The sequence below is a fragment of the Carcharhinus amblyrhynchos genome, chromosome 13, assembly GCF_965287045.1.
Source record: "Carcharhinus amblyrhynchos chromosome 13, sCarAmb.v2.hapA, whole genome shotgun sequence".
Taxonomy (NCBI): domain Eukaryota; kingdom Metazoa; phylum Chordata; class Chondrichthyes; order Carcharhiniformes; family Carcharhinidae; genus Carcharhinus; species Carcharhinus amblyrhynchos.
The window spans coordinates 75399767-75543945 of record NC_137336.1 but is presented as its reverse complement, the minus strand read 5'-3'; the positions used below and the strand labels follow the sequence as shown (position 1 = coordinate 75543945).

Genomic DNA, 144179 nt, shown 5'->3' with positions numbered 1-144179 from the left:
CTCCAGACAGTACAGTAAGTGAGGTTTTGCAAACCCAGGCAAGTCACGGGGGTTACAGATAGTGCGACATGAACCCAAGATCCCTGTTGAGACCGTCCTCATGTGTGCGGAACTTGGCTATCAGTCTCTGTTCAGCGACTCTGCGCTGTCGTGTGTCGTGAAGGCCGCCTTGGAGAATGCTTACCCGAAGGTCAGAGGCTGAATGCCCGTGACCACTGAAGTGTTCGCCAACAGGAAAGGAACAGTCTTGCCTGGTGCATGAGGAGGTGACAAAAACGGTTGACGATGGGAGAGCCGTTGATGTCATCTGTATGGATTTCAGTAAGGCGTTTGACAAAGTCCCTCATGGTAGGCTGGTAGAAAAGGTTAAGACGCATGGGATACAAGGACAGGTAGCTCGGTGGATTGAGAACTGGCTGGGCAATAGGAGACAGAGGGTAGTTGTTGAGGGGACCTTTTCGGGCTGGAGGCCAGTGACCAGTGGTGTGTCGCAGGGCTCAGTACTGGGACCTCTCCTCTTTGTAGTATATATAAACGACTTGGAAGAGAGCGTAGGTGGTGTGATCAGCAAGTTTGAGGATAACACCAAGATGGCAGGGTTGGTGGATACTGAGGTGGAATGTCAGGTGATACAGCAGAATATAAATAGGCTGGTACATTGGGCAGATAGGTGGCAGATGGAATTTAATCTTGACAAATGTGAGGTGATTCATTTTGGAAGGAATAATGCAGAGAGGAGCTACGTGATAAAAGGTAGACCGATTAGGAGTATAGAAATACAGAGGGACCTGGGAGTGCAGGTTCACAAGTCTATGACGGTTGCGACACAAGTGGAGAAGGTTGTGAGGAAGGCTTATGGAATGCTAGCCTTTATAGGAAGGGGTATAGAGTATAGGAGCTGCCGTCTAATGCTTCAGTGGTACAGAACGTTGGTTAGACCGCATTTGGAGTACTGCGTCCAGTTCTGGTCACCTTACTACCGGAAGGACGTGGAGACTCTGGAGAGGGTGCAGAGGAGGTTTACCAGGATGTTGCCTGGCATGGAAGGACTGAGTTACGAGGAAAGGTTGGAGAAACTGGGACTTTTCTCCTTGGAAAGACGGAGATTGAGGGGAGACATGATAGAGGTATATAAGATACTGAAGGGAATAGATAGAGTCAATAGTGAGAGGCTGCTACCTAGACTGGGTACAATTACGAGAGGTCATGATCTAAGGGTGAGGGGGGAAATGTATAATTTGGATATGAGAGGAAGGTTCTTCACGCAGAGGGTCGTGGGGGTGTGGAACGCACTACCGAGTAGGGTGGTGGAGGCAGGAACGTTGGACTCGTTTAAGGTTTACTTAGATAGACGCATGAGCGAAACAAGGATGGAGGGTTATAGTAGGGGGTATTAAATAGGGTCAGAGCCTCGGGAGACACCGGAAATGCAGACTTATATGTTAACGTTTTTGTCTTTTATTCCGCAGGTGGAGGACCACCTTGTTGTCAAACGAGGGGCATGCACACGGTGGGTCGTGCGTGGGCTGCTCTTGGAGGTTCCGGGAGTGGTCTAGTACTTTGTGTCGGTGTGTGTGCTTGATCCTGGACCAGTAGACGGGCGCCGCAACAGCTCAGTGACGAGCACTGCTAGCTGTGCAGATAGATGGATTTGGGCCTGTGTCTGTGGGAGTTTGCGCAGTCTCCCTGTGGTTGCGTGGGTTTCCTCCGGGCGCTCCGGTTTCCTCCCACACCCCAAAGATGTGCTATTAGGCTGATTGGTTTACCAAATTGACACTATTCTCCCTGAATCTGGCTAAGTTAGCGGTTCCACTTGCAGACACGCAGGGCAGGGTAGGTGTAGGAGGATATGGCGGCGCGGGCTAGTTGGGCCGAAGGGCCTGTTTCCCGTGCTGGGTTGTTCTTTGTTCTTTGTAAATGGTTCATGCTTTCCCCTCGCTTCTCCAGGGACAATGTCCAACTGGTTAATGTTTTCCCCGGCTGGTTAATGTTTTCCCCTGTTGGTTCATGTTTTCCCCTCGCTTCTCCAGGGACAATGTCCAACTGGTTAATGTTTTCCCTGGCTGGTTAATGTTTTCCACTACTGGTTAATGTTTTCCTCTACTGGTTAATGTCTTCCCTGACTGGTTAATGTTTTGCCCCTGCTTCTAGGAGGCAGAGAGTGGGGGTCAATGGGTGCTATTCGGATTGGCGGTTGGTGACTAGTGGAGTGCCCCAGGGGTCGGTGCTGGGGCCTCAGCTATTTACCATTTATATAGATGATCTGGAGGAGGGAACCGAGTGTAGGGTGTCAAAATTTGCTGATGACACCAAGATTGGGGGAAAGGCAAATTGTGCGGAGGGTGTGGAGAGTCTGCAGAAGGATCTAGATAGGCTGGGCGAATGGGCCAGGAAATGGCTAATGGAATTTAATGTTGGCAAGTGTGAGGTGGTCCACTTTGGTAGGAAGAATGGTAGGAAGGACTATTACTTACGTGGCGAAAAACTGCAGCAGGCGACGGTGCAGAGGGACCTCGGGGTCCTTGTGCATGAGTCGCAAAAACCCAGCTTGCAGGTGCAGCAGGTGGTCAGGAAGGCGAATGGGATGCTGGCCTTCATAGCGAGGGGGATTGAATATAAAAGTAGGGAGGTCTTGCTGCAGCTGTATAGGGCATTGGTGAGGCCGCAGCTGGAGTACTGTGTGCAGTTTTGGGCGCCGCACCTGTGCAAGGATATTTTGGCCCTGGAGGGAGTGCAGAGGAGGTTTACTAGGCTGATACCGGAGTTGAGGGGATTGAGCTATGAGGAGAGGCTGAATAAACTAGGCTTGTACTCGTTAGAGTTTAGAAGAATGAGGGGAGATCTCATTGAGACGTATAAGATGATGAATGGGATGGATAGGATAGAGGTGGAGAGACTCTTCCCGCTCAGAAAGGACAGTAGGACTAGGGGGCACAGCCTCAAGATAAAGGGGAGGCGGTTTAGAACGGAGTTGAGGAGGAACTTCTTCACTCAAAGGGTGGTGAATCTCTGGAATTCTCTGCCCGTTGAAGTGGTGGAGGCTGCCTCGCTAAATATTTTTAAGAAGCGGGTTGATGGGTTCTTGATAAGAGAGGGGATTAAGGGTTATGGGGAGAGGGCGGGAAAGTGGAACTGAGCCACGACAGATCAGCCATGATCTTATTGAATGGCGGGGCAGGCTCGAAGGGCTAGATGGCCTACTCCTGCTCCTATTTCTTATGTTCTTATGTTCTTATGTTCTTATGTGCAACTGGTTAATGTTTTCCCCTCGGTTCTCGAGGGTCTATGTCCGACTGGTTAATGTTTTCCCCTCGCTTCTCCATGCACCAAGTCCAACTGGTTAATGATTTCCCCCTGCTTCTCCAGGCTCCAAGTCCAACTGGTTAATGATTTCCCCCTGCTTCTCCAGTGACCAAGTCCCACTGGTTAATGATTTCCCCCTGCTTCTCCAGGCTCCAAGTCCAACTGGTTAATGATTTCCCCCTGCTTCTCCAGCGACCAAGTCCCACTGGTTAATGTTTTCCCCATGGTTGGTTCATGTTTTCCGTGGTTGGTTAATGTTTTCCCAAATTTTGTTAATGCTTTGCCCCTGCTTCTCCAGAGACTAAGTCCGACTAGTTAATGCTTTCCCCAAGCTTCTCCAGGCACCAAGTCCAACTGGTTAATGTTTTCCCCCTGCTTCTCCAGGGCCCAAGTCCCACTGGCAAATGTTTTCCCCACGGTTGGTTAATGTTTTCCCCGACTGGTTAATGTTTTGCCCGACTGGTTAATGTTTTCCCCACAGTTGGTTAATGTTGTGCCCCTGCTTCTCCAGGGAGTATGCCCGACTGGTTAATGTTTTCCCCTCGGTTCTCCAGGGACCAGGTCTGACTGGTTCATGTTTTCCCCCTGCTTCTCCAGGCACCAAGTCCAACTGGTTAATGTTTTCCCCTCGGTTCTCCAGGGACTATTCCTGCCTGGTAAATGTTTGGAAGGACTATTACTTACGGGGCGAAAAACCGCAGCAGGCGACGGTGCAGAGGGACCTCAGGGTCCTTGTGCATGAGTCGCAAAAACCCAGCCTGCAGGTGCAGCAGGTGGTCAGGAAGGCGAATGGGATGCTGGCCTTCATAGCGAGGGGGATAGAATATAAAAGTAGGGAGGTCTTGCTGCAGCTGTATAGGGCATTGGTGAGGCCGCAGCTGGAGTACTGTGAGCAGTTTTGGTCGCCGCACTTACGCAAGGATACTTTGGCCTTGGAGGGAGTCCAGAAGAGGATTACTAGGCTGATACCAGAGTTGATGGGGTTGAGCTATGAGGAGAGGCTGAATAAACTAGGCTTGTACTCGTTAGAGTTTAGAAGAATGAGGGGAGATCTCATTGAGACGTATAAGATGATGAATGGGATGGATAGGATAGAGGTGGAGAGACTCTTCCCGCTCAGAAAGGACAGTAGGACTAGGGGGCACAGCCTCAAGATAAAGGGGGTGCGGTTTAGAACGGAGTTGAGGAGGAACTTCTTCACTCAAAGGGTTGTGAATCTCTGGAATTCTCTGACCGTTGAAGTGGTGGAGGCTGCCTCACTAAATATTTTTAAGATGCAGGTTGATGGGTTTTTGATAAGAGAGGGGATTAAGGGTTATGGGGAGAGGGCGGGAATGTGGAACTGAGCCACGACAGATCAGACATGATCTTATTGAATGGCGGGGCAGGCTCGAAGGACTAGGTGGCTACTCCTGCTCCTATTTCTTATGCTGTTATGTAAAACATTAACCAACCATGGGGAAAACATGAACCAGTGGGGGAAGCCATTAACCAGTGGGACTTGGAGCCTGGAGAAGCAGGGGGGAAAACATTAACCAGTCGGGGAAAACTTTCACCTCTCCCTCTGTATCTCTGTGTCCCATTAAGCTGATTCAGTGTGAATGTCGGCCTTGCTTGTGAGTACGAAACATTCAAGTTGACAACTTTAAATATCGATCCCCCCTCTCTCTGCCTCTCTGTCTGTCAGTCTCTCGCTCTCTCACTGTCACTCTCTCTCTCCCTCAGTAACTTCACTGCAGTGTTAATGTAAGCCTGACTTCTGACACTTAAGAAACTTTAAAAACTCACTCTCTGCCTCTCTCAGTTCAGGCACAGGTTGAGTGTTCGAGTGAGAGCGGGGGAGAGGTGAGTATTGAAGCCGGTGCAGGCAGCTGTCAACAAAGCTTTGAAGAAATGGCAGGCAGTGTTTGTAAAGATGCTGAGGGAATGGGAAAGTCAGTGTGTCAGCCAGATGGGGGAAGGGAGGCTTCCACTTGCGAGGGGAAAACATTAACCAGCTGCTGCTGCTGCGGTGTGGGCAATGGCAGTCCCCCTTTTATTGTACCCTCTGGACAAGCAGGGGCAAAACATGAACCAGGTGTACTGAGTCCCTGTAGAAGCGAGGGGAAAACATTAACCAGTCGGACGTGGTCACTGGAGAAGCAGGGGCAAAACATTAACCAACGGTGGGCGAAATACTAACCAACCGTGGGGAAAACATTAACCAACCGGGGAAAACATTAACCACTTGGACTTGGTGCCTGGAGAAGCAGGGGGAAAACATGAACCAGTCGGACCTGGTCCCTGAAGAACCGAGGGGAAAACTTTAACCAGTCGGGCACAGTCCCTGGAGAAGCAGGGGCACAACATTAACCAACCGAGGGGAAAACATTGACCAGTCGGGGAAAACATTAACCAGTCAAAGAACAAAGAACAAAATCAGCCTGGGAAACAGGCCCTTCGGCCCAACGAGCCCACGCTGCCATCTCAACTCCACCTCTCTACCCATAGAACATAGAACATAGAACATAGAACATAGAACATTACAGCGCGGAACAGGCCCTTCGGCCCACAATGTTGCGCCGACCAGTCTTATTTTTAAAAAAAAACATTTACCCACTAATCTAAACCAATCCCTTTTCGTCCATAAACCTATCCACCAATCTCTTAAACGCCCCCAAACTAGGCGCATTTACAACTGCCTAATGACCCCTATCTAATGTTTTATGGCCATCCAGATTGAGGGAAAACTGATTTCGGGACAATTTATTCCTGCCAATCAGCCTAACAGCACATCTTTGGGGTGTAGGAGGAAACCGGAGCACCCGGAGAAAACCCACGCAAGCACGGGGAGAATGCGCAAACTCCCACAGACACCGGCCCAAATCCATGTGTCTGCACAGCAATCAGCGATAGTCACTGAGCTGTCGTCTTGCCCAGTATCTTGTCCAGTTTAGGCACACACTAACGACATGAAGCACGAGGCCAATCTCGAACAACCAAGAGCAGCCCCAGTACGACCCATCGCGTGTATGCCCCTCGTTGGACACGAGGTGGACCGACTTCAAACCTGTGAATGAAAACAGAGAAAAACATTATTATCATACTATACCCATTTACATTTCTAGGGACACCCCAATGCTAATGACCCTTAATTAAAGGTTCTCCTATATCCACCCATCTCCAACTCAGTCATGTGCCTGTCTAAGTTACTCTTAAAGGACTCTAGCGTGTTTGCCTCCACCACCTTACTTGGCAGAGCATTCCATACCCCCACTACCCTCTGTGAGAAAAACCTCCCTCTAATATCTGTGTTGTACCTCTCCCCCCTCACCTTAAGTCCATGGCCCCTTGTCCTACGTGACTCTATTATAGGAAATAGCTTACCTCTGTTTACTCTATCTATACCCTTCATAATCTTATATACCTCTATTAGACCCCCGACTCAGTCAGCGTCTTTCAAGGGAAAAGAGCCCCAATTTCTTCAATCTTTCCTCATACCCCAGTCCTTCCAAACCAGGCAACATCCTGGTAAACCTCCTCTGCACTCTCTCCAGAGTCTCCACGTCCTTCTGGTAGTAAGGCAACCAGAACTGTACGCAGTACTCCAAATGCAGCCTAACCAACGTTCTATAGAACTGCAACATTAGACTCCAGCTCTTATATTCTATACCCCTTCCTATTAAGGCTAACATACCATAGGCTTTCTTCACCACACTCTCCACTTGCACTGCCACCTTCAAAGACTTATGCACTTGCACCCCAAGGTCTCGCTGTGACTCTATACTCCTTACAGGCTTACCCTTTTTCATAAAACTTCCCCCTACATTATTCCGGCCAAAATGCATCGCCTCACATTTATCCGGATTAAACTCCATTTGCCACGTATCTGCCCAATCAACCAGCCTATCAATATCCTGCTGTATTGCCAGACACTGCTCCTCACTGCCCGCCAATCCAGCCATCTTGGCGTCATCAGCAAATTTGCTGATCACATCACCTACTCCCTCTTCCAAATCATTTATATACACTACAAAGAGAAGGGGTCCCAGTACCGAGCCCTACGGCACCCCACTAGTGACAGACCTCCAGCTAGAAAAAGACCCCTCCACAATTCCTCTCTGACTCCTCTTTGCAAGCCAGTTCTCTACCCATCTAGATACCTGACCACATATCCCATGAGCTTTAATCTTCTGTACCAACTTACCATGAGGGACTTTGTCAAACGCCTTACTGAAATCCATATAGACGACATCAACGGCTCGTCTTTCGTCAACCGTTTTTGTCACCTCCTCAAAGAATTCTACCAGATTCGTACGGCAAGACTTCCCCTTGACAAAGCCATGCTGCGTATCCTTAATCAGATCGCAATGCTCCAAGTGCGCATACATCCTATCCCGAAGAATCCTCTCCATCAACTTACCTACCACTGACGTTAAGCTCACTGGCCTATAGTTACCCGGGCTATCCCTCCTACCCTTTTTAAACAACGGTACCACATTCGCTATCCTCCAGTCCTCTGGGACCTCCCCTGTGTCCCAAGAAGAGACAAAGATTTGCGTCAGAGGCCCAGCAATCTCATCCCTCACCTCTCTAAGCAGCCTAGGATAAATACAATCAGGCCCCGGAGATTTATCGGTCTTAATGCCCTCTAAAAGCCCTAATACTTCTTCCCTCGTAATCAACAGATCTTTCAATTGGTCTACCGCTCCCTCAATGACCGTACTAGACATCAAGCCCCCCTCCTTTGTGAATACCGATGCAAAGTATTCATTCAGGATCTCCCCATTCCCTCTGCCTCTGAGCACAATTCCCCACGTCTGTCCCTGAGAGGACTGATTTTACCCCAACCACCCTTTTGTGAGATGACCTCAAATATTACCGAGAGCCAGAACCGGTCCCCATCCCACACTTAGCAGAAGTACTGAGAGAGTTACGTCTCTAAGTGGGACACTCTGTTCGATTATACCACCAGTTCCAATCACATATCAAAACCCTAGAGCATGACACAGAGTCAGCCTTACAGAGCCAGACATGGGTTCGGAGGGTGTGGGACTGGGGTCTAAATGTGGACATTCACCCCTGGATCCGGATAGTCTCGCACATACCGGTTACCATCCAACTCATACTGGCAATATCCTGGGGGGGGTCATAATGTGCTATACATCCCACCAGCACAAGAAAAATAAAACTAGGAGGGAACTCATCGGAATGATTGGCAACATGGGACAATGAACATCTCGGGAAGACTTCTCCCGCATACACCTAATTTGACAAACCCGGGGCTCCCCTAAACTGTACGACTGCAGCGTGCAAATGCAGGGAGCACCGGACATAGCATTTGTGAAGGAAATCGGTCTGAGGGAGGAGGAACAAGCCCGCTCCCGACCCACACGGAGGGAACTGTTATGGGACAACAAATTTTATGAAATTGGGCACACAAAATGGAAGCAAACTAAAGCTACCCTCAGAGCCCCTCCACCAAGAATCACAAAGTAACAGACACCGATCTGTGGGCAAGAGCATGCTTTTAGAATGCAGGTGAGGGCTGGCACATAAGGGAAGCTGGACAGGATGGCACCGACAGGAACTAAATCTCCACCCTGTCAAAATCAGCATCTTTAAAACAGTCAACCAACCCATGGAGACACCTAAAATTAGCATCATTAAGGAAACATTCCTGGCCCCTCAAAACCTCTTTTGAGATCAATGACACACCTATGGTTCAAACCCCGGAGATTCGAGACTATTAAATAACCAATCAGACAAAACAATTAACACACACCGAAAACAATTTCCTCAACACTTGGAAACATCAAGACAGGGTGGCTAAGGTCGAATACTGTAAATAAAGTATTAGCATTTGAATCGCACACTGCCCCGAAGTTCAGGTATAACTATAGCCTGCTGCCAGGGACGGGCAGAGCGCTTTCGGGACAGTCCGATTGGATGTCCTGACTGTGCTTCTCCGTCGACGGAAATGAAAATAAAGCTGTGCCGTTATTGAACTTCACCCTGAGTCCGTCGTGGTCGTTTCGCCCACTCGCGCTAACACCCTCTATTCTTAGCAGTCTCTGGTCTGCTTATGTCGCCGATTCATCTCTTTATTAGAAACATTAAAGATTCAGTTTCTATCATTCCATCTTTCTGGCAAGGCTGCACATTTCGATCAGTTTTTTAAAATCAATTTGATGTTCCCCACTCACATTTCCACTTTTCATGTGTGACACTTCCCTTCCCTTTCCGGAATTCTCCATCTCAATATCAGCGAATAGACACGGATGAATACTTACTATAAACCAGAATTCCAAATGGACATTGACCGAACTTCCTCTTAGTCTGCTTCTATACAGCCTTTGAATAATGTTCCCTTAACCTGTGTGTTTGTTTAGATGATGCAACGTCTGAGCTTCTGACATTGATTTCTCAACCTCAGAAGTTGACTCCCCGCACTATAGTTTGAAAAGATGATGCCGTTATGCTGCATTTCCCAGAATACTGTCTTCATCCCTTGCCCTCCAGAAAGGAATCTAGCATTTCACTCATTCCTTCCTTCAAACCTCAACTCCACCACATGCAACACATCTGATGCTCCAATCTCAAAATGTTCAACTTTACTCACCAACCACTAGATTATTTTTGGTAAAAGCTGAGGATCGACCTGATAGATGTTTACACAATTATGAGACCAATCGGCAGAATGTCTTGTCAGAGTCTTTTTATCTCAGGGTATAAATGCCAATTGCTGCAGGACATATTTTTTATGGCATAACGGGGAAACTTTAAAAGAGATGAGAGAGGCAAGATTTTTCTTAACAGAGAGGGTGGTAAGTACCTGTATTTCACTGACGGAGGGGATGACAGAAGCAGATACAATAGCAATGGTTAAGAAAAATCTCGACAGGTCGATACATGAATAAACAGGGAATAGGGGGATACAGGCTGCGTAGATGCAAAACAAAATCATTACTTTAGAAAAACATCATTTCTCGGCACAGACTTGACCGGACAAACGACATTTTTTTTCGGGTCTCTCCCTGTTCCACTTCAATTTCAAAACAATAGAGAGTCTTCAATCACACCCAGTATAGGATTATTTCCAGACGTCCACCGAACTCCAGCCAACACAACCCTCCTCTCCTTCCTTCCCATGAACATGCAGGACATAGAACACGTGTCCTTTTAAATAAGGTTATGAGGTCATCGGGCCCAGAAACAAGGGACCATTCAGCCTGGGTATCATATTTTACGATGAGATAATATAGTTGCTGATACGACAGAGAGGGCCGCGTGGTGGCACAGGGATTAGCACAGCAGTCTCCCCGCGTGAGGACCGGGATTTAGTTGCTGTCGTGGGTGACTGACTGTGTGGAGCGAGACATTCTCTCCGAGTTTGCATGTTTTTCCTCTGGGTGTGTTAGGTCTCCTCCCAAAAGCCAACGATGTGCAGGTTCAGTCGATTGTCCATGCTAAATTGTCCCTTATTTTCTCAAGGAGACCAGGTTAGATTGATTAGCCATGGGAAAGCATGGTTGGTGTGCCGAGGTAAAATTCTCTGTTAGAAAATCTTTGCAGACTCAATGGGCCGAATTACCATGATCTGCACCGTGTGCCTCTATGTTTCTATGACTTTGTCATTCGTGTACCAGGACATCCTTGCCCCTCTATATCACAACATTCTGCAGTGGCTTTCAATATGAAATATGCTCTGCTTTTGTATTCTTCCGAACCATGTGGCAACCTCAATTTTCCCACACTGTGTGTAACATGTCCAAGTTTTACCTCTTCATTTAATCTACATGGGAACTTTGTGTCTCCTCATAACGATGTACTTTTCTACCTGTCTTGGAATTTTCAGAAGGGTTGACTGTACTGAATAAATTCATATTGGTTGCAAGTCAGTGATCCACAAGGATTAATCTCTGTGAATTCAATACTTACTTTATACTAACCTTAAAATGAACTGTTTATCCCAATTCTATGATTCCTGTTTGTGAACTAATCCGATATCCATGCTAATCTCTTAACATGAAGACCTGCAACCTTTTATGTGGCACATTAACGAATTCTCGTTTTTTTCTTAGCACTAATACATTACTTCACTTGATGTCCATTACCGAATCTTTCTGCTAAATCCTCAGGGCATTCTAGTAAATCCTTAAAACATGATTTTCTTTCGTGAAACCATATTTCCTAATCTGGATGGTGTTCTGATTTTCTAAATTTCCTGCTGCTCTTTCCTTTAATGAATTGGGGGAAACAAATTGGGGGAACGGCAAATTGTGCGGAGGGTGTGGAGAGTCTGCAGAAGGATCTAGATAGGCTGGGCGAATGGGCCAGGAAATGGCAGATGGAATTTAATGTTGGCAAGTGTGAGGTGGTCCACTTTGGTAGGAAGAATGGTAGGAAGGACTATTACTTACGGGGCGAAAAACTGCAGCAGGCGACAGTGCAGAGGGACCTCGGGGTCCTTGTGCATGAGTCGCAAAAACCCAGCTTGCAGGTGCAGCAGGTGGTCAGGAAGGCGAATGGGATGCTGGCCTTCATAGCGAGGGTGATTGAATATAAAAGTAGGGAGGTCTTGCTGCAGCTGTATAGGGCATTGGTGAGGCCACAGCTTGAGTACTGTGTGCAGTTTTGGGCGCCGCACCTGCGCAAAGATATTTTGGCCTTGGAGGGAGTGCAGAGGAGGTTTACTAGGCTGATACCGGAGTTGAGGGGGTTGAGCTATGAGGAGAGGCTGAATAAACTAGGCTTGTACTCGTTAGAGTTCAGAAGAATGAGGGGAGATCTCATTGAGACGTATAAGATGATGAATGGGATGGATAGGATAGAGGTGGAGAGACTCTTCCCGCTCAAAAAAGACAATAGGACTAGGGGGCACAGCCTCAAGATAAAAGGGGGGCGGTTTAGAACGGAGTTGAGGAGGAACTTCTTCACTCAAAGGGTGGTGAATCTCTGGAATTCTCTGCCCGTTGAATGGTGGAGGCTGCCTCGCTAAATATTTTTAAGACGCAGGTTGATGGGTTTTTGATAAGAGAGGGGATTAAGGGTTATGGGGAGAAAGCGGGAAAGTGGAACTGAGCAGCGACAGATCAGCCATAATCTTATTGAATGGCGGGGCAGGCTCGAAGGGCTAGATGGCCTACTCCTGCTCCTATTTCTTATGTTCTTATGTTCTTATGAATTCAGGTATTTGCCCAATGACAGATATGAGGCCAATTGTAGTGGAATTTTCTGTTTTTTGTCTTCCTCATTTCATGGACAGACATGTGACGGTGCCATTTTCCAAAACATTGAATTTTTCAGAATCGTGATTCTGAAATAAATAATATGGACTGTATCTCTGCACCCTCTCGACTGCAGGCCTCAGATGCATGAAACTTGGATTATTTGGCCCGAGTATATTTCAGGCCCTTTTCTCTCCTTTTCAATTCCCACCGTCCATTTCACCCAGTGCGCTGTCCATGTCACCCGATGGTATGAAATACAAAGATGAACACATTTATGAGGAATTTACACGTTAGTAAGAGGCTTGACTGATCGTTATATTTTGAGATTTCATTTATTTGATTACACGTGAGTGTTAATACTACTGTAAAGGGCAGAAGTGGGCAAGAGTTTCCAGAGTTCGTTCAGGATAAGTTTACGGCAAGAACCGTATCATCTAAAGAGAAAGGAAACATTCCTGGATGAGGTGAGCCGAGCTGAGTATGCGGAAAATGTGAAAGACAGCAATGTTGTATCATTAGGTTGATGTTGATATTTCGGGAGGACAAGGGATGATTCCAATCATGATTAGTGAACTCTAATGATAGAATGAGAAGACATTTGGCGCAGAACACCTGCATTGCAAGTTCGGTGGGAGATATTGTCTGAATAACTGCTGGCGTTAAGAGGGAGATTTTCTTTGCAAATTTCACTAATCCTGTCAAGATGCATATTTAAATCACCCGTGATTACTGCTGCACTTTTCTCAGGAGCATTTTTTTTATTGTTATATACTGTACCCTACTTTGGAATTAAAGCTCGGGGCCCTCAACTTACTCCTAGCAGAATGTTCTTTCTTTTTTTATTTCCACCCTGATACAACCAAAATTTTTGTCTTTAATGCCAATATAATTTCTTCATGGAGCTTTGACGTTATATTTAACCAGTAAAGCAACCCCAGCTCATGTTCTACCATGTATATTCTTTTAGAATACTGAGTAGCTTTGGACATTCAACTCCCAGTCCTTGCACTCCTGACATGAGATCAAGGCATGGGAGTCATGGTGGTTGGAGGGTAATGATATCACTTTCGTTTGCTGTTAAATATAGTCTACAATTATGAATATGCATTGCCTATAATGACGGTTGCTTAGTAAATGAAAAAAAAACATTGATTCAATTTAGTCCCAGCATCTCGTGTATTCAATCCACAGGGAATTTATCCCGTTCTCCTAATGTGTTTGTTCTAATATAAAGATAGCAATTTTTAGAACACTTTTGCAACAGCTGTATCTCCATGGAGATCGAGGGAACGCATAAAGGTGAATGCACAGGGACGTGTCACTACAGATTTTAATTCAGAGGAATAACTTGCTCAGCAAAGGAAGAGGGCCATTCCACGCAGAAAATGCATCGACCTATTGAATTGGTCTGGAAAATATTCTATCCGTTGCTTGCCTTAGTTGGTGTTCCTGGTACGTAGCTAAAACACATTATATAGTGTAACTATGCATAAGCTTGTTTCTGCTTTAAATCTGTTTCTTGTCATGTTGCATTGCATTGAAGTGACATAATTATTTGGATTCTAATGAAATAAATAATCTGGAGAAACTAAATTTCGTGAATTATTCTTGTAGTCATGTTGTGTTGGAAGTACTATTTCCATCTCACCCATGACTTTCAGTTGTTGGATTCAGTGCAATATTGTTTCTTTTGATCCAAACATCGAAGTAGGGGGAAAAAATCATCAGGAACATGAATTTCCAAGGTGACGAGTTGACAAAAGTTATACTGAATATGATGACCAATTAGAATGTGGCATCTGACTTCAGTAATGAGAAAAAATAATGTTTATGAAGTTAAAATAATCTTGTGTTTGGGGTGGTAACTGGAGAGCAGATAAAGACTTGTCAATGGACAATATAATTCAATCTGGGAAGAAACTTCACTCATACTAAGGAAATTCAATGACTGAATTGTCTTGTTACGATTGATCTTCTTCCCCAAGTCTGGTCCTGATAATCATTAGGTCCTGGGTGCAGTGTTTTTAAGAGGTTATCTCTACAAATGTCATGAAATAAACATTAATATCTCTGGCCATGTAATACTCAAGTTTCGGATGTTAAAACATGGAAACTCGCCCCAACTGATTTACTTCAATCTTTATTTTGTCCTCAGTCTATCTTTATTACAGCTGGTCTAATCTCCATTCCTTCCTCGCCGTGGTTCAAACTCACTCCGTGAACATTTTTTCACATTTCATAAACGTTTGAAATACACTCCGTCCATGTATGTGTACAATACTTGAGAAGGATGTGAAGGCTTTGGAAAGTGTATAGAGGAAATTCAGAAGCCTGATTCCAAGCCAAATGAACTGTAGCTGTTTTGATGGATTGGAGAGAGTGGTCTATCATCTGCGGAGGAAATAAGGCTGAGGCGCCACTTGATCTGGTTGTTCAAGATGCCGAGGGACACAGATAGAACAAAATCATGAGAAATTGCTCCCAACTGAGAGAGCAGCAAAAACTAGAGAAGAGATGCAACATAATGGGCACAAAGTTCGAAAGAGAATGTGAGTTTATTTTCACTCAGACTGTTGCTGGAATCTGGATTGAATTTCCATGAAACAAATGATAGAGGAATATCCTTTCAAGGCATGGAATAGGAAATCGGCATGCAAACTAAAAGCAGTAAAGTGTAAAGTTACGGGGATAGGTCATGGTTCTGATACGAGGTTGAATATTCTTTCAGAGAGCCAGTTGCTATATAATGGGCCGAAAGGCTTCCTTCCATACTTTCAGTACTCTATGATTCTATGTCGGAGCAAATGTACTTTTACTCCACTCATGGAATAGAAGGTTGCCTGTGAAATATGTATCTTTGTATATTCATAAATAGTTTCGCCTAGTTTTCATGAAATTTAGGTTTGCACAGCCTCATAAGTGTTACAGGTATCTTATCCACATTCAAAATCTCAAACCCCTCGAAAATTTGAATTTCTTCTGTTGAGTCACCCCTTATCCTCCTCGTCTCCATATTATAGAGACGCGTTATTTTTAGCTAATCCACACCTCCACAGTTTTGGTGTGACTTCCGTAATAATACAACTGCGCCACAAAAATAAAATCACCTGAAGATAGGAACACAAACAATAGGCAAAGGGTTTTGAACCAAAAAGAACACAACTTCTCTTAATTTAGTAATCTTCCATGTGGAAAATAATGCTGCACTTTGATCATGCCTGAATACTAACATTATTATTCTTCTGAATATAAAACACTGAAACATCAACAGCTCCGTTCCAGAATCCAGGGATGGCCCGAAACAAATCGTTTTCTCTGATTGAGGGAGTGTTTTGAGTTTGCAAGGGAATCTGGAAACGTCGGAATCCCCATGCACGCTTCATTGCTGCAAAAAGAAAAGTATGCTCTGTGCAGAAAGGGAAGATGCTTATTGGTGGTTTATAATGTCTGTTCCTTCTTTTTATTTGCAGTTAACTCAGTGGCAATCATCATTCTGTCCAACGGGAAATGCGGCCTTTCCAGTTGTACCACGTGCTACCTGATGGCAATGGCCATAGCGGATCTACTGGTCATTATTACTGAGGTCATTCTCTATCGAATCGACGATTATTATTTCCCACTGAATTTCCTCACAATAACGCCTGTGTGTAGTGTTCGCTATGTCCTGCTCCGTGCAGCCACAGACTGTTCTGTCTGGTTCACAGTCGCTTTCACTTTTGATAGATTTGTTGCCATTTGTTGCCAAAAGCTAACATCAAAATATTGCACCAAGAAAACTGCGTCCACAGTTCTAGGTACAACGAGCACTTTGTTTGTTTTGAAAAATATTCCTATCTATTTTAGATTTGAACCCAGAAGAATTGTTGACAATGTACCATGGTACTGTTCCAATAAGCGAAGCTATTTCACTGACCCTAGATGGATTGGGTTCAGAAATTTTGAAAAGATTTTAAACCCGTTGATGCCATTCGGGTTAATTCTGTTGCTCAACGCTCTGACTGTCAGACACATTTTAGTGGCCAGTCAAGTCCGCAAGGGATTCAGGGGTCAGAAAAAGGCAGATAATTGCAATGATCCAGAGATGGAGAGCAGAAGGAAATCTATAGTTTTACTGTTCACCATATCTGGGAGCTTTATATTTCTGTGGTTAGTGTACCTTTTATATTTCTTTAATGCTGCTAGTAGCTTAGATGATCTTTCATTTTATATCTTTGAAAACATTGCATATATACTGCGCAATTTAAGTTGCTGCACAAACACATTTATTTATGTAGCAACTCAGTCGAAATTCAGAGAGCAGTTAAAGGGAGCAGTGATATATCCTGCTACGTCAATTATTAAATTAATTAATAAATGCAAACAATGAAAACAGCTCACAGCATCGGTGTGCTGCAATAGGTGAAATTCAGTGAACCAGAAGTAAAATATTTGGAAGGGCAAAAACGTGGAAGTATTACTAAGGATGGGTCAGGAGGCAACAGCCCATGACCCAGGAGAAAGGGCTGGAAAAAGAAACAATGAGTGGAAAATGCAGACAAAACAATAAACGGATCGATAAACACACGGGAGAAGTTTGAATGATTTGCAGCAACTACAAATTTGTAGCAGGTGGAATCGGACACACCAAAGTGACACAGCAAAATGGCGAGTGGTGGCATGCAGATTATTAGAAGGAAATAACGGGAGGTCTGTTTGTCTGTCTCTCTAATGTCCATCTATCCATCCATCACATGTCCGTCCGTCCGGCGGGCGACCCGTCTGTCTGTCTGTCTGTCTATTTATCTATCCATCTGTCTGTCAACCTGACTGTCTGACAGTCTTCCTGCCTGTATGCCAGTCTGTTTGTCTGTCTACCTTTTTGTTTATCTATCTCTCTAAACATTCCTCTACCTATCTGTCTGTCTCTCTATAAATCTGCAATTATTTTTTCCCTCTCCTTCCCTCTCTCTCTCTGTTTCCAGATCACGCTCTTGAAGATCAAAACCAAAAAAAAGTCAAAACTCACACATGCTTAAGTCCCTCAACACCGTTAAAACAATTGTCATCGAATAAAACCACTGAGGAACATACTGAACTTAAATGGAGAGTAAGTAATAAGAACATAAGAACATAAGAAATAGGAGCAGGAGTAGGCCATCCAGCCCTTCGAGCCTGCCCCGCCATTCAATAAGATCATGGCTGATCAGAAGTGGATCGGTTCCACTTTCCCGCTTTCTCCCTATCACCCTCAATTCCCTTGTCTATCAAAAACCTATCTGCCCGTGACTTAAATATGTTTAGCGAGGTAGCCTCCACCACTTCAACGGGCAGAGAATTCCAGAGATTCACCACCCTTTGAGTGAAGACGTTCCTCCTCAACTCCGATCTAAACTGCCTCCCTGCCCCACCCTTTTCTTGAGGCTGTTCCCTCTAGTCCTGCTATCCTTTCTAAGCATCAGGAATATCTCTACCTCTTCCCTATCCATCCCTTTCATTATTTTCTACGTCTCTATAAGATCCCCCCTCATCCTTCTAATCTCCAACGAGTACAGACCCAGTCTATTTAGTCTCTCTTCATAGTCCAACCCCCTCATCTCCGGTATCAGCCTAGTGAACCTCCTCTGAACTCCCTCCAAGGCCAAAATATCCTTGTGCAAGTGCCGCGACCAAAACTGTACATAGTACTCCAGCTGTGGCCTCACCAGTGCCCTGTACAGTTGCAGCAAGACCTCCCTGCTTTTATATTCTATCCCCCTTGCTATAAAGGCCAGCATCCCATTCGCCTTCTTGATCACCTGCTGCACCTGCAGACTGGGTTTTAGCGACTCATGGACAAGGACCCCCAGGTCCCTCTGCACCGTAGCATGCTGCAGCTTTTCACCCTTTAAATAGTAATCCCTCCTACTATTATTTCTGCCAAAGTGGATAACCTCACACTTGCTAACATTGTACTCCATCTGCCAGGTCCTCACCCACTCGCTCAGCCTATCCAGATCCCTCTGCAGACTTTCCACACCCTCCACGCAATTTGCTTTTCCACTCATCTTCGTGTCACCAGCAAATGTCGTCACCCTAAACTCAGCCCCCTCCTCCAGATCATCTGTATAAATGGTAAATAGCTGAGGCCCCAGCACTGATCCCTGTGGCACTCCACAAGTCACCAACCGCCAATCAGAATAGCACCCATCAATACCAACTCTCTGCCTCCTATTGGACAACCAATCCTCTATCCACGCTAACACCTTACAACCAACTCCGTGCACCCGAACCTTCTGTAGCAACCTTTTATGAGGCACCTTATCAAATGCCTTCTAAAAATCTAAAAACACCACATCCACCGGTTCCCCTCTGTCTACCGCATGAGTCACATCCTCATAGAAATCCAAATTTGTCAAACACGACTTCCCTTAACGAATCCATCCTGCATAATTTGTAATATTTTGTCCTCCCGAACAGCTCCTGCTTCTCTTCTCTCTTGCCCTTTTTTGCTATGAGATTTCGATGGTACGTGACACTTGACCATCCACATAGCAGCAGTTCCGCTGGAAGTAGCCCAGTTGTCGTTTGCAGCGTGAAACAATACTGGAATAAAAATCTTCTGATCTTTGTACTCAACGAATCATCTTCCACTTTTTTTTTCAATCCCTACTTCAGAGCTCTGCCAAACCATTTGAAACCACATGAAATGGTGCAGTACGGAAATAGTATATGCCATTGTTTTGCATAAATTCTTGAAGAAAAAACATTGTGTACATAGTTCCATTATCCAAAACAGAAGAATCATGTGCACCATGACTTGCAAATATTTGATGTAGTTTCTCACTTTCATAGAAGTTGGAATATTAATCATGAATTCTGCTCCCAAACAGGGTCGAAACGGCCATCCGTGACCCCCACAGTATGCATCAATCCTGCAAACATAACTCATCCTCTATGATAGTTGCCCATCTTTGCAACACAAATGGATTAACTTTTGACAAAACAGAGTCTCTGTCCGTCAACTGCTTCGTCTGTTTTGGAGATTGGGAAATGTTTCCAATAAAAAGAGATACCATGGGAAGACAGAATGTCTTGAATGGCAAATCCAAGAAAGGGAGATGACTCAACACATTCACAGTCTCGTTGTTTTCCCCTGTTCTGTGCACAATATGGTCCTGATCAGCTGGCAATGGGAAGAATTTATTCGGACTCACAGAAAAGATTTCCCAATGACCTGTGGTCTGTTTGTAGGGTGAACGAATGACTATAGAGGTTTGAATAGAATCTTTCGACCGCAAAACGACAGTTTGATGTCTTTTTGCCCTCGTGTGAGTATCCTTCATCAGCCTTTTTTATTCTGAAACCAATGGCCTTTCGGACCTGCCCTCCATTAAATGAAAATAAATCTGCCCAACACAGTAGGGCAATTCATCGTACCACGGGATACGTTCCCCTGTCTGATTCAAAATGTACTTGCAGATCTGTCGATTTCAACAAGTTATTCACATTCTTGGACTCTTTTCGCTCTGCACACATTCTATAATTGCACAATTCTAGGTTAATGGAATGTGAGATCTGAAACTGATTTTAAAAATCTCCTGAGACCCCCAGAGGAAACATTCCTATTACCTTTGCATTTCCACTGAACTCAAACAGTTTGATTTTAAATCGCCCTTGTTATCGGACAACAAATTTGATGAAATTGGGCTCACAAAATGGAAGCAAACTAAAGCTCCCCTCAGAGCCCCTCCACCAAGAATCACAAAGTAACAGACACCGATCTGTGGGCAAGAGCATGCTTTTAGAATGCAGGTGAGGGCTGGCACATCAGGGAAGCTGGACAGGATGGCACCGACAGGAACTAAATCTCCACCCCGTCAAAATCAGCACCTTTAAAACAGTCAACCAACCCATGGAGACACCTAAAATTAGCATCGTTAAGGAAACATTCCTGGCCCCTCAAAACCTCTTTTGAGATCAATGACACACCTATGGTTCAAACCCCGGAGATTCGAGACTATTAAATAACCAATCAGACAAAACAATTAACACACACTGAAAACAATTTCCTCAACACTTGGAAACATCGAGACAGGGTGGCTAAGGTCGAATACTGGAAATAAAGTATTAGCATTTGAATCGCACACTGGCCCGAAGTTCAGGTATAACTATAGCCTGCTGCCAGGGACGGGCAGAGCGCTTTCGGGACAGTCCGATTGGATGTCCTGACTGTGCTTCTCCGTTGACGGAAATGAAAATAAAGCTGTGCCATTATTGACCTTCACCCTGAATCCGTCGTGGTCGTTTCGCCCACTGGCGCTAACAACTGGGGGCTCGTCCGGGATCGCGACTGTCGCTGGAACGCCTCACCCGCTATCTAGCAGAGTAAAAAAACAAGAATCTAATTAAAAGCACGATGAAGGCAGGGTGGAAACCCCACGACCCTCTCGAAACCCAACGGGAGTGGTGGGCGAAAGAGAAAAGGAGCAAGGATGAGAAGGCTTGGATGCTAATATTAAAGGCTGATCTCACCCTTGCAGGACGAGTTCATAAATATGTACAAGGCAAGCAGGAACAAACTGCACAGGGACAACACGCCGCTGTGATGGACACTAACCCTGTGCTGCCAGCGCTGTCCGACTTCTCACACCAACCTCCCAGTGAGGAGTGTCCCGACTGGGAATGTTTAGTGGATGAGACGGGTCCATTAGCCCCAACAGGAGGGAGCATTCCACCTCCCACCGACCCCCCCCATCCCAGAGAGTTATGGCAGCCCCCCCGTTAAAATTGGGAGGGGGGGGCAAGGGGGAGACGGGCGAGGGCGATCTGCCCAGGCTCGGAGAAAGATGACCCATGTATCCCTTACCCCGGGGGGGGACACCGTGAAACTGCTGGACAAACTCCCGACCCTCCAGCCCACACACAGTAACGCGATCTTCTGGCAAAAACACTTAAAGAGATGCAAATGTGTCCCAATTTATATCATCGGGATATAGCAGGGCTCCTAAGAGCCAAAATGCCGGGGAATTATTGGACCCGGCTTCAGGGAGAGCACCAGAACGGGACCTGGTGCGCGAACCTGAACCAGAGCCGCCCAGAGCAAGACCGAGCTCTGAGGGATTTTAAAGACGATATTACCCAAACCATGGGGCGAGTCCCCGTGAGCTGGAACGCAATCGTAGGGTTAGTGCAGGGGAAGGAGGAGAAAGCCCAGGAATACGGGCAATGGAAATTTGATGCCTTTTTGGGCCCACGGGGGAATGCCCGATGTCGATAGACAGAACCCCGCGTTCCTCCAGCTATATAAGGACGGCCTGAGCCCAGCGCACCGAGCAATCCTAAAGACCGGGTTGGGAAACTTTAACACCTTTGACGAGTGAGAGAACTGGGCTATTACTGTAGACAACCAACAGAGAAAGATCCAAAGCGCTAGGGCAGGGGGATCTTCCCTGGGAACTGACGGAGGGAGCTGCTACAAGTGTGGGAAACCTGGTCATTATAGAAAGGACGGCCCAGCCCAGGCGTCCCAACCCTCCCACATTTGCCCCAATTGCAGCAGGACTGGACACAGCGATTCAGCTTGCTGAAGCAGGAGGTTCCCAAGGAGGGAGAGAGAGAGAGAGAGAGAGAGAGCCCCCCCCAGGTACGACCAAACCCCAGCAAGCCCCCCCCGAGCTGAAAGGGAATGAAGTCATTCCCAATCCCGCACACCTCAGCCACCAGCAGCTGCTGGATATTATCCAGACTCTGGCGGAGAGAAAGACCGCATGAATCGCGTCGGCCCCCCCTCACCCCGGGAGCCCACCCCCACATCTGGGTTAATGCATCATTAGGGGGGGCCGGCGATGCAAAATATTAATAGATACGGGGGGGCGGGGGGGCGCGATGTCCCTCACCAACATGGCACTTCCTACAACCCACCGTTCCATCGTAGTAGTGGGGGGGGTCGGGGGAAATAGAACTACAGCTTACCAGAGCCAGGCAGTCCTACTAGAGATTGAGGACATCTTACTCCCAGTACACTTCTGGGTCTGCCCCAATCTGGAGGGAACAATCTTGGGAATAGACCTCCTGGGGGGGAGTTCGGGGGCGGGGGTGGGTGCCTTTAACAAGCGCCTGCTGTGGACTGCGAGAAAGGAACACAAAAGTGGGATTCAGGGATATTGGGTCCCGAACACAAACGTGGATGCAATCCGGGCAGGAGACCACACACCCACAGCCCGAGATTGGAGAAGGGAAGGGATAGTAGGGCTTCTATGTCCATCATTACCCCAAGTCTGGGCAGCAGGGAAACAAGACTGCGGCCTGGTAAAAACCCCTCCCCTACACATACACGGGCCCATCCACACCCCTCACATACAATACCCCATAAAGCCCCAGGCACTACAGGCCCCTGAGAAAACCGTTCAGGCTTTGGTTGCCCAGGGTATTTGAAGACCTACAGTGTCTAACACCAACTCCCTGATACGGCCAGTCCGTAAGCCAGACGGAAGTTACCGACTGGCCATAGACTACACTGCCCTCAACAAAATAACCCCCAAAGAACACCCCATAGTCGCCAGTCCATCCACTATTTTTAACGGACTCGGATCTGAACATGGTATTTTCTCTGTGTTAGACACAGCAAACGGATTCTCGTCCATCCCGCTTCACACGGACTCCCAGGAAAGGTTGGCCTTTCCCTGTGGAGGGAAACAGTACACACGGACACGCCTCCCCCAAGGGCTCCACAACATTCCCAACATTTTCCACCCAGTTATGAGTGAGGCCCTTGAGGACTGCGATCTGTCCCCATATGGAAGCACCTTCCTCCAATATGTGGACCACATCTTCATTGCCTCCACCAACCGCACAGCACATATCGGAGCCCTGTCCACAATCCTACGCGCCTCGCAGGCTGCGGGGTTTCAAATCAACCCAACCAAGGCACAGATTGCACAACAGGAGCTCCGGGATTTGGGAAACAACATAAGTCAAGGAAAGACAGCCCTCTCCTCCGATCGGAAGACCGGGATTATAAATATGCCCTGTCCAAACACAGTTAAAGGGGTGTGTAGAGTTATGGGACTATTTCACGACTGCCGGGATTGCATTGACCAGTTCGCATCTCTGTCTGAACCAATTCAGCGGCTGGTCAAAGGGGGAAAGCCAGGAGCAGGAACGATCGAGTGGGGACCCGAACAGGAGGTAGCATTCACCCGCCTAAAATCAGAACTATTAGCAGCTCCAGCCCTACGCCCGCCCAATATAATCAAACCCTTCCACCTCTTCTATGACTCAGAAGAGGGATTTTATCGCTCCGTGGTAACCCAAGAATACGGGGGGACCATGCGACCGGTGGCATATTATTCCACCCGACAATCCCCGGGAGCCCAGGGACTGCACAAGTGTGTGGCAGCTCTAGATTGCCCCTCCTGGGCAGTCAGGGTACGCGAACCGATCACTGTGTCAGGACAAATCATTTCACACACGAAACACACCATCGCTGAGCTCCTGAATACAGGCCGACTCCGGACTGTTTCGGACGCCCGAAGGGCCAATAGGGAAGCGGTACTCCTCCCCCGAGACCGGTCAGTCCAGATAGTGCGGGACACTGGGAAGAACCCCGCTGAGGGACTCCTATCAGAGGGAAGTCCGCACTACTGCCCGATTAACCCAGACACTGAAGCGGAGGGAGGCATTAATGACCAACCCCGAGATAACCCCGACCTCATACTGTATGTAGATGGGTCCCGAAGACAAGTAGAGGGACAATACCACACAGGCTGGGCAATAGTAGACCAGGAAGGGACACTGGGAGCAAAGGACACGATGAGTGGGGAGACCTCAGCCCAAATGGCCGAACTCATAGCCCTCACGGAAGCCCTCAAGACAGGAAGGGAAAAGTGAGTAAATGTGTATACTGACAGCCGATATGCATTTGGGGCGGTCCACGATTACATGATGGACTGGAAAAGGGGCGGGTTTATCAGCACGGTTGGGGGTGGGGGGAAGGGGGGGTGGGGTGCATAAGGCATGAAAATATAACCCGAGACCTGGCAGCTGCAGCCAGGCTGCCCTCAGAAGCAGCCGTAATGAATATAAAAGCCCACCAAAGGGTAAAGACAGCATAACAGAAAGGGAACCAACTAGCAGACACTGCAGCCAAGGCTGTAGCTGGGGAAGCCCTCCCGCACACAGCCCCCACCACAACAGCACCCTTGGAGGAAGTGGATCTTTATAAGCTGCAGGGTAACACCAGCCCACATGAGGTGGCACAGTGGGAACAGGCAGAGGCGTCCAGGGACAAAGATGGAGTGTTGTGCAGAGGGCACCAATTCGTCGCCCCCTCATTTCTACCCACCGAACTACTCCGAGTCCACCACGAGCCCCACCACTCCGGCCGGGATGGGACCCTGGCCCCACTATCAGCTGATTGGTGGTGGCCAGGGATGGGACGGGGTGGAGCCAAACATTGCCAGCGCTGTATCATACGCGCCCAGCACAACCCGGGCCCACCCCGAGAGTCAAACTGGCCCACCAACCCCGACCAAAGGGATCCTGGGAAAACCTGCAGATCGACTTCAGAGGCCCCCTACCCACTCGCCGAGGGAAGAAATATTGTTTAGTCTGAATCGATCAATTCACCCGCTGGGTGGAAGCATTCCCAACTCGGGATTGCGAAGACACCACCGGAGCCCGCATCCCAGCATACAAAATCATCCCGAGGTGGGGAGTCCCACTACAACTCAACTCCGACCAAGGATTTCAGTGAGGCGTTTGATAAAGTCCCTCATGGTAGGTTGGTGGAAAAGATTAAGGCTCATGGGATTCAAGGCCAGGTATCTCGATGGGTAGAGAACTGGCTTGCTAAGAGGAGACAGAGAGGAGTTGTGGAGGGGTCCTTTTCTAGCTGGAGGTCTGTCACTAGTGGTGTGCCGCAGGGCTCGGTACTGGGACCCCTTCTCTTTGTAGTGTATATAAATGATTTGGAAGAGGGAGTCGGTGGTGTGATCAGCACATTTGCAGATGACACGAAGATGGCAGGATTGGCAGGCAGTGAGGAGCAGTGTCTGGCAATACAACGGGATATTGATAGGCTGATTGATTGGGCAGATATATGGCAAATGGAGTTTAATCCTGATAAATGTGAGGTGATGCATTTTGTCTGGAATAATGTAGGGGGCAGTTATATGATAAAGGGTAAGCCTATAAAGAGTATAGAAACACAGTGGGACCTGGGGGTGCAAGTGCACAAGTCTTTGAAGGTAGCAGTACAAGTGGAGAGCGTGGTGAAGAAAGCCTATGGTATGTTAGCCTTTATGGGAAGGGGTATAGATAATAACGGCTGGAGTCTAATGTTGCAGTTGTTTGCCTGAACTGAGAGAGGCAGAGAGTGAGTTTTTAAAGTTTATTAAGTGTCCGAAGTCGGGCTGACATTAACACTGCAGTGAAGTTACTGAGAGAGAGTGACAGTGAGAGAGAGGGAGAGACAGACAGAGAGAGTGGGGATCGATATTTCCCCTCAGTTCTCCAGGGACTATTCCTGCCTGGTTAATGTTTTCCCCTCGCTTCTCCAGGGATTCAGTACACCTGGTTCATGTTTTGCCCCTGCTTGTCCAGAGGGTACAATAAAAGGGGGACTGCCATTGCCCACACCGCAGCAGCAGCAGCTGGTTAATGTTTTCCCCTGGCAAGTGGAAGCCTCCCTTCCCCCATCTGGCTGACACACTGACTTTCCCATTCCCTCAGCATCTTTACAAACACTGCCTGCCATTTCTTCAAAGCTTTGTTGACAGCTGCCTGCACCAGCTTCAATACTCACCTCTCCCCCGCTCTCACTCGAACACTCAACCTGTGCCTGAACTGAGAGAGGCAGAGAGGCAGTTTTTAAAGTTTATGAAGTGTCCGAAGTCAGGCTGACATTAACACTGCAGTGAAGTTACTGAGAGAGAGGGACAGTGAGAGAGAGGGAGAGACAGACAGACAGAGAGTGGGGGATTGATATTTAAAGGTGTCAACTTGAATGATTCGCCTCACAAGCAAGGCCTACCTTCACACTGGATCAGCTTACTGGGACACAGAGATACAGAGGGAGAGGTGAAAGTTTTCCCCGACTGGTTAATGTTTTCCCCCCTGCTTCTCCAGGCTCCAAGTCCCACTGGTTAATGTTTTCCCCGGTTGGTTAATGTTTTCCCCACGGTTGGTTCATGTTTTGCCCATCCAGCCAGAGCCTAAGGACCACTGGTTCATGTTTTCCCCACGGTTGGTTAATGTTTTGCCTATCCAGCAGGAGTCTTCGTAGTGTTGAAGAGCAGAAGGATCTTGGGGTCCGGGTCCACAGGACTCTTAAACCGGCCTCGCAGGTGGAGGATGTGGTCAAGAAGGCGTATGGTGTACTGGCCTTCATTAATCAAGGGATTGAGTTTAGGAATCGGGAGGTAATGCTGCAACTTTATAAGACCCTTGTCAGGCCTCACTTGGAGTACTGTGCGCAGTCCTGGTCGCCTCACTATAGGAAGGACGTAGAAGCTATTGAAAGGGTACAGAGGAGATTTACAAGGATGGTGCCTGGACTGGGAGGCATGCCTTATGAAGTTAGGTTGAGGGACTCTTTTCCCTGGAGAGACGAAGGTTGAGAGGCGATCTGATAGAAGTTTATAAAATGTTGAGAGGAATAGATAGGGTGGATTCTCAGAGGCTATTTCCCCGGGTTGAAATGGTCACTACGAGAGGACACAGATTTAAGGTGCGGGGAGGCAAGTACAGAAGTTATGTTTGGGGTAAGTTTTTCACTCAGAGGGTGGTGAGTGAATGGAATCGGCTGCCGTTAGTGGTGGTGGAGGCGAACTCGCTGGGGTCTTTTAAAAGACTTGTGGATGAGTATATGGGATTTAATGGGATTGGGGGTTATAGATAGGTCTATGGATTGGTAGGTGTTGATGTGATCGGCGCAACTCGTGGGCCGAACGGCCTGTTTGTGCTGTAGTGTTCTATGTTCTATGAAATATCAGAATATATATTTAAAATATGAAATTCTGCAGAAGTCTCACTGAGACATCAAAACCATGCATAATTGGAGAGAATAACTGAACAACATTCAATGGGCTGAATGGCCTTCTATGAATGTGCACTGTAATAATTCAATGATTAAAGTGAATTCCACAGATTCGTAACATTTGAGAAAAGTATTTTCTTCTCATCTGTTTTAAATCAGCTACCTTCCATCCTAAAGTTATGACCTCTCATTCTAAATTGCCCCAAAAGAGGAAATGTCCATTTTTCACTTATTTTGTCAAAACTTTTTCTTATCTTACTTGCAAAAGGTAAATTCATCATAGTCCCAGCTAAATAAAAGTTGTGACTGATGGTGATTTAACCCAACGATCACCAACCGTCAGGCATATTTGAGAAGGTGGGACTTAATGAATAATTTTAGTCAGTACGGGAATTAAATCTACGTTTTTGGTATCACTTTTTAAAATCGCTATCCAGCAGTCCAGCCAACTGAGATAAGTCAAATGGCTTATTCAGTAAGACATCTGATTATCCTGTAATTCGTACTATAATCAGAATATTGCAGTTTCCATTTCTGTGGCGATAATTTTACAGACAAATCAGGTCCAAATTAATTAAACCAAATATTGTTTATCATATTGTATACTTCATCTCCACTCATGATTCTCAATTCTAAAGACTATCAGCCTAAACTTCTCAACTTATCTTCGTAAAAGAACTCCTTGTCTCTGGAATCAATGCAGTGAATTGCCTCTGAACTGACTGGCACCATCCACTTTATTTTTATTATTATTAATTCATAAGATGTAGGGCTTGCTGCCTTAGCCAGCATTTATTGTCCAATTCCATGAGATGGCGGTGGTGATCTTCCTTTTTGAACTGCTGCAGTCCATGTAATATATGTAAACAGACTGTGTTGTTTGGGAAACAGTTCCAGGATTCCTCTCTAATGGCAGTGAAGGATTGGCAATGTATTTCCCGATCAGTATGTTGAGTGACTTCGACGAAAATTTCCAGGCGGTGATTTTCCCATGTGTCAACTGCCTTTTTCTTTCTAGATGACAGTGGTTGTGGGTTTGGAATTTGCTACTTCAGAAGGCTTGATAAGATTCTGTAGTGTAACTGTTAGATTGCACATACTGCTACCAATGCGCATTGATGATGGAGGGAGTGGGTATTTTTTGATGAGATGCCAATCAAATGGGTTACTATGTCCTGGACAGCATAACGTGTCTTGAGCATTGTTGAAGCTGTACTCATCCCAAAAGAAATAACAGAGTACTCCATCAAACACCTGATTCCTTGGTTTTCGAAAGTCAGGAGATGAGATTTTGCCATTGGTTATTTCTAATCATGGGATCTGAGCATCGTTGGCTGGGCCAGCATTTATTGTTCCTCTCCCATTTCCATTGAACTGAATGGCTTGTTAGGTTATTTCAGGAGGCATTTTCAGAGACAACAATATTGTTTTTAGTCTGAGGTTACATAAAGGCCAGCCCAGGCAAGGATCATAGATTTACTTGAGTAAAGGACATCAGTGAACCAGATGGGTTTTCACAACAATTGACAACGGTTTCATAGGGTTTGAACACAGGTCTTCAGTTCAACAGCCTGGCCCTATGTCTTTGGATTATTGCACTGATTACAATACGACTGCATACGATCTCCCCTCCCACCTGACCTGCTGTTGGAGCAATAGTATGCATATGAGTAAACCAGTTCAGTTTCAGGCCAACAGTAAACCCCAGGGTGTCGGTAATGGACAATTCGGCGATGGTAATGCAATTGAATGTCAAAGGAGGAATGATCAGATTTTCTCTTATTGGAGATAGTCATTGCCTGACACTTGTGCGGCGCTAACACTACTTGTCATTTGTCAACCCAAAAGTGGATATTGTCTATTTCTTACTACACTTGAACATGGTCGACTTCAGTATCTGAGGGTTTGCGAATGGTGTTGTGCATTGTTCAACTATTAGTGAATGTCCCCACTTCTGATGGTATTTTGGAAGAATAGCTAAAGGCGGGTAGGCCTCAGAAACGCACATGAGAAGCTCCAGCAGTAGTGCCATGGAACGGAGATGGCTGACCTCCAACAATTACATGTGCTCGCAGAAACAGAGGTCCTGAGGGTGTTGGCATGTGATCCCAATGAGGAAGGAACGAGTTTACAGAGGAGTGTTTTGGAGGTTTCCTCTGCAGTCCTGAGGAGGTGATGCTTTTAGCCGAGGGTTCTATCAAGAAATACATCTGGGTGAACAAGTTTGGGGCCTTGATGCTGTTGTGACCACCAGGGTGATATCCAATTCCATCTTGGCGCTGGTAGCGTGAAGGTGAAATATATTGTTGACTGCTTTCCTGGGTTCCTATATGTGAAGACATGTCTCGTGACTGGCAGGCAGCTCTTCAATATCTAAGCCTGCATGCTAATGTAGATGATGACATCTGTGTTGATCAATCTACCAGGACCAAGTTGAAAGTCGTAATGTGACGTACAAGTGAAGATGTGTGGGGTAAATCCGAGGTAAATATTCTGTGAAGGATCTGGTTTTGTCACCCAGAAGTACCGTGAAACATCTGGACAGCAATTCAATGGTTGAGGAAAGAAAAAAACTCTTGACTGTGACAAACAGATTTAACCTGCCAGGATGTACAGCAGCGTTCAGTAAAGGAAAGGAATTGTATCCCCGACTTCCAGTTCTTTTGAAAGCCATTTTTCAGCCAATGTGAGTGTTATTAGGAGCTGAGCACCAATTGCTAATTCTTCCTTGTTTAAAGTCTGCTCCATCCACACTGATGAGAACCTTTCACTGGGGTCAAGACAGCACACTGATGAGAAGGACCTTCCTATTGGCTGGGAGCAGGTGATTGATAGCCGCTACAACAAATGGGGAGAGGGTGTAGATTGCAGCCCCGCCCTCTTCATTCTCCAGGCAGCGGCGCGCTCGGGTTGTAACCGCCTGTGCGCGAGACGGACAGCACGGAAGGAACTCCAAGACTCGCGCACTGCGCAGGCCCTTTGTGGGTTGTGAGCGGGGGAGGAGAGTGGAGGGGAGCGCCGGGGGACGGCTGTTAAGCGGGGTGGGAGGGCGGACAAAGAAGCAGTTCTCCGTATGCGCATGCGCCGGGCTCTTTGAGCGCGTGCAGTTTTACCTCACAAACAACGACGCGCAGTCGCAGAGTTGCTTCTTTCCAGAAGTTTCGGCGGTAGAAAGTCCGGGTGAGAAAGCGATGCAAATATTTATACTCGGTTCTGAGCAGGGAGGATTTTCAGCTTTTTTAATCGTGTTTAAGAAGCGGCCTGGTTCCTGGACCAATTCTGGGGAGAAAATGGCGAATTCCGACTTTCCCAGAAAACAAAGAGAGTGAAGATGGAGATAGTGAAATCAGAGAGAGTAATCCCAGGGAGATAGAGATAGTGAGATCAGAGAGAGTAATCCCAGGGAGATAGAGATAGTGAGATCAGAGAGAGTAATCCCAGGGAGATAGAGATAGTGAGATCAGAGAGAGTAATCCCAGGGAGATAGAGATAGTGAAATCAGAGAGAGTAATCCCAGGGAGATAGAGATAGTGAAATCAGAGAGAGTAATCCCAGGGAGATAGAGATAGTGAGATCAGAGAGAGTAATCCCAGGGAGATAGAGATAGTGAGATCAGAGAGAGTAATCCCAGGGAGATAGAGACAGTGAAATCAGAGAGAGTAATCCCAGGGAGATGGAGATAGTGAAATCAGAGAGAGTAATCCCAGGGAGAGAGAGATAGTGAAATCAGAGAGAGTAATCACAGGGAGATAGAGATAGTGAAATCAGAGAGTGTAATCCCAGGGAGATAGAGATAGTGAGATCAGAGAGAGTAATCCCAGGGAGATAGAGATAGTGAGATCAGAGAGTGTAATCCCAGGGAGATAGAGATAGTGAGATCAGAGAGAGTAATCCCAGGGAGATAGAGATAGTGAAATCAGAGAGAGTAATCCCAGGGAGATAGAGATAGTGAGATCAGAGAGTGTAATCCCAGGGAGATAGAGATAGTGAGATCAGAGAGTGTAATCCCAGGGAGATAGAGATAGTGAGATCAGAGAGAGTAATCCCAGGGAGATAGAGATAGTGAGATCAGAGAGTGTAATCCCAGGGAGATAGAGATAGTGAGATCAGAGAGTGTAATCCCAGGGAGATAGAGATAGTGAGATCAGAGAGAGTAATCCCAGGGAGATAGAGATAGTGAGATCAGAGAGTGTAATCCCTGGGGGATAGAGATAGTGAAATCAGAGAGAGTAATCCCAGGGAGATAGAGATAGTGAGATCAGACAGTGTAATCCCAGGGAGATAGAGATAGTGAGATCAGAGAGTGTAATCCCAGGGAGATAGAGATAGTGAAATCAGAGAGTGTAATCCCAGGGAGATAGAGATAGTGAGATCAGACAGTGTAATCCCAGGGAGATAGAGATAGTGAAATCAGAGAGAGTAATCCCAGGGAGATAGAGATAGTGAAATCAGATAATGTGTAATGGGGGGAGGGTGGGAATGGAGGCAGTGAGATCTGTCTGTAAACACAAGAGGATGGTACCAATATGAACAGACAGTGTCCAATCCGGGCAGGATGGAGACATGGCGATCAGACAGTGTGTAAACTGGAGAAAACGGAGGCAGCGAGTTCAGACAGTGCGTAACCCGGGAAGGATGGAGACTTGAGTTCGGGGGCATGGAGCCAGTGAGATCAGACGGTGTGTAACCCGGAGGGGATGGCCGCAGTGTGTAGCCTGGGGAGGATGGAGCGTGATGCTCACGGGTAAGGCCAAACGAACATAAGAAATAGGAGCAGGAGTAGGCCATCTAGCCCTTCGATTCAAACCCAGGTCCCTGGAGCTGTGAAGCAGCAGTGCTAACCACTGTGCTACTGTGCAGCCCAATTTGAATCCAGTGACAGGCTGTGAAGAAAAAGATTGCATAATAATGGCAGAAACGTTAACAGACTGAAAATGAACAAACTGGGGGAAAAAAAGTCACAGGTAGATAGGTTTTTGACAGACAAGGGAATTAAGGGTTATGGGGAGAAAGTGGGAAAGTGGAACTGATCTACTTCTGATCAGCCATGATCTTATTGAATGGCGGGGCAGGTTCGAAGGGCTCGATGGCCTACTCCTGCTCCTATTTCTTATGCTCTTATGTTCTTATGCCTTGCCAGAAAGATGGAATGATAGAAATTGAATCTTTAATGTTTCTAATAAAGAGATGAAACGGCGACATAAGCATACCAGAGACTGCTAAGAATAGAGGGTGTTAGCGCGAGTGGGCGAAACGACCACGACGGACTCAGGGTGAAGTTCAATAATGGCACAGTTTTATTTTCATTTACGTCGACGGAGAAGCACAGTCAGGACATCCAATTGGACTGTCCCGAAAGCTCTCTGCCCGTCCCTGGCAGCAGGCTATAGTTATACCTGAACTTCGGGGCAGTGTGCGATTCAAATGCTAATACTTTATTTACAGTATTCAACCTTAGCCATCCTGTCTCGATGTTTCCAAGTGTTGAGGAAATTGTTTTCAGTGTGTGTTAATTGCTTTGTCTGATTGGTTATTTAATAGTCTCGAATCTCCGGGGTTTGAACCATAGGTGTGTCATTGATCTCAAAAGAGGTTTTGACGGGCCAAGCATCTTTCCTTAACTATGCTAATTTTAGGTGTCTCCATGGGTTGGTTGACTGTTTTAAAGGTGCTGATTTTGACGGGGTGGAGATTTAGTTCCTGTCGGTGCCATCCTGTCCAGCTTCCCTTATGTGCCAGCCCTCACCTGCATTCTAAAAGCATGCTCTTGCCCACAGATCGGTGTCTGTTACTTTGTGATTCTTGGTGGAGGGGCTCTGAGGGTAGCTTTAGTTTGCTGCCATTTTGTGTGCCCAATTTCATAAAATTTGTTGTCCCATAACAGTTCCCTCCGTGTGGGTCGGGAGCGGGCTTGTTCCTCCTCCCTCAGACCGAATTCCTTCACAAATGCTATGTCCGGTGCTCCCTGCATTTGCACGCTGCAGTCGTACAGTTTAGGGGAGCCCCGGGTTTGTCAAATTAGGTGTATGCGGGAGAAGTCTTCCCGAGATGTTCATTGTCCCATGTTGCCAATCGTTCCGATTAGTTCCCTCCTAGTTTTATTTTTCTTGTGCTGGTGGGATGTATAGCACATTATGACCCCCCCAGGATATTGCCAGTATGAGTTGGATGGCAACCGGTATGTGCGAGACTATCCGGATCCAGGGGTGAATGTCCACACTTAGACCCCAGTCCCACACCCTCCGAACCCATGTCTGGCTCTGTAAGGCTGACTCTGTGTCATGCTCTCGGGTTTTGATATGTGATTGGAACTGGTGGTATAATCGAACAGAGTATCCCACTTAGAGACGTAACTCTCTCAGTACTTCTGCTAAGTGTGGGATGGGGACCTGTTCTGGCTCTCGGTAATATTTGAGTTCATCTCACAAAAGGGTGGTTGGGGTAAAATCAGTCCTCTCAGGGACAGACGTGGGGAATTGTGCTTAGAGGCAGAGGGAATGGGGGAGATCCTGAATGAATACTTTGCGTCGGTATTCACGAAGGAGAGGGGCTTGATGTCTAGTACGGCCATTGAGGGAGCGGTAGACCGATTGAAAGATCTGTTGATTACGAGGGAAGAAGTATTAGGGCTTTTCGAGGGCATTCAGACCGATAAATCTCCGGGTTCTGATTGCATTTATCCTAGGCTGCTTAGAGATGCAAGGGATGAGATTGCTGGGCCTCTGACGCGAATCTTTGTCTCTTCTTTGGACACAGGTGAGGTCCCAGAGGACTGGAGAATAGCGAACGTGGTACCGTTGTTTAAAAAGGGTAGGAGGGATAGCCCGGGTAACTATACGCCGGTGAGCTTAATGTCAGTGGTAGGTAAGTTGATGGAGAGGATTCTTAGGGATAGGATGTATGTGCACTTGGAGCGTTGCGATCTGATTAAGGATACGCAGCATGGCTTTGTCAAGGGGAAGTCTTGCCTTACGAATCTGGTAGAATTCTTTGAGGAGGTGACAAAAACGGTTGACGAAGGACGAGCCGTTGATGTCTATATGGATTTCAGTAAGGCGTTTGACAAAGACCCTCATGGTAGGTTGGTACAGAAGATTAAAGCTCATGGGATATGTGGTCAGGTATCTAGATGGGTAGAGAACTGGCTTGCAAAGAGGAGTCAGAGAGTAGTTGTGGAGGGGTCTTTTTCTAGCTGGAGGTCTGTCACTAGTGGGGTGCCGCAGGGCTCGGTACTGGGACCTCTTCTCTTTGTAGTGTATAGAAATGATTTGGAAGAGGGAGTCGGTGGTGTGATCAGCACATTTGCTGATGACACCAAGATGGCTGGATTGGCGGGCAGTGAGGAGCAGTGTCTGGCAATACAGCAGGATATTGATAGGCTGGTTGATTGGGCAGATACGTGGCAAACGGAGTTTAATCCGGATAAATGTGAGGTGATGCATTTTGGCCGGAATAATGTAGGGGGAAGTTATATGATAAAGGGTAAGCCTGTAAGGAGTATAGAGTCGCAGCGAGACCTGGGGGTGCAAGTGCACAAGTCTTTGAAGGTGGCAGTGCAAGTGGAGAGTGTGGTGAAGAAAGCCTATGGTATGTTAGCCTTTATAGGAAGGGGTATAGAATATAAGAGCTGGAGTCTAATGTTGCAGTTGTATAGAACGTTGGTTAGGCCGCATTTGGAGTACTGCGTACAGTTCTGGTTGCCTTACTACCAGAAGGTCATGGAGACTCTGGAGAGAGTGCAGAGGAGGTTTACCAGGATGTTGCCTGGTATGGAAGGACTGGGGTGTGAGGAAAGATTGAAGAAATTGGGACTCTTTTCCCTTGAAAGACGCCGACTGAGTGGGGGATCTAATAGAGGTATATAAGATTATGAAGGGTATAGATAGAGTAAACAGAGGTAAGCTATTTCCTATAATAGAGTCACGTAGGACGAGGGGCCATGGGCTTAAGGTGAAGGGGGAGAGGTACAACACAGATATTTGAGGGAGGTTTTTCACGCAGAGGGTAGTGGGGGTATGGAATGCTCTGCCAAGTAAGGTGGTGGAAGCAAACACGCTAGAGTCCTTTAAGAGTAACTTAGGCACATGACTGAGCTGGAGATGGGTGGATATCGGAGAACCTTTAATGAAGGGTCATTAGCATTGGGGTGTCCCTAGAAATGTAAATGGATATAGTATGATAATAATGTTTTTCTCTGTTTTCATTCACAGGTTTGAAGTCGGTCCACCTCGTGTCCAACGAGGGGCATACACGCGATGGGTCGTACTGGGGCTGCTCTTGGTTGTTCGAGATTGGCGTAGTGCTTCATGTCGTTAGTGTGTGCCTAAACTGGACAAGATACTGGGCAAGACGACAGCTCAGTGACTATCGCTGATTGTTGTGCAGACACATGGATTTGGGCCGGTGTCTGTGGGAGTTTGCGCATTCTCCCCGTGCTTGCGTGGGTTTTCTCCGGGTGCTCCGGTTTCCTCCCACACCCCAAAGATGTGCTGTTCGGCTGATTGGCAGGAATAAATTGTCCCTAAATTAGTTTTCCCTCAATCTGGATGGCCATAAAACATGAGATAGGGGTCATGGGTAGAGAGGTGGAGTTGAGATGGCAGCGTGGGCTCGTTGGGCCGAAGGGCCTGTTTCCCAGGCTGATTTTGTTCTTTGTTCTTTGACTGGTTAACGTTTTCCCCGACTGGTCAATGTTTTGCCTGACTGGTTCATGTTTTCCCCACGGTTGGTTAATGTTGTGCTCCTGCTTCTCCAGGGACTATGCCCGACTGGTTAATGTTTTCCCCGCCGGTGGATACGGTTCTACCCATCCAGCCAGAGACTCAGTCCCACTGGTTAATGTTTTCCCCGACTGATTAATGTTTTCCCCACGGTTGGTTAATGTTGTGCCACTGCTTCTCCAGCGACTATGTCCAACTGGTTCATGTTTTCCCCTCGCTTCTCCAGGCACCAAGTCCCATTGGTTAATGTTTTGCCTGACTGGCTAATGTTTTCCACATGGTTGGTTAATGTTGTGCCCCTGCTTCTCCAGGGGCTATGTCCAACTGGGTAATGTTTTCCCCCTGCTTCTCCAGGCACCATGTCCAACTGCCTAATGCTTTCCCTTCTGCTCCATGCACCCAGGCCAACTCGTTAATATTTTCCCCGCGGTTGGTTCATGTTCTGCCCACCCAGGCAGAGCCGAAGTCCCAATGGTTAATGTTTTCCCCGACTGCTTAATGTTTTCCCCGGTTGGTTAACTATTTCACCGACTGGTTAATGTTTTCCCCGACTGGTTAATGTTTTCCCCGGTTGGTTAACGTTTTCCCTACGGTTGGTGAATGTTCTGCCCCTGCTTCTCCAGGGACTATGTCCAACTGGTTCCTGTTATCCCCTCGGTTCTCCAAGGATCACGTCCCACTGGTTAGTGATTTCCCCGTGGTTGGTTCATGTTTTCCCCACTGCTGTTTCATGTCTTGCCCATCCAGCCAGACCCAAAGTCCCACTGGTTAATGTTTTCCCCGGTTGGTTAATGTTTTCCGCAACTGGTTAATGTTTTGCCCACCGTTGGTTAATGTTTTGTCCCTGCATCTCCAGGGGGTTTGTGCAACTGGTTAATGTTTTCCCCTTGGTTCTCCAGGGACGAGGTCCGACTGGTTAATGTTTTGCCCAACTGATTAATGTTTTCCCCAGTTGGTTAATGCTTTCCCCACAGTTAGTTAATGTTGTGTCCCTGCTTCTCCAGGGACTATGTCCAGCTGGTTGATGTTTTCCCCAAGCTTCTCCAGGGGCTCTGTCTGACTGGTTCATGTTCTCCCCAAGCTCCTCCAGGGACTATGTCCGACTGGTTAAGGTTTTCCCTTCTGCATCTCCAGGGACTAAGTCCCACTGGTTAATGTTTTCCCCGCGGTTGGTTCATGCTTTCCCCACCGTTGCTTAATGTTTTGCCCATCCAGCCAGAGCCTAAGTCCCACTGGTTAATGTTTTCCCCGACAGGTTAATATTTTCCCCGGTTGGTTAATGCTTTCTCCCCCCACGGTTGGTTAACGTTGTGCCCCTGCTTCTCCAGGGATTATGTCCAACTGGTTCATGTTTTCCCCCTGCTTCTCCAGGGACCAGTTCCCACTGGTTAATGTTTTCCCCGACTGGTTAATGCTTTGCCCCTGCTTCTCTGGAGACTAAGTGCAACTGGTTTAATGTTTTCCCTTCTACTCCAGGGACCAGAGTCTAACTGGTTAATGTTTTCCCTTCTGCTCCAGGCACCACGTCCAACTGGTTCATGTTTTGCCCCTGCTTGTCCAGAGGGTACAATAAAAGGGAGACTGCCATTGCCCACACCGCAGCAGCAGCAGCTGGTTAATGTTTTCCCCTCGCAAGTGGAAGCCTCCCTTCCCCCATCTGGCTGACACACTGACTTTCCCATTCCCTCAGCATCTTTACAAACACTGCCTGCCATTTCTTCAAAGCTTTGTTGACAGCTGCCTGCACCGGCTTCAATACTCACCTCTCCCCCACTCTCACTCGAACACTCAACCTGTGCCTGAACTGAGGGAGGCAGAGAGTGAGTTTTTAAAGTTTATGAAGTGTCCGAAGTCAGGCTGACATTAAGACTGCAGTGAAGTTACTGAGAGAGAGCGACAGTGAGAGAGAGGGAGAGACAGACAGACAGGCAGAGAGAGGGGGGATCGATATTTAAAGGTGTCAACATGAATGATTCACCTCACAAGCAAGGCTTACATTCACACTGAATCAGCTTACTGGGACACAGAGATACAGAGGGAGAGGTGAAAGTTTTCCCCGACTGGTTAATGTTTTCCCCGACTGGTTAATGTTTTCCCCACAGTTGGTTAATGTTGTGCCTCTGCTTCTCCAGGCACCAACTACGACTGGTTAATGTTTTCCCTTCTGCTCCAGGCACCCAGCCCAGCTGGTAAACGTTTATATCCTGCGTCTCCAGGGACCCAAGTCCCACTGGTTAATGTTTTGCCCCTGCTTCTCCAGGGACTATGTCCGACTGGTTAATGTTTTCCCCTCGGTTCTCCAGGCTCCAATTCCAACTGATTAATGCTTTTCCCCTGCTTCTGCAGAGACCAAGTCCCACTGGTTAATGTTTTGCTCGGTTGATAAATGTGTTGCCCGGTTGGTTAATGTTTTGCCCCTGCTTCTACAGGTACCAAGTCCAACTGGTTAATGTTTTCCCCTCGGTTCTCCAGGGATTAGGTGCAACAGGTTAATGTTTCCTCCTCGCTTCTCCAGGGACCATCTGCAACTGGTTAATGTTTTCCCCTCGGTTCTCCAGGGATTAGGTGCAACAGGTTAATGTTTCCTCCTCGCTTCTCCAGGGACCATCTGCAACTGGTTAATGTTTTCCCCTCGCTTCTCCAGGGTCCATCTCCAATTGATTAATGTTTTCCCCTCGGTTCTCCAGGCACTATGCCCAACTGGTTCATGTTTTCCCCTCGCTTCTCCAGGGACAACGTCCAACTGGTTAATGTTCTCCCCGGTTGGTTAATGTTTTCCCCTACTGGTTAATGTTTTCCCCGACTGGTTAATGTTTTGCCCCTGCTTCTCCAGGGATTATGTGCAACTGGTTAATGTTTTCCCATCGGTTCTCCAGGGACTATGTCCGACTGGTTAATGTTTTCCCCTCGCTTCTCCAGGCTCCAAGTCCAACTGGTTAATGCTTTCCCCCTGCTTCTCCAGAGACCAAGTCCCACTGGTTAATGTTTTCCCCATGGTTGGTTCACGTTTTGCCCTTCCAGCCACAGACTAAGTCCCACTGGTTAATGTTTTCCCCGACTGGTTAATGTTTTCCCCGGTAGGTTAATGTTTTCCCCGACTGGTTAATGTTTTGCCCACGGTTGGTAAATGTTTTGCCCCTGCTTCTCCGGAGGCCAAGGACAACTGGTTAATGTTTTCCCCCTGCTTCTCCGGGCACCAAGTGCGACTGGTTAATGTTTTCCCCCTGCTTCTCCAGGCACCAAGCCCAACTGGTCAATCTTTTCCCCTCGCTTCTCCATGCACCAAGTCCAACTGGTTCATGTTTTCCCCCATTGGTTAATGTTTTCCCCTCGGTTGGTTCATGTTTTGATTTTCCAGCCAGAGCCTACGTCCCACTGGTTAATGTTTTCCCAGGTTGGTTAATGTTTTCCCCGACTGGTTAATGTTTTCCCCGACTGGTTAATGTTTTCCCCGGTTGGTTAATGTTTTCCCTAGGGTTGGTTAATGTTTTGCCCCTGTTTCTCCAGGGACTATGTCCAACTGGTTAATGATTTCCCCTCGGTTCTCCAGGGATAAGGTCCAACTGGTTAATGTTCTTCCCTTGCTTCCCCAGGGTCAAGTTCTGACAGGTTAATGTTTTGCCCCTGCTTCTCCAGGGTCTATGTCCAACTGGTTAATGTTTTCCCCTCGGTTCTCCAGGGGCCAAGCCCAACTGGTTAATGTTTTCCCCCTGCTTCTCCAGGCACCATGTCCAACTGGCTAATGCTTTCCCTTCTGCTCCAGGCACCGAGGCCAACTCGTTAATGTTTTCCCCCTGCTTCTCCAGGCACCCAGCCCAACTGGTTAATGTTTTCCCCCTGCTTCTCCAGGGATCAAGTCCCACTGGTTAGTGATTTCCCCATGGTTGGTTCATGCTTTCCCCACCGTTGTTTCATGTTTTGCCCCTCCAGCCAGACCCTAAGTCCCACTGGTTAATGTTTTGCCCGACTGGTTAATGTTTTGCTCGACTGGTTAATGTTTTCCCCACGGTTGGTTAATGTTGTGTACCTGCTTCTCTAGGGACTGTGTCCAACTAGTTGATGTTTTCCCCAAGCTTCTCCAGGGGCTCTGTACAACTGGTTCATGTTCTCCCCAAGCTCCTCCAGGGACTATGTCCGACTGGTTAATGTTTTCCCTTCTGCTTCTCCAGGGACTAAGTCCCACTGGTTAATGTTTTCCCCGGTCGGCTAATGTTTTCCCCGGTCGGCTAATGTTTTCCCCGGTCGGCTAATGTTTTCCCCGGTCGGTTAATGTTTTACCGGACTGGTTAATGTTTTCCCCATGGTTTGTTAATGCTTTGCCCCTGCTTCTCCAGGGACTATGTCCAACTGGTTCATGTTTTCCCCTCAATTCTGCAGGCACCATGTCCCACTGGTTAATGTTTTCCCTTCTTCTGCAGGCACCCAGCCCACCTGGTTAATGTTTTCCCCCTGCTTCTCCAGGGACCATGTCCCACTGGTGAATGTTTTCCCCGGTTGGTTAATGCTTTCCACGGTTGGTTCATGTTTTGCCCGACTGGTTAATGTTTTGCCCGACTGGTTAAAGTTTTCCCCACGGTTGGTTAATGTTGTGCCCTTGCTTCTGCAGTTAGTACACCCGACTGGTTAATGTTTTCCCCTCGGTTCTCCAGGCTCCAAGTCCCACTGGTGAATGTTTTCCCCGGTTGGTTAATGTTTTCCCCACAGTTGGCTCATATTTTGCCCATCCAGCCAGAGCCTAAGGACCACTGGTTAATGTTTTCCCTGACTGGTTAATGTTTTCCCCGACTGGTTAATGTTTTGCCTCTGCTTCTCCAGGGACCAAGTCCAACTGGTTAATGTTTTCCCCTCGGTTCTTCAGGGACTCTGTCCGCCTGGTTAATGTTTTCCCTTCTGCTCCAGGCACCAAGTCCAAATGTTTCAGCTTTCCCCAGCTTCTCCAGGGACAAGGTCCGACTGGTTACTGCTTTCCCCACGGTTGGTTAATGTTTTGCCCACTCCAGCCAGTGCCTGAGTCCCACTGGTTAATGTTTTCCCCGACTGGTTAATGTTTTGCCCCTGGTTCTCCAGGGATTATGTGGAACTGGTTAATGTTTTCCCCTCGGTTCTCCAGGGACCATGTCCGACTGGTTAATGTTTTCCCCTCGCTTCTCCAGGTTCCAAGTCCAACTGGTTAATGCTTTCCCCCTGCTTCTCCAGGGACCAAGTCCCACTGGTTAGTGTTTTCCCCATTTGGTTCATGTTTTCCCCGACTGGTTAATGTTTTGCTCACGGTTGGTTAATGTTTTGCCCCTGCTTCTCCAGAGACCAATACCCTTGGGATATTCCAGTCGATGTTTGGGAAATTGAAGTCTCCCATCACGACAACTCTGTTATTACTACATCTCTCTAGAATCTGTTTCCCTATTTGCACCTCAACTTCCCTGTCACTATTGGGCGGCCTGTAGAATACACCCAGCAAAGTTATCGACCCTTTGCTGTTCCTAACTTCCACCCACAGGGACTCCGTAGACAGTCCCTCCACGGCATCCTCCTTCTCTGCAGCCATGACACTGTCCCTGATCAACAGAGCCACTCCACCACCTCTTTTGCCCCCCTCCCTGTCCTTCCTGAAGCATCTGAATCCTGGCACCTGAAGTACCCAGTCCTGTCCCTGAGACATCCAAGTGTCCGTAATGGCCACCACATCACATTCCCAAGCAGCAATCCACGCCCTAAGCTCATCTACCTTATTTACTACACTCCTGGCGTTAAAATAGATACACTTCAGCCCCTCAGTCTGGGCATTTCCCTTCTCCACCCCCTGTCTAACCTCCCTCTCATACTGCCTGCAGTCCTTCCCTACCTGGGAGCTAACCTCCTCGGTCCCAGTATCCCCATCACAATTCCCTCCCCCCATCCTTTCTAGTTTAAAGTCCCCCCAGTAGCCTTAGCCAGTCTTCCCACCAAGATATTAGTCCCCCTGGGATTTAAGTGCCACCCGTCTTTACTGTACAGGTCACACCTGCCCCTAAAGAGGTCGCAATGATCTAGGAACCGAAATCCCTGCCCCCTGCTCCAGTCCCTCAGCCACGCATTCAGCCTCCACCTCATTCCATTCCTGCCCTCATTCTCCCGTGGCACAGGCAGCAATCCTGAGATTACTACCTTCGCTTTTCTCTTCCTCAGTTGCCTACCCAGTTCCCTATTATCCCTTTTCACCACTGCCTCCCTCTTCTTGCCTACGTCAGTAGTACCTATATGCACTACAACCTCTGGTTCCTCACCCACCCCCTTCAGGGTGTCTGGGACATGCCCAGAGACATCCCGGATCCCAGCTCCAGGGAGACGAACCACCATCCACGACTCACGTCTACGTCCACAAAAATGCCTGTCCGCCCTCCCTCACTGTGGAGACCCCTATTAATACTACCTTTCTGCTCTCTTTTTTAATTTTTTGACATACTGGCTCAGCTCCAGAGACCTGGCCACTGCTGCCTCGCTCAGATGAGCTGTCCCCCCCAGTAGTACTCAGGCAGGAGTACTTATTTTGAAGGGGAACATCCACCAGCGTGCTCTCCATCACATAAGAACATAAGAACATAAGAAATAGGAGCAGGAGTAGGCCATCTAGCCCTTCGAGCCTGCCCCGCCATTCAATAAGATCATGGCTGATCTGTTGTGGCTCAGTTCCACTTTCCCGCCCTCTCCCCATAACCCTTAATCCCCTAACCCTGAGGTTTCCCCTTCCTAATAGTTACCCATGTGCCTTCTTCCCGTTGCTCTGGTGTGACTACTTGCTGATAGCTCCTATCAATTATCTCCTCACTCTCTCTAATGAGCCGAAGGTCCTCGAGCTGCATTTGCAGCTCCTTAACCTGGTTCCGTAGGGTCTGCAGCTCCACACACCGAGCACAGGTGTGGATGTCTGGTAGACCAGGAGCCTCCAAGACCTCCCACATGTTGCACTGGCAACAACATACTGGCCTCACACCCATACTTGCCCCTTTTTAGTAACCCAGAGGAAAAAGTAAAAAAAAACTTATAACTTCCCTTGCCTCACCCTTATCTCTTTGGCCCTGTGAGCCAAAGCCCTTACAGCACACTCAAAAACAAAAACAAACTTACCTGCTCTCAGTCAGACCCCCTCTCTCTCTCTCTCTCTTTTTGAAGTTAGAGGAGGGGGGAGGGCTGGGATACTCTACCTATGTAGAGTATCGGGATTCCTCTCCGCTCTAATTTGTAGTAAGGTAAAAAAAAACTCTACCCGAGTGCCCTAGTAACTGCTTCCGGTGCAAAAATTTAAAGAAAAAGAAACAAGTACAAAGTTAGTTTTAAAAAAAATCACTGTACTCACCCACAAGCTCTCCACTCGCAATCAAGTGAAGTAATGTATTTGTGCTACAAAACAAACGAGGATTCATTAATGTGCCACATAAAAGGTTGCAGCTCTTCGTGTTAAGAGATTAGCATGGATATCGGATTAGTTCACAAACAGGAATCATAGAATTGGGATAAACAGTTCATTTTAAGGGTAGTATAAAGTAAGTATTGAATTCACAGGGATTAATCCTTGTGGATCACTGACTTGCAATCAATATGAATTTATTCAATACAGTCAACTCTTCTGAAAATTCCAAGATAGGTAGAAAAGTACATCGTTATGAGGAGACACAAAGTTCCCGTGTAGATTAAATGAAGAGGTAAAACTTGGACGTGTTACACACAATGTGGGAAAATTGAGGTTGCCACATGGTTCGGAAGAATACAAAAGCAGAACATATTTCATATTGAAAGCCACTGCAGAATGTTGTGATATAGAGGGGCAAGGATGTCCTGGTACATGAATGACAAAGTCATAGAAACATAGAGGCACACGGTGCAGATCATGGGAATTCGGCCCATTGAGTCTGCAAAGATTTTCTAACAGAGAATTTTACCTCGGCACACCAACCATGCTTTCCCATGGCTAATCAATCTAACCTGGTCTCCTTGAGAAAATAAGGGACAATTTAGCATGGACAATCGACTGAACCTGCACATCGTTGGCATTTGAGAGGAGACCAAAAGGGGAGTTAGAAGGGGGAAAAGGGGGCATGAAATGGCTTTGGCTGATAGGATTTAGGGAAATCCAAAGGCATTTTACTCTTATATTAGGAACAAGAGGGTGGTTCGAGGGAAAATTGGTCCTCTTAGGGACAAAGGAGGGGAACTATGCATTGAGGCTGAGGGAACGGGGGAGATCCTGAATGAATACTTTGTGTCGGAATTCACGAAGGAGACGGGCTTGGTGTCTTGTAATGTCTTGGAGGGAGCTGTAGACCAGTTGAAGGAAATATCCATTACGAGGGAGGAAGTGTTCGGGTTTTTAGGTAGCATAAAAACTGATAAAACTCCGGGGCCTGATGGCATTAATGTCTTGTCTCTTTTAATCCGCAGGTGTGTCGGTCCACCTTGTTGTCTAACGAGGGGCATGCACACGGTGGGTCGTGCGTGGGCTGCTCTTGGATGTTTCGAGAGTGGCCTAGTACTTCACGTCGTTGTGTGTGCTTAAAACTGGACCAGCAGATGGGCACCACAGCAGCTCAGTGACTATCACTGCTAGCTGTGCAGATACATGGATTTGGGCCAGTGTCTGTGGGAGTTTGCACATTCTCCGTGTGGTTGCGTGGGTTTCCTCCGGGTGCTCCGGTTTCCTCCCACACCCCAAAGATGTGCTGTTAGGCTGATTGGTGTAACAAATTGTCCCTAAACTATTCTCCCCTGAATCTGGTTCCAATAGGGGTACCATACGCCTACACACAGGTCAAGGTAGGTGTTGGAAAATGCTTTGTTACGATGGCGGCGAGGGCTCGATGGGCCGGAGGGCCTGTTTTCCGTGTTGGGTTGTTCTTTGTTCTTTGTTTTGTTTTTGTTCTAAGCACCCAGAGGAAAAACATGCAAACACGGAGAGAATGTCAAGCTCTACACAGTCACCCACGACAGCAACTAAATCCAGGTCCTCACGCGGGGAGACTGCTGTGATATTAACTGTACCACCACACGGCCCTCTCTGTCACCTCAGCAACTGTGTTATTTCACCGTGAGACATGATACCCAGGCCGAATGGTCCCTTGTTTCTGGGCCCGATGACCTCAAAACCTTAGTTAAAAGGACACGTGTTCTATGTCCTGCATGTTCATAGGAAGGAAGGGGAGGAGGGTTGTGTTGGCTGGAGTTCGGTGGATGTCTGCAAATAATCATATCCTGGGTGTGATTGAAGACTCTCTATTGTTTTGAAATTGAAGAGGAACAGGGAGAGGCCTGAGCTTTTTTTCCGCTCACCGCCAGGTTTGGGAAAATGGTCAACGTACCAAAGACCCGGAGGACATATTGCAAAAAAAAATCGGAGGCACCAGCCCCACAAGGTTACCCAGTACAAGAAGGGAAAGGATTCCTAATACACACAGGGTAAGAGATGTTATGACAGAAAGCAGAGAGGTTATGGTGGACTGACAAAACCTATATTTGGGGAAAAGGCGAAGACCACAAAGAAGATTGTGCTGAGATTGGAGTGTGTGGAGCCCAACTGTGGGTCAGAGAGAATGCTGGCCATGAAGAGATGCAAGCACTTTGAGCTGGGAGGAGATAAGCAGAGGAAGAGCCAAGTCATCCAGTTCTAAGCTGCATTCTTTGTTTGTTGGAAAACCAATTCACAATAAAACATCTCAAATGCTAAAAAAAAATGCACAGGGAGAGGCCCGGAAAGGAAATGTCGTTTGTCCGGTCAAGCCTGTGCTGACAAATGATACTTTTCTAAACTAATGATTTTGTTTTGCATCTACGCAGCCTGTATCTCTGTATTCCCTGTTTATTCATGTATCTGTCAAGATGATTTTTTGTAACCATTGCTATTACATCTGCTTCTGACATCCCCTCTGTCAGCGAAATACAGGTACTTACCACCCTCTCTGTGAAGAAAAATCTTGCCTCTCTCATCTCTTTTAAAGTTTCCCCGTTATGACATTAAAATAAGTCCTGCAGCAATTGGCATTTATACCCTGAGATAAAAAGACTCTGACAAGACATTCTGCCGATTGGTCTCATAATTGTGTAAACATCTATCAGGTCGATCCTCAGCTTTTACCAAAAATAATCTAGTGGTTGGTGAGTAAAGTCGAACATTTTGAGATTGGAGCATCAGATGTGTTGCATGTGGTGGAGTTGAGGTTTGAAGGAAGGAATGAGTGAAATGCTAGATTCCTTTCTGGAGGGCAAGGATGAAGACAGTATTCTGGGAAATGCAGCATAACGGCATCATCTTTTCAAACTATAGTGCGGGGAGTCAACTTCTTAGATTAAGGAATCAATTTCAGAAGCTCTGAAGCTGCATCATCCAAACAAACACACAGGTTAAGGGAACATTATTCAAAGGCTGTATAGAAGCAGACTAAGAGGAAGTTCAGTCAATGTCCATTTGGAATTCTGGTTTATAGTAAGTATTCATCTGTGTCTATTCGCTGATATTGAGATGGAGAATTCAGGAAAGGGAAGTCTCTTACATGAAAAGTGTAAATGTGACTGGGGGACATCAATTTGATTTAAAAAAACTGACCGAAATGTGCAGCCTTGCCAGAAAGATGGAATGATAGAAACTGAATTTTTAATGTTTCTAATAAAGAGATGAAACGGCGACGTAAGCAGACCAGAGACTGCTAAGAATAGAGGGTGATTTAAAATCAAACTGTTTTGAGTTCAGTGGAAATGCAAGGATAATATGTGTCTTGCAATGTTTCCTCAGGGGGACTCAGGAGATTTTTAAAATGAGTTTCAGATCTCACATTCCATTATCCTAGAATTGTGCAATTATAGATTGTGTGCAGAGCGAAAAGAGTCCAAGCATCTGAATAACTTATTCAAATGGATGTATCTGTTAGTACACTTTGAATCAGACAGGGGAACGTATCCCGTGATACAATGAATTGCGCTACTGTGTTGGGCAGATTTATTTTCATTTAATGGAGGGCGGGTCCGAAAGGCCATTGGTTTCAGAAAAAAAAAGGCTGATATGGAATATTCACACGAGGACAAAAAATGATCTGTCGTTTTGCGGTAGAAAGATTCTATTCGAACCTCTATCGTCATTCGTTCACCCTATAAACAGACCACAAGTCATTGGGAAATCTATTATGTGAGTCCAAATACACTCTTCCCATTGCCAGCTGATCAGGACCATATTGTGCACAGAACAGGGGAAAACAACGAGACTGTGAATGTGTTGAGTCATCTCCCTTTCTTGGATTTGCCATTCAAGGCATTGTCTTCCCATGGTATCTCTTTTTACTGGAAACATTTTCCAATCTCCAAAACAGATTCAGCAGTTGAGGGACAGAGACTCTGCTCTGTCAAAAGCTAACCAATCTGTGTTGCAAAGAGAGGCAACTATCATAGAGGTTGAGTTATGTATGCAGGATTGATGCATACTGTGGGGGTCACGGATGGCCGTTTCGACCCTGTTTGGGAGCAGAATTCATGATTAATGTAACAGCTATTGTTAAAGTGAAAATCTACACCAAATATTTGCAACTCATGGTGCACATGATTCTTCTGTTTTGGATAATGGAACTATGTACACAATGTTTTTTCTTCAAGAATTTATGCAAAACAATGGCATATACTATTTCCGTACTGCACCATTTCATGTGGTTTCAAATGGTTTGGCGGAGCTCTGAAGTAGGGATTGAAAAAAAAGTGGAAGATGATTCGTTGAGTACAAAGATCTGAAGATTTTTATTCCAGTATTGTTTCACGCTACAAACGACAACTGGGCTATTTCCAGCGGAACTGCTGCTGTGTGGATGGTCAAGTGTCACGTACCATCGAAATCTCATAGCAAAAAAGGGCAAGAGAGAAGAGAAGCAGGAGTTGTTCGGGAGGACAAAATATTACAAATTATGCAGGACGGATTCGTTAAGGGGAAGTCGTGTTTGACAAATTTCTTGGATTTCTATGAGGATGTGACTCGTGTGGTAGACAGAGGGGAACTGGTGGATATGGTGTTTTTAGATTTTTAGAAGGTGTTTGATAAGGTGCCTCATAAAAGGTTGCTACAGAATGTTCGGGTGCACGGAGTTGGTTGTAAGGTGTTAGCGTGGATAGAGGATTGGTTATCCAATAGGAAGCAGAGAGTTGGTATCGATGGGTGCTATTCTGATTGGCGGTTGGTGACTTGTGGAGTGCCGCAGGGATTGGTGCTGGGGCCTCAGCTATTTACCATTTATATAGATGATCTGGAGGAGGGGGCTGAGTTTAGGGTGACGATATTTGCTGATGACACGAAGATGAGTGGAAAAGCAAATTGCGTGGAGGGTGTGGAAAGTCTGCAGAGGGATCTGGATAGGCTGAGCGAGTGGGCGAGGACATGGCAGATGGAGCACAATGTTAGCAAGTGTGAGGTTATCCACTTTGGCAGAAATAATAGTAGGAGGGATTACTATTTAAAGGGTGAAAAGCTGCAGCATGCTATGGTGCAGAGGGACCTGGGGGTCCTTGTGCATGCGTCGCTAAAACCCAGTCTGCAGGTGCAGCAGGTGATCAAGAAGGCGAATGGGATGCTGGCCTTTATAGCGAGGGGGATAGAATATAAAAGCAGGGAGGTCTTGCTGCAACTGTACAGGGCACTGGTGAGGCCACAGCTGGAGTACTATGTGCAGTTTTGGTCGCCGCACTTGCGCAAGGATATATTGGCCTTGGAGGGAGTACAGAGGAGGTTCACTAGGCTGATACCGGAGATGAGGGGGTTGGACTATGAAGAGAGACGAAATAGACTGGGTCTGTACTCGTTGGAGATTAGAAGGATGAGGTGGGATCTTATAGAGACGTAGAAAATAATGAAAGGGATGGATAGGGAAGAGGTAAAGATATTCCTGATGCTTAGAAAGGATAGCAGGACTAGAGGGAACAGCCTCAAGGGCGGGGCGGGGAAGCAGTTTAGATCGGAGTTGAGGAGGAACGTCTTCACTCAAACGGTGGTGAATCTCTGGAATTCTCTACCCGTTGAAGTGGTGGAGGCTACCTCGCTAAACATATTTAAGTCACGGGTAGATAGGTTTTTGATAGACAAGGGAATTGAGGGTGATGGGGAGAAAGCGGGAAAGTGGAACCGATCCACTTCTGATCAGCCATGATCTTATTGAATGGCGGGGCAGGCTCGAAGGGCTGGATGGCCTACTCCTGCTCCTATTTCTTATGTTCTTATTTTCTGATTACTTATTCTCCATTTAAGTTCAGTATGTTCCTCAGTGGTTTTATTCGATGACAATTGTTTTAACGGTGTTGAGGGACTTAAGCATGTGTGAGTTTTGACGTGTTTTTTTTGGTTTTGATCTACAAGAGCGTGATCTGGAAACAAAGAGAGAGAGGGAAGGAGAGGGAAAAAATAATTGCAGATTTATAGAGAGACAGACAGATAGGTAGAGGAATGTTTAGAGAGATAGATCAACAAAAAAGTAGGCAGACAAACAGACTGGCATACAGGCAGGAAGACTGTCAGACAGTCAGGTTGACAGACAGATGGATAGATAAATAAGACAGATAACCAGACAGACGGACGGACAGACATGTGATGGATGGATAGATGGACATTAGAGAGACAGGCAAACAGACCTCCCGTTATTTCCTTCTAATAATCTGCATGCCACCACTCGCCATTTTGCTGTGTCACTTTGGTGTGTCCGATTCCACCTTCCATGCCTTGAAAGGATATTCCTCTATCATTTGTTTCATGGAAATTCAATCCAGATTCCAGCAACAGTCTGAGTAAAAATAAACTCACATTCTCTTTCGAACTTTGTGCCCATTATGTTGCATCTCTTCTCTAGTTTTTGCTGCTCTCTCATTTGGGAGCAATTTCTCATTATTTTGTTCTATCTGTGTCCCTCGGCATCTTGAACAACCAGATCAAGTGGCGTCTCAGCCTTATTTCCTCCGCAGATGATAGACCACTCTCTCCAATCCATCAAAACAGCTACAGTTCGTTTGGCTTGGAATCAGGCTTCTGAATTTCCTCTATACACTTTCCAAAGCCTTCACATCCTTCTCAAGTATTGTACACATACATGGACGGAGTGTATTTCAAATGTTTATGAAATGTGAAAAAATGTTCACGGAGTGAGTTTGAACCACGGCGAGGAAGGAATGGAGATTAGACCAGCTGTAATAAAGATAGACTGAGGACAAAATAAAGATTGTAGTAAATCAGTTGGGGTGAGTTTCCATGTTTTAACATCCGAAACTTGAGTATTACATGGTCAGAGATAGTAATGTTTATTTCATGACATTTGTAGAGATAACCTCTTAAAAACACTGCACCCAGGACCTAATGATTATCAGGACCAGACTTGGGGAAGAACATCAATCGTTAGAAGACAATTCGGTTATTGACTTTCCTTAGTATGAGTGAAGTTTCTTCCCAGATCGAATTATATTGTCCATTGACAAGTCTTTATCTGCCCTCCAGTTACCACCCCAAACACAAGATTATTTTAACATGATAAACATTATTTTTTTCTCATTACTGAAGTCAGATGCCACATTCTAATTGGTCATCATATTCAGTATAACTTTTGCCAACTCGTCACCTTGGAAATTCATGTTCCTGATTATTTTTTCCCCCTACTTCGATGTTTGGATCAACAGAAACAATATTCCACTGAATCCAACAACTGAAAGTCATGGGTGAGATGGAAATAGTTCTTCCAACACAACATGACTACAAGAATAATTCAGGAAAGTTATTATTTATTATTATGTATTTATTATTATTTATTTAATTTATTTATAATAAATAAATTTATTTATTTATATAATACATAATTTATTATTTATTCCAGATTATTTATTTCATTAGAATCCAACTAATTTTGTCACTTCCATGCAATGCAACATGACAAGAAACAGATTGAAAGCAGAAACAAGCTTATGCATAGTTACACTATATAATGTGTTTTAGCTACGTACCAGGAACACCAACTAAGGCAAGCAACAGATAGAATATTTTCCTGACCAAATCAATAGGTAGATGCATTTTCTGCGTGGAATAGCCGTCTTCCTTTGCTGAGCAAATTATTCCTCTGAATTAAAATCTGTCGTGACACGTCCCTGTGCATTCACCTTTATGCATTCCCTCGATCTCCATGGAGATACAGCTGTTGCAAAAGTGTTCTAAAAATTGCTATCTTTATATTAGAACACACACATTAGGACAACGGGATAAATTCCCTGTGGATTGAATACACGGGATGCTGAGACTAAATTGAATCAATGTTTTTTTTCATTTACTAAGCAACCGTCATTATATGCAATGCTTATTCATAATTGTAGACTATATTTAAAAGCAAACGAAAGTGATATCATTACCCACCAACCACCATGACTCCCATGCCTTGATCTCATGTCAGGAGTGCAAGGACTGGGAGTTGAATGTCCAAAGCTACTCAGTATTCTAAAAGATTATACATGGTGGAACACGAGCTGGGGTTGCTTTACTGGTTAAATATAACGTCAAAGCTCCATGAAGAAATTATATTGGCATTAAAGACAAAAATGTTGCTTCTATCACGGTGGAAATAAAAAAAGAAAGAACATTCTGGTAGTAGAAAGTTGAGGGCCCCGAGCATTAATTCCAAAGTAGGGTCCAGTATATCACAATAAAAAAAAGAATGCTCCTGAGAAAAGTGCAGCAGTAATCACGGGTGGTTTAAATCTGCATCTTGACAGGATTAGTGAAATTCGCAAAGAAAATCTCCCTCTTAACGCCACCAGTTATTCAGACAATATCTCCCACCGAACTTGCATTGCAGGTGTTCTGCGCTAAATGTCTTCTCATTCTATCATTCGAGTTCACTAAACCCAGCCAGCAGGTGGTCAGGAAGGCAAATGGGACGCTGGCCTTCATAGCGAGGGGGATTGAATATAAAAGTAGGGAGGTCTTGCTGCGGCTGTATAGGGCATTGGTGAGGCCACAGCTGGAGTACTGTGTGCAGTTTTGGGCGCCGCACTTACGCAAGGATATTTTGGCCTTGGAGGGAGTGCAGAGGAGGTTTACTAAGCTGATGCCGGAGTTGAGGGGGTTGAGCTATGAGGAGAGGCTGAATAAATTAGCCTCGTACTCATTAGAGTTTAGAAGAATGAGGGGAGATCTCATTGAGACGTATAAGATGATGAATGGGATGGATGGGATAGAGGTGGAGAGACTCTTCCCGCTCAGAAAGGACAGTAGGACTAGGGGGCACAGCCTCAAGATAAAGGGGGGCGCGGTTTAGAACGGAGTTGAGGAGGAACTTCTTCACTCAAAGGGTGGTGAATCTCTGGAATTCTCTGCCCGTTGAAGTGGTGGAGGCTACCTCGCTAAATATTTTTAAGACGCGGGTTGATGGGTTTTTGATAAGAGAGGGGATTAAGGCTTATGGGGGGAGGGCGGGAATGTGGAACTGAGACACGACAGATCAGCCATGATCTTATTGAATGGTGGGGCAGGCTCGAAGGGCCAGATGGCCAACTCCTGCTCCTATTTCTTGTGTTCTTATGTTCTTTTCTAAAACATTAACCAACCGTGGGGAAAACATTAACCAACCGGGGAAAACATTAACCAGTCGGGGAAAACATTAACCAGAAAGCCAAAGCCGCTGGAGCATCGTGGAAGTCATTAACCAGTCGGACAGAGTCCCTGGAGAAGTGAGGGGAAAACATTAACCAGTTGGATCTGCTCCCTGGAGTAGAAGGGAAAACATTAACCAGTCGCACTTAGTCTCCAGAGAGACAGGGGCAAAGCATTAACCAGTCTTGGAAAACATTAACCAGTGGGACTTGGTCCCTGGAGAAGCAGGGGCACAACATGAACCAACAGTGGGGAAAACATGAACCAGTGAGGCAGAACATTGACCAGTCGGGGAAAACTTTAACCAGTCAAAGAACGAAGAACAAAATCAGCCTGGGAAACAGGCCCTTCGGCCCAACGAGCCCACGCTGCCATCTCAACTCCACCTCTCTACCCATGACCCCTATCTAATGTTTTATGGCCATCCAGATTGAGGGAAAACTGATTTCGGGACAATTTATTCCTGCCAATCAGCCTAACAGCACATCTTTGGGGTGTAGGAGGAAACCGGAGCACCCGGAGAAAACCCACGCAAGCACAGGGAGAATGCGCAAACTCCCACATACACCGGCCCAAATCCATGTGTCTGCACAGCAATCAGCGATAGTCACTGAGCTGTCGTCTTGCCCAGTATCTTGTCCAGTTTAGGCACACACTAACGACATGAAGCACTAGGCCAATCCCGAACAACCAAGAGCAGCCCCAGTACGACCCATCGCGTGTATGCCCCTCGTTGGACACGAGGTGGACCGACTTCAAACCTGTGAATGAAAACAGAGAAAAACATTATTATCATACTATACCCATTTACATTTCTAGGGACACCCCAATGCTAATGACCCTTAATTGAAGGTTCTCCTATATCCACCCATCTCCAACTCAGTCATGTGCTTGTCTAAGTTACTCTTAAAGGACTCTAGCGTGTTTGCTTCCACCACCTTACTTGGCAGAGCATTCCATACCCCCACTACCCTCTGTGTGAAAAACCTCCCTCTAATATCTGTGTTGTACCTCTCCCCCCTCACCTTAAGTCCATTGCCCCTTGTCCTACGTGACTCTATTATAGGAAATAGCTTACCTCTGTTTACTCTATTTATACCCTTCATAATCTTATATACCTCTATTACATCCCCCCTCAGTCGGCGTCTTTCAAGGGAAAAGAGTCCCAATTCAATCTTTCCTCATACCCCAGTCCTTCCATACCAGGCAACATCCTGGTAAATCTCCTCTGCACTCTCTCCAGAGTCTCCACGACCTTCTGGTAGTAAGGCGACCAGAACTGTACGCAGTACTCCAAATGCGGCCTAACCAACGTTCTATACAACTGCAACATTAGACTCCAGCTCTTATATTCTATACCCCTTCCTATAAAGGCTAACATACCATAGGCTTTCTTCACCACACTCTCCACTTGCACTGCCACCTTCAAAGACTTGTGCACTTGCACCCCGAGGTCTCGCTGCGACTCTATACTCCTTACGGGCTTACCCTTTATCATATAACTTCCCCCTACATTATTCCGGCCAAAATGCATTGCGTCACATTTATCTGGATTTAATTCCATTTGCCACATATCTGCCCAATCAACCAGCCTATCAATATCCTGCTGTGTTGCGAGACACTGCTCCTCACTGCCCGCCAATCCAGCCATCTTGGTGTCATCAGCAAATTTGCTGATCACACCACCGACTCCCTCTTCCAAATCATTTATATACACTACAAAGAGAAGGGGTCCCAGTACCGAGCCCTGTGGCACACCACTAGTGACAGACCTCCAGCCAGAAAAAGACCCCTCCACAACTCCTCTCTGACTCCTCTTTGCAAGCCAGTTCTCTACCCATCTAGATACCTGACCACATATCCCATGAGATTTAATCTTCTGTACCAACCTACCATGAGGGACTTTGTCAAACGCCTTACTGAAATCCATATAGACGACATCAACGGCTCGTCCTTCGTCAACCGTTTTTGTCACCTCCTCAAAGAATTCTACCAGATTCGTAAGGCAAGACTTCGCCTTGACAAAGCCATGCTGCGTATCCTTAATCAGATCGCAATGCTCCGAGCGCGCATACATCCTATCCCTGAGAATGCTCTCCACCAACTTACCTACCAATGACGTTAAGCTCACCAGCCTATAGTTACCTGGGCTATCCCTCCTACCCTTTTTAAACAACGGTACCACGTTCGCTATCCTCCAGTCCTCTGGGACCTCACCTGTGTCCCAAGAAGAGAGAAAGATTTGCGTCAGAGGCCCAGCAATCTCATCCCTTGCCTCTCTAAGCAGCCTAGGATAAATGCAATCAGGCCCCGGAGATTTATCGGTTTTCATGCCCTCTAAAAGCCCTAACACTTCTTCTCTCGTAATCAATTCACCTTTCAATCGGTCTACCGCTCCTTCAATGACCGTACTAGACATCAAGCCCCTCTCCTTCGTGAATACCGACGCAAAGTATTCATTCAGGATCTCCCCCATTCCCTCTGCCTCTGAGCACAATTCCCCACGTCTGTCCCTGAGAGGACTGATTTTACCCCGAACCACCCTTTTGTGAGACGACCTCAAATATTACCGAGAGCCAGAACAGGTCCCCATCCCACACTTAGCAGAAGTACTGAGAGAGTTACGTCTCTAAGTGGGACACACTGTTCGATTATACCACCAGTTCCAATCACATATCAAAACCCTAGAGCATGACACAGAGTCAGCCTTACAGAGCCAGACATGGGTTCGGAGGGTGTGGGACTGGGGTCTAAGTGTGGACATTCACCCCTGGATCCGGATAGTCTCGCACATACCGGTTGCCATCCAACTCAAACTGGCAATATCCTGGGGGGGTCATAATGTGCTATACATCCCACCAGCACAAGAAAAATAAAACTAGGAGGGAACTCATCGGAATGATTGGCAACATGGGACAATGAACATCTCGGGAAGACTTCTCCCACATACACCTAATTTGACAAACCCAGGGCTCCCCTAAACTGTACGACTGCAGCGTGCAAATGCAGGGAGCACCGGACATGGCATTTGTGAAGGAAATCGGTCTGAGGGAGGAGGAACAAGCCCGCTCCCGACCCACACGGAGGGAACTGTTATGGGACAACAAATTTTATGAAATTGGGCACACAAAATGGAAGCAAACTAAAGCTCCCCTCAGAGCCCCTCCACCAAGAATCACAAAGTAACAGACACCGATCTGTGGGCAAGAGCATGCTTTTAGAATGCAGGTGAGGGCTGGCACATCAGGGAAGCTGGACAGGATGGCACCGACAGGAACTAAATCTCCACCCCGTCAAAATCAGCACCTTTAAAACAGTCAACCAACCCATGGAGACACCTAAAATTAGCATAGTTAAGGAAACATGCCTGGCCCCTCAAAACCTCTTTTGAGATCAATGACACACCTATGGTTCAAACCCCGGAGATTCGAGACTATTAAATAACCAATCAGACAAAACAATTAACACACACCGAAAACAATTTCCTCAACACTTGGAAACATCGAGACAGGATGGCTAAGGTTGAATACTGTAAATAAAGTATTAGCATTTGAATCGCACACTGCGCCAAAGTTCAGGTATAACTATAGCCTGCTGCCAGGGACGGGCAGAGCGCTTTCGGGACAGTCCGATTGGATGTCCTGACTGTGCTTCTCCGTCGACGTAAATGAAAATAAAGCTGTGCTGTTATTGAACTTCACCCTGAGTCCGTCGTGGTCGCTTCGCCCACTCGCGCTAGCACCCTCTATTCTTAGCAGTCTCTGGTATGCTTATGTTGCCGTTTCATCTCTTTATTAGAAACAGTAAAGATTCAATTTCTACCATTCCATCTTTCTGGCAAGGCATAAGAACATAAGAGCATAAGAAATAGGAGCAGGAGTAGGCCATCTAGACCTTCGAACCTGCCTCCGCCATTCAATAAGATCATGGCTGATCAGAAGTAGATCAGTTCCACTTTCCCACTTGCTCCCCATAACCCTTAATTCCCTTGTCTGTCAGAAACCTATCTACCTGTGACTTTTTTCCCCCCAGTTTGTTCATTTTCAGTCTGTTAACGTTTCTGCCACTATTATGCAATCTTTTTCTTCACAGCCTGTCACTGGATTCAAATTGGGCTGCACAGTAGCACAGTGATTAGCACTGCTGCTTCACAGCTCCAGGGACCTGGGTTTGAATTGAAGGGCTAGATGGCCTACTCCTGCTCCTATTTCTTATGTTCTTTTGGCCTTACCCGTGAGCATCACGCTCCATCCTCCCCAGGCTACACACTGCGACCATCCCCTCCGGGTTACATACCGTCTGATCTCACTGGCTCCATGCCCCCGAACTCAGTCTCCATCCTTCCCGGGTTACGCACTGTCTGAACTCGCTGCCTCCGTTTTCTCCAGTTTACACACTGTCTGATCGCCATGTCTCCATCCTGCCTGGATTGAACACTGTCTGTTCATATTGGTACCATCCTCTTGTGTTTACAGACAGATCTCACTGCCTCCATTCCCACCCTCCCCCCATTACACACTGTCTGATCTCACTATCTCTATCTCCCTGGGATTACACTGTCTGATCTCACTATCTCTATCCCCTGGGATTACACTGTCTGATCTCACTATCTCTATCTCCCTGGGATTACTCTCTCTGATCTCACTATCGCTATCTCCCTGGGATTACACTGTCTGATCTCACTATCTCTATCTCCCTCGGATTACTCTCTCTGATCTCACTATCTCCCTGGGATTACACTGTCTGCTCTCACTATCTCTATCTCCCTGGGATTACTCTCTCTGATCTCACTATCTCTAACTCCCTGGGATTACACTCTCTGATCTCACTATCTCTATCTCCCTGGCATAACTCTCTCTGATCTCACTATCTCTATCTCCCTGGGATTACACTCTCTGATTTCACTATCTCTATCTCCCTGGGATTACACTCTCTGATTTCACTATCTCTATCTCCCTGGGATTACACTCTCTGATCTCACTATCTCTATCCCCCTGGGATTACTCTCTCTGATTTCACTATCTCTATCTCCCTGGGATTACACTCTCTGATCTCACTATCTCTATCTCCCTGGGATTACACTCTCTGATCTCACTATCTCTATCCCCTTGGGATTACACTCTCTGATTTCACTATCTCTATCTCCCTGGGATTACACTCTCTGATTTCACTATCTCTATCTCCCTGGGATTACTCTCTCTGATCTCACTGTCTCTATCTCCCTGGGATTACACTCTCTGATCTCACTAACTCTATCTCCCTGGGATTACACTCTCTGATCTCACTATCTCTATCTCCCTGGGATTACAGTCTCTGATCTCACTATCTCTATCTCCCTGGGATTACACTGTCTGATTTCACTATCTCTATCTCCCTGGGATTACTCTCTCTCATCTCACTATCTCTATCTCCCTGGGATTACACTGTCTGATTTCACTATCTCTATCTCCCTGGGATTACACTGTCTGATCTCACTATCTCTATCTCCCTGGGATTACACTGTCCGATCTCACTATCTCTATCTCCCTGGGATTACTCTCTCTGATCTCACTATCTCTATCTCCCTGGGATTACTCTCTCTGATTTCACTATCTCTATCTCCCTGGGATTACTCTCTCTGATCTCACTATCTCTATCTCCCTGGGATTACTCTCTCTGATCTCACTATCTCTATCTCCCTGGGATTACTCTCTCTGATTTCACTATCTCTATCTCCCTGGGATTACTCTCTCTGATTTCACTATCTCTATCTCCCTGGGATTACACTCTCTGATCTCACTATCTCTATCTCCCTGGGATTACTCTCTCTGATCTCACTATCTCTATCTCCCTGGGATTACTCTCTCTGATTTCACTATCTCTATCTCCCTGGGATTACTCTCTCTGATCTCACTATCTCTATCTCCCTGGGATTACACTCTCTGATCTCACTATCTCTATCTCCCTGGGATTACTCTCTCTGATTTCACTATCTCTATCTCCCTGGGATTACACTCTCTGATTTCACTATCTCTATCTCCCTGGGATTACACTCTCTGATTTCACTATCTCTATCTCCCTGGGATTACTCTCTCTGATTTCACTATCTCTATCTCCCTGGGATTACTCTCTCTGATTTCACTATCTCTATCTCCCTGGGATTACTCTCTCTGATTTCACTATCTCTATCTCCCTGGGATTACACTCTCTGATTTCACTATCTCTATCTCCCTGGGATTACACTCTCTGATTTCACTATCTCTATCTCCCTGGGATTACACTCTCTGATTTCACTATCTCTATCTCCCTGGGATTACTCTCTCTGATTTCACTATCTCTATCTCCCTGGGATTACTCTCTCTGATTTCACTATCTCTATCTCCCTGGGATTACACTCTCTGATTTCACTATCTCTATCTCCCTGGGATTACACTCTCTGATTTCACTATCTCTATCTCCCTGGGATTACACTCTCTGATCTCACTATCTCTATCTCCCTGGGATTACACTGTCTGATCTCACTATCTCTATCTCCCTGCGATTACTCTCTCTGATCTCACTATCTCTATCTCCCTGGGATTACTCTCTCTGATCTCACTATCTCTATCTCCCTGGGATTACTCTCTCTGATTTCACTATCTCTATCTCCCTGGGATTACTCTCTCTGATTTCACTATCTCTATCTCCCTGGGATTACTCTCTCTGATCTCACTATCTCTATCTCCCTGGGATTACTCTCTCTGATTTCACTATCTCGATCTCCCTGGGATTACTCTCTCTGATCTCACTATCTCTATCTCCCTGGGATTACTCTCTCTGATCTCACTATCTCTATCTCCCTGGGATTACTCTCTCTGATTTCACTATCTCGATCTCCCTGGGATTACACTCTCTGATTTCACTATCTCGATCTCCCTGGGATTACTCTCTCTGATCTCACTATCTCTATCTCCCTGGGATTACTCTCTCTGATCTCACTATCTCTATCTCCCTGGGATTACTCTCTCTGATCTCACTATCTCTATCTCCCTGGGATTACTCTCTCTGATTTCACTATCTCAATCTCCCTGGGATTACTCTCTCTGATTTCACTATCTCTATCTCCCTGGGATTACACTCTCTGATCTCACTATCTCTATCTCCCTGGGATTACTCTCTCTGATCTCACTATCTATATCTCCCTGGGATTACACTCTCTGATTTCACTATCTCTATCTCCCTGGGATTACTCTCTCTGATTTCACTATCTCTATCTCCCTGGGATTACTCTCTCTGATCTCACTATCTCTATCTCCCTGGGATTACTCTCTCTGATTTCACTATCTCTATCTCCCTGGGATTACACTCTCTGATTTCACTATCTCTATCTCCCTGGGATTACTCTCTCTGATCTCACTATCTCTATCTCCCTGGGATTACTCTCTCTGATTTCACTATCTCTATCTCCCTGGGATTACTCTCTCTGATTTCACTATCTCTATCTCCCTGGGATTACTCTCTCTGATCTCACTATCTCTATCTCCCTGGGATTACACTCTCTGATCTCACTATCTCTATCTCCCTGGGATTACTCTCTCTGATTTCACTATCTCTATCTCCCTGGGATTACTCTCTCTGATTTCACTATCTCTATCTCCCTGGGATTACACTCTCTGATTTCACTATCTCTATCTCCCTGGGATTACACTCTCTGATTTCACTATCTCTATCTCCCTGGGATTACTCTCTCTGATTTCACTATCTCTATCTCCCTGGGATTACTCTCTCTGATTTCACTATCTCTATCTCCCTGGGATTACTCTCTCTGATTTCACTATCTCTATCTCCCTGGGATTACACTCTCTGATCTCACTATCTCTATCTCCCTGGGATTACTCTCTCTGATTTCACTATCTCTATCTCCCTGGGATTACACTGTTTGATTTCACTATCTCTATCTCCCTGGGATTACTCTCTCTGATTTCACTATCTCTATCTCCCTGGGATTACACTCTCTGATTTCACTATCTCTATCTCCCTGGGATTACTCTCTCTGATTTCACTATCTCCATCTCCCTGGGATTACTCTCTCTGATCTCACTATCTCTATCTCCCTGGGATTACTCTCTCTGATTTCACTATCTCTATCTCCCTGGGATTACACTCTCTGATTTCACTATCTCTATCTCCCTGGGATTACTCTCTCTGATCTCACTATCTCTATCTCCCTGGGATTACTCTCTCTGATTTCACTATCTCCATCTTCACTCTCTTTGCTTTCTGGGAAAGTGGGAATTCGCCATTTTCTCCCCAGAATTGGTCCAGGAACCAGGCCGCTTCTTAAACACGATTAAAAAAGCTGAAAATCCTCCCTGCTCAGAACCGAGTATAAATATTTGCATCGCTTTCTCACCCGGACTTTCTACCGCCGAAACTTCTGGAAAGAAGCAACTCTGCGACTGCGCGTCGTTGTTTGTGAAGTAAAACTGCACGCGCTCGAAGTGCCCGGCGCATGCGCATACGGAGAACTGCTTCTTCGTCCGCCCTCCCCTCCCCCGCTCACAACTCACAAAGGGCCTGCGCAGTGCGCGAGTCTTGGAGTTCCTTCCGTGCTGTCCGTCTCGCGCACAGACGGTTACAACCCGAGCGCGCAGCTGACTGGAGAATGAAGAGGGCGGGGCTGCAATCTACACCCTCTCCCCATTTGTTGTAGCGGGTATCAATCACCTGCTCCCAGCCAATAGGAAGGTCCTTCTCATCAGTGTGCTGTCTTGACCCCAGTGAAAGGTTCTCATCAGTGTGGATGGAGCAGACTTTAAACAAGGAAGAATTAGCAATTGGTGCTCAGCTCCTAATAACACTCACATTGGCTGAAAAATGGCTTTCAAAAGAACTGGAAGTTGGGGATACAATTCCTTTCCTTTACTGAACGCTGCTGTCCATCCTGGCAGGTTAAATCTGTTTGTCACAGTCAAGAGTTTTTTTCTTTCCTCAACCATTGAATTGCTGTCCAGATGTTTCACAGTACTTCTGGGTGACAAAACCAGATACTTCACAGAATATTTACCTCGGATTTACCCCACACATCTTCACTTGTACGTCACATTACGACTTTCAACTTGGTCCTGGTAGATTGATCAACACAGATGTCATCATCTACATTAGCGTGCAGGCTTAGATATTGAAGAGCTGCCTGCCAGTCACGAGACATGTCTTCACATATAGGAACCCAGGAAAGCAGTCAACAATATATTTCACCTTCACACTACCAGCGCCAAGATGGAATTGGATATCACCCTGGTGGTCACAACAGTATCAAGGCCCCAAACTTGTTCACCCAGATGTATTTCTTGATAGAACCCTTGGCTAAAAGCATCACCTCCTCAGGACTGCAGAAGAAACCTCCAAAACACTCCTCTGTAAACTCGTTCCTTCCTCATTGGGATCACATGCCAACATCCTCAGGACCTCTGTTTTCGCGAGCACATGTGATTGTTGGAGGTCAGCCATCTCCGTTCCATGGCACTACAGCTGGAGTTTCTCGTGCGTTTCTGAGGCCTACCCGCCTTTAGCTATTCTTCCAAGTGGGGACATTCACTAATAACTGAACAATGCACAACACCATTTCGCAAACCCTCAGATACTGAAGTCGACCATGTTCAAATGTAGTAAGAAATAGACAATATCCACTTTTGGGTTGACAAATGACAAGTAGTGTTAGCGCCACACAAGTGTCAGGCAACGACTATCTCCAATAAGAGAAAAACTGATCATTCCTCCTTTGACATTCAATTGCATTACCGTTGCCGAATTGTCCATTACCGACACCCTGGGGTTTACTGTTGGCCTGAAACTGAACTGGATTACTCATATGCATACTATTGTTCCAACGGCAGGTCAGATGGGAGGGGAGGTAGTATACAGTCGTATTGTAATCAGTGCAATAATCCAAAGACATAGGGCCAGGCTGTTGAACTGAAGACCCGTGTTCAAACCCTATGAAACCGTTGTCAATTGTTGTGAAAACCCATCTGGTTCACTGATGTCCTTTACTCAAGTAAATCTATGATCCTTGCCTGGGCTGGCCTTTATGTAACCTCAGACTAAAAACAATATTGTTGTCTCTGAAAATGCCTTCTGAAATAACCTAACAAGCCATTCAGTTCAACGGAAATGGGAGAGGAACAATAAATGCTGGCCCAGCCAACGATGCTCAGATCCCATGATGAGAAATAAGCAATGGCAAAATCTCATCTCCTGACTTTCAAAAACCAAGGAATCAGGTGTTTGATGGAGTACTCTGTTATTTCTTTTGGGATGAGTACAGCTTCAACAATGCTCAAGACACGTTATGCCGTCCAGGACATAGTAACCCATTTGATTGGCACCTCATCAAAAAATACCCACTCCCTCCATCATCAATGCGCATTGGTAGCAGTATGTGCAATCTAACAGTTGCACTACAGAATCTTATCAAGCCTTCTGAAGTAGCAAATTCCAAACCCACAACCACTGTCATCTAGAAAGAAAAAGCAGTTGACACATGGGAAAATCACCGCCTGGAAATTTTCCTCGAAGTCACTCAACATACTGATCGGGAAATACATTGCCAATCCTTCACTGCCATTAGAGAGGAATCCTGGAACTGTTTCCCAAACAACACAATGTGTTTACATATATTACATGGACTGCAGCAGTTCAAAAAGGAAGATCAACACCGCCATCTCATGGAATTGGACAATAAATGCTGGCTAAGGCAACAAGCACTACATCTTATGAATTAATAATAATAAAAAAAAAGTGGATGGTGTCCAGCTGCCCAAATCAAATGGATCAACATGCAACTCAATTGAACAATGTCGATCTTCACAGGGTTCCTGGCCACTTTCTTTTGCTTCCAGTCCTAATCAATATTGCCAACTCCCTCCATGACATCAGTAAGGTAATTGCATCCAGAAAGTGGATGTCTACTCCAACCCAGCTACCTGGCTTCAAATTCTCATCAGCAGTTTCCCTTAAACTGAATTAACTTGAAATTAATTTTGCAACATGAATCACTATAGAGGACACAAGTATCATCAACTTTATAAGACCCTTGTCAGGCCTCATTTGGAGTACTGTGCGCAGTTCTGGTCGCCTCACTATAGGAAAGACGTAGAAGCTATTGAAAGGGTACAGAGGAGATTTACAAGGATGTTGCCTGGACTGGGAGGCATGCCTTATGAAGATAGGTTGAGGGAACTGGGTCTCTTTTCCCTAGAGAGACGTAGGTTGAGAGGCGATCTGATAGAGGTTTATAAGATGTTGAGAGGAATAGATAGGGTGGATTCTCAGAGGCTATTTCCCCGGGTTGAAATGGTCGCTACGAGAGGACACAGGTTTAAGGTGCAGGGAGGAAAGTACAGAAGTGATGTTAGGGGTAAGTTTTTCACTCAGAGGGTGGTGAGTGAATGGAATAGGCTGCTGTCAGTGGTGGTGGAGGCGAACTCGCTGGGGTCTTTTAAAAGACTTCTGGATGAGTATATGGGGTTTTATGGGATTGGGGGTTATAGATAGGTGTTGATGTGATCGGCGCAACTCGTGGGCCGAAGGGCCTGTTTGTGCTGTAGTGTTCTATGTTCTATATCATATCAGAAGCAGTCATGAACTAGGAATGGAAGGCAGGGAGGAAATCAGCAAAATTGCATCAGGAAGGTGCTACTTAAGCAAAAAATGTTGCAGCTACGGGCTGGCATCTGCTTCCTCCTGAGAAGCATCATTCTTGAGTCTTAAATGAAGTTGCTGGTGAAATGATGATGCATTGCTTTTAGTTTTCCGAAGTCCATAGTTTTGGGGAAGGTCATATTAGATTGGAAGATAATTGTCTTAACGGTTATGGGTCTGTGATTGGGTAGGTGGGCATGACGAGGTTCGAACTGGTTCCTCAAGAGCGATGGTCAAGTTTTGATGACAGTCAAAGAAAAAAGCAAGGGAAACAGGCCCTTCGGCCAAACGAGCCCGCACCGCCATTTTAACATTGAGTCCCCTCTCCACCCATGACCCTTGTCTATGCTTATGGCATTCTAGATTGAGGGAAGACTAATTTAGGGACAATTTGTTACACCAATCAGCCTAACAGCACATCTTTGGGGTGTGAGAGGAAACCGGAGCACCAGGAGAAAACTGACGCAAGCACGGGGAGAATGTGCAAACTCCTGCAGACACTGGCCCAAATCCATGTATCTGCACAGCAGTGATAGTCACTGATCTGTCGCGTTGCCCATCATCTGGTTCAGTTTAAGCGTACACTAACGACGTGAAGTACTAGGCTATTCTCGAAACAACCAACAGCAGCCCTCGTACGACCCGTCATTGTTCCCTGACCGCTCGACATTATCAATTACCTGTGGGACGATCCCACTAATTAAAGTTTGTTTGTTACTTCAGCTGATTCTTGTCAAGGTAAAATAACTTTCATGATATCGGCCTTACCAATTTGTTTAGATGGGAAAATATGTTCTCATGTTCCCATGATTAATATCGTGAGCTCCCAAACAGTGAACCTAAACTATTTGCAATATATATAATGTCTTAGATACAGGGATAGAAGGTATTATAGCCAAGTCTGCAGATGACACAAAAGTAGATGGGACAATAATTTGCAGTGAGGGAATATGAAACTTAAAAGATGGATGTAACTAGGCTAGGTGAGTGTGCCAAAATGTGGCAGATAGAGTTTTACGTGGATATGTGTAAGCTTATCTATTTTGACCAGAAAAGTAGAAAGGTAGCATTTCTCTTTCTCAATTGAAATGCAGTGGGATCTGGGCATCGTTGTGCGCAATTTGCGGGCAACTAGTATGCTGGTATAGAAGATAATAAGGACAGCAAATGGAACTTTGGCATTTATAGCTGAAAGAATTGAGTATAAAAATAACAAAGTGTTGCTGCTACGACATGGGGCATTGGTGAGACCAAGTCAGAATACTATGCAAAGTTTTGTTTCTCTTATTTGAAGAAGGATGCAGAGACATTAGAGTCAGTTCAGAGGCAATTCACTGCATTGATTCCAGAGACAAGGAGTTCTTTTACGAAGATAAGTTGAGAAGTTTAGGCTGATACTCTTTAGAATTGAGAATCATGAGTGGAGATGAAGTATACAATATGATAAACAATATTTGGTTTAATTAATTTGGACCTGATTTGTCTGTAAAATTATCGCCACAGAAATGGAAACTGCAATATTCTGATTATAGTACGAATTACAGGATAATCAGATGTCTTACTGAATCAGCCATTTGACTTATCTCAGTTGGCTGGACTGCTGGACAGCGATTTTAAAAAGTGATACCAAAAACGTAGATTTAATTCCCGTACTGACTAAAATTATTCATTAAGTCCCACCTTCTCAAATATTCCTGACGGTTGGTGATCGTTGGGTTAAATCACCATCAGTCACAACTTATATTTAGCTGGGACTATGACGAATTTACCTTTTGCAAGTAAGATAAGAAAAAGTTTTGACAAAATAAGTGAAAAATGGACATTTCCTCTTTTGGGGCAATTTAGAATGAGAGGTCAGAACTTTAGGATGGAAGGTAGCTGATTTAAAACAGATGAGAAGAAAATACTTCTCTCAAATGTTACGAATCTGTGGAATTCACTTTAATCATTGAATTATTACAGTGCACATTCATAGAAGGCCATTCAGCCCATTGAATGTTGTTCAGTTATTCTCTCCAATTAAGCATGGTTTTGATGTCTCAGTGAGACTTCTGCAGAATTTCATATTTTAAATATATATTCTGATATTTCATAGAACATAGAACATAGAACACTACAGCACAAACAGGCCCTTCGGCCCACGAGTTGCGCCGATCACATCAACACCTACCAATCCATAGACCTATCTATAACCCCCAATCCCATTAAATCCCATATACTCATCCAGAAGTCTTTTAAAAGACCCCAGCGAGTTCGCCTCCACCACCACTGACGGCAGCCGATTCCATTCACTCACCACCCTCTGAGTGAAAAACTTACCCCTAACATCACTTCTGTACTTGCCTCCCCGCACCTTAAATCTGTGTCCTCTCGTAGCGACCATTTCAACCCGGGGAAATAGCCTCTGAGAATCCACCCTATCTATTCCTCTCAACATTTTATAAACTTCTATCAGATCGCCTCTCAACCTTCGTCTCTCCAGGGAAAAGAGTCCCAGCTCCCTCAACCTAACTTCATAAGGCATGCTTCCCAGTCCAGGCAACATCCTTGTAAATCTCCTCTGTACCCTTTCAATAGCTTCTACATCCTTCCTATAGTGAGGCGACCAGGACTGCGCACAGTACTCCAAGTGAGGCCTGACAAGGGTCTTATAAAGTTGCAGCATTACCTACCGATTCCTAAACTCAATCCCTTGATGAATGAAGGCCAGTACACCATACGCCTTCTTGACCACATCCTCCACCTGTGAGGCCGATTTAAAAGTCCTGTGGACCCGGACCCCAAGATCCTTCTGCTGTTCAACACTACTAAGACTCCTGCCCTTGATAGTGTACTCGTTCATCCCATTGGTTCTGCCAAAATGGACGACTACACATTTATCCACGTTGAAGTCCATCTGCCACTTCTCCGCCCAGTCCTGTATCCTATTTATGTCCTGCTGCAACTTCTGACATCCTTCCAGACCATCCACAACACCACCGACCTTCGTGTCATCGGCGAACTTACTAACCCATCCCTCCACTTCCTCATCTAGGTCATTTATGAAAATGACAAACAGCAAGGGTTCTAGAACAGATCCCTGGGGCACTCCACTGGTGACTGACCTCCATGCAGAAAAAGACCCATCCACAACCACTCTCTGCCTTCTGCAGGCAAGCCAGTTCTGGATCCACAAGGCCAAAGCCCCTTGGATCCCATGCCCTCTCACCTTCTCAAGAAGTCTTGCATGGGGGACCTTATCAAACGCCTTGCTGAAGTCCATGTACACCACGTCCACTGCACTTCCTTCGTCAATGTGTTCAGTCACATTTTCGAAGAACTCAACTAGTCTCGTAAGGCACGACCTGCCCTTGACAAAACCAACTATTTCTGATCGTGCTAAACCTCTCCAAATGCTCGTAAATCTTGTCCCTCAGAAGCCTCTCCATCAGCTTACCAACCACTGAGGTCAGACTCACCGGTCGGTAATTTCCCGGGCTATCTCTGTTCCCTTTCTTGAAAATAGGAACCACATCCGCAATCCTTCAATCCTCCGGAACCTCTCCCGTCTCCATTGACGACGCAAAGGTCATCGCCAGGGGCTCTGCAATCACTTCCCTCACCTCCCACAGTATCCTGGGGTTCATCCCATCTGGTCCCGGCGACTTATCTATCTTGATAGCATTCAAAAGTTCTAACACATCCTCCTCCTTAATATCCACATACTCAATCTTTTCCATCTGCTGCAAATCCGTAGCAAAATCTCCCAGATCAGTTTCCACTGTGAATACTGAGGCAAAGTACTCATGAAGCACCTCTGCCATTTCTTCTGGTTCCACACAGACCTTTCCCCCTTCACCTTTTATAGGTCCTATCCCTTCTCTTCTCATCCTTTTACTTTTCACATATTTATAGAAGGCCTTGGGATTCTCCTTAATCTTACCCGCCAAGGTCTTCTCATGACCCCTTCTGGCTGTCCTAATTTCCCTTTTAAGCTCCTTTCTACAATCCTTATACTCCTCAAGATCCTTACCATCTCCTAGCTCCCTGAACCTTTTGTACACCTTCCTTTTCCTCCTGACTAGGTTCGCCACAGCCTTCGTGCACCACGGTTCCCGCGACCTACCAAAACCCCTCGTCTCATCGGAATGTTGTCGTGCAGAGCTCCAGACAAACATTCCTTGAATATCCGCCACCTTCCTTCGGTACTTTTCCCTAGGAACGCCTCCTTCCAGTTTATTTGTCCAAGTAACTTCCTGACTTCTTCGTATTTCCCCTTACTCCAGACAAACACCTTCCTAGTATAAGTGTTATAGGTGTGACAGAGGAGGGTTAAAGAGAGGTGGAGGGGTGGCACTGTTAGTAAAGGAAAACATCACAGTAGTGCAGAGGGAGGACAATATGGAGGAGTTAGGGATTGAGTCGCTGTGGGTGGAGTTGAGAAATAAAAAGGGAGAGATTACGATGCTAGGGGTATACTATAGGCCACCCAACAGCCTGAGGTCAGTGGAGGAAGGCATTTGCAGGGGCATTTTGGATAGGTGCAGGAGAATAGGGTGGTTGTAGTGGGTGAATTTAATCTTCCTGGAGTGGATTGGAAGGGGCCTAGAGTTGGGGGTACGGAGGGAGAGGAGTTTGTAAAATGTGTTTTGGAAGGGTCTCTAGAGCAGTATGTAACTAGCCCGACTAGGGAAGGGGCTATACTGGATTTAGTGTTGGGTAATGAGCCAGGGCAGGTGGTTGAGGTTGAGGTAGGCGTACATGTGGCTAACAGTGACCACAAGTCGGTCGACTTTAGGATAAAAATGGAAAGGGATGAGTGCCGGCCAAACGGGAGGGTGCTGAACTGGGGAAAGGCGAGCTATAGCCGGATTAAGGAGGGAGCTGAAGGACACTGATTGGGAGGGACTGTTAGCTGGCAAGTCCACGGTCGGCAAGTGGGAAGCTTTTAAGGGCAAACTGAAAATGTTGCAGGAGAGGCATGTTCCGGTTAAGCGGAAGGATGGGAAAGGTAGCATTAGAGACCCGTGGATTACAGGGAGTATCGAAGACTTGGTGAGGAAGAAGAGGGATGCATATGTTAGGTCGAAACAACTGGGTACGGAGAGTGCGCTGGAGGAATATAGAGAGAGTAGGAGGGAGCTAAAAAGGGGAGTTAGAAGGGCGAAGAGAGGGCATAAAATGGCTTCTGCTGATAGGATTAAGGAAAATCCAAAGGCATTTTATTCCTATATTAGGAGCAAGAGAGTAGTTAGAGGGAAAATTGGTCCTCTTAGGGACAAAAGTGGGGAGTTATGTATTGAGTCGGAGGGAATGGGGGAGCTCCTGAATGAATACTTTGCGTCGGTATTCACGAAGGAGAGGGGTTCGGTGTCGTGCGGTGTCCTGGAGGGAGCTGTGGATCAGTGGCAGGAAATATCTATTACGAGGGAGGAAGTGCTAGGGCTTTTAGGTAGCGTAAGGACGGATAAAGCTCTGGGGCCTGATGGTATTTATCCCAGGCTGCTTAGGGAGGTGAAAGATGAAATTGCTGGGCCTCTGGCACAAATCTTTGTCTCTTCTTTGGACACAGGTGAGGTCCCAGAAGACTGGAGGGTAGCAAATGTGGTACCGCTGTTTAAAAAAGGTAGTAGGGATAACCCTGGTAATTATAGACTGGTGAGTTTGACATCGGTGGTAGGGAAATTAATGGAAAAAATACTTAGGGGTAGGATGTATGAGCATTTGGAGCATTGCAATCTGATTAGGGATAGGCAACATGGCTTTGTTAGAGGGACGTCTTGCCTTACGAATCTGGTAGAATTCTTTGAGGAGGTGACAAAAACGGTTGACGATGGGAGAGCTGTTGATGTCATCGATATGGATTTCAGTAAGGCGTTTGACAAAGTCCCTCATAGTAGGCTGGTAGAAAAGGTTAAGGCGCATGGGATACAAGGACAGGTAGCTAGGTGGATTGAGAACTGGCTGGGCAATAGGAGACAGAGGGTAGTTGTTGAGGGGACCTTTTCGGGCTGGAGGCCAGTGACCAGTGGTGTGCCGCAGGGCTCAGTACTGGGACCTCTCCTCTTTGTAGTATATATAAACGACTTGGAAGAGAGCGTAGGTGGTGTGATCAGCAAGTTTGAGGATAACACCAAGATGGCAGGGTTGGCGGATACTGAGGTGGAATGTCAGGTGATACAGCAGAATATAAATAGGCTGGTACATTGGGCAGATAGGTGGCAGATGGAATTTAATCCTGACAAATGCGAGGTGATGCATTTTGGAAGGAATAATGCAGAGAGGAGCTACGTGATAAAAGGTAGACCGATTAGGAGTATAGAAATACAGAGGGACCTGGGAGTGCAGGTTCACAAGTCTATGAAGGTTGCGACACAAGTGGAGAAGGTTGTGAGGAAAGCTTATGGAATGCTAGCCTTTATAGGAAGGGGTATGGAGTATAGGAGCTGCCGTCTAATGCTTCAGTGGTACAGAACGTTGGTTAGACTGCATTTGGAGTACTGCGTCCAGTTCTGGTCACCTTACTACCGGAAGGACGTGGAGACTCTGGAGAGGGTGCAGAGGAGGTTTACCAGGATGTTGCCTGGCATGGAGGGACTGAGTTTCGAGGAAAGGTTGGAGAAACTGGGACTTTTCTCCTTGGAAAGACGGAGATTGAGGGGAGACATGATAGAGGTATATAAGATACTGAAGGGAATAGATAGAGTCAATAGTGAGAGGCTGCTACCTAGACTGGGTACAATTACGAGAGGTCATGATCTAAGGGTGAGGGGGGAGAAGTATAATTTGGATATGAGAGGAAGGTTCTTCACGCAGAGGGTCGTGGGGGTGTGGAACGCACTACCGAGTAGGGTGGTGGAGGCAGGAACGTTGGACTCGTTTAAGGTTTACTTAGATAGACACATGAGCGAAACGAGGATGGAGGGTTATAGTAGGGGGTATTAAATAGGGTCAGAGCCTTGGGAGACACTGGAAATGCAGACTTATATGTTAACGTTTTTGTCTTTTATTCCGCAGGTGGAAGTCCACCTTGTTTTCAAACGAGGGGCATGCACACGGTGGGTCGTGCGTGGGCTGCTCTTGGAGGTTCCGGGAGTGGCCTAGTACTTTGTGTCGGTGTGTGTGCTTGATCCTGGACCAGTAGACGGGCGCCGCAACGGCTCAGTGACGAGCACTGCTAGCTGTGCAGATACATGGATTTGGGCCTGTGTCTGTGGGAGTTTGCGCAGTCTCCCTGTGGTTGTGTGGGTTTCCTCTGGGCGCTCCGGTTTCCTCCCACACCCCAAAGATGTGCTATTAGGCTGATTGGTTTACCAAATTGACACTATTCTCCCTGAATCTGGCTAAGTTAGCGGTTCCACTTGCAGACACGCAGGGCAGGGTAGGTGTAGGAGGATATGGCGGCGTGGGCTCATTGGGCCGAAGGGCCTGTTTCCCGTGCTGGGTTGTTCTTTGTTCTTTGTAAATGGTTCATGCTTTCCCCTCGCTTCTCCAGGGACAATGTCCAACTGGTTAATGTTTTCCCCGGCTGGTTAATGTTTTCCCCTGTTTGTTCATGTTTTCCCCTCGCTTCTCCAGGGACAATGTCCAACTGGTTAATGTTTTCCCTGGCTGGTTAATGTTTTCCCCTGTTGGTTAATGTTTTCCCTGGTTGGTTAATGTTTTCCACTACTGGTTAATGTTTTCCTCTGCTGGTTAATGTCTTCCCTGACTGGTTAATGTTTTGCCCCTGCTTCTCCAGAGATTATGTGCAACTGGTTAATGTTTTCCCCTCGGTTCTCGAGGGTCTATGTCCGACTGGTTAATGATTTCCCCCTGCTTCTCCAGGCTCCAAGTCCAACTGGTTAATGATTTCCCCCTGCTTCTCCAGCGACCAAGTCCCACTGGTTAATGTTTTCCCCATGGTTGGTTCATGTTTTCCCTGGTTGGTTAATGTTTTCCCAAATTTTGTTAATGCTTTGCCCCTGCTTCTCCAGAGACTAAGTCCGACTCGTTAATGCTTTCCCCAAGCTTCTCCAGGCACCCAGTCCAACTGGTTAATGTTTTCCCCCTGCTTCTCCAGGGCCCAAGTCCCACTGGCAAATGTTTTCCCCATGGTTGGTTCATGCTTTCCCCACGGTTGGTTAATGTTTTCCCCGACTGGTTAATGTTTTGCCCGACTGTTTAATGTTTTCCCCACGGTTGGTTAATGTTGTGCCCCTGCTTCTCCAGGGAGTATGCCCGACTGGTTAATGTTTTCCCCTCGGTTCTCTAGGGACCAGGTCTGACTGGTTCATGTTTTCCCCCTGCTTCTCCAGGCACCAAGTCCAACTGGTTAATGTTTTCCCCTCGGTTCTCCAGGTACTATTCCTGCCTGGTAAATGTTTGGAAGGACTATTACTTACGTGGCAAAAAACCGCAGCAGGCGACGGTGCAGAGGGACCTCAGGGTCCTTGTGCATGAGTCGCAAAAACCCAGCCTGCAGGTGCAGCAGGTGGTCAGGAAGGCTAATGGAATGCTGGCCTTCATCGCGAGGGGGATTGAATATAAAAGTAGGGAGGTCTTGCTGCAGCTGTATAGGGCATTGGTGAGGCCGCAGCTGGAGTACTGTGAGCAGTTTTGGTCGCCGCACTTACGCAAGGATACTTTGGCCTTGGAGGGAGTCCAGAAGAGGATTACCAGGCTGATACCAGAGTTGATGGAGTTGAGCTATGAGGAGAGGCTGAATAAGCTAGGCTTGTACTCGTTAGAGTTTAGAAGAATGAGGGGAGATCTCATTGAGACGTATAAGATGATGAATGGGATGGATAGGATAGAGGTGGAGAGACTCTTCCCGCTCAGAAAGGACAGTAGGACTAGGGGGCACAGCCTCAAGATAAAGCGGGTGCGGTTTAGAATGGAGTTGAGGAGGAACTTCTTCACTCAAAGGGTTGTGAATCTCTGGAATTCTCTGCCCGTTGAAGTGGTGGAGGCTACCTCGCTAAATATTTTTAAGACGCGGGTTGATGGGTTTTTGATAAGCGAGGGGATTTAGGGTTATGGGGAGAGGGCGGGAATGTGGAACTGAGCCACGACAGATCAGACATGATCTTATTGAATGGCGGGGCAGGCTCGAAGGACTAGGTGGCTACTCCTGCTCCTATTTCTTATGCTCTTATGTAAAACATTAACCAACCATGGGGAAAACATGAACCAGTGGGGGAAGCCATTAACCAGTGGGACTTGGAGCCTGGAGAAGCAGGGGGGAAAACATTAACCAGTCGGGGAAAACTTTCACCTGTCCCTCTGTATCTCTGTGTCCCATTAAGCTGATTCAGTGTGAATGTCGGCCTTGCTTGTGAGTACGAAACATTCAAGTTGACACCTTTAAATATCGATCCCCCCTCTCTCTGCCTGTCTGTCTGTCAGTCTCTCGCTCTCTCACTGTCACTCTCTCTCTCCCTCAGTAACTTCACTGCAGTGTTAATGTAAGCCTGACTTCTGACACTTCAGAAACTTTAAAAACTCACTCTCTGCCTCTCTCAGTTCAGGCACAGGTTGAGTGTTCGAGTGAGAGCGGGGGAGAGGTGAGTATTGAAGCCGGTGCAGGCAGCTGTCAACAAAGCTTTGAAGAAATGGCAGGCAGTGTTTGTAAAGATGCTGAGGGAATGGGAAAGTCAGTGTGTCAGCCAGATGGGGGAAGGGAGGCTTCCACTTGCGAGGGGAAAACATTAACCAGCTGCTGCTGCTGCGGTGTGGGCAATGGCAGTCCCCCTTTTATTGTACCCTCTGGACAAGCAGGGGCAAAACATGAACCAGGTGTACTGAGTCCCTGTAGAAGCGAGGGGAAAACATTAACCAGTCGGACATGGTCTCCGGAGAAGCAGAGGCAAAACATTATCCAGTCGGAGAAAACGTTAACCAGTTGGACTTGGTGCATGGAGAAGCGAGGGGAAAACATTAAACAATCGGACATCGTCCCTGGAGAAGCCAGGGGACAACATTGACCAGTCAGACTTGGTCTCTGGAGAAACAGGGGCAAAACATTAACCAACCGTGTGCAAAACATTAACCAACCGTGGGGAAAACATTAACCAACCAGGGAAAACATTAACCAGTGGGACTTAGGTGCTGGCTGGAGTGGGCAAAACATTAACCAACCGTGGAGAAAGCAGTAACCAGTCGGACCTTGTCCCTGGAGAAGCCAGGGAAAGCTGAAACATTTGGACTTGTTGCCTGGAGCAGAAGGGAAAACATTAACCAGGCGGACAGAGTCCCTGGAGAAGCGAGAGGACAATATTAACCAGTTGGACATAGTCCCTGGAGAAGCAGGGGCAAAACATTAACCAGTAGGGCAAAATATTAACCAGTCAGGGAAAACATTTACCAACTGGGGAAAACATTAACCAGTAGGGCAAAACATTAACCAACTGGGGAAAACATTAACCAGTCGGGCAAAAAATTAACCAGTGGGACTTGGGCTCTGCCTGGATGGGCCAAACATTAAGCAACGGTGGGGAAAGGATGAACCAAGCATGGGGTAAACATTAACCAGTCGGGGAAAACATTAACCAACCAGGGAAAACATTAACCGTTGAAAGCATTAACCAGTTGGGGAAAACATTAACCAGTGGGTGAAAACATTAACCAAACGGGAAAACATTAACCAGTGGGACTTAGTCTGTGGCTGGATGGGCAAAACGTGAAACAACCGTGGGGAAAACATTAACCAGTGGGACTTGGTCCCTGGAGAAGCGAGGGGAAAACATTAACCAGTCGGACATAGTCCCTGGAGAACCAAGGGAAAACATTAACCAGTTGCACATAATCCCTGGAGAAGCAGGGGCAAAACATTAACCAGGAGGGGAAAACATTAACCAAACAGGGAAAACTGTAACCAACCGGGGAAAACATTAACCAGCTGGGGAAAACATGAACCAGTTCAACATTGTCCCTGGAGAAGCAAGGGGAGAACATGAACCAGTTGGGCATAGTCACTGGAGAAGCGAGGGGAAAACATTAGCCAGTCGGACCTGGTCCCTGGAGAACTGAGGGGAAAACATTAACCAGTTGGAGATGGTCCCTGGAGAAGTGAGGGGAAAATATTAACCAGTCGGACCTAATCCCTGGAGAACCGAGGGGAAAACATTAACCAGTTGGACTCAGTCCCTGTAGAAGCAGGGGCAAAACATTAACCAAGTGGGCAAAACATTAACCAACCAGGCAAAACATTAACCAATCGGGCAAAACATTAACCAGTGGGACGTGGGCTCTGGCTGGATGGGCAACACATTAACCAACCATGGGCAAAACATTAACCAACGGGGGAAAACATTTACCGGGGGGGCTTAGTCTCCGGCTGGATGGGCAAAACATGAACCAACCGTGGGGAAAACATAAACCAACTGGGGAAAACATTAACCAGTGGGACTTGGAGCCTGGAGACGCAGGGGAGAAAACATTAACCAGTCGGGGAAAACTTTCACCTCTCCCTCTGTATCTCTGTGTCCCAGTAAGCCGATTCAGTGTGAATGTAGGCCTTGCTTGTCAGTACGAACCATTCAAGTTGACACCTTTAAATATCGATCCCCCACTCTCTGTCTGTCTGTCTGTCTGTCTCTCCCTCTCTCTCACTGTCCCTCTCTCTCAGTAACTTCACTGCAGTGTTAATGTCAGCCTGACTTCAGACACTGAAGAAACTTTAAAAACTCACTCTCTGCCTCTCTCAGTTCAGGCACAGGTTGAGTGTTCGAGTGAGAGCGGGGGAGAGGTGAGTGTTGAAGCCGGTGCAGGCAGCTGTCAACAAAGCTTTGAAGAAATGGCAGGCAGTGTTTGTAAAGATGCTGAGGGAATGGGAAAGTCAGTGTGTCAGCCAGATGGGGGAAGGGAGGCTTCCACTTGCGAGGGGAAACCATTAACCAGCTGCTGCTGCTGCGGTGTGGGCAATGGCAGTCCCCCTTTTATTGTACCCTCTGGACAAGCAGGGGCAAAACATGAACCAGGTGTACTGAGTCCCTGTAGAAGCGAGGGGAAAACATTAACCAGTCGGACGTGGTCACTGGAGAAGCAGGGGCAAAACATTAACCAACGGTGGGCGAAATATTAACCAACCGTGGGGAAAACATTAACCAACCGGGGAAAACATTAACCACTTGGACTTGGTGCCTGGAGAAGCAGGGGGAAAACATGAACCAGTCGGACCTGGTCCCTGAAGAACCGAGGGGAAAACTTTAACCAGTCGGGCACAATCCCTGGAGAAGCAGGGGCACAACATTAACCAACCGAGGGGAAAACATTGACCAGTCGGGGAAAACATGAACCAGTCAAAGAACAAAGAACAAAATCAGCCTGGGAAGCAGGCCCTTCGGCCCAACGAGCCCACGCTGCCATCTCAACTACACCTCTCTACCCATGACCCCTATCTCATGTTTTATGGCCATCCAGATTGAGGGAAATCTGATTTAGGGACAATTTATTCCTGCCAATCAGCCTAACAGCACATCTTTGGGGTGTGGGAGGAAACCGGAGCACCCAGAGAAAACCCATGCAAGCACGGGGAGAATGCGCAAACTCCCACAGACACCGGCCCAAATCCATGTGTCTGCACAGCAATCAGCGATAGTCACTGAGCTGTCGTCTTGCCCAGTATCTTGTCCAGTTTAGGCACACACTAACGACATGAAGCACGAGGCCAATCTCGAACAACCAAGAGCAGCCCCATCGCGTGTATGCCCCTCGTTGGACACGAGGTGGACCGACTTCAAACCTGTGAATGAAAACAGAGAAAAACATTATTATCATACTATACCCATTTACATTTCTAGGGACACCCCAATGCTAATGACCCTTAATTAAAGGTTCTCCTATATCCACCCATCTCCAGCTCAGTCATGTGCCTGTCTAAGTTACTCTTAAAGGACTCTAGCGTGTTTGCTTCCACCACCTTACTTGGCAGAGCATTCCATACCCCCACTACCCTCTGTGAGAAAAACCCCCCTCTAATATCTGTGTTGTACCTCTCCCCCCTCACCTTAAGTCCGTGGCCCCTTGTCCTACGTGACTCTATTATAGGAAATAGCTTACCTCTGTTTACTCCATCTATACCCTTCATAATCTTATATACCTCTATTAGATTCCCCCACTCAGTCGGCTTCTTTCAAGGGAAAAGAGCCCCAATTTCTTCAATCTTTCCTCATACCCCAGTCCTTCCATACCAGGCAACATCCTGGTAAACCTCCTCTGCACTCTCTCCAGAGTCTCCACGTCCTTCTGGTAGTAAGGCAACCAGAACTGTACGCAGTACTCCAAATGCGGCCTAACCAACGTTCTATACAACTGCAACATTAGACTCCAGCTCTTATATTCTATACCCCTTCCTATAAAGGCTAACATACCATAGGCTTTCTTCACCACACTCTCCACTTGCACTGCCACCTTCAAAGACTTGTGCACTTGCACCCCAAGGTCTCGCTGCGACTCTATACTCCTTACAGGCTTACCCTTTTTCATAAAACTTCCCCCTACATTATTCCGGCCAAAATGCATCGCCTCACATTTATCCGGATTCAACTCCATTTGCCACGTATCTGCCCAATCAATCAGCCTATCAATATCCTGCTGTATTGCCAGACACTGCTCCTCACTGCCCGCCAATCCAGCCATCTTGGTGTCATCAGCAAATTTGCTGATCACACCACCTACTCCCTCTTCCAAATCATTTATATACACTACAAAGAGAAGGGGTCCCAGTACTGAGCCCTGCGGCACCCCACTAGTGACAGACCTCCAGCTAGAAAAAGACCCCTCCACAACTCCTCTCTGACTCCTCTTTGCAAGCCAGTTCTCTACCCATCTAGATACCTGACCACATATCCCATGAGCTTTAATCTTCTGTACCAACCTACCATGAGGGACTTTGTCAAACGCCTTACTGAAATCCATATAGACGACATCAACGGCTCGTCCTTCGTCAACCGTTTTTGTCACCTCCTCAAAGAATTCTACCAGATTCGTAAGTCAAGACTTCCCCTTGACAAAGCCATGCTGCGTATCCTTAATCAGATCGCAACGCTCCAAGTGCGCATACATCCTATCCCTAAGAATCCTCTCCATCAACTTACCTATCACTGACGTTAAGCTCACTGGCCTATAATTACCCGGGCTATCCCTCCTACCGTTTTTAAACAACGATACCACATTCGCTATCCTCCAGTCCTCTGGGACCTCACCTGTGTCCCAAGAAGAGACAAAGATTTGCGTCAGAGGCCCAGCAATCTCATCCCTCGCCTCTCTAAGCAGCCTAGGATAAATACAATCAGGCCCCGGAGATTTATCGGTCTTAATGCCCTCTAAAAGCCCTAACACTTCTTCCCTCGTAATCAACAGATCTTTCAATCGGTCTACCGCTCCCTCAATGACCGTACTAGACATCAAGCCCCTCTCCTTTGTGAATACTGACGCAAAGTATTCATTCAGGATCTCCCCCATTCCCTCTGCCTCTAAGCACAATTCCCCACGTCTGTCCCTGAGAGGACTGATTTCACCCCTAACCACCCTTTTGTGAGATGACCTCAAATATTACCGAGAGCCAGAACCGGTCCCCATCCCACACTTAGCAGAAGTACTGAGAGAGTTACGTCTCTAAGTGGGACACTCTGTTCGATTATACCACCAGTTCCAATCACATATCAAAACCCTAGAGCATGACACAGAGTCAGCCTTACAGAGCCAGACACGGGTTCGGAGGGTGTGGGACTGGGGTCTAAGTGTGGACATTCACCCCTGGATCCGGATAGTCTCGCACATACCGGTTACCATCCAACTCATACTGGCAATATCCTGGGGGGGTCATAATGTGCTACACATCCCACCAGCACAAGAAAAATAAAACTAGGAGGGAACTAATCGGAATGATTGGCAACATGGGACAATGAACATCTCGGGAAGACTTCTCCCACATACACCTAATTTGACAAACCCGGGGCTCCCCTAAACTGTACGACTGCAGCGTGCGAATGCAGGGAGCACCGGACATAGCATTTGTGAAGGAAATCGGTCTGAGGGAGGAGGAACAAGCCCGCTGCCGACCCACACGGGGGGAACTGTTATGGGACAACAAATTTGATGAAATTGGGCACACAAAATGGAAGCAAACTAAAGCTACCCTCAGAGCCCCTCCACCAAGAATCACAAAGTAACAGACACCGATCTGTGGGCAAGAGCATGCTTTTAGAATGCAGGTGAGGGCTGGCACATAAGGGAAGCTGGACAGGATGGCACCGACAGGAACTAAATCTCCACCCCGTCAAAATCAGCACCTTTAAAACAGTCAACCAACCCATGGAGACACCTAAAATTAGCATCGTTAAGGAAACATTCCTGGCCCCTCAAAACCTCTTTTGAGATCAATGACACACCTATGGTTCAAACCCCGGAGATTCGAGACTATTAAATAACCAATCAGGCAAAACAATTAACACACACCTAAAACAATTTCCTCAACACTTGGAAACATCGAGACAGGATGGCTAAGGTCGAATACTGGAAATAAAGTATTAGCATTTGAATCGCACACTGCCCCGAAGTTCAGGTATAACTATAGCCTGCTGCCAGGGACGGGCAGAGCGCTTTCGGGACAGTCCGATTGGATGTCCTGACTGTGCTTCTCCGTCGACGGAAATGAAAATAAAGCTGTGCCATTATTGACCTTCACCCTGAGTCCGTCGTGGTCGTTTCGCCCACTCACGCTAACACCCTCTATTCTTAGCAGTCTCTGGTATGCTTATGTCGCCGTTTCATCTCTTTATTAGAAATGTTAAAGATTCAGTTTGTATCATTCCATCTTTCTGGCAAGGCTGTACACTACAGTCATTTCTTTTTCCATCAATTTGATGTTCCCCACTCACATTTCCACTTTTCATGTGTGACATTTCCCTTTCCCGAATTCTCCATCTCAATATCAGCGAATAGACACGGATGAATACTTAGTATAAACCAGAATTCCAAAGTGACATTGACCGAACTTCCTCTTAGTCTGCTTCTATACAGCCTTTGAATAATGTTCCCTTAACCTGTGTGTTTGTTTGGATGATGCAACGTCTGAGCTTCTGACATTGATTTCTCAACCTCAGAAGTTGACTCCCCGCACTATAGTTTGAAAAGATGATGCCGTTATGCTGCATTTCCCAGAATACTGTCTTCATCCCTTGCCCTCCAGAAAGGAATCTAGCATTTCACCCATTCCTTCCTTCAAACCTCAACTCCACCACATGCAACACATCTGATGCTCCAATCTCAAAATGTTCAACTTTACTCACCAACCACAGATTATTTTTGGTAAAAGCTGAGTATCGACCTGATAGATGTTTACACAATTATGAGATCAGTCGGCAGAATGTCTTGTCAGAGAGTTTTTTTATCTCAGGGTATAAATGCCAATTGCTACAGGACATATTTTTTATGGCATAACGGGGAAACTTTAAAAGAGATGAGAGAGGCTAGATTTTTCTTAACAGAGAGGGTGGTAAGTACCTGTATTTCACTGACGGAGGGGATGACAGAAGCAGATACAATAGCAATGGTTAAAAAAAATCTCGACAGATAGATACATGAATAAACAGGGAATAGGGGGATACAGGCTGCGTGGATGCAAAACAAAATCATTACTTTAGAAAAGCATCATTTCTCGGCACAGACTTGACCGGACAAACGACATTTTTTTTCGGGTCTCTCCCTGTTCCTCTTCAATTTCAAAACAATAGAGAGTCTTCAGTCACACCCAGAAGAGGATTATTTGCAGACGTCCACCGAACTCCAGCCAACACAACCCTCCTCCCCTTCCTCCCCATGAACATGCAGGACATAGAACACGTGTCCTTTTAACTAAGGTTATGAGGTCATCGGGCCCTGAAACAAGGGACCATTCGGCCTGGGTATCATATTTTACGATGAGATAATATAGTTGCTGATACGACAGAGAGGGCTGCGTGGTGGCACAGTTAATAGCACAGCAGTCTCCCCACGTGAGGAGCTGGATTTAGTTGCTGTCGTGGGTGACTGACTGTGTGGAGCGAGACATTCTCTCTGTGTTTGCATGTTTTTCCCCTGGGTGTGTTAGGTCTCCTCTCAAAAGCCAACGATGTGCAGGTTCAGTCGATTGTCCATGCTAAATTGTCCCTTATTTTCTCAAGGTGACCAGGTTAGATTGATTAGCCATGGGGAAGCATGGTTGGTGTGCCGAGGTAAAATTCTCTGTGAGAAAATCTTTGCAGACTCAATGGGCCGAATTCCCATGATCTGCACCGTGTGCCTCTATGTTTCTATGACTTTGTCATTCATGTACCAGGACATCCTTGCCCCTCTATATCACAACATTCTGCAGTGGCTTTCAATATGAAATATGCTCTGCTTTTGTATTCTTCCGAACCATGTGGCAACCTCAATTTTCCCACACTGTGTGTAACATGTCCAAGTTTTACCTCTTCATTTAATCTACACGGGAACTTTGTGTCTCCTCATAACGATGTACTTTTCTACCTGTCTTGGAATTTTCAGAAGAGTTGACTGTATTGAATAAATTCATATTGATTGCAAGTCAGTGATCCACAAGGATTAATCTTTGTGAATTCAATACTTACTTTATACTAACCTTAAAATGAACTGTTTATCCCAATTCTATGATTCCTGTTTGTGAACTAATCCGATATCCATGCTCATCTATTAACACGAAGACCTGCAACCTTTTATGTGGCACATTAACAAATTCTCGTTTGTTTCGTAGTACTAATACATTACTTCACTTGATGTCCGTGACCGAATCTTTCTGCTAAATCATCAGAACATTCTCGTAAATCCTTAAAACATAATTTTCTTTTGTGAAACCATATTTCCTAATCTGGATGGTGTTCTGATTTTCTAAATTTCCTGCTGCTCTTTCCTTGAATGAATTCAGGTATTTGCCCAATGACAGATATGAGGCCAATTGTAGTGGAATTTTCTGTTTTTTGTCTTCCTCATTTCATGGACAGACATGTGACGGTGCCATTTTCCAAAACATTGAATTTTTCACAATCGCGATTCTGAAATCAATAATATGGACTGTATCTCTGCACCCTCTCGACTGCAGGCCTCAGATGCATGAAACTTGGATTATTTGGCCCAAGTATATTTCAGGCCCTTTTCTCTCCTTTTCAATTTCCACCGTCCATTTCACCCAGTGCGCTGTCCATGTCACCCGATGGTATGAAATACAAAGATGATCACATTTAACGGGAATTTGCATCTAAGTAAGAGACTAGACTGATTGTTATATTTTGAGATTTCATTTATTTGATGACACGTGAGTGTTAATACTACTGTAAAGGGCAGAAGTGGGCAAGAGTTTCCAGAGTTCGTTCAGGATATGTTTACGGCAAGAACCGTATCATCTAAAGAGAAAGGAAACATTCCTGGATGAGGTGAGCCGAGCTGAGTATACGGAAAATGTGAAAGATAGCAATGTTGTATCATGAGGTTGATGTTGATAATTCGGGAGGACAAGGGATGATTTCAATCATGATTGGTGAACTCTAATGATAGAATGAGAAGACATTTGGTGCAGAACACCTGCAATGCAAGTTCGGTGGGAGATATTGTCTGAATAACTGCTGGCGTTAAGAGGGAGATTTTCTTTGCAAATTTCACTAATCCTGTCAAGATGCATATTTAAATCACCCATGATTACTGCTGCAATTTTCTCAGGAGAATTCTTTTTTTTATTGTTATATACTGTACCCTACTTTGGAATTAAAGCTCGGGGCCCTCAACTTTCTACTACCAGAATGTTCTTTTTTTTTATTTCCACCGTGATAGAAGCAAAATTTTTGTCTTTAATACCAATATAATTTCTTCATGGAGCTTTGACGTTATATTTAACCAGTAAAGCAACCCCAGCTCGTGTTCTACCATGTATATTCTTTTAGAATACTGAGTAGCTTTGGACATTCAACTCCCAGTCCTTGCACTCCTGACATGAGGTCAAGGCATGGGAGTCATGGTGGTTGGAGGGTAATGATATCACTTTCGTTTGCTTTTAAATATAGTCTACAATTATGAATATGCATTGCATATAATGGCGGTTGCTTAGTAAATGAAAAAAAACATTGATTCAATTTAGTCTCAGCATCCCGTGTATTCAATCCACAGGGAATTTATCCCGTTGCCCTAATGTGTTCGTTCTAAAATAAAGATAACAATTTTTAGAACACTTTTGCAACAGCTGTATCTCCATGGAGATCGAGGGAACGCATAAAGGTGAATGCACAGGGATGTGTCACGACAGATTTTAATTCAGAGGAATAACTTGCTCAGCAAAGGAAGAGGGCCATTCCACGCAGAAAATGCATCTACCTATTCAATTGGTCAGGAAAATATTCTATCTGTTGCTTGCCTTAGTTGGTGTTCCTGGTACGTAGCTAAAACACATTATATAGTGTAACTATGCATAAGCTTGTTTCTGCTATAAATCTGTTTCTTGTCATGATGCATTGCATTGAAGTGACATAATTAGTTGGATTCTAATGAAATAAATAATCTGGAGAAACTAAATTTCCTGAATTATTCTGGTAGTCATGTTGTGTTGGACGAACTATTTCCATCTCACCCATGACTTTCAGTTGTTGGATTCAGTGCAATATTGTTTCTGTTGATCCAAACATCGAAGTAGGGGGAAAAAATCATCAGGAACATGAATTTCCAAGGTGACGAGTTGACAAAAGTTATACTGAATATGATGACCAATTAGAATGTGGCATCTGACTTCAGTAATGAGAAAAAAATAATGTTTATTAAGTTAAAATAATCTTGTGTTTGGGGTGGTAACTGGAGAGCAGATAAAGACTTGTCAATGGACAATATAATTCAATCTGGGAAGAAACTTCACTCATACTAAGGAAATTCAATGACCGAATTGTCTTGTAACGATTGATCTTCTTCCCCAAGTCTGGTCCTGATAATCATTAGGTCCTGAGCGCAGTGTTTTTAAGAGGTTATCTCTACAAATGTCATGAAATAAACATTAATATCTCTGACCATGTAATACTCAAGTTTCAGATGTTAAAACATGGAAACTCGCCCCAACTGATTTACTTCAATCTTTATTTTGTCCTCAGTCTATCTTTATTACAGCTGGTCTAATCTCCATTCCTTCCTCGCCGTGGTTCAAACTCACTCCGTGAACATTTTTTCACATTTCATAAACATTTGAAATACACTCCGTCCATGTATGTGTACAATACTTGAGAAGGATGTGAAGGCTTTGGAAAGTGTATAGAGGAAATTCAGAAGCCTGATTCCAAGCCAAACGAACTGTAGCTGTTTTGATGGATCGGAGAGAGTGGTCTATCATCTGCGGAGGAAATAAGGCTGAGACGCCACTTGATCTGGTTGTTCAAGATGCCGAGGGACACAGATAGAACAAAATAATGAGAAATTGCTCCCAACTGAGAGAGCAGCAGAAACTAGAGAAGAGATGCAACATAACGGGCACAAAGTTCGAAAGAGAATGTGAGTTTATTTTCACTCAGACTGTTGCTGGAATCTGGATTGAATTTCCATGAAACAAATGATAGAGGAATATCCTTTCAAGGCATGGAATAGGAAATCAGCATGCAAACTAAAAGCAGTAAAGTGTAAAGTTACGGGGCTAGGTCATGGTTCTGATACGAGGTTGAATATTCTTTCAGAGAGCCAGTTGCTATATAATGGGCCGAAAGGCTTCCTTCCATACTTTCAGTACTCTATGATTCTATGTCGGAGCAAATGTACTTTTACTCCACTCATGGAATAAAAGATTGCCTGTGAAATATATATTTTTGTGGATTCATAAATAGTTTCGCCTAGTTTTGATGAAATTTAGGTTTGCACAGCCTCATAAGTGTTACAGGTATCTTATCCACATTCAAAATCTCAAACCCCTCGAAAATTTGAATTCCTTTTGTTGAGTCACCCCTTATCCTCCTCGTCTCCATATTATAGAGACGCGTTATTTTTAGCTAATCCACACCTCCACAGTTTTGGTGTGACTTCCGTAATAATACAACTGCGCCACAAACAAAAATCACCTGAAGATAGGAACACAAACAATAGGCAAAGGGTTTCGAACCAAAAAGAACACAACTTCTCTTAATTTAGTAATCTCCCATGTGGAAAATAATGCTGCACTTTGATCATGCCTTAATACTAACATTATTATTCTTCTGAATATAAAACACTGAAACATCAACAGCTCCGTTCCATAATCCAGGGAATGGCCCGAAACAAATCATTTTCTCTGATTGAGTGAGTGTTTTGAGTTTGCAAGGGAATCTGGAAACGTCGGAATCCCCATGCACGCTTCATTGCTGCAAAAAGAAAAGTATGCTCTGTGCAGAAAGGGAAGATGCTTATTGGTGGCTTATAATGTATGTTCCTTCTTTTTATTTGCAGTTAACTCAGTGGCAATCATCATTCTGTCCAACGGGAAATGCGGCCTTTCCAGTTGTACCACGTGCTACCTGATGGCAATGGCCATCGCGGATCTACTGGTCATTATTAATGAGGTCATTCTCTATCGAATCAATGATTATTATTTCCCACCGAATTTCCTCATAATAACGCCTGTGTGTAGTGTTCGCTATGTCCTGCTCCGTGCAGCCACAGACTGTTCTGTCTGGTTCACAGTCGCTTTCACTTTTGATAGATTTATTGCTATTTGTTGCCAAAAGCTAACATCAAAATATTGCACCAAGAAAACTGCGTCCATAGTTCTAGGGACAACCAGCACTTTGTTCGGTTTGAAAAATATTCCTATCTATTTTAGATTTAAACCTAAAATAATTGTCGACAATGTACCATGGTACTGTTCCAATAAGCGAAGCTATTTCACTGACCCTAGATGGATTGGGTTCAGAAATTTTGAAAAGATTTTAAACCCGTTGATGCCATTCGGGTTAATTCTGTTGCTCAACGCTCTGACTGTCAGACACATTTTAGTGGCCAGTCGAGTCCGCAAGGGATTGAGGGGTCAGAAAAAGGCAGATAATTGCAATGATCCAGAGATGGAGAGCAGAAGGAAATCTATAGTTTTACTGTTCACCATATCCGGCAGCTTTATATTTCTGTGGTTGGTGTACGTTTTATATTTCTTTAATGCTGCTAATAGCTTAGATGATCTTTCAATTTATATCTTTGAAAACATTGCATATATGCTGCGCAATTTAAGTTGCTGCATAAACACATTTATTTATGTAGCAACACAGTCGAAATTCAGAGAGCAGTTAAAGGGAGCAGTGAAATATCCTGCTACATCAATTATTAAATTAATTAATAAATGCAAACAATGAAAACAGCTCACAGCATCGGTGTGCTGCAATAGGTGAAATTCAGTGAACCAGAAGTAAAATATTTGGAAGGGCAAAAACGTGGAAGTACTATTAACGATGGGTCAGGAGGCAATAGCCCATGACCCAGGAGAAAGAGCAACCAATTCAAGGGCTGGAAAAAGAAACAATGAGTGGAAAATGCAGACAAAACAATAAACGGATCGATAAACACACGGGAGAAGTTTGAATGATTTGTAGCAACTACAAATTTGTAGCAGGTGGAATCGGACACAACAAAGTGACGCAGCAAAATGGCTAGTGGTGGCATGCAGATTATTAGAAGGAAATAATGGGAGGTCTGTTTGTCTGTCTGTCTAATGTCCATCTATCCATCCATCACATGTCTGTCCGTCTGTCTGGTGACCCACCAACCCGTCTGTCTGTCTATCTGGTTGTCTGTCTATTTATCTATCCATCTGTCTTGTCAACCTGACTGTCTGACAGTCTTCCTGCCTGTATGCCAGTCTGTTTGTCTGCCTACCTTTTTGTTTATCTATCTCTCTAAACATTCCTCTACCTATCTGTCTGTCTCTCTATAAATCTGCAATTATTTTTTCCCTCTCCTTCCCTCTCTCTGTTTGTTTCCAGATCACGCTCTTGTAGATCAAAACCAAAAAAAACACATCAAAACTCACACATGCTTAAGTCCCTCAACACCGTTAAAACAATTGTCATCGAATAAAACCACTGAGGAACATACTGAACTTAAATGGAGAATAAGTAATCAGAAAATAAGAACATAAGAAATAGGAGCAGGAGTAGGCCATCCAGCCCTTCGAGCCTGCCCCGCCATTCAATAAGTTCATGGCTGATCAGAAGAGGATCGGTTCCACTTTCCCGCTTTCTCCTCATCACCCTTAATTCCCTTGTCTATCAAAAACCTATCTACCCGTGACTTAAATATATTTAGCGAGGTAGCCTCCACCACTTCAACGGGCAGAGAATTCCAGAGATTCACCACCGTTTGAGTGAAGAAGTTCCTCCTCAACTCTGATCTAAACTGTCTCCCCGCCCTTTTCTTGAGGCTGTGCCCTCTAGTCCTGCTATCCTTTCTAAGCATCAGGAATATCTCTACCTCTACCCTATCCATCCCTTTCATTATTTTCTACATCTCTATAAGATCCCCCCTCATCCTTCTAATCTCCAACAAGTACAGACCCAGTCTATTTCGGCTCTATTCATAGTCTAACCCCCTCATCTCCGGTATCAGCCGAGTGAACCTCCTCTGCACTCCCTCCAAGGCCAATATATCCTTGCGCAAGTACGGCAACCAAAACTGCCCACAGTACTCCAGCTGTGGCCTCACCAGTACCATGTACAGTTGCAGCAAGACCTCCCTGCTTTTATATTCTATCCCCCTCGCTATAAAGGCCAGCATCCCATTCGCCTTCTTGATCACCTGCTGCACCTGCAGACTGGGTTTTTGCGACTCATGCACAAGGACCCCCAGGTCCCTCTGCACCGTAGCATGCTGCAGCTTTTCACCCTTTAAATAGTAATCCCTCCTACTATTATTTCTGCCAAAGTGGATAACCTCACACTTGCTAACATTGTACTCCATCTGCCAGGTCCTCGCCCACTCGCTCAGCCTATCCAGATCCCTCTGCAGACTTTCCACACCCTCCACGCAATTTGCTTTTCCTCTCATCTTCGTGTCACCAGCAAATGTCGTCACCCTAAACTCAGCCCCCTCCTCCAGATCATCTATATAAATGGTAAATAGCTGAGGCCCCAGCACCGATCCCTGTGGCACTCTACAAGTCACCAACCGCCAATCAGAATAGCACCCATCGATACCAACTCTCTGCTTCCTATTGGACAACCAATCCTCTATCCACGCTAACACCTTACAACCAACTCCGTGCACCCGAACCTTCTGTAGCAACCTTTTATGAGGCACCTTATCAAACACCTTCTAAAAATCTAAAAACACCACATCCACTGGTTCCCCTCTGTCTACCACACGAGTCACATCCTCATAGAAATCCAAGAAATTTGTCAAACACGACTTCCCCTGAACGAATCCGTGCTGCATAATTTGTAATATTTTGTCCTCCCGAACAGCTCCAGCTTCTCTTCTCTCTTGCCCTTTTTTGCTATGAGATTTCGATGGTACAGATCCACGTGACACTTGACCATCCACATAGCAGCAGTTCCGCTGGAAATAGCCCAGTTGTCGTTTGTAGCGTGAAACAATACTGGAATAAAAATCTTCAGATCTTTGTACTCAACGAATCATCTTCCACTTTTTTTTTCAATCCCTACTTCAGAGCTCTGCCAAACCATTTGAAACCACATGAAATGGTGCAGTACGGAAATAGTATATGCCATTGTTTTGCATAAATTCTTGAAAAAAAAATTGTGTACATCGTTCCATTATCCAAAACAGACGAATCATGTGCACCATGAGTTGCAAATATTTGATGTAGTTTCTCAGTTTAACAAGAGCTGTTATATTAATCATGAATTCTGCTCCCAAACAGGGTCGAAACGGCCATCCGTGACCCCCACAGTATGCATCAATCCTGCAAACATAACTCATCCTCTATGATAGTTGCCTATCTTTGCAACACAAATGGATTAACTTTTGACAAAACAGAGTCTCTGTCCATCAACTGCTTCATCTGTTTTGGAGATTGGAAAATGTTTCCAGTAAAAAGAGATACCATGGGAAGACAATGCCTTGAATGGCAAATCCAAGAAAGGGAGATGACTCAACACATTCACAGTCTCGTTGTTTTCCCCTGTGCTGTGCACAATATGGTCCTGATCAGCTGACAATGGGAAGAGTGTATTTGGACTCACATAATAGATTTCCCAATGACTTGTGGTCTGTTTATAGGGTGAACGAATGACGATAGAGGTTCGAATAGAATCTTTCTACCGCAAAACGACAGTCAGATCTCTTTTTGCCCTCGTGTGAATATTCCTTATCAGCCTATTTTTCTGAAACCAATGGCCTTTTGGACCCACCCTCCATTAAATGAAAATAAATCTGTCCGACACAGTAGCGCAATTCATCGTACCACGGGATACGTTCCCCTGTCTGATTCAAAATGTACTAGCAGATCCGTCGATTTCAATAAGTTATTCACATTCTTGGACTCTTTTCGCTCAGCACACATTCTATAATTACACAATTCTAGCATAATGGAATGTGAGATCTGAAACTCATTTTAAAAATCTCCTGAGTCCCCCTGAGGAAACATTCCTAGACATATATTATCTTTGCATTTCCACTGAACTCAAACAGTTTGATTTTAAATCGCCCTTGTTATTGGACAACAAATTTGATGAAATTGGGCACACAAAATGGAAGCAAACTAAAGCTCCCCTCAGAGCCCCTCCACCAAGAATCACAAAGTAACAGACACCGATCTGTGGGCAAGAGCATGCTTTTAGAATGCAGGTGAGGGCTGGCACATAAGGGAAGCTGGACAGGATGGCACCGACAGGAACTAAATCTCCACCCCGTCAAAATCAGCACCTTTAAAACAGTCAACCAACCCATGGAGACACCTAAAATTAGCATAGTTAAGGAAACATGCCTGGCCCCTCAAAACCTCTTTTGAGATCAATGACACACCTATGGTTCAAACCCCGGAGATTCGAGACTATTAAATAACCAATCAGACAAAACAATTAACACACACCGAAAACAATTTCCTCAACACTTGGAAACATCGAGACAGGATGGCTAAGGTCGAATACTGTAAATAAAGTATTAGCATTTGAATCGCACACTGCCCCGAAGTTCAGGTATAACTATAGCCTGCTGCCAGGGACGGGCAGAGCGCTTTCGGGACAGTCCGATTGGATGTCCTGACTGTGCTTCTCCGTCGACGGAAATGAAAATAAAGCTGTGCCGTTATTGACCTTCACCCTGAGTCCGTCGTGGTCGTTTCGCCCACTGGCGCTAACAATTGGGGGCTCGTCCGGGATCGCGACCGTCGCTGGAACGCTGTCCCCCGGCACTGGGTGAGTATCTTTACTCATTTCATCAAACCCGCAGAATATGAGTGTCCCAGTGTCAGAGCGGTGTTTCACGGCTGCCTCGATCTGTACTTGTGAACAGGGTCCGTTCAGTAGCTGCACAGCGGGAAGGTGGGTTTAAGTTTCTTTTTGGGCAGGGGGCTGGGATCGTGTTATTTTTACATTCCCGCTGACCCCCCCGACCAGCCCGACCACAGACTGACTGCCCACTAAGGGACCCGACGGAACAGGTCTTACAGAGTAGGGATATTCCTCTGGGATTTATGGTTCAGGGACAGCACCCTGGGATTTAAGGTTAAGGAGGACGTCCAAGGTTTCGGGCCACTGGGATCGGACTCACGGGGTTTGGGACACGTCCGGAAGCTGCAAGTCGGTGAGGACCTCTGCAGGGGCGAGAGATCGGGCCACTGGGGGCAAAATCCCCCAGGAATTTGCTCCATGTCCAGGCGCTCCTAAGTCTGGAGCCTCTGTGAGTGTCTCCACCACTACAAGCAGGAGACCTCTGGTAGCGTGAAAAAACCACTACACATCGGGGGAACTCCGACCCGCGGTCGACTACACGCCAGTCTGCACCCAGGTCCGGGTGACTCCCTGGGAGATCGGGAAACGGCTGCCCTCTGAGAGTCGATTTAGCGATAGGAGTTTGGGTAGGAGCTAGTGGCCCCGGTCACTGTAGTCGGGAGTCTGTCCGTACACTGCGGCCCCTGCGGAGAGGCTGTACAGAGCTCACCTGCCTCTGAGAGCGGCAATCTCCCCGCTACACGCAGGTCGGGCTCTGCGGGTTGTCCCTGAAGGGACAAACGTACTAACAGTGGGAACACGAGACCGTAACCCAATCAGATACACACACAAGTATCTGTGAAAGCATTAGAGCCAGGGTTAGTTACACTACTGACCCCAGTAAAGGAAACTAACACGGAGAGCAACAGTACCACCTTTGAATGGGGACCAGAAGGGTCCCTCACCCGCTATCTAGCAGAGAAAAAAAACAAGAATCTAATTAAAAGCACGATGAAGGCAGGGTGGAAACCCCACGACCCTCTCGAAACCCAACGGGAGTGGTGGGCGAAAGAGAAAAGGAGCAAGGATGAGAAGGCTTGGATGCTAATATTAAAGGCTGATCTCACCCTTGCAGGACGAGTTCATAAATATGTACAAGGCAAGCAGGAACAAGCTGCACAGGGACAACACGCCGCTGTGATGGACACTAACCCTGTGCTGCCAGCGCTGTCCGACTTCTCACACCAACCTCCCAGTGAGGAGTGTCCCGACTGGGAATGTTTAGTGGATGAGACGGGTCCATTAGCCCCAACAGGAGGGAGCATTCCACCTCCCACCGACCCCCCCGCCATCCCAGAGCATTATGGCAGCCCCCCCGTTAAAATTGAGTGTGTCCCCGGGGGGGCAAGGGGGAGACGGGCGAGGGCGATCTGCCCAGGCTCGGAGAAAGATGATCCCTTACCCCGGGGGGACACCGTGAAACTGCTGGACAAACTCCCGACCCTCCAGCCCACACACAGTAACGCGATCTTCTGGCAAAAACACTTAAAGAGATGCAAATGTGTCCCAATTTATATCATCGGGAGATAGCAGGGCTCCTAAGAGCCAAAATGCCGGGGAATTATTGGACCCGGCTTCAGGGAGAGCACCAGAACGGGACCTGGTGCGCCAACCTGAACCAGAGCCGCCCAGAGCAAGACCGAGCTCTGAGGGATTTTAAAGATGATATTACCCAAACCATGGGGCGAGTCCCCGTGAGCTGGAACGCAATCGTAGGGTTAGTGCAGGGGAAGGAGGAGAAAGCCCAGGAATACGGGCGATGGAAATTTGATGCCTTTTTGGGCCCATGGGGGAATGCCCGATGCCGATAGACAGAACCCCGCGTTCCTCCAGCTATATAAGGACGGCCTGAGCCCAGCGCACCGAGCAATCCTAAAGACCGGGTTGGGAAACTTTAACACCTTTGACGAGCGAGAGAACTGGGCTATTACTGTAGACAACCAACAGAGAAAGATCCAAAGCGCTAGGGCAGGGGGATCTTCCCTGGGAACTGACGGAGGGAGCTGCTACAAGTGTGGGAAACCTGGTCATTATAGAAAGGACGGCCCAGCCCAGGCGTCCCAACCCTCCCACATTTGCCCCAATTGCAGCAGGACTGGACACAGCGATTCAGCTTGCTGAAGCAGGAGGTTCCCAAGGAGAGAGAGAGAGCCCCCCCCAGGTACGACCAAACCCCGGCAAGCCCCCCCCGACCTGAAAGGGAATGAAGTCATTCCCAATCCCGCACACCTCAGCCACCAGCAGCTGCTGGATATTATCCAGACTCTGGCGGAGACAAAGACCGCATGAATCGCGTCGGCGCCCCCCCCACCCCCCACCCCGGGAGCCCACCCCCACATCTGGGTTAACGCATCGTTGGGGGGGGGCCGGCGATGCAAAATATTAATAGATACGGGGGGGGGGGGGGCCGCGATATCCCTCACCAACATGGCACTTCCTACAACCCACCGTTCCATCGTAGTAGTGGGGGGGGGTCGGGGGAAATAGAACTACAGCTTACCAGAGCCAGGCAGTCCTACTAGAGATTGAGGACATCTTACTCCCAGTACACTTCTGGGTCTGCCCCAATCTGGAGGGAACAATCTTGGGAATAGACCTCCTGGGGGGGGAGTTCGGGGGCGGTGGTGGGTGCCTTTAACAAGTGCCTGCTGTGGACTGCGAGAAAGGAACACAAAAGTGGGATTCGGGGATATTGGGTCCCGAACACAAACGTGGATGCAATCCGGGCAGGAGACCACACACCCACAGCCCGAGATTGGAGAAGGGAAGGGATAGTAGGGCTTCTATGTCCATCATTACCCCAAGTCTGGGCAGCAGGGAAACAAGACTGCGGCCTGGTAAAAACCCCTCCCCTACACATACACGGGCCCATCCACACCCCTCACATACAATACCCCATAAAGCCCCAGGCACTACAGGCCACTGAGAAAACCATTCAGGCTTTGGTTGCCCAGGGTATTTGAAGACCTACAGTGTCTAACACCAACTCCCCGATACGGCCAGTCCGTAAGCCAGACGGAAGTTACCGACTGGCCATAGACTACACTGCCCTCAACAAAATAACCCCCAAAGAACACCCCATGGTCGCGAGTCCATCCACTATTTTTAACGGACTCGGATCTGAACATGGTATTTTCTCTGTGTTAGACACAGCAAACGGATTCTCGTCCATCCCGCTTCACACGGGCTCCCAGGAAAGGTTGGCCTTTCCCTGTGGAGGGAAACAGTACACACGGACACGCCTCCCCCAAGGGCTCCACAACATTCCCAACATTTTCCACCCAGTTATGAGTGAGGCCCTTGAGGACTGCGATCTGTCCCCATATGAAAGGACCTTCCTCCAATATGTGGACCACATCTTCATTGCCTCCACCAACCGCACAGCACATATCGGAGCCCTGTCCACAATCCTACGCGCCTCGCAGGCTGCGGGGTTTAAAATCAACCCAACCAAGGCACAGATTGCACAACAGGAGCTCCGGGATTTAGGAAACAACATAAGTCAGGGAAAGACAGCCCTCCCCTCCGATCGGAAGACCGGGATTATAAATATGCCCCGTCCAAACACAGTTAAAGGGGTGTGTAGAGTTATGGGACTATTTCACGACTGCCGGGATTGCATTGACCAGTTCGCATCTCTGTCTGAACCAATTCAGCGGCTGGTCAAAGGGGGAAAGCCAGGAGCAGGAACGATCGAGTGGGGACCCGAACAGGAGGTAGCATTCACCCGCCTAAAATCAGAACTATTAGCAGCTCCAGCCCTACGCCCGCCTAATATAATCAAACCCTTCCACCTCTTCTATGACCCATAAGAGGGATTTTATCGCTCCGTGGGAACCCAAGAATACGGGGGTACCGTGTGACCGGTGGCATATTATTCCACCCGACAATCCCCGGGAGCCCAGGGACTGCACAAGTGTGTGGCAGCTCTAGATTGCCCCTCCTGGGCAGTCAGGGTACGGGAACTGATCACTATGTCAGGACAAATCATTTCACACACGAAACACACCATCGCTGAGCTCCTGAATACAGGCCAACTCCGGACTGTTTCGGACGCCCGAAGGGCCAATTGGGAAGCGGTACTCCTCCCCCGAGACCGGTCAGTCCAGATAGTGCGGGACACTGGGAAGAACCCCGCTGAGGGACTCCTATCAGAGGGAAGTCCACACTACTGCCCGATTAACCCAGACACTGAAGCGGAGGGAGGCATTAATGACCAACCCCGAGATAACCCCGACCTCATGCTGTATGTAGATGGGTCCCGAAGACAAGTAGAGGGACAATACCACACAGGCTGGGCAATAGTAGACCAGGAAGGGACACTGGGAGCAAAGGACACGATGAGTGGGGAGACCTCAGCCCAAATGGCCGAACTCATAGCCCTCACGGAAGCCCTCAAGACAGGAAGGGAAAAGTGAGTAAATGTGTATAATGACAGCCGATATGCATTTGGGGCGGTCCACGATTACATGATGGACTGGAAAAGGCGCGGGTTTATCAGCACGGTTGGGGGTGGGGGGAGGGGTGCATAAGGCATGAAAATATAACCCGAGACCTGGTAGCTGCAGCCAGGCTGCCCTCAGAAGCAGCCGTAATGAAGATAAAAGCCCACCAAAGGGTAAAGACAGCAGAACAGAAAGGGAAGCAACTCGCAGACACTGCAGCCAACGCTGTAGCTGGGGAAGCCCTCCCGCACACAGCCCCCACCACAACAGCACCCTTGGAGGTAGTGGATCTTTATAAGCTGCAGGGTAACACCAGCCCACATGAGGTGGCACAGTGGGAACAGGCAGGGGCGTCCAGGGACAAAGATGGAGTGTGGCGCAGAGGGCACCAAGTCGTCGCCCCCTCATTTCTACCCACCGAACTACTCCGAGTCCACCACGAGCCACACCACTCCGGCCGGGATGGGACCCTGGCCCCACTATCAGCTGATTGGTGGTTGCCAGGGATGGGACGGGGTGGAGCCAAACATTGCCAGCGCTGTATCATACACGCCCAGCACAACCCGGGCCCACCCCTGAGAGTCAAACTGGCCCACCAACCCCGACCAAAGGGATCCTGGGAAAACCTGCAGATCGACTTCAGAGGCCCCCTACCCACTCGCCGAGGGAAGAAATATTGTTTAGTCTGAATCGATCAATTCACCCGCTGGGTGGAAGCATTCCCAACTCGGGATTGCGAAGACACCACCGGAGCCCGCATCCCAGCATACAAAATCATCCCGAGGTGGGGAGTCCCACTACAACTCAACTCCGACCAAGGATTTCAGTGAGGCGTTTGATAAAGTCCCTCATGGTAGGTTGGTGGAAAAGATTAAGGCTCATGGGATTCAAGGCCAGGTATCTCGATGGGTAGAGAACTGGCTTGCTAAGAGGAGACAGAGAGGAGTTGTGGAGGGGTCCTTTTCTAGCTGGAGGTCTGTCACTAGTGGTGTGCCGCAGGGCTCGGTACTGGGACCCCTTCTCTTTGTAGTGTATATAAATGATTTGGAAGAGGGAGTCGGTGGTGTGATCAGCAAATTTGCAGATGACACGAAGATGGCTGGATTGGCAGGCAGTGAGGAGCAGTGTCTGGCAATACAACGGGATATTGATAGGCTGGTTGATTGGGCAGATATATGGCAAATGGAGTTTAATCCTGATAAATGTGAGGTGATGCATTTTGTCTGGAATAATGTAGGGGGCAGTTATATGATAAAGGGTAAGCCTATAAAGAGTATAGAAACACAGTGGGACCTGGGGGTGCAAGTGCACAAGTCTTTGAAGGTAGCAGTACAAGTGGAGAGCGTGGTGAAGAAAGCCTATGGTATGTTAGCCTTTATGGGAAGGGGTATTGATAATAACGGCTGGAGTCTAATGTTGCAGTTGTTTGTCTGAACAGAGAGAGGCAGAGAGTGAGTTTTTAAAGTTTATTAAGTGTCCGAAGTCGGGCTGACATTAACACTGCAGTGAAGTTACTGAGAGAGAGTGACAGTGAGAGAGAGGGAGAGACAGACAGAGAGAGGGGGGATCGATATTTCCCCTCAGTTCTCCAGGGACTATTCCTGCCTGGTTAATGTTTTCCCCTCGCTTCTCCAGGGATTCAGTACACCTGGTTCATGTTTTGCCCCTGCTTGTCCAGAGGGTACAATAAAAGGGGGACTGCCATTGCCCACACCGCAGCAGCAGCAGCTGGTTAATGTTTTCCCCTCGCAAATGGAAGCCTCCCTTCCCCCATCTGGCTGATACACTGACTTTCCCATTCCCTCAGCATCTTTACAAACACTGCCTGCCATTTCTTCAAAGCTTTGTTGACAGCTGCCTGCACCGACTTCAACACTCACCTCTCCCCCGCTCTCACTCGAACACTCAACCTGTGCCTGAACTGAGAGAGGCAGAGAGTGAGTTTTTAAAGTTTCTTAAGTGTCCGAAGTCAGGCTGACATTAACACTGCAGTGAAGTTACTGAGAGAGAGGGACAGTGAGAGAGAGGGAGAGACAGACAGACAGAGAGTGGGGGATTGATATTTAAAGGTGTCAACTAGAATGATTCGCGTCACAAGCAAGGCCTACATTCACACTGGATCAGCTTACTGGGACACAGAGATACAGAGGGAGAGGTGAAAGTTTTCCCCGACTGGTTAATGTTTTCCCCCCTGCTTCTCCAGGCTCCAAGTCCCACTGGTTAATGTTTTCCCCGGTTGGTTAATGTTTTCCCCACGGTTGGTTCATGTTTTGCCTATCCAGCAGGAGTCTTCGTAGTGTTGAAGAGCAGAAGGATCTTGGGGTCCGGGTCCACAGGACTCTTAAACCGGCCTCGCAGGTGGAGGATGTGGTCAAGAAGGCGTATGGTGTACTGGCCTTCATTAATCAAGGGATTGAGTTTAGGAATTGGGAGGTAATGCTGCAACTTTATAAGACCCTTGTCAGGCCTCACTTGGAGTACTGTGCGCAGTCCTGGTCGCCTCACTATAGGAAGGACATAGAAGCTATTGAAAGGGTACAGAGGAGATTTACAAGGATGTTGCCTGGACTGGGAGGCATGCCTTATGAAGTTAGGTTGAGGGAGCTGGGACTCTTTTCCCTGGAGAGACAAAGGTTGAGAAGTGACCTGATAGAAGTTTATAAAATGTTGAGAGGAATAGATAGGGTGGATTCTCAGAGGCTATTTCCCCGGGTTGAAATGGTCGCTACGAGAGGACACAGATTTAAGGTGCGGGGAGGCAAGTACAGAAGTGATGTTAGGGGTAAGTTTTTCACTCAGAGGGTGGTGAGTGAATGAAATCGGCTGCCGTCAGTGGTGGTGGAGGCGAACTCGCTGGGGTCTTTTAAAAGACTTGTGGATGAGTATATGGGATTTAATGGGATTGGGGGTTATAGATAGGTCTATGGATTGGTAGGTGTTGATGTGATCGGCGCAACTCGTGGGCCGAACGGCCTGTTTGTGCTGTAGTGTTCTATGTTCTATGAAATATCAGAATATATATTTAAAATATGAAATTCTGCAGAAGTCTCACTGAGACATCAAAACCATGCATAATTGGAGAGAATAACTGAACAACATTTAATGGGCTGAATGGCCTTCTATGAATGTGCACTGTAATAATTCAATGATTAAAGTGAATTCCACAGATTCGTAACACTTGAGAAAAGTATTTTCTTCTCATCTGTTTTAAATCAGCTACCTTCCATCCTAAAGTTATGACCTCTCATTCTAAATTGCCCCAAAAGAGGAAATGTCCATTTTTCACTTATGTTGTCAAAACTTTTTCTTATCTTACTTGCAAAAGGTAAATTCGTCATCGTCCCAGCTAAATATAAGTTGTGACTGATGGTGATTTAACCCAACGATCACCAACCGTCAGGCATATTTGAGAAGGTGGGACTTAATGAATAATTTTAGTCAGTACGGGAATTAAATCTACGTTTTTGGTATCACTTTTTAAAATCGCTATCCAGCAGTCCAGCCAACTGAGATAAGTCAAATGGCTTATTCAGTAAGACATCTGATTATCCTGTAATTCGTACTATAATCAGAATATTGCAGTTTCCATTTCTGTGGCGATAATTTTACAGACAAATCAGGTCCAAATTAATTAAACCAAATATTGTTTATCATATTGTATACTTCATCTCCACTCATGATTCTCAATTCTAAAGACTATCAGCCTAAACTTCTCAACTTATCTTCGTAAAAGAACTCCTTGTCTCTGGAATCAATGCAGTGAATTGCCTCTGAACTGACTGGAACCATCCACTTTATTTTTATTATTATTAATTCATAAGATGTAGTGCTTGCTGCCTTAGCCAGCATTTATTGTCCAATTCCATGAGATGGCGGTGGTGATCTTCCTTTTTGAACTGCTGCAGTCCATGTAATATACGTAAACAGACTGTGTTGTTTGGGAAACAGTTCCAGGATTCCTCTCTAATGGCAGTGAAGGATTGGCAATGTATTTCCCGATCAGTATGTTGAGTGACTTCGAGGAAAATTTCCAGGCGGTGATTTTCCCATGTGTCAACTGCCTTTTTCTTTCTAGATGACAGTGGTTGTGGGTTTGGAATTTGCTACTTCAGAAGGCTTGATAAGATTCTGTAGTGCAACTGTTAGATTGCACATACTGCTACCAATGCGCATTGATGATGGAGGGAGTGGGTATTTTTTGATGAGGTGCCAATCAAATGGGTTACTATGTCCTGGACAGCATAACATGTCTTGAGCATTGTTGAAGCTGTACTCATCCCAAAAGAAATAACAGAGTACTCCATCAAACACCTGATTCCTTGGTTTTCGAAAGTCAGGAGATGAGATTTTGCCATTGGTTATTTCTAATCATGGGATCTGAGCATCGTTGGCTGGGCCAGCATTTATTGTTCCTCTCCCATTTCCATTGAACTGAATGGCTTGTTAGGTTATTTCAGAAGGCATTTTCAGAGACAATATTGTTTTTAGTCTGAGGTTACATAAAGGCCAGCCCAGGCAAGGATCATAGATTTACTTGAGTAAAGGACATCAGTGAACCAGATGGGTTTTCACAACAATTGACAACGGTTTCATAGGGTTTGAACACGGGTCTTCAGTTCAACAGCCTGGCCCAATATGTCTTTGGATTATTGCACTGATGACAATCCGACTGTATACTACCTCCCCTCCCATCTGACTTGCTGTTGGAGCAATAGTATGCATATGAGTAATCCAGTTCAGTTTCAACCAACAGTAAACCCCAGGGTGTCGGTAACGGACAATTCGGCGATGGTAATGCAATTGAATATGAAAGGAGGAATGATCAGATTTTCTCTTATTGGAGATAGTCATTGCCTGACACTTGTGTGGCGCTAACACTACTTGTCATTTGTCAACCCAAAAGTGGATATTGTCTATTTCTTACTACGTTTGAACATGGTCGACTTCAGTATCTGAGGGTTTGCGAATGGTGTTGTGCATTGTTCAACTATTAGTGAATGTCCCCACTTCTGACGGTATTTTGGAAGAATAGCTAAAGGCGGGTAGGCCTCAGAAACGCACATGAGAAACTCCAGCTGTAGTGCCATGGAACGGGTATGGCTGACCTCCAACAATTACATGTGCTCGCAAAAACAGAGGTCCTGAGGGTGTTGGCATGTGATCCCAATGAGGAAGGAACGAGTTTACAGAAGAGTGTTTTGGAGGTTTCCTCTGCAGTCCTGAGGAGGTGATGCTTTTAGCCGAGGGTTCTATCAAGAAATACATCTGGGTGAACAAGTTTGGGGCCTTGATACTGTTGTGACAACCAGGGTGATATCCAATTCCATCTTGGCGCTGGTAGCGTGAAGGTGAAATATATTGTTGACTGCTTTCCTGGGTTCCTATATGTGAAGACATGTCTCGTGACTGGCAGGCAGCTCTTCAATATCTAAGCCTGCATGCTAATGTAGATGATGACATCTGTGTTGATCAATCTACCAGGACCAAGTTGAAAGTCGTAATGTGAGGTACAAGTGAAGATGTGTGGGGTAAATCCGAGGTAAATATTCTGTGAAGGATCTGGTTTTGTCACCCAGAAGTACCGTGAAACATCTGGACAGCAATTCAATGGTTGAGGAAAGAAAAAAGCTCTTGACTGTGACAAACAGATTTAACCTGCCAGGGTGGACAGCAGCGTTCAGTAAAGGAAAGGAATTGTATCCCCGACTTCCAGTTCTTTTGAAAGCCATTTTTCAGCCAATGTGAGTGTTATTAGGAGCTGAGCACCAATTGCTAATTCTTCCTTGTTTAAAGTCTGCTCCATCCACACTGATGAGAACCTTTCACTGGGGTCAAGACAGCACACTGATGAGAAGGACCTTCCTATTGGCTGGGAGCAGGTGATTGATAGCCGCTACAACAAATGGGGAGAGGGTGTAGATTGCAGCCCCGCCCTCTTCATTGTCCAGGCAGCGGCGCGCTCGGGTTGTAACCGTCTGTGCGCGAGACGGAGAGCACGGAAGGAACTCCGAGACTCGCGCACTGCGCAGGCCCTTTGTCTGTTAACTGGGGAGGGGAGGTGGGGCGGGCAAGGCAGCAGAGGGGGGAGGAGGGACGAAGAAGCAGTTCTCCATATGCGCATGCGCCGGGCTCTTTGAGCGCGTGCAGTTTTACTTCACAAACAACGACGCGCAGTCGCAGAGTTGCTTCTTTCCAGAAGTTTCGGCGGTAGAAAGTCCGGGTGAGAAAGCGATGCAAATATTTATACTCGGTTCTGAGCAGGGAGGATTTTCAGCTTTTTTAATCGTGTTTAAGAAGCGGCCTGGTTCCTGGACCAATTCTGGGGAGAAAATGGCGAATTCCGACTTTCCCAGAAAGCAAAGAGAGTGAAGATGGAGATAGTGAAATCAGAGAGAGTAATCCCAGGGAGATAGAGATAGTGAAATCAGAGAGAGTAATCCCAGGGAGATAGAGATAGTGAAATCAGAGAGAGTAATCCCAGGGAGATAGAGATAGTGAAATCAGAGAGTGTAATCCCAGGGAGATAGAGATAGTGAAATCAGAGAGTGTAATCCCAGGGAGATAGAGATAGTGAAATCAGAGAGTGTAATCCCAGGGAGATAGAGATAGTGAGATCAGAGAGAGTAATCCCAGGGAGATAGAGATAGTGAGATCAGAGAGAGTAATCCCAGGGAGATAGAGATAGTGAGATCAGAGAGAGTAATCCCAGGGAGATAGAGATAGTGAAATCAGAGAGAGTAATCCCAGGGAGATAGAGATAGTGAAATCAGAGAGAGTAATCCCAGGGAGATAGAGATAGTGAGATCAGAGAGAGTAATCCCAGGGAGATAGAGATAGTGAAATCAGAGAGAGTAATCCCAGGGAGATAGAGATAGTGAAATCAGAGAGAGTAATCCCAGGGATATAGAGATAGTGAAATCAGAGAGAGTAATCCCAGGGAGATAGAGATAGTGAGATCAGAGAGAGTAATCCCAGGGAGATAGAGATAGTGAAATCAGAGAGAGTAATCCCAGGGAGATAGAGATAGTGAGATCAGAGAGAGTAATCCCAGGGAGATAGAGATAGTGAGATCAGAGAGTGTAATCCCAGGGAGATAGAGATAGTGAAATCAGAGAGAGTAATCCCAGGGAGACAGAGATAGTGAAATCAGAGAGAGTAATCCCAGGGAGATAGAGATAGTGAGATCAGAGAGTGTAATCCCAGGGAGATAGAGATAGTGAAATCAGAGAGAGTAATCCCAGGGAGATAGAGATAGTGAGATCAGAGAGAGTAATCCCAGGGAGATAGAGATAGTGAAATCAGAGAGAGTAATCCCAGGGAGATAGAGATAGTGAGATCAGAGAGTGTAATCCCAGGGAGATAGAGATAGTGAAATCAGAGAGAGTAATCCCAGGGAGATAGAGATAGTGAGATCAGAGAGAGTAATCCCAGGGAGATAGAGATAGTGAAATCAGAGAGAGTAATCCCAGGGAGATAGAGATAGTGAGATCAGAGAGAGTAATCCCAGGGAGATAGAGATAGTGAGATCAGAGAGAGTAATCCCAGGGAGATAGAGATAGTGAAATCAGAGAGTGTAATCCCAGGGAGATAGAGATAGTGAAATCAGAGAGTGTAATCCCAGGGAGATAGAGATAGTGAGATCAGAGAGTGTAATCCCAGGGTGATAGAGATAGTGAGATCAGAGAGAGTAATCCCAGGGAGATAGAGATAGTGAGATCAGACAGTGTAATCCCAGGGAGATAGAGATAGTGAAATCAGAGAGAGTAATCCCAGGGAGATAGAGATAGTGAAATCAGAGAGTGTAATCCCAGGGAGATAGAGATAGTGAAATCAGAGAGTGTAATCCCAGGGAGATAGAGCTAGTGAAATCAGAGAGTGTAATCCCAGGGAGATAGAGATAGTGAAATCAGAGAGTGTAATCCCAGGGAGATAGAGATAGTGAGATCAGAGAGAGTAATCCCAGGGAGATAGAGATAGTGAGATCAGAGATTGTAATCCCAGGGAGATAGAGATAGTGAAATCAGACAGTGTAATCCCAGGGAGATGGAGCAGTGAAATCAGACAGTGTAAGCCCAGGGAGATAGAGATAGTGAGATCAGATAATGTGTAATGGGGGGAGGGTGGGAATGGAGGCAGTGAGATCTGTCTGTAAACACAAGAGGATGGTACCAATATGAACAGACAGTGTCCAATCCAGGCAGGATGGAGACATGGCGATCAGACAGTGTGTAAACTGGAGAAAACGGAGGCAGCGAGTTCAGACAGTGCGTAACCCGGGAAGGATGGAAACTGAGTTCGGGGGTATGGAGCCAGTGAGATCAGACGGTGTGTAACCCGGAAGGGATGGCTGCAGTGTGTAGCCTGGGGAGGATGGAGGGTGATGCTAACGGGTAAGGCCATAAGAACATAAGAAATAGGAGCAGGAGTAGGCCATCTAGCCCTTCCAGCCTGCCCCGCCATTCAATAAGATCATGGCTGAACTGAAGTGGCTCAGTTCCACTTTCCCGCTTTCTCCCCATAACACTTAATTCCCTTGTCTATCAGAAATCTATCTACCCGTGTTTTAAAAGTATTTAACGAGGTAGCCTCAACCACTTCAATGGGCAGAGAATTCCAGAGATTCACCACCCTTTGAGTGAAGAAGTTCCTCCTCAACTCCATTCTAAACCACCCCCTCCCCGCATTATGTTGAGGCTGTGCCCTCTAGTCCTGCTGTCCTTTCTGAGCGGGAAGAATCTCTCTACTTCTACCCTATCCATCCCTTTCATTATCTTGTACATCTCTATAAGATCCCCCCTCATCGTTCTAAACTCCAACGAGTACAGACCCAGTCTATTTAGTCTCCCTTCATAGTCTAACCCCCTCATCTCCAGTATCAGCAGTGAACCTCCTCTGCACTCCCTCCAAGGCCAAGATATCCTTGCGCAAGTACGGCGACCAAAACTTCACACAGTACTCCAGCTGCAGCCTCACCAATGCCCTGTACAGTTGCAGCAAGACCTCCCTACTTTTATATTCTATCCCCCTCGCTATAAAGGCCAGCATCCATTTCGCCTTCTTGATCACCTGCTGCACCTGCAGACTGGGTTTTAGCGACTCATGCACAAGGACGTCCAGGTCCCTCTGCACCGTAGCATGCTGCAGCTTTTCGCCCTTTAAATAGTAATCCCTCCTACTATTATTTCTGCCAAAGTGGATAACCTCACACTTGCTAACATTGTACTCCATCTGCCAGGTCCTCGCCCACTCGCTCAGCCTATCCAGATCCCTCTGCAGACTTTCCACACCCTCCACGCAATTTGCTTTTCCACTCATCTTCGTGTCACCAGCAAATGTCGTCAGCCTAAACTCAGCCCCCTCCTCCAGATCATCTGTATAAATGGTAAATAGCTGAGGCCCCAGCACTGATCCCTGTGGCACTCCACAAGTCACCAACCGCCAATCAGAATAGCACCCATCGATACCAACTCTCTGCCTCCTATTGGACAACCAATCCTCTATCCACACTGACACCTTACCCCCAACTCCATTTTTAGTCATTTATTTTTCATCAAATTGATTTTCCCCAGCTACATTTGCACTTTTCATGTGTGACACTTCCCTTCCTTTTCTGGAATTCTCCATCTGAATATCAGCGAATAGACACGGATGAACACTTACAATAAACCAGAATTCCAGAGTGAGATTGACCGTACTTCCTCTGAGCCTTTGAATAATGTTCCCTTAACCTGTGTATTTGTTTGGATGATGCAACGTCTGAGCATCTGACATTGTTTTCTCAACTTCAGAAGTTGACTACCCGCACTATAGTTTGAAAAAATTATGCCGTTTTACTGCATTTCCCAAAATAATGTCTTCATTCGTTGGCGCCCAGAAAGGAATCTAGCATTTCACTCATTCGTTCCTTCAAACGAGGGGAGAAGTGTTAGGGCTTTTAGAGGGCATTAAAACCAATAAATCTCCGGGGCCTGATTGCATTTATCCTAGGCTGCTTAGAGAGGCGAGGGATGAGATTGCTGGGCCTCTGGCGCAAATCTTTGTCTCTTCTTTGGACACAGGTGAGGTCCCAGAGGACTGGAGGATAGCGAACGTGGTACTGTTGTTTAAAAAGGGTAGGAGGGATAGCCCAGGTAACTATAGGCCAGTGAGCTTAACATCAGTGGTAGGTAAGTTGATGGAGAGGATTCTTAGGGATAGGATGTATGCGCACTTGGAGCATTGCGATCTGATTAAATACGCAGCATGGCTTTGTCAAGGGGAAGTCTTGCCTTACGAATCTGGTAGAATTCTTTGAGGAGGTGACAAAAACGGTTGACGAAGGACGAGCCGTTGATGTCGTCTATATGGATTTCAGTAAGGCGTTTGACAAAGTCCCTCATGGTAGGTTGGTACAGAAGATTAAAGCTCATGGGATATGTGGTCAGGTATCTAGATGGGTAGAGAACTGGCTTGCAAAGAGGAGTCAGAGGAATTGTGGAGGGGTCTTTTTCTAGGTGGAGGTCTGTCACTAGTGGGGTGCCGCAGGGCTCGGTACTGGGACCCCTTCTCTTTGTAGTGTATATAAATGATTTGGAAGGGGGAGTCGGTGGTGTGATCAGCAAATTTGCTGATGACACCAAGATGGCTGGATTGGCGGGCAGTGAGGAGCAGTGTCTGGCAACACAGCGGGATATTGATAGGCTGGTTGATTGGGCAGATACGTGGCAAATGGAGTTTAATCCGGATAAATGTGAGGCGATGCATTTTGGCCGGAATAATGTAGGGGGAAGTTATATGATAAAGGGTAAGCCTGTAAGGAGTATAGAGTCGAAGCGAGACCTGGGGGTGCAAGTGCACAAGTCTTTGAAGGTGGCAGTGCAAGTGGAGAGTGTGGTGAAGAAAGCCTATGGTATGTTAGCCTTTATAGGAAGGGGTATAGAATATAAGAGCTGGAGTCTCATGTTGCAGATGTATAGAACGTTGGTTAGGCTGCATTTGGAGTACTGCGTACAGTTCTGGTCGCCTTACTACCAGAAGGACGTGGAGACTCTGGAGAGAGTGCAGAGGAGATTTACCAGGATGTTGCCTGGTATGGAAGGACTGGGGTATGAGGAAAGATTGAAGAAATTGGGGCGCTTTTCCCTTGAACGACGCTGACTGAGGGGGGGATCTAATAGAGGTATATAAGATTATGAAGGGTATAGCTAGAGTAAACAGAGGTAGGCTATTTCCTATAATAGAGTCACGTAGGACAAGGGGCCATGGACTTAAGGTGAGCGGGGAGAGGTACAACACAGATATTAGAGGGAGGTTTTTCACTCAGAGGGTAGTGGGGGTATGGAATGCTCTGCCAAGTAAGGTGGTGGAGGCAAACATGCTAGAGTCCTTTAAGAGTAACTTAGACAGGCACATGACTGAGCTGGAGATGGGTGGTATAGGAGAACCTTTAATTAAGGGTCATTAGCATTGGGGTGTCCCTAGAAATGTAAATGGGTATAGTATGATAATAATGTTTTTCTGTTTTCATTCACAGGTTTGAAGTCGGTCCACCTCGTGTCCAACGAGGGGCATACACGCGATGGGTCGTACTGGGGCTGCTCTTGGTTGTTCGAGATTGGCCTAGTGCTTCATGCTGTTAGTGTGTGCCTAAACTGGACAAGATACTGGGCAAGACGACAGCTCAGTGACTATCGCTGATTGCTGTGCAGACACATGGATTTGGGCCGGTGTCTGTGGGAGTTTGCGCATTCTCCCCGTGCTTGCGTGGGTTTTCTCCGGGTGCTCCGGTTTCCTCCCACACCCCAAAGATGTGGTGTTAGGCTGATTGGCAGGAATAAATTGTCCCGAAATCAGTTTTTCCTCAATCTGGATGGCCATAAAACATTAGATAGGGGTCATGGGTAGAGAGGTGGAGTTGAGATGGCAGCATGGGCTCGTTGGGCCGAAGGACCTGTTTCCCAGGCTGATTTTGTTCTTTGTTCTTTGACTGGTTAATGTTTTCCCCGACTGGTCAATGTTTTCTCCTCGGTTGGTTAATGTTGTGCCCCTGCTTCTCCAGGGACTGTGCCCGACTGGTTAATGTTTTCCCCTCACTTCTTCAGGCACCAAGTCCAGCTGGTTAATGTTTTCCCCGACTGGTTAATGCTTTGCCCCTGCTTCTCTGGAGACTAAGTGCAACTGGTTAATGTTTTCCCTTCTACTCCAGGGAGCAGATCCAACTGGTTAATGTTTTCCCCTCGCTTCTCCAGGGACTTTGTCCGACTGGTTAATGACTTCCACAATGCTCCAGTGGCTTTGGCTTTCTGATTAATGTTTTCCCCGACTGGTTAATGTTTTGCCCAACTGGATAATGTTTTGCCTCTGCTTCTACAGGGACGAAGTCCAAGTGGTTAATGTTTTCCCCTTGCTTTTCCAGGGATTTAGTACACCTGGTTCATGTTTTGCCCCTGCTTGTCCAGAGGGTACAATAAAAGGGGGACTGCCATTGCCCACACCGCAGCAGCAGCAGCTGGTTAATGTTTTCCCCTGGCAAGTGGAAGCCTCCCTTCCCCCATCTGGCTGACACACTGACTTTCCCATTCCCTCAGCATGTTTACAAACACTGCCTGCCATTTCTTCAAAGCTTTGTTGACCGCTGCCTGCACCGGCATCAATACTCACCTCTCCCCCGCTCTCACTCGAACACTCAACCTGTGCCTGAACTGAGAGAGGCAGGGAGTGAGTTTTTAAAGTTTATGAAGTGTCCGAAGTCAGGCTGACATTAACACTGCAGTGAAGTTACTGAGAGAGAGAGAGGGACAGTGAGAGAGAGACAGACAGACAGAGAGAGGGGGGATCGATATTTAAAGGTGTCACCTTGAATGGTTCGTACTGACAAGCAAGGCCTACATTCACACTGAATCAGCTTACTGGGACACAGATACAGAGGGAGAGGTGAAAGTTTTCCCCAACTGGTTAATGTTTTCCCCCCTGCTTCTCCAGGTTCCAACTCCCACTGGATAATGTTTTCCCCGGTTGGTTAATGTTTTCGCCACGGTTGCTTAATGTTTTGCCCATCCAGCCGGAGACTAAGGCCCACTGGTTAATGTTTTCCCCAGTTGGTTAATGTTTTGCCCGACTGGTTAATGTTTTCCCCACGGTTGGTTAATGTGTTCCCATCCAGCCAGAGCCCAAGGCCCACTGGTTAATGTTTTCCCCAGTTGGTTCATGTTTTCCCCACGGTTGGTTTATGTTTTGCCCATCCATCCAGAGCCCCAATCCCACTGGTTGATGTTTTGCCCGGTTGGTTAATGTTTTGCCCCTGCTTCCTCAGGGACCAAGTCCAACTGGTTAATGTTTTCCCCTCGGTTCTCCAGGGGTTAGGTCCGACTGGTTCATGTTTTCCCCAACAGGTTAATTATTTCCCCGACTGGTTAACGTTTTCCCCGGTTGGTTAATGTTTTCCCCGACTGGTTCATGTTTTCCCCACGGTAGGTTAATGCTGTGCCTCTGCTTCTCCAGGGACTATATCCAACTGGTTCATGGTCTCCTCAAGCTCCTCCTGGGACTATGTCCGACTGGTTAATGTTTCCCCTTCTGCTTTTCCAGGGACTAAGTCCCACTGGTTAATGTTTTCCCCATGGTTGGTTCATGCTTTCCCCACCGTTGCTTAATGTTTTGCCCATCCAGGCAGAGCCTAAGTCCCACTGGTTAATGTTTTGCCCGACTGGTTCATGTTTTCCCCAGTTGGTAAATGTTGTGCCCCTCCTTCTCCAGGGACAATGTCCAACTGGTTAATGTTCTCCCCTTGCTTCTCCAGGGACTCTGTCCGCCTGGTTAATGTTTTCCCTTCTGCTCCAGGCACCCAGTCCAAATGTTTCAGCTTTCCCCGGCTTCTCCAGGGACAAGGTCGGACTAGTTACTGATTTCCCCACGGTTGGTGAATGTTTTGCCCACTCCAGCCAGTGCCGAAGTCCCACTGGTTAATGTTTTCCCCGGCTGGTTAATGTTTTCCCCATGGTTTGTTAATGCTTTGCCCCGCTTCTCCAGAGACTAAGTCCGACTGGTTGATGCTTTCGCCAAGCTTCTCCAGGCACCATGTCCCACTGGTTAATGCTTTCTCTTCTGCTCCAGGCTCCCAGCCCAACTGGTTAATGTTTTCCCCCTGCTTCTCCAGGGCCCAAGTCCCACTGGTAAATGTTTTCCCCGTGGTTGGTTCTTGCTTTCCGCACGGTTGGTTAATGTTTTGCCCATCCAGCCAGAGCCGAAGTCCCACTGGTTAATGTTTTCCCCGGTTGGTTAATGTTTTCCCCGGTTGATTAATATTTTCCCCAACCCCACGGTTGGTTATTGTTGTGCCTCTGCTTCTCCAGGGTCTATGCCCAACTGGTTAATGTTTTCCCCTCGCTTCTCCAGGCACCCAGCCCAACTGGTTAATTTTTTCCCCCTGCGTCTCCAGGGACCATGTCCTACTGGTTAATGTTTTCCCTGCGGTTGGTTAATGTTTTGCCTACTCCAGCCAGAGACTAAGTCCCACTGGTGGATGCTTTCCCCGGTTGGTTAATGCTTTCCCCGGTTGATTAATATTTTCCCCAACTGGTTAATGTTTTGCCCGACTGGTTAGTGTTTTCCCCTACTGGTTAATGTTTTTCCCGGTTGGTTAATGTTTTCCCCGACTGGGTAATGATTTGCCCACGGTTGGTTAATGTTTTGCCCCTGCTTCTTCTGAGACTAAGTCCGACTGGTTTATGCTCTCTGCAAGCTTCTCCAGGCACCATGTCCAACTGGTTAATGCTTTCCCTTCTGGTCCAGGCACCCAGCCCAACTGGTTAATGTTTTCCCCCTGCTTCTCCAGGGCCCAAGTCCCACTGGTAAATGTTTTCCCCATGGTTGGTTCATGCTTTCTCCTTGGTTGGTTAATGTTTTGCCCATCCAGCCAGGGCTTAAGTCCCACTGGTTAATGTTTTCCCCGGTTGGTTAATGTTTTCCCCGGTTGGTTAATGTTTCCCCGACTGGTTATTGTTTTCCCCACGGTTGGTTATTGTTGTGCCTCTGCTTCTCCAGGGTCTATGCCCAACTGGTTCATGTTTTCCCCTCGCTTCTCCAGGCACCCAGCCCAACTGGTTAATTTTTTCCCCCTGCGTCTCCAGGGACCATGTCCCACTGGTTAATGTTTTCCCTGCGGTTGGTTAATGTTTTGCCCACTCCAGCCAGAGACTAAGTCCCACTAATGGATGTTTTCCCCGGTTGGTTAATGCTTTCCCCGGTTGATTAATATTTTCCCCAACTGGTTAATGTTTTGCCCGACTGGTTAATGTTTTCCCCACGGTTGGTTAATGTTGTGCCCCTGCTTCTCCGGGGAGTATGCCCGACTGGTTAATGTTTCCCCCTCGGTTATCCAGGGACCAGGTCCCACAGTTCATGTTTTCACCCTGCTTCTCCAGGCACCCAGCCCGACTGGTTAATGTTTTCCCCTGCTTCTCCAGGAACCAAGTCCCACTGGTTAATGTTTTCCCCATGGTTGGTTCATGCTTTCCCCCGGTTGGTTAATGTTTTCCCCGGTTGGTTAATCTTTTCCCCACGGTTTGTTAATGCTTTGCCCCTGCTTCTCCTGAGACTAAGTCCGACTGGTTTATGCTCTCTGCAAGCTTCTCCAGGCACCATGTCCAACTGGTTAATGCTTTCCCTTCTGGTCCAGGCACCCAGCCCAACTGGTTAATGTTTTCCCCCTGCTTCTCCAGGGCCCAAGTCCCACTGGTAAATGTTTTCCCCATGGTTGGTTCATGCTTTCTCCTTGGTTGGTTAATGTTTTGCCCATCCAGCCAGGGCTTAAGTCCCACTGGTTAATGTTTTCCCCGGTTGGTTAATGTTTTCCCCGACTGGTTAATGTTTTCCCCGACTGGTTAATGTTTTCCCCGACTGGTTAATGTTTTCCCCGGTTGGTTAATGTTTTCCCTACGGTTGGTTAATGTTTTCTCCCTGCTTCTCCAGGGACAAGGTCCGACTGGTTAATGTTTTGCCCCTGCTTCTCCAGGCACCATGTCGAACTGGCTAATGTTTTCCCCCTGCTTCTCCAGGCACCCAGCCCAACTGGTTAATGTTTTCCCCCTGCTTCTTCAGGGATCAAGTCCCACTGGTTAGTGATTTCCCCATGGTTGGTTCATGCTTTCCCCACCGTTGTTTCATGTTTTGCCCATCCAGCCAGACCCTAAGTCCCACTGGTTAATGTTTTCCCCAGTTGATTAATGTTTTCCCTGACTGGTTAATGTTTTGCCGTCCTGGTTTATGTTTTCCCTACGGTTGGTTAATGTTGTGCCCCTGCTTCTCCAGGGATTATGTCCAACTGGTTCATATTTTCCCCTTGCTTCTCCAGGCACCAAGTCCAAGTGGTTAATGTTTTCCCCCTGCTTCTCCAGGCACCATATCCCACTGGTTAATGTTTTCCTTTCTGCTCCAGGCACCCAGCCCAGCTGGTTAATGTTTTCCCCCTGCTTCTCCAGGGCCCAGGGCCCAAGTCCCACTGGTAAATGTTTTCCCCTGCCTGGAGAAGCAGGGTCAAAGTATTAACCAACCATGGGCAAAACATTAACCAATCGGGGAAAACATTAACCAGTGGGACTTGGTCTCTGGAGAAGCAGGGGGAAAACATGAACCAGTCGTACTTGGTGCCTGGAGCAGAAGGGAAAACATTAACCAGTTGGGCTTGGTGCCTGGAGAAGCAGGGGGAAAACATTAACCAGTCGCACTTGGCGCCTGGAGAAGCAGGGGCAAAACTTTAACCAACTGTGAACAAAACATTAACCAGTTGGGGAAAACATGAACCAACCGGTGAAAACATGAACCAGTAGGGGAAAACATTAACCAATCGGGGAAAACATTAACCAAACGGGCAAAACATTAACCAGTGGGACTTGGTCTCTGGAGAAGCAGGGGGAAAGCATTGTACAGTTGGACTTGAAGCCTGGAGAAGCGAGGGGAAAACATTAACCAGTCGGACATAGTCCCTGGAGAACCAAGGGGAAAACATTAACCAGTTGCACATAATCCCTGCAGAAGCAGGGGCAATACATGAACCAGTCGGGGAAAACATTAACCAACGGGGGAAAACATTAACCGGGGGAATTAGTCTCTGGCTGGATGGGCAAAACATGAACCAACCGTGGGGAAAACATTAACCAACCGGGGAAAACATTAACCAGTGGGACTTGGAGCTTGGAGAAGCAGGGGAGAAAACATTAACCAGTCAGGGAAAACTTTCACCTCTCCCTCTGTATCTCTGTGTCCCAGTAAGCTGATCCAGTGTGAATGTAGGCCTTGCTTGTCAGTACGAACCATTCAAGTTGACAACTTTAAATATCGATCCCCCACTCTCTGTCTGTCTGTGTCTCCCTCTCTCTCACTGTTCCTCTCTCTCAGTAACTTCACTGCAGTGTTAACGTCAGCCTGACTTCTGACACTTAAGATACTTTAAAAACTCACTCTCTGCCTCTCTCTGTTCAGGCAAACAACTGCAACATTAGACTCCAGCTGTTATTATCAATACCCCTTCCTATAAAGGCTAACAAACCATTGGCTTTCTTCACAACCTTCTCCACTTGTACTGCCACCTTCAAAGACTTGTGCACTTGCACCCCCAGGTCTCACTGTGTTTCTATACTCTTTATAGGCTTACCCTTTGTCATATAACTGCCCCCTACATTATTCCAGCCAAAATACATCACCTCACATTTATCCGGATTAAACTCCATTTGCCATATATCTGCCCAATATCCCAGCCTATCAATATCCCGTTGTATTGCCAGACACTGCTCCTCACTGCCCGCCAATCCAGCCATCTTGGTGTCATCAGCAAATTTGCTGATCACACCACCGACTCCCTCTTCCAAATCATTTATATACACTACAAAGAGAAGGGGTCCCAGTACCGAGCCCTGTGACACACCACTAGTGACAGACCTCCAGCTAGAAAAGGACCCCTCCACAACTCCTCTCTGACTCCTCTTAGCAAGCCAGTTCTCTACCCATCGAGATACCTGGCCTTGTATCCCATGAGCCTTAATCTTTTCCACCAACCTACCATGAGGGACTTTGTCAAACGCCTCACTGAAATCCTTGGTCGGAGTTGAGTTGTAGTGGGACTCCCCACCTCAGGATGATTCCGTATGCTGGGATGGGGCTCCGGTGGTGTCTTCGCAATCCCGAGTTGGGAATGCTTCCACCCAGCGGGTGAATTGATCGATTCAGACTAAACAATACTTCTTCCCTCGGCGAGTGGGTAGGGGGCCTCTGAAGCCGATCTGCAGGTTTTCCCAGGATCCCTTTGTCGGGGTTGGTGGGCCAGTTTGACTCTCAGGGGTGGGCCCGGGTTGTGCTGGGCGCGTATGATACAGCGCTGGCAATGTTTGGCTCCACCCCGTCCCATCCCTGGCCACCACCAATCAGCTGATAGTGGGGCCAGGGTCCCATCCCGGCCGGAGTGGTGGGGCTCGTGGTGGACTCGGAGTAGTTTGGTGGGTAGAAATGAGGGGGCGACGACTTGGTGCCCTCTGCGCCACACTCCGTCTTTGTCCCTGGACGCCCCTGCCTGTTCCCACTGTGCCACCTCATGTGGGCTGGTGTTACCCTGCAGCTTATAAAGATCCACTTCCTCCAAGGGTGCTGTTGTGGTGGGGGCTGTGTGCGGGAGGGCTTCCCCAGCTACAGCCTTGGCTGCAGTGTCTGCTAGTTGGTTCCCTTTCTGTTCCGCTGTCTTTACCCTTTGGTGGGCTTTTATCTTCATTACGGCTGCTTCTGAGGGCAGCCTGGCTGCAGCTACCAGGTCTCGGGTTATATTTTCATGCCTTATGCACCCCCCCAACTCCACCCCCCCCCACCCCCAACCGTGCTGATAAACCCGCGCCTTTTCCAGGTCATCATGTAATCGTGGACCACCCCAAATGCATATCGGCTGTCAGTATACACATTTACTCGCTTTTTCCTTCCTGTCTTGAGGGCTTCCGTGAGGGCTATGAGTTCGGCCATTTGGGCTGAGGTCTCCCCACTCATAGTGTCCTTTGCTCCCAGTGTCCCTTCCTGGTCTACTATTGCCCAGCCTGTGTGGTATTGTCCCTCTACTTGTCTTCGGGACCCATCTACATACAGTATGAGGTCGGGGTTATCTCGGGGTTGGTCATTAATGCCTCCCTCCGCTTCAGTGTCTGGGTTAATCGGGCAGTAGTGCGGACTTCCCTCTGATAGGAGTCCCTCAGCGGGGTTCTTCCCAGTGTCCCGCACTATCTGGACTGACCGGTCTCGGGGGAGGAGTACCGCTTCCCAATTGGCCCTTCGGGCGTCCAAAACAGTCCGGAGTCGGCCTGTATTCAGGAGCTCAGCGATGGTGTGTTTCGTGTGTGAACTGATTTGTCCTGACATAGTGATCGGTTCGCGTACCCTGACTGCCCAGGAGGGGCAATCTAGAGCTGCCACACACTTGTGCAGTCCCTGGGCTCCCGGGTATTGTCGGGTGGAATAATATGCCACCGGTCGCATGGTCCCCCCGTATTCTTGGGTTCCCACGGAGCGATAAAATCCCTCTTCTGGGTCATAGAAGAGGTGGAAGGGTTTGATTATATTGGGCGGGTGTAGGGCTGGAGCTGCTAATAGTTCTGATTTTAGGCGGGTGAATGCTACCTCCTGTTTGGGTCCCCACTCGATCGTTCCTGCTCCTGGCTTTCTCCCTTTGACCAGCCGCTGAATTGGTTCAGACAGAGATGCGAACTGGTCAATGCAATCCCGGCAGTCGTGAAATAGTCCCATAACTCTACACACCCCTTTAACTGTGTTTGGACAGGGCATATTTATAATCCCGGTCTTCCGATCGGAGGAGAGGGCTGTCTTTCCTTGACTTATGTTGTTTCCCAAATCCCGGAGCTCCTGTTGAGCAATCTGTGCCTTGGTTGGGTTGATTTTAAACCCCGCAGCCTGCGAGGCGCGTAGGATTGTGGACAGGGCTCCGATATGTGCTGTGCGGTTGGTGGAGGCAATGAAGATGTGGTCCACATATTGGAGGAAGGTGCTTCCATATGGGGACAGATCGCAGTCCTCAAGGGCCTCACTCATAACTGGGTGGAAAATGTTGGGAATGTTGTGGAGCCCTTGGGGGAGGCGTGTCCGTGTGTACTGTTTCCCTCCACAGGGAAAGGCCAACCTTTCCTGGGAGTCCGTGTGAAGCGGGATGGACGAGAATCCGTTTGCTGTGTCTAACACAGAGAAAATACCATGTTCAGATCCGAGTCCGTTAAAAATAGTGGATGGACTCGTGACTATGGGGTGTTCTTTGGGGGTTATTTTGTTGAGGGCAGTGTAGTCTATGGCCAGTCGGTAACTTCCGTCTGGCTTACGGACTGGCCGTATCGGGGAGTTGGTGTTAGACAGTGTAGGTCTTCAAATACCCTGGGCAACCAAAGCCTGAATGGTTTTCTCGGTGGCCTGTAGTGCCTGGGGCTTTATGGGGTATTGTATGTGAGGGGTGTGGATGGGCCCGTGTATGTGTAGGGGAGGGGTTTTTACCAGGCCGCAGTCTTGTTTCCCTGCTGCCCAGACTTGGGGTAATGATGGACATAGAAGCCCTACTATCCCTTCCCTTCTCCAATCTCGGGCTGTGGGTGTGTGGTCTCCTGCCCGGATTGCATCCGCGTTTGTGTTCGGGACCCAATATCCCTGAATCCCACTTTTGTGTTCCTTTCTCGCAGTCTACAGCAGGCGCTTGTTAAAGGCACCCACCACCGCCCCCGAACTCCCCCCCCAGGAGGTCTATTCCCAAGATTGTTCCCTCCAGATTCGGGCAGACCCAGAAGTGTACTGGGAGTAAGATGTCCTCAATCTCTAGTAGGACTGCCTGGCTCTGGTAAGCTGTAGTTCTATTTCCCCCGACCCCCCCACTACTACGATGGAACGGTGGGTTGTAGGAAGTGCCGTGTTGGTGAGGGATATCGCGCCCCCCCCCCCCCCCGGTATCTATTAATATTTTGCATCGCCGGCCCCCCCCCAACGATGCATTAACCCAGATGTGGAGGTGGGCTCCCGGGGTGGGGGCCGACGCGATTCATGCGGTCTTTCTCTCTGCCAGAGTCTGGATAATATCCAGCAGCTGCTGGTGGCTGAGATGTGCGGGATTGGGAATGACTTCATTCCCTTTCAGCTCGGGGGGGGCTTGCCGGGGTTTGGTTGTACCTGGGGGGGGCTCTCTCTCTCTCTCTCTCTCTCTCTCCTTGGGAACCTCCTGCTTCAGCAAGCTGAATTGCTGTGTCCAGTCCTGCTGCAATTGGGGCAAATGTGGGAGGGTTGGGGCGCCTGGGCTGGGCCGTCCTTTCTATAATGACCAGGTTTCCCACACTTGTAGCAGCTCCCTCCGTCAGTTCCCAGGGAAGATCCCCCTGCCCTAGCACTTTGGATCTTTCTCTGTTGGTTGTCTACAGTAATAGCCCAGTTCTCTCGCTCGTCAAAGGTGTTAAAGTTTACCAACCCGGTCTTTAGGATTGCTCGGTGCGCTGGGCTCAGCCCGTCCTTATATAGCTGGAGGAACGCGGGGTTCTGTCTATCGGCATCGGGCATTCCCCAGTGGGCCCAAAAAGGCATCAAATTTCCATCGCCCGTATTCCTGGGCTTTCTCCTCCTTCCCCTGCACTAACCCTACCATTGCGTTCCAGCTCACGGGGACTCGCCCCATGGTTTGGGTAATATCATCTTTCAAATCCCTCAGAGCTCGGTCTTGCTCTGGGCGGCTCTGGTTCAGGTTGGCGCACCAGGTCCCGTTCTGGTGCTGTCCCTGAAGCCGGGTCCAATAATTCCCCGGCATTTTGGCTCTTAGGAGCCCTGCTATCTCCCGATGATATAAATTGGGACACATTTGCATCTCTTTAAGTGTTTTTGCCAGAAGATCACGTTACTGTGTGTGGGCTGGAGGGTCGGGAGTTTGTCCAGCAGTTTCACGGTGTCCCCCCCCCCCCGGGGTAAGGGATACATGGGTCATCTTTCTCCGAGCCTGGGCAGATCACCCTCGCCCGTCTCCCCCCCCTGGGGACACACTCAATTTTAACGGGGGGCTGCCATAACACTCTGGGATGGGGGGGTCGGTGGGAGGTGGAATGCTCCCTCCTGTTGGGGCTAATGGACCGTCTCATCCACTAAACATTCCCAGTCGGGACACTCCTCACTGGGAGGTTGGTGTGAGAAGTCGGACAGCGCTGGCAGCACAGGGTTAGTGTCCATCACAGCGGCGTGTTGTCCCTGTGCAGCTTGTTCCTGCTTGCCTTGTACATATTTATGAACTCGTCCTGCAAGGGTGAGATCAGCCTTTAATATTAGCATCCAAGCCTTCTCATCCTTGCTCCTTTTCTCTTTCGCCCACCACTCCCGTTGGGTTTCGAGAGGGTCGTGGGGTTTCCACCCTGCCTTCATCGTGCTTTTAATTAGATTCTTGTTTTTTTTCTCTGCTCGATAGCGGGTGAGGGACCCTTCTGGTCCCCATTCAAAGGTGGTACTGTTGCTCTCCATGTTAGTTTCCTTTACTGGGGTCAGTAGTGTAACTAACCCTGGCTCTAATGCTTTCACAGATACTTGTGTGTGTATCTGATTGGGTTACGGTCTCGTGTTCCCACTGTTAGTACGTTTGTCCCTTCAGTGACAACCCGCAGAGCCCGACCTGCGTGTAGCGGGGAGATTGCCGCTCTCAGAGGCAGGTGAGCTCTGTACAGCCTCTCCGCAGGGTCCGCAGTGTACGGAGAGACTCCCGACTACAGTGACCGGGGCCACTAGCTCCTACCCAAACTCCTATCGCTAAATCGACTCTCAGAGGGCAGCCGTTTCCCGATCTCCCAGGGAGTCACCCGGAGCTGGGTGCGGACTGGCGTGTAGTCGACCGCGGGTCGGAGTTCCCCCGATGTGTAGTGGTTTTTTCACGCTACCAGAGGTCTCCTGCTTGTAGTGGTGGAGACACTCACAGAGGCTCCAGACTTAGGAGCGCCCGGACATGGAGCAAATTCCTGGGGGATTTTGCCCCCAGTGGCCCGATCTCTCCCGCCTGCAGAGGTCCTCACCGACTTGCAGCTTCCGGACGTGTCCCGAACTCCGTGAGTCCGATCCCAGTGGCCCAAAACCTTGGACGTCCTCCTTAACCTTTAATCCCAGGGTGCTGTCCCTGAACCATAAATCCCAGAGGAATATCCCTACTCTGTAAGACCTGTTCTGTCGGCTCCCCTAGTGGGCAGTCAGTCTGTGGTCGGGCTGGTCGGGGGGGTCAGCGGGAATGTAAAAATAACACGATCCCAGCCCCCTGCCCAAAAAGAAACTTAAACCCACCTTCCCGCTGTGCAGCTACTGAACGGACCCTGTTCACAAGTACAGATCGAGGCAGCCGTGAAACACCGCTCTGACACTGGGACACTCACATTCCGCGGGTTTGATGAAATGAGTAAAGATACTCACCCAGTGCCGGGAGACGGCGTTCCAGCGACGGTCGCGATCCCGGACGAGCCCCCAATTGTTAGCGCCAGTGGGCGAAACGACCACGATGGACTCAGGGTGAAGGTCAATAACGGCACAGCTTTATTTTCATTTCCGTCGACGGAGAAGCACAGTCAGGACATCCAATCGGACTGTCCCGAAAGCGCTCTGCCCGTCCCTGGCAGCAGGCTATAGTTATACCTGAACTTCGGGGCAGTGTGCGATTCAAATGCTAATACTTTATTTCCAGTATTCGACCTTAGCCACCCTGTCTCGATGTTTCCAAGTGTTGAGGAAATTGTTTTCGGTGTGTGTTAATTGTTTTGTCTGATTGGTTATTTAATAGTCTCGAATCTCCGGGGTTTGAACCATCGGTGTGTCATTGATCTCAAAAGAGGTTTTGAGGGGCCAGGAATGTTTCCTTAACGATGCTAATTTTAGGTGTCTCCATGGGTTGGTTGACTGTTTTAAAGGTGCTGATTTTGACGGGGTGGAGATTTAGTTCCTGTCGGTGCCATCCTGTCCAGCTTCCCTTATGTGCCAGCCCTCACCTGCATTCTAAAAGCATGCTCTTGCCCACAGATCGGTGTCTGTTACTTTGTGATTCTTGGTGGAGGGGCTCTGAGGGTAGCTTTAGTTTGCTTCCATTTTGTGTGCCCAATTTCATAAAATTTGTTGTCCAATAACAAGGGCGATTTAAAATCGAACTGTTTGAGTTCAGTGGAAATTCAAGGATAATATATGTCTAGGAATGTTTCCTCAGGGGGACTCAGGAGATTTTTAAAGTGAGTTTCAGATCTCACATTCCATTATGCTAGAATTGTTCAATTATAGAATGTGTGCTGAGCGAAAAGAGCCCAAGAATGTGAATAACTTATTGAAATTGACGTATCTGGTAGTACATTTTGAATCAGACAGGGGAACGTATCCCGTGGTGTGATGAATTGCACTACTGTATCGGACAGATTTATTTTCATTTAATGGAGGGTGGGTCCGAAAGGCCATTGGTTTCAGAAAAAAAAGGCTGATAAGGGATATTCACACGAGGACAAAAATGATCAAACTGTCGTTTTGCGGTAGAAAGATTGTATTTGAACCTCTGTCGTCATTCGTTCACCCTATAAACAGACCACAAGTCATTGGGAAATCTATTATGTGAGTCCAAATACACTCTTCCCATTGCCAGCTGATCAGGACCATATTGTGCACAGAACAGGGGAAAACAACGAGACTGTGAATGTGTTGAGTCATCTCCCTTTCTTGGATTTGCCATTCAAGGCATTGTCTTCCCATGGTATCTCTTTTTACTGGAAACATTTTCCAATCTCCAAAACAGACAAAGCAGTTGACGGACAGAGACTCTGTTTTGTCAAAAGTTAATCAATTTGTGTTGCAAAGATAGGCAACTATCATAGAGGATGAGTTATGTATGCAGGATTGATGCATACTGTGAGGGTCACGGATGGCCGTTTCAACCCTGTTTGGGAGCAGAATTCATGATTAATATAACAGCTCTTGTTAAACTGAGAAATTGCATCGAATATTTGCAACTCATGGTCTACATGATACTTCTGTTTTGGATAATGGAACCGCGTACACAATGTTTTTTTTCAAGAATTTATGCAAAACAATGGCATATACTATTTCCGTACTGCACCATTTCAGGTGGTTTCAAATGGTTTGGCAGAGCCCTGAAGTAGGGATTGAAAAAAAAACTGGTAGATGATTCGTTGAGTACAAAGATCTGAAGGTTTTTATTCCAGTATTGTTTCACGCTACAAACGACAACTGGGCTATTTCCAGCGGAACTGCTGCTATGTGGATGGTCAAGTGTCACGTGGATCTGTACCATCGAAATCTCAGCAAAAGAGAACAAGATCCAGAGAAGCCGGAACAGTTAGGGAGGGCAAAGTATGACTGATTCTCCATTTAAGTTCAGTATGTTCCTAAGTGGTTTTGTTTGGTGATAATTGTTTTAACGGGGTTGAGCGACTTAAGCATCTGTGAGTTTTGACTTTTTTGTTGGTTTTGATCTCCAACAGCGTGATCTGGAAACAAAGAGAGAGAGGGATGGAGAGAAAAAAGTAATGAGGGCAGAGTTATAGAGGGACAGACAGGTAGAGGAATGGATAGAGAGATAGATAAACAAAAAGGTAGACTGACAGACGGACTGGCATACGAGCAGACAGACTGTCAGACAGTCAGGTTGACAGATAGATAGATAGATGGATAGATAAGTAGAAAGATAACCAGATAGACAGACAGACGAGTGCACGGGTGGGCAGACGGACGGACGGACATGTGATGGATGGACAGATGGATGTTAGAGAGACAGACAGACAAACAGAGCTCCCGTTAATTCCTTCTAATAATCTGCATGCCACCATGAGCCATTTTGCTGCGTCACTTTGGTGTGTCCGATTCCACCTGCTACAAATTTGTAGTTGCTACAAATCATTCAAACTTTTCCCGTGTGTTTATCGATCCGTTTATTGTTTTGCCTGCGTTTTTCCACTCATTGCTTTTTTTTCCAGTCCTTGAATTGGTTGCTGTTTGTCCGAGGTCATGGACTGATTCTGTGTACGTTACCGACTGCGATTTTGTTTCTCATCCTGCCTCTCTCTATTGCCCCCTGACCCATCGTTAATAGAACTTCCACGTTTTTGCCCTTCCAAATGTTTTACTTCTGGTTCACTGAAGATCACCTATTGCAGCACACCGATGCTGGGAGCTGTTTTCATTGTTTGCATTTATTAATTAATTTAATAATTGATGTAGCAGGATATATCACTGCTCCCTTGAACTGTTCTCTGAATTTCGACTGAGTTGCTACATAAATAAATGTGTTTGTGCAGCAACTTAAATTGCGCAGCATATATGCAATCTGTTTAAATATATAAAATGGAATAGCTTCTAAGCTATTTGGAACATTAAAGAAGTATAAAACGTACAACAGCCACAGAAAGATAAAGCTCCCGGATATGGTGAATAGTATAACTATAGATTTCCTTCTGCTCTCCATTTCTGGATCATTGCAATTATCTGTCTTTTTCTGACCCCTTAATCCCTTGCGGACTCGACTGGCCACTAAAATGTGTCTGACAGTCAGAGCGTTGAGCAACAGAATTAACCCGAATGGCATCAACGGGTTGAAAATCTTTTCAAAATTTCTGAACCCAATCCATCTAGGGTCAGTGAAATAGCTTGGCTTATTGGAACAGAACCATGGTACATTGTCGACAATTATTTTGGGTTCAAATCTAAAATAGATAGGAATATTTTTCAAAAAGAACAAAGTGCTACTTGTCCATAGAACTGTGGACGCAGTTTTCTTGGTGCAATATTTTGATGCTAGCTTTTGGCAACAAATGGCAACAAATCTATCAAAAGTGAAAGCGACTGTGAACCAGACAGAACAGTCTGTGGCTGCACGGAGCAGGACAGAGCGAACACTACACACAGGTGTTATTGCAAGGAAATTTGGTGGGAAATAATAATCATTGATTCGATAGAGAATGACCTCATTAATAATGACCAGTAGATCCGCTATGGCCATTGCCATCAGGTAGCACGTGGTACAACTGGAAAGGCCGCATTTCCCTTTGGACAGAATGATGATTGCCACTGAGTTAACTGCAAATAAAAAGAAGGAACATACATTATAAGCCACCAATAAGCATCTTCCCTTTCTGCACAGAGCATACTTTTCTTTTTGCAGCAATGAAGCGTGCATGGGGATTCCAAAATTTCCAGATTCCCTTGCAAACACAAAACACTCCCTCAATCAGAGAAAACGATTTGTTTCAGGCCATTCCCTGGATTCTGGAACGGAGCTGTTGATGTTTCAATGTTTTATATTCAGAAGAATAATAATGTTAGTATTCAGGCATGATCAAAGTGCAGCATTATTTTCCACATGGGAGATTACTAAATTAAGAGAAGTTGTGTTCTTTTTGGTTCGAAACCCTTTGCCTATTGTTTGTGTTCCTATCTTCAGGTGATTTTATTTTTGTGGCGCAGTTGTATTATTACGGAAGTCACACCAAAACTGTGGAGGTGTGGATTAGCTAAAAATAATGTGTCTCTATAATATGGAGACGAGGAGGATAAGGGGTGACTCAACAGAAGAAATTCAAATTTTTGAGGGGTTTGAGATTTTGAATGTGGATAAGATACCTGTAACACTTATGAGGCTGTGCAAACCTAAATTTCATCAAAACTAGGCAAAACTATTTATGAATCCACAAAGATATATATTTCACAGGCAATCTTTTATTCCATGAGTGGAGTAAAAGTACATTTGCTACGACATAGAATCATAGAGTACTGAAAGTATGGAAGGAAGCCTTTTGGCCCATTATATAGCAACTGGCTCTCTGAAAGAATATTCAACCTCGTATCAGAACCATGACCTATCCCCGTAACTTTACACTTTACTGCTTTTCGTTTGCATGCCGATTTCCTATTCCATGCCTTGAAAGGATATTCCTCTATCATTTGTTTCATGGAAATTCAATCCAGATTCCAGCAACAGTCTGAGTGAAAATAAACTCACATTCTCTTTTGAACTCTGTGCCCATTATGTTGCATCTCTTCTCTAGTTTCTGCTGCTCTCTCAGTTGGGAGCAATTTCTCATGATTTTGTTCTATCTGTGTCCCTCGGCATCTTGAACAACCAGATCAAGTGGCACCTCAGCCTTATTTCCTCCGCAGATGATAGACCACTCTCTCCAATCCATCAAAACTGCTACAGTTCGTTTGGCTTGGAATCAGGCTTCTGAATTTCCTCTATACACTTTCCAAAGCCTTCACATCCTTCTCAAGTATTGTACACATACATGGACGGAGTGTATTTCAAATGTTTATGAAATGTGAAAAAATCTTCACAGAGTGAGTTTGAACCACGGCGAGGAAGGAATGGAGATTAGACCAGCTGTAATAAAGATAGACTGAGGACAAAATAAAGATTGAAGTAAATCAGTTGGGGCGAGTTTCCATGTTTTAAGATCTGAAACTTGAGTATTACATGGCCAGAGATATTAATGTTTATTTCATGACATTTGTAGAGATAACCTCTTAAAAACACTGCACCCAGGACCTAATGATTATCAGGACCAGACTTGGGGAAGAAGATCAATCGTTACAAGACAATTCGGTCATTGATTTTCCTTAGTATGAGTGAAGTTTCTTCCCAGATTGAATTGTATTGTCCATTGACAAGTCTTTATCTGCTCTCCAGTTACCACCCCAAACACAAGATTATTTTAACATGATAAACATTATTTTTTTCTCATTACTGAAGTCAGATGCCACATTCTAATTGGTCATCATATTCAGTATAACTTTTGCCAACTCGTCACCTCGGAGATTCATGTTTTTTCCCCCTGCTTCATAAGAACATAAGAAACAGGAGCAGGAGTAGGCCATCTGGCCCCTCGAGCCTGCCCCGCCATTCAATAAGATCATGGCTGATCTGTCGTGGCTCAGTTCCACTTTCCCGCCCTCTCCCCATAACCCTTAATCCCCTCTCTTATCAAAAACCCATCAACCCGCTTCTTAAAAATATTTAGCGAGGCAGCCTCCACCACTTCAACGGGCAGAGAATTCCAGAGATTCACCACCCTTTGAGTGAAGAAGTTCCTCCTCAACTCCGTTCTGAACTGCCCCCCCTTTATCTTGAGGCTGTGCCCCCTAGTCCTACTGTCTTTTTTGAGCGGGAAGAGTCTTTCCACCTCTATCCTATCCATCCCATTCATCATCTTCGATGATTAGATGAACAGAAACAATATTGCACTGAATCCAACAACTGAAAGTCATGGGTGGGATGGAAATAGTACTTCCAACACAACACGACTACAAAAATAATTCAGGCAATTTATTTTCTCCACATTATTTATTTCATTAGAATCCAACTAATTATGTCACTTCAATGCAATACAACATGACAAGAAACAGATTTATAGCAGAAACAAGCTTATGCATAGTTACACTATATAATGTGTTTTAGCTACGTACCAGGAACACCAACTAAGGCAAGCAACAGATAGAATATTTTCCTGACCAAATCAATAGGTCGATGCATTTTCTGCGTGGAATGGCCCTCTTCCTTTGCTGAGCAAGTTATTCCTCTGAATTAAAATCTGTAGTGACACGTCCCTGTGCATTCACCTTTATGCGTTCCCTCGATCTCCATGGAGATACAGCTGTTGCAAAAGTGTTCTAAAAATTGCTATCTTTATATTAGAACAAACACATTAGGACAACGGGATAAATTCCCTGTGGATTGAATACACGAGATGCTGAGACTAAATTGAATCAATGTTTTTTTTTCATTTACTAAGCAACCGCCATTATATGCAATGCTTATTCATAATTGGAGACTATATTTAACAGCAAACGAAAACGATATCATTACCCTCCAACCACCATGATCCCATGCCTTGATCTCATGTCAGGAGTGCAAGGACTGGGAGTTGAATGTCCAAAGCTACTCAGTATTCTAAAAGAATATAGATGGTAGAACACGATCTGGGGTTGCTTTACTGGTTAAATATAACGTCAAAGCTCTATGAAGAAATTATATTGGCATTAAAGACAAAAATGTTGCTTCTATCACGGTGGAAATAGAAAAAAAGAAAGAACATTCTGGTTGGAGTAAGTTGAGGGCCCCGAGCTTTAATTCCAAAGTAGGGTACAGTATATAACAATAAAAAAAAGAATGCTCCTGAGAAAAGTGCAGCAGTAATCACAGGTGATTTAAATATGCATCTTGACAGGATTAGTGAAATTTGCAAAGAAAATCTCCCTCTTAACGCCAGCAGTTATTCAGACAATATCTCCCACCGAACTTGCATTGCAGGTGTTCTGCACCAAATGTCTTCTCAGTCTATCATTTGAGTTCACTAATCATGATTGAAATCATCCCTTCTCCTCCCGAATTATCAACATCAACCTAATGATACAACATTGCTATCTTTCACATTTTCCGTATACTCAGCTCGGCTCACCTCATCCAGGAATGTTTCCTTTCTCTTTAGATGATACGGTTCTTGCCGTAAACTTATCCTGAACGAACTCTGGAAACTCTTGCCCACTTCTGCCCTTTACAGTCGTATTAACACTCACGTGTAATCAAATAAATGAAATCTCAAAATATAACGATCAGTCAAGCCTCTTACTAACGTGTAAATTCCTCATAAATGTGTTCATCTTTGCATTTCATACCATCGGGTGACATGGACAGCGCACTGGGTGAAATGGACGGTGGGAATTGAAAAGGAGAGAAAAGGGCCTGAAATATACTTGGGCCAAATAATCCAAGTTTCATGCATCTGAGGCCTGCAGTCGAGAGGGTGCAGAGATACAGTCCATATTATTTATTTCAGAATCGCGATTCTGAAAAATTCAATGTTTTGGAAAATGGAACCGTCACATGTCTGTCCATGAAATGAGGGAGACAAAAAACAGAAAATTCCACTACAATTGGCCTCATATCTGTCATTGGGCAAAGACCTGAATTCATTAAAGGAAAGAGCAGCAGGAAATTTAGAAAATCAGAACACCATCCAGATTAGGAAATATGGTTTCACAAAAGAAAATTATGTTTTAAGGATTTACGAGAATGTTCTGAGGATTTAGCAGAAAGATTCAGTCATGGACATCAAGTGAAGTAATGTATTAGTACTACGAAAAAAACGAGAATTCGTTAATGTGCCACATAAAAGGTTGCAGGTCTTTGTGTTAATAGATGAGCATGGATATCGGATTAGTTCACAAACAGGAATCATAGAATTGGGATAAACAGTTCATTTTAAGGTTAGTATAAAGTAAGTATTGAATTCACAGGGATTAATCCTTGTGGATCACTGACTTGCAATCAATATGAATTTATTCAATACAGACAACTCTTCTGAAAATTCCAAGACAGGTAGAAAAGTACATCGTTATGAGGAGACACAAAGTTCCCGTGTAGATTAAATGAAGAGGTAAAACTTGGACATGTTACACACAATGTGGGAAAATTGAGGTTGCCACATGGTTCGGAAGAATACAAAAGCAGAGCATATTTCATATTGAAAGCCACTGCAGAATGTTGTGATATAGAGGGGCAAGGATGTCCTGGTACACGAATGACAAAGTCATAGAAACATAGAGGCACACGGTGCAGATCATGGGAATTCGGCCCATTGAGTCTGCAAAGATTTTCTAACAGAGAATTTTACCTCGGCACACCAACCATGCTTCCCCATGGCTAATCAATCTAACCTGGTCTCCTTGAGAAAATAAGGGACAATTTAGCATGGACAATCGACTGAACCTGCACATCGTTGGCTTTTGGGAGGAGACCTAACACACCCAGAGGAAAAACATGCAAACCCGGAGAGAATGTCTCGCTCCACACAGTCAGTCACCCACGACAGCAACTAAATCCCGGTCCTCACGCGGGGAGACTGCTGTGCTAATCCCTGTGCCACCACGCGGCCCTCTCTGTCGTATCAGCAACTATATTATCTCATCGTAAAATATGATACCCAGGCCGAATGGTCCCTTGTTTCTGGGCCCGATGACCTCATAACCGTATTTAAAAGGACACGTGTTCTATGTCCTGCATGTTCATGGGAAGGAAGGGGAGGAGGGTTGTGTTGGCTGGAGTTCGGTGGACGTCTGCAAATAATCCTATACTGGGTGTGATTGAAGACTCTCTATTGTTTTGAAATTGAAGAGGAACAGGGAGAGACCCGAAAAAAAATGTTGTTTGTCCGGTCAAGTCTGTGCCGAGATATGATGCTTTTCTCAACTAATGATTTTGTTTTGCATCTACGCAGCCTGTATCCCCCTATTCCCTGTTTATTCATGTATCTATCTGTCGAGATTTTTTTTAACCATTGCTATTGTATCTGCTTCTGTCATCCCCTCCGTCAGTGAAATACAGGTACTTACCACCCTCTCTGTTAAGAAAAATCTTGCCTCTCTCATCTCTTTTAAAGTTTCCCTGTTATGCCATAAAAATATGTCCTGCAGCAATTGGCATTTATACCCTGAGATAAAAAGACTCTGACAAGACATTCTGCCGACTGGTCTCATAATTGTGTAAACATCTATCAGGTCGATCCTCAGCTTTTACCAAAAATAATCTGTGGTTGGTGAGTAAAGTTGAACATTTTGAGATTGGAGCATCAGATGTGTTGCATGTGGTGGAGTTGAGGTTTGAAGGAAGGAATGAGTGAAATGCTAGATTCCTTTCTGGAGGGCAAGGGATGAAGACAGTATTCTGGGAAATGCAGCATAACGGCATCATCTTTTCAAACTATAGTGCGGGGAGTCAACTTCTGAGGTTGAGAAATCAATGTCAGAAGCTCAGACGTTGCATCATCCAAACAAACACACAGGTTAAGGGAACATTATTCAAAGGCTGTATAGAAGCAGACTAAGAGGAAGTTTGGTCAATGTCCATTTGGAATTCTGGTTTATAGTAAGTATTCATCCGTGTCTATTCGCTGATATTGAGAGGGAGAATTCGGGAAAGGGAAGGGAAGTGTCACACATGAAAAGTGGAAATGTGAGTGGGGAACATCAAATTGATGGGAAAAAAAATGACTGTAGTGTACAGCCTTGCCAGAAAGATGGAATGATAGAAACTGAATCTTTAATGTTTCTAATAAAGAGATGAATCGGCGACATAAGCAGACCAGAGACTGCTAAGAATAGAGGGTGTTAGCACAAGTGGGCAAAACGACCACGACGGACTCAGGGTGAAGGTCAATAACGGCACAGCTTTATTTTCATTTCCGTCGACGGAGAAGCACAGTCAGGACATACAATGTTGCAGTTGTATAGAACGTTGGTTAGGCCGCATTTGGAGTACTGCGTACAGTTCTGGTCGCCTTACTACCAGAAGGACGTGGAGACTCTGGAGAGAGTGCAGAGGAGATTTACCAGGATGTTGCCTGGTATGGAAGGACTGGGGTATGAGGAAAGATTGAAGAAATTGGGGCTCTTTCCCCTTGAACGACGCCGACTGAGGGGGGGATCTAATAGAGGTATATAAGATTATGAAGGGTATAGATAGAGTAAACAGAGGTAGGCTATTTCCTATAATAGAGTCACGTAGGACAAGGGGCCATGGACTCAAGGTGAGGGGGGAGAGGTACAACACAGATATTAGAGGGAGGTTTTTCACTCAGAGGGTAGTGGGGGTATGGAATGCTCTGCCAAGTAAGGTGGTGGAAGCAAACACGCTAGAGTCCTTTAAGAGTAACTGAGACAGGCACATGACTGAGCTGGAGATGGGTGGATATAGGAGAACCTTTAATGAAGGGTCATTAGCATTGGGGTGTCCCTAGAAATGTAAATGGATATAGTATGATAATAATGTTTTTCTCTGTTTTCATTCACAGGTTTGAAGTCGGTCCACCTCGTGTCCAACGAGGGGCATACACGCGATGGGTCGTACTGGGGCTGCTCTTGGTTGTTCGAGATTGGCCTCGTGCTTCATGTCGTTAGTGTGTGCCTAAACTGGACAAGATTCTGGGCAAGACGACAGCTCAGTGACTATCGCTGATTGCTGTGCAGACACATGGATTTGGGCCGGTGTCTGTGGGAGTTTGCACATTCTCCCCGTGCTTGCGTGGGTTTTCTCCGGGTGCTCCAGTTTCCTCCCACACCCCAAAGATGTGGTGTTAGGCTGATTGGCAGGAATAAATTGTCCCGAAATCAGTTTTCCCTCAATCTGGATGGCCATAAAACATTAGATAGGGGTCATGGGTAGAGAGGTGGAGTTGAGATAGCAGCATGGGCTCGTTGGGCCGAAGGGCCTGTTTCCCAGGCTGATTTTGTTCTTTGACTGGTTAATGTTTTCCCCGACTGGTCAATGTTTTGCCCTCGGTTGGTTAATGTTGTGCCCCTGCATCTCCAGGGACCAAGTCCCACTGGTTCATGTTTTCTCCGACTGGTTAATGTTTTGCCCCTGCTTCTCCGGAGACCATGTCCGACTGGTTAATGTTTTCCCCTCGCTTCTCCAGGGACTCAGTACACCTGGTTCATGTTTTGCCCCTGCTTGTCCAGAGGGTACAATAAAAGGGGGACTGCCATTGCCCACACCGCAGCAGCAGCAGCTGGTTAATGTTTTCCCCTCGCAAGTGGAAGCCTCCCTTCCCCCATCTGGCTGACACACTGACTTTCCCATTCCCTCAGCATCTTTACAAACACTGCCTGCCATTTCTTCAAAGCTTTGTTGACAGCTGCCTGCACCGGCTTCAACACTCACCTCTCCCCCACTCTCACTCGAACACTCAACCTGTGCCTGAACTGAGAGAGGCAGAGAGTGAGTTTTTAAAGTTTCTTCAGTGTCCGAAGTCAGGCTGACATTAACACTGCAGTGAAGTTACTGAGAGAGAGGGACAGTGAGAGAGAGAGAGAGACAGGCAGACAGACAGACAGAGAGTGGGGGATCGATATTTAAAGGTGTCAACTTGAATGGTTCGTACTGACAAGCAAGGCCTACATTCACACTGAATCAGCTTAATGGGACACAGAGATACAGAGGGACAGGTGAAAGTTTTCCCCGACTGGTTAATGTTTTCCCCCCTGCTTCTCCAGGCTCCAAGTCCCACTGGTTAATGTTTTTCCCGGTTGGTTAATGTTTTCCCCACAGTTGGTTCATGATTTGCCCATCCAGCCAGAGCCTATGGACCACTGGTTCATGTTTTCCCCACGGTTGGTTAATGTTTTACAAAAGAACATAAGAGCATAAGAAATAGGAGCAGGAGTAGGCCATCTAGCCCTTCGAGCCTGCCCCGCCATTCAATAAGATCATGGCTGATCTGATATGGTTCAGTTCCACATTCCCGCCCTCTCCCCATAACCCTTAATCCCCTCGCTTATCAAAAACCCATCAACCCGCGTCTTAAAAATATTTAGCGAGGCAGCCTCCACCACTTCAACGGGCAGAGAATTCCAGAGATTCACCACCCTTTGAGTGAAGAAGTTCCTCCTCAACTCCATTCTAAACCGCACCCCCTTTATCTTGAGGCTGTGCCCCCTAGTCCTACTGTCCTTTCTGAGCGGGAAGAGTCTCTCCACCTCTATCCTATCCATCCCATTCATCATCTTATACGTCTCAATGAGATCTCCCCACGGTTAACATTAACCAGTGGGACTTGATCCCTGGAGAAGCAGGGGAAAAACATTAACCAGTCGGTCTGGGTGCCTGGAGAAGCAGGGGCACAACATTAACCAACTGTGGGAAAAACATTAACCAGTCGGGGAAAATATTAACCAACCGGGGAAAACATTAACCAACAGAGGAAAACATTAACCAACCGGGGAAAGCATTAACCAACCGGGGAAAGCATTAACCAACCGGGGAAAACATTCACCAGTGGGACTTAGTCTCTGGTTGGAGTGGGGCAAAACATTAACCAACTGCAGGGAAAACATTAACCAGTGGGACTTGGTCCCTGGAGAAGCAGAAGGGAAAACATTAAGCAGTCAGACAGAGTCCCTGGAGGAGCTTGGGGAAAACATCAACCAGTTGGACATAGTCCCTGGAGAAGCAGGGACACAACATTAACCAACTGTGGAGAAAACATTAACCAGTCGGGGAAAACATTAACCAGTGGGACTTAGTCTCTGGCTGGATGGGCAAAACATTAACCAACCGTGGGGAAAGCAGTAACCAGTCGGACCTTGTCCCTGGAGAAGCCGGGGAAAGCTGAAACATTTGGACTTGGTGCCTGGAGCAGAAGGGAAAACATTAACCAGGCAGACAGAGTCCCTGGAGAAGCGAGGGGAAAACATTAACCAGTTGGACAGAGTCCCTGGAGAAGCAGGGGCACAACATGAAACAACGGTGGGCAAAACATTAACCAGTTGGGGAAAGCATGAACCAACAGGGGAAAACCACGGGGAAATCACTAACCAGTGGGACTTGATCCCTGGAGAAGCAGGGGGAAAACATTAACCAGTTGGGCGGGGTGCCTGGAGAAGCGGGGGAAAATATTAACCAGTTGGCCTGGGTGCCTGGGGCAGAAGGGAAAGCATTAGCCAGTTGGACTTGGTGCCTGGAGAAGCACGGGGAAAACATTAACCAGTTGGTCTTGGCCCCTGGACAACCGAAGGGAAAACATTAACCAGTTGGACATAACCCCTGGAGGAGCAGGGGCAAAACATTAACCAGTCGGACCTTGTCCCTGGAGAACCGAGGGGAAAACATTAACCAGTTGGACTTAGTCCCTGGACAAGCAGGGGCAAAACATTAACCAACCGTAGGGAAAACATTAACCAACTGGGGAAAACATTAACCAGTGGGACGTAGGCTCCGGCTGGATGGGCAAAACATGAACCAACCGAGGGGAAAACATTAACCAACCGGGGAAAACATGAACCAGTTGGAGTTGGTGCAAGGAGAAGCGAGGGGAAAACATTAACCAATCGGACCTGGTCCCTGGAGAACCCAGGGGAAAACATTAACCAGTTGGGCTTGGTCTCTGGAGAAGCAGGGGCACAACATTAACCAACCGTGGGCAAAACATTAACCAGTCGGGGAAAACATTAACCAACCGGGGAAAACATTAACCAACCGGGGAAAACATTAAACCGTAGGGGAAAACATTAACCAGTGTCGGAAAACATTAACCAGTCGGGGAAAACTTGAACCAGTGGGACTTGGTCCCTGGAGAAGCAGGGGGAAAACATTAACCAGTTGGACTTGGTGCCTGGAGCAGAAGGGAAAACATTAACCAGTCGAACTTGGTCCCTGGAGAAGCAGTGGGAAAACATTAACCAAATGTGAGCAAAACATTAACCAACTGGGGAAAACATTAACCAATGGGACTTAGGGTCTGGCTGGATGGGCAAAACATGAAACAACGGTGGGGAAAGCATGAACCAACCATGGGGAAATCACTAACCAGTGGGACTTGATCCCTGGAGAAGCAGAGCAAAAACATTAACCAGTTGGGCTTGGCCCCTGGAGAACCGAGGGGAAAACATTAACCAGTTGGACTTGGCCCCTGGAGAAGCAGGGGCACAACATTAACCAACCGTGGGGAAAACATTAACCAACCGGGGAAAACATTAACCAGTGGGACGTAGGCTCTGGCTGGATGGGCAAAACATGAACCAACCGAGGGGAAAACATTAACCAACCGGGGAAAGCATGAACCAGTTGGACTTGGTGCATGGAGAAGCGAGGAGAAAACATGAACCTGTCGGACCTGGTCCCTGGAGAACCCAGGGGAAAACATTAACCAGTTGGACTTGGTGCCTGGAGAAGCAGGGGGAAAACATTAACCAGTTGGGCTTGGTGCCTGAAGAACCGAGGTGAAAACATTAACCAGTCGCACTTGGTGCTTGGAGAAGCATGGAGAAAACATTAACCGGTTGGTTTTGGTCACTGGAGAAGCAGCGGCAAAACTTTAACAAACCGTGGGCAAAACATTAACCAGTTGGGGAAAACATTAACCAACCGGGGAAAACATTAACCCGTAGGGGAAAACATTAACCAGTCGGGGAAATCTTGAACCATTGGGAGTTGGTCCCAGGAGAAGCAGGGGAAAGCATGAACCAGTTGTACTTGGTGCCTGGAGAAGCAGGGGGAAAACATTAACCAGTTGGTCTTGGTCTCTGGAGAAGCGAGGGGAAAACATTAACCAGTTGGTCTTGGTCTCTGGAGAAGCAGTATCAAAACATTAACCAAACGTGAGCAAAACATTAATCAGTCGGGGAAAACATTAACCAGAAGGGGAAAACATTAAAAAGTAGGGGAAATTATTAACCTGTCGGGGAAAACATGAACCAGTGGGACTTGGTCCCTGGAGAAGCAGGGGGAAAACATGAACCAGTCGTACTTGGTAGCTGGAGCAGAAGAGAAAACATTAACCAGTTGGACTTGGTGCCTGGAGAAGCAGGGGCAAAACATTAACCAACCGTGAGCAAAACATTAACAGTCGGGGAAAACATTAACCAGTCGGGGAAAACCTTAGCCAACCATTGAAAACATTAACCAGTCGGGGAAAACATTAACCAAAAGGGGAAAACATTAACCAGTTGGGGAAAACATTAACCAGTCGGGGAAAACCTTAGCCAACCATTGAAAACATTAACCAGTTGGGGAAAACATTAACCACTCGGGGAAAACATTAACCAGTGGGACTTAGTCTGTGGCTGAAAGGGTAAAACATGAAACAACCGTGGGTAAAACATGAACCAACCATGGGGAAAACATTAACCAGTGGGACTTGGTCCCTGGAGAAGCAGGGGGAAAACATTAACCAGTTGGACTTGGAGCCTGGAGAACCGAAGGGAAAACATTAACCAGTTGCACATAATCCCTGGAGAAGCAGGAGCAAAACATTAACCAGTCAGGGAAATCATTAACCAGTGGGACTTGGGCTCTGCCTGGATGGGCCAAACATTCAGCAACGGTGGGGAAAGCACGAACCAAGCATGGGGTAAACATTAACCAACCGGGGAAAACATTATCCAGTGGGACTTGGAGCCTGGAGAAGCAGGGGGGAAAACATTAACCAGTCGGGGAAAACTTTCACCTCTTCCTCTGTATCTCTGTGTCCCAGTAAGCTGATTCAGTGTGAATGTAGGCCTTGCTTGTGAGGCAAATCATTCATGTTGACACCTTTAAATATCGATCCCCCCCTCTCTGCCTGTCTGTCTGTCTCTCCCTCTCTCTCACTGTCCCTCTCTCTCAGTAAATTCACTGCAGTGTTAATGTCAGCCTGACTAGGACACTTAATAAACTTTAAAAACTCCCTCTCTGCCTCTCTCAGTTCAGGCACAGGTTGAGTGTTTGAGTGAGAGCGGGGGAGAGGTGAGTATTGAAGCCGGTGCAGGCAGCTGTCAACAAAGCTTTGAAGAAATGACATGTGTCAGAGGCCCAGCAATCTCATCCCTCGCCTCTCTAAGCAGCCGAGGATAAATGCAATCAGGCCCCGGAGATTTATCGGTCTTAATGCCCTCTAAAAGCCCGAACATTTCTTCCCTCGTAATCAATAGATCTTTCAATCGGTCTACTGCTCCCTCAATGACCGTACTAGACATCAAGCCCCTCTCCTTCGTGAATACCGACGCAAAGTATTCATTCAGGATCTCCCCCATTCCCTCTGCCTCTAAGCACAATTCCCCACGTCTGTCCCTGAGAGGACTGATTTTACCCCTAACCACCCTTTTGTGAGATGACCTCAAATATTACCGAGAGCCAGAACCGGTCCCCATCCCACACTTAGCAGAAGTACTGAGAGAGTTACGTCTCTAAGTGGGACACTCTGTTCGATTATACCACCAGTTCCAATCACATATCAAAACCCTAGAGCATGACACAGAGTCAGCCTTACAGAGCCAGACATGGGTTCGGAGGGTGTGGGACTGGGGTCTAAGTGTGGACATTCACCCCTGGATCCGGATAGTCTCGCACATACCGGTTACCATCCAACTCATACTGGCAATATCCTGGGGGGGTCATAATGTGCTATACATCCCACCAGCACAAGAAAAATAAAACTCGGAGGGAACTCATCGGAATGATTGGCAACATGGGACAATGAACATCTCGGAAAGACTTCTCCCGCATACACCTAATTTGACAAACCCGGGGCTCCCCTAAACTGTACGACTGCAGCGTGCGAATGCAGGGAGCACCGGACATAGCATTTGTGAAGGAAATCGGTCTGAGGGAGGAGGAACAAGCCTGCTCCCGACCCACACGGGGGAACTGTTATGGGACAGCAAATTTTATGAAATTGGGCTCACAAAATGGAAGCAAACTAAAGCTCCCCTCAGAGTCCCTCCACCAAGAATCACAAAGTAACAGACACCGATCTGTGGGCAAGAGCATGCTTTTAGAATGCAGGTGAGGGCTGGCACATAAGGGAAGCTGGACAGGATGGCACCGACAGGAACTAAATCTCCACCCCGTCAAAATCAGCACCTTTAAAACAGCAACCAACCCATGGAGACACCTAAAATTAGCATCGTTAAGGAAACATTCCTGGCCCCTCAAAACCTCTTTTGAGATCAATGACACACCTATGGTTCAAACCCCGGAGATTCGAGACTATTAAATAACCAATCAGACAAAACAATTAACACACACCGAAAACAATTTCCTCAACACTTGGAAACATCGAGACAGGATGGCTAAGGTCGAATACTGTAAATAAAGTATTAGCATTTGAATCGCAAACTGCCCCGAAGTTCAGGTATAACTACAGCCTGCTGCCAGGGACGGGCAGAGCGCTTTCGGGACAGTCCGATTGGATGTCCTGACTGTGCTTCTCCGTCGACGTAAATGAAAATAAAGCTGTGCCGTTATTGAACTTCACCCTGAGTCCGTCGTGGTCGTTTCGCCCACTGGCGCTAACAACTGGGGGCTCGTCCGGGATCGCGACCGTCGCTGGAACGCCGTCTCCTGGCACTGGGTGAGTATCTTTACTCATTTCATCAAACCCGTGGAATATGAGTGTCCCAGTGTCAGAGCGGTGTTTCACGGCTGCCTCGATCTGTACTTGTGAACAGGGTCCGTTCAGTAGCTGCACAGCGGGAAGGTGGGTTTAAGTTTCTTTTTGGGCGGGGGGCTGGGATCGTGTTATTTTTACATTCCCGCTGACCCCCCCCGACCACAGACTGACTGCCCACTAGGGGACCCGACAGAACAGGTCTTACAGAGTAGGGATATTCCTCTGGGATTTATGGTTCAGGGACAGCACCCTGGGATTTAAGGTGAAGGAGGACGTCCAAGGTTTCGGGCCACTGGGATCGGACTCACGGAGTTCGGGACACGTCCGGAAGCTGCAAGTCGGTGAGGACCTCTGCAGGGGCGAGAGATCGGGCCACTGGGGGCAAAATCCCCCAGGAATTTGCTCCATGTCCGGGCGCTCCTAAGTCTGGAGCCTCTGTGAGTGTCTCCACCACTACAAGCAGGAGACCTCTGGTAGCATGAAAAAACCACTACACATTGGGGGAACTCCGACCCGCGGTCGACTACACGCCAGTCTGCACCCAGGTCCGGGTGACTCCCTGGGAGATCGGGAAACGGCTGCCCTCTGAGAGTCGATTTAGCGATAGGAGTTTGGGTAGGAGCTAGTGGCCCCGGTCACTGTAGTCGGGAGTATCTCCGTACACTGCGACCCCTGCGGAGAGGCTGGACAGAGCTCACCTGCCTCTGAGAGCGGCAATCTCCCCGCTACACGCAGGTCGGGCTCTGCGGGTTGTCACTGAAGGGACAAACGTACTAACAGTGGGAACACGAGACCGTAACCCAATCAGATACACACACAAGTATCTGTGAAAGCATTAGAGCCAGGGTTAGTTACACTACTGACCCCAGTAAAGGAAACTAACACGGAGAGCAACAGTACCACCTTTGAATGGGGACCAGAAGGGTCCCTCACCCGCTATCGAGCAGAGACAAAAAACAAGAATCTAATTAAAAGCACGATGAAGGCAGGGTGGAAACCCCACGACCCTCTCGAAACCCAACGGGAGTGGTGGGTGAAAGAGAAAAGGAGCAAGGATGAGAAGGCTTGGATGCTAATATTAAAGGCTGATCTCACCCTTGCAGGACGAGTTCATAAATATGTACAAGGCAAGCAGGAACAAGCTGCACAGGGACAACACGCCGCTGTGATGGACACTAACCCTGTGCTGCCAGCGCTGTCCGACTTCTCACACCAACCTCCCAGTGAGGAGTGTCCCGACTGGGAATGTTTAGTGGATGAGACGGGTCCATTAGCCCCAACAGGAGGGAGCATTCCACCTCCCACCGACCCCCCCATCCCAGACCGTTATGGCAGCCCCCCCGTTAAAATTGAGTGTGTCCCGGGGGGGGCAAGGGGGAGACGGGCGAGGGCGATCTGCCCAGGCTCGGAGAAAGATGACCCGTGTATCCCTTACCCCAGGGGGGGGGGACACCGTGAAACTGCTGGACAAACTCCTGACCCTCCAGCCCACACACAGTAACGCGATCTTCTGGCAAAAACACTTAAAGAGATGCAAATGTGTCCCAATTTATATCATCGGGAGATAGCAGGGCTCCTAAGAGCCAAAATGCCGGGGAATTATTGGACCCGGCTTCAGGGAGAGCACCAGAACGGGACCTGGTGCGCGAACCTGAACCAGAGCCGCCCAGAGCAAGACCGAGCTCTGAGGGATTTTAAAGATGATATTACCCAAACCATGGGGGCGAGTCCCCGTGAGCTGGAACGCAATCGTAGGGTTAGTGCAGGGGAAGGAGGAGAAAGCCCAGGAATACGGGCGATCGAAATTTGATGCCTTTTTGGGCCCACGGGGGAATGCCCGATGCCGATAGACAGAACCCCGCGTTCCTCCAGCTATATAAGGACGGGCTGAGCCCAGCGCACTGAGCAATCCTAAAGACCGGGTTGGTAAACTTTAACACCTTTGACGAGCGAGAGAACTGGGCTATTACTGTAGACAACCAACAGAGAAAGATCCAAAGCGCTAGGGCAGGGGGATGTTCCCTGGGAACTGACGGAGGGAGCTGCTACAAGTGTGGGAAACCTGGTCATTATAGAAAGGGCGGCCCAGCCCAGGCGTCCCAACCCTCCCACATTTGCCCCAATTGCAGCAGGACTGGACACAGTGATTCAGCTTGCTGAAGCAGGAGGTTCCCAAGGAGAGAGAGAGAGAGAGAGCCCCCCCCAGGTATGACCAAACCCCGGCAAGCCCCCTCCCGAGCTGAAAGGGAATGAAGTCATTCCCAATCCCGCACACCTCAGCCACCAGCAGCTGCTGGATATTATCCAGACTCTGGCGGAGAGAAAGACCGCATGAATCGCGTCGGCCCCCACCCCACCCCGGGAGCCCACCCCCACATCTGGGTTAACGCATCGTTAGGGGGGGGCTGGCGATACAAAATATTAATAGATACGGTCGGGGGGGGTGGGGGGGGGCCACGATATCCCTCACCAACATGGCACTTCCTACAACCCACCGTTCCATCGTAGTAGTGGGGGGGTCGGGGGAAATAGAACTACAGCTTACCAGAGCCAGGCAGTCCGACTAGAGATTGAGGACATCTTACTCCCAGTACACTTCTGGGTCTGCCCGAATCTGGAGGGAACAATCTTGGGAATAGACCTCCTGGCGGGGGGGAGTTCGGGGGCGGTGGTGGGTGCCTTTAACAAGCGCCTGCTGTGGACTGCGAGAAAGGAACGCAAAAGTGGGATTCAGGGATATTGGGTCCCGAACACAAACGTGGATGCAATCCGGGCAGGAGACCACACACCCACAGCCCGAGATTGGAGAAGGGAAGGGATAGTAGGGCTTCTATGTCCATCATTACCCCAAGTCTGGGCAGCAGGGAAACAAGACTGCAGCCTGGTAAAAACCCCTCCCCTACACATACACGGGCCCATCCACACCCCTCACATACAATACCCCATAAAGCCCCAGGCACTACAGGCCCCTGAGAAAACCGGTCAGGCTTTGGTTGCCCAGGGTATTTGAAGACCTACAGTGTCTAACACCAACTCCCCGATACGGCCAGTCCGTAAGCCAGACGGAAGTTACCGACTGGCCATAGACTACACTGCCCTCAACAAAATAACCCCGAAAGAACACCCCATAGTCGCCAGTCCATCCACTATTTTTAACGGACTCGGATCTGAACATGGTATTTTCTCTGTGTTAGACACAGCAAACGGATTCTCGTCCATCCCGCTTCACATGGACTCCCAGGAAAGGTTGGCCTTTCCCTGTGGAGGGAAACAGTACACACGGACACGCCTCCCCCAAGGGCTCCACAACATTCCCAACATTTTCCACCCAGTTATGAGTGAGGCCCTTGAGGAATGCGATCTGTCCCCATATGGAAGCACCTTCCTCCAATATGTGGACCACATCTTCATTGCCTCCACCAACCGCACAGCACATATCGGAGCCCTGTCCACAATCCTACGCACCTCGCAGGCTGCGGGGTTTAAAATCAACCCAACCAAGGCACAGATTGCACAACAGGAGCTCCGGGATTTAGGAAACAACATAAGTCAAGGAAAGACAGCCCTCTCCTCCGATCGGAAGACCGGGATTATAAATATGCCCTGTCCAAACACAGTTAAAGGGGTGTGTAGAGTTATGGGACTATTTCACGACTGCCGGGATTGCATTGACCAGTTCACATCTCTGTCTGAACCAATTCAGCGGCTGGTCAAAGGGGGAAAGCCAGGAGCAGGAACGATCGAGTGGGGACCCAAACAGGAGGTAGCATTCACCCGCCTAAAATCAGAACTATTAGCAGCTCCAGCCCTACGCCCGCCTAATATAATCAAACCCTTCCACCTCTTCTATGACCCATAAGAGGGATTTTATCGCTCCGTGGTAACCCAAGAATACGGGGGGACCATGCGACCGGTGGCATATTATTCCACCCGACAATCCCCGGGAGCCCAGGGACTACACAAGCGTGTGGCAGCTCTAGATTGCCCCTCCTGGGCAGTCAGGGTACGCGAACCGATCACTATGTCAGGACAAATCATTTCACACACAAAACACACCATCGCTGAGCTCCTGAATACAGGCCGACTCCGGACTGTTTCGGACGCCCGAAGGGCCAATAGGGAAGCGGTACTCCTCCCCCGAGACCGGTCAGTCCAGATAGTGCGGGACACTGGGAAGAACCCCGCTGAGGGACTCCTATCAGAGGGAAGTCCGCACTACTGCCCGATTAACCCAGACACTGAAGCGGAGGGAGGCATTAATGACCAACCCCGAGATAACCCCCACCTCATACTGTATGTAGACGGGTCCCGAAGACAAGTAGAGGGACAATACCACACAGGCTGGGCAATAGTAGACCAGGAAGGGACACTGGGAGCAAAGGACACTATGAGTGGGGAGACCTCAGCCCAAATGGCCAAACTCATAGCCCTCACGGAAGCCCTCAAGACAGGAAGGGAAAAGCGAGTAAATGTGTATACTGACAGCCGATATGCATTTGGGGTGGTCCACGATTACATGCTGACCTGGAAAAGGCGCGGGTTTATCAGCACGGTTGGGGGTGGGGGGGGGTGGTGGTGGAGGTGGTGGTGGAGTTGGGGGGGTGCATAAGGCATGAAAATATAACCCAAGACCTGGTAGCTGCAGCCAGGCTGCCCAGAAGCAGCCGTAATGAGGATAAAAGCCCACCAAAGGGTAAAGACAACGGAACAGAAAGGGAACCAACTCGCAGACACTGCAGCCAAGGCTGTAGCTGGGGAAGCCCTCCCGCACACAGCCCCCACCACAACAGCACCCTTGGAGGAAGTGGATCTTTATAAGCTGCAGGGTAACACCAGCCCACATGAGGTGGCACAGTGGGAACAGGCAGGGGCGTCCAGGGACAAAGACGGAGTGTGGCGCAGAGGGCACCAAGTCGTCGCCCCCTCATTTCTACCCACCAAACTACTCCGAGTCCACCACGAGCCCCACCACTCCGGCCGGGATGGGACCCTGGCCCCACTATCAGCTGATTGGTGGTGGCCAGGGATGGGACGGGGTGGAGCCAAACATTGCCAGCGCTGTATCATACGCGCCCAGCACAACCCGGGCCCACCCCTGAGAGTCAAACTGGCCCACCAACCCCGACCAAAGGGATCCTGGGAAAACCTGCAGATCGACTTCAGAGGCCCCCTACCCACTCGCCGAGGGAAGAAATATTGTTTAGTCTGAATCGATCAATTCACCCGCTGGGTGGAAGCATTCCCAACTCGGGATTGCGAAGACACCACCGGAGCCCCATCCCAGCATACGGAATCATCCTGAGGTGGGGAGTCCCACTACAACTCGACTCCGACCAAGGATTTCAGTGAGGCGTTTGACAAAGTCCCTCATGGTAGGTTGGTGGAAAAGATTAAGGCTCATGGGATACAAGGCCAGGTATCTAGATGGGTAGAGAACTGGCTTGCTAAGAGGAGTCAGAGAGGAGTTGTGGAGGGGTCCTTTTCTAGCTGGAGGTCTGTCACTAGTGGTGTGCCGCAGGGCTCGGTACTGGGACCTCTTCTCTTTGTAGTGTATATAAATGATTTGGAAGAGGGAGTCGGTGGTGTGATCAGCAAATTTGCTGATGACACCAAGATGGCTGGATTGGCGGGCAGTGAGGAGCAGTGTCTGGCAATACAACGGGATATTGATAGGCTGGGATATTGGGCAGATATATGGCAAATGGAGTTTAATCCGGATAAATGTGAGGTGATGTATTTTGGCTGGAATAATGTAGGGGGCAGGTATATGACAAAGGGTAAGCCTATAAAGAGTATAGAAACACAGTGAGACCTGGGGGTGCAAGTGCACAAGTCTTTGAAGGTGGCAGTACAAGTGGAGAAGGTTGTGAAGAAAGCCAATGGTTTGTTAGCCTTTATAGGAAGGGGTATTGATAATAACAGCTGGAGTCTAATGTTGCAGTTGTTTGCCTGAACAGAGAGAGGCAGAGAGTGAGTTTTTAAAGTTTCTTAAGTGTCAGAAGTCAGGCTGATGTTAACACTGCAGTGAAGTTACTGAGAGAGAGGGACAGTGAGAGAGAGGGAGAGACAGACAGACAGAGAGTGGGGGATCGATATTTAAAGTTGTCAACTTGAATGGTTCGCACTGACAAGCAAGGCCTACATTCACACTGGATCAGCTTACTGGGACACAGAGATACAGAGGGAGAGGTGAAAGTTTTCCCTGACCGGTTAATGTTTTCTCCCCTGCTTCTCCAAGCTCCAAGTCCCACTGGTTAATGTTTTCCCCCGTTGGTTAATGTTTTCCCCGACTGGTTCATGTATTGCCCCTGCTTCTGCAGGGATTATGTGCAACTGGTTAATGTTTTCCCCTTGGTTCTCTAGGGACTATGTCCGACTGGTTAATGTTTTCCCCTCGCTTCCCCAGGCTTCAAGTCCAACTGTACAATGCTTTCCCCCTGCTTCTCCAGAGACCAAGTCCCACTGGTTAAGGTTTTGCCCGTTTGGTTAATGTTTTCCCCGGTTGGTTAATGTTTTCCCCGGTTGGTTAATGTTTTGCCCACGGTTGGTTAATACTTTGACCCTGCTTCTCCAGGCACCAACCACGGGGAAAACATTTACCAGTGGGACTTGGGCCCTGGAGAAGCAGGGGGAAAACATTAACCAGCTGGGCTGGGTGCCTGGAGCAGAAGGGAAAACATTAACCAGTGGGATATGGTGCCTGGAGAAGCAGGGGGAAAATATGAACCAGTTGGACATAATCCCTGGAGAAGCAGGGGCACAACATTAACCAACCGTGGAGAAAACATTAACCAGGACGGCAAAACATTAACCAGTTGGGGAAAACATTAACCAACTGGGGAAAACATTAACCAGTTGGACTTAGGGTCTGGCTGGATGGGCAAAACATGAAACAACGGTGGGGAAAGCATGAACCAACCATGGGGGAATCACTAACCAGTGGGACTTGATCCCTGAAGAAGCAGGGGGAAAACATTAATCAGTTGGGCTGGGTGCCTGGAGAAGCAGGGGGAAAACATTAACGAGTTGGCCAGGGTGCCTGGAGCAGAAGGGAAAGCATTAGCCAGTTGGACATGGTGACTGGAGAAGCAGGGGCAAAACATTAACCAGTCGGACCTTGTCCCTGGAGAAGCAGGGAGAAAACATTAACCAACCGTAGGGAAAACATTAACCAACCAGGGAAAACATTAACCAGTGGGACATCGGCTCTGGCTGGATGGGCAAAACATGAACCAACCGAAGGGAAAACATTAACCAACCGGGGAAAGCATGAACCAGTTGGACTTGGTGCATGGAGAAGCGAGGGGAAAACATTAACCAGTCGGACCTGGCACCTGGAGAACCGAGGGGAAAACATTAACCAGTTGGTCTTGGTCTCTGAAGAAGCAGGGGCAAAACATTAACCAACCGTGGGCAAATCATTAACCAGTCGGGGAAAACATTAACCAGTAGGGGGAAACACTAACCAGTAGGGGGAAACAGGAACCAGTGGCACTTGGTCCCAGGAGAAGCGGGGGAAAACATGAACCAGTCGTACTTGGTGCCTGGAGAAACGGGGGAAAACATTAACCAGTCGGACCTAATCCCTGGAGAACCGAGGGGAAAACATTAACCAGTTGGACTTCGTACCTATAGAAGCAGGGACAAAACATTAACCAACTGGGCAAAACATGAACCAACCGGGCAAAACATGAACCACTGGTCCTTAGGCTATGGCTGGATGGGCAAAACATTAACCAACCGTGGGGGAAAATATTAACCAACCGGGGAAAACATTAACCAGAGGAACTTGGAGCCTGGAGAAGCAGGGGGGAAAACATTAACCAACCGGGGAAAACTTTCACCTCTCCCTCTGTATTTCTGTGTCCCAGTAAGCTGATCCAGTGTGCATGTAGGCCTTGCTTGTCAGGACGAACCATTCAAGTTGACACCTT

General features: G+C 47.0%; 3 protein-coding genes across 3 annotated transcripts; 2 read left to right on the top strand and 1 right to left on the bottom strand.

The window, feature by feature from the left end:
• The first annotated feature begins 13789 nt into the window (after positions 1-13789).
• Positions 13790-16881, top strand: LOC145351357 (putative G-protein coupled receptor 139). The gene is made up of 2 exons (XM_080200973.1): positions 13790-13814; positions 15986-16881. Exons 1-2 carry the CDS (start codon positions 13790-13792, stop codon positions 16879-16881), a joined length of 921 nt encoding a protein of 306 aa, XP_080057099.1.
• Positions 16882-23801: 6920 nt separating this feature from the next.
• LOC145351356 (putative G-protein coupled receptor 139) lies at positions 23802-86798 on the top strand. The gene is made up of 3 exons (XM_080200972.1): positions 23802-24358; positions 71500-71540; positions 85903-86798. The coding sequence occupies exons 1-3, from the start codon at positions 23802-23804 to the stop codon at positions 86796-86798; spliced, it is 1494 nt and encodes a 497-aa protein (XP_080057098.1).
• A 34713-nt stretch (positions 86799-121511) lies between these two features.
• On the bottom strand, positions 121512-123411 carry LOC145351355 (sex peptide receptor-like). Its single transcript, XM_080200971.1, has 2 exons — positions 123330-123411; positions 121512-122407 (listed from the first exon to the last, which is right to left on the bottom strand). The coding sequence occupies exons 1-2, from the start codon at positions 123409-123411 to the stop codon at positions 121512-121514; spliced, it is 978 nt and encodes a 325-aa protein (XP_080057097.1).
• Between the last annotated feature and the right edge of the window lie 20768 nt (positions 123412-144179).

Excerpts from the sequence above, each read along its gene's own strand:
- LOC145351357 (XM_080200973.1), top strand. The coding sequence starts at position 13,790 with ATGGAGATCGAGGGAACGCATAAAG. Across the intron at positions 13,815-15,985 it reads GATCGAGGGAACGCATAAAG|TTAACTCAGTGGCAATCATC; the intron begins GTGAATGCACAG and ends TTTTATTTGCAG.
- LOC145351356 (XM_080200972.1), top strand. The coding sequence starts at position 23,802 with ATGCGACCGGTGGCATATTATTCCACCCGACAATCCCCGGGAGCCCAG. Across the intron at positions 24,359-71,499 it reads CTCAAGACAGGAAGGGAAAA|GTGGAAGTCCACCTTGTTTT; the intron begins GTGAGTAAATGT and ends TTTATTCCGCAG. Across the intron at positions 71,541-85,902 it reads AAACGAGGGGCATGCACACG|TTAACTCAGTGGCAATCATC; the intron begins GTGGGTCGTGCG and ends TTTTATTTGCAG.
- LOC145351355 (XM_080200971.1), bottom strand. The coding sequence starts at position 123,411 with ATGAGAAATTGCTCCCAACTGAGAGAGCAGCAGAAACTAGAGAAGAGA. Across the intron at positions 122,408-123,329 it reads CACAGAGTTCAAAAGAGAAT|TTAACTCAGTGGCAATCATC; the intron begins GTGAGTTTATTT and ends TTTTATTTGCAG.